The following is a 116,409-nucleotide window of genomic DNA, read 5'->3' on the forward strand; positions in this document are numbered from 1 at the left end:
ATAGAATGAAGATAATATGATTATTAGTCTATACGGTGAACACCACAAAAAAAAAAGTAAAAAAACCAGTAGAGAATTGATGCTTTTCTACTCCTGCTCTCAAAAAGAAGTTGGTGATACCAACCCCAAAATGGTGACAATGGAAAAAGCATCTCATCCCGCAAAAAAAATGGCATCACATGGCCCTAATAGCGCAAAAGCGAAAATTTTACAGCCTTCAAAAGAGGCCAATGAGGAAAGTAAAATCCTGGCAGCTGTAGGGTGCTCCTTCCCTTCTGCGCCTCACTGTGTGCCCATAAAACAAGTCACGGCCACATGTGGGGGGTCTCTGTACTCGGGAGAAATTGTAGAACAAATTGTATGGTGGGTTTTGTATTTTTATCTTTTGGAAATGTGTAAATTTTAGGGCTAAATGAACGTATAACCGGCACAATTTGACTATTCTAAATTTCGCCTCCATTTTCATGTAATTACTATGAAGATCTCAAGGGGTTAACAATCTTCGTAAAAGCTGTTTCTGATAGCTTGAGGGGTGCAGATTTGAAATTGGGTTGATTATATAGGGGGTTTTGATGCTAAATATGTAAATTTTCATTCAAAACTGTATTTATCCCCAAAATAGTCAATTCTGAAAATCCGGAAAAGCGCTATTCGATTTGTAAGCCGCGTGACATCAAAATAAATTATCCAGACATTTCAAAAATGGTGAAAATGTAAAGTAGACAAATGGGAAATGTTATTCAGCAACTTATTTAGGTGGTAAATCGATCTGCCTGAAAACGCAATGATTTCAAATTTCAAAAATGGCAAATTTTTCAGAAAATTCATCATATTTTCTTTTTTTTTATAAATAAACGCAAAACTTATCAGCCAAAATTTACCACTAAAATGAAGTACAACATGTGGGGAAAAAACAATCTCAGAATCGCTTTGATAAGTAACAGAGTTCAAAAGTTATAACCATATAAAGCGACGCATGTCAGAATCCAAAAAATGGGACTGAGCCTTAAGCTGTAAAATGGCTGCGTCCTTAAGGGGTTAAGGGTAAATACATCACTATGTGGTTTAGATTTATAAACTTTATTAAACAGACTGGTATAACATATTGCTTTCACAAACAAATGATAAAGGGTTGAAAATCATCTTCAGGAACAACTGATATAAAACAAACACATATAAATATTTTCTTAGTAAGACGTATAAGATGGGGTTTGCCCTCTCAGATCCCACTCATTTCAGATCCTTTGAGGGGCTTTACTCGCTCCTACCCCAGTCTGCCTGACTGGGCCTTATACAAAACTACACAGGTAAATACTGGGGAGGATTAGCAGCAATGTGATATTATTGTAGAGCACGAAAACAAAGAAAACTTCACGACCCGTAGAGGCCAGTGTTAGCTGGAACCCTTCGTCCTGAGTATCAGAGAGCAGTTTGTTATAGGAGAAGAAGCGCATTGGGGCACATTTACTAAGGGGAGTAACTGCACTGAATGCAGGATTGCCTGTGTATAATGTAGGGTGCGCCAGATTGCTGGCGCCCTTAGTAAATGTTCCCAATCTCACCCCTACACCAGATGTGGTTCTGTTAGTTGCCCACGTGCTATAGGCAGATGACACAGTTCCTGTACACACACTTTAGAAGAGGGATATTTCAGGGGTGAGTACATTTTGACTTTATTACTGTATGTTCTTACCCAATTAAAAAAAAAAAAAAAATCAAGGAAAACTTTCTAAAACTGTTTACTGCTGGTTGTAGAAAGGGGCAGATAACAAAATTGTAGACAATATGTGGGTATGGCTTCTGCTGAAGAGCTCCTTCATCTAAGGCTGGCTGCGCACAAATGTATTCAGCCCATGGAAAAAGACCCATGTGTTGGTCTTAGGCCACGGTCACACGTACGGCTAGGCATCCGTTCATAACGCGACGTTGGTGCACAGGGGGAGGTCCTTGGCCCGAACGCACATGCGTTTCCAGAGAAACGCATGCGATCGGCTTATCAGTCGCGTGCGTTTCCATGGAAACACATGTGCGTTCGGGCCGAGGACCTCCCCCTGTGCGCTAGCAGCGCGTTATGAATGGACGCCTAGCGGTATGCGTGACCGCGGCCTGATTTCACAGACTACACACTTGGCACCAGGCGGGAGTCCTTGCATCTTAAAGCATACAGAAATATGATGCAAGGAACAACAGCGCCAACACCATTATATTTGTTACAGTTCGGCCACCAGACAGTAAATCCTTGCATCATTTCTGTATGATGCATGGGCTCCCATCCTGTGCAGCCAGCACACGAGTCTGTTCCCACATGCTGCACACGTTCATGTGCTCTAATTAACCATTAAAGTGGTTTCCTCCCCCTATACTTCTAATGACCTAGTCACAGGTTAATAATCAATAGACTAATCAATAGATGACAGATGAGGATAAATCACTACTACATTATGGCCTGAGGCTGGCAGGTGCTTGGTGTGGTTGCTGCCCAGCTGTCTGTCAGTACAATTTAGCTTTCACATGAAGAAAGACAGTCAGGGAGGCATATAACATATTGCTCATATTAAATCTTTTTTGGCATTACATCAACTCCAAAAAAAAAGGAATGAAACACATCACGCAAGCTGGTCATGCATGGAAATCTGGGGACCTAGTGCTACCTCACCAGTAAGATATAGATAATAATGTTCCTATGAACTGCAAACGTTTTTTTTTTTTTCATTCATTGATTCCAAAACATTTGAGACTGGAATCTGTAAAAAAAATAAAGTCTTAAAGAGGACCTGTCACCTCTAAAAACTGCACTAGGAGCAGCTAACTAAAGTAAGTGCTACAGCATATGCCGCAGTGTTACATTGCTGGAGGGACCTCCAATAACACTAACAAACACTGCAGTGCTGTACAATTTAAACCGCTGCACCTGCGCTCTCTCTAGTAGTGTAACACTGCGGCATATGCTGTAGCACTAGGAGCTGCTTACTCTAGTGCAGTTTTTAAAGGGGACAGGTCCTCTTTAAAGGGGTTGGCCACTTTACCTGATGTTTTTTGTAATGTGTGTGTAAGTGGGGGGGGGATATTAGGTAATTTACCAACATACATCTATTACAAGTTCTGAACCATTTTATTGATATGTAAAGGGGACGCAGATGGAGGGTCATGTGATCTCTAACAGTCCATGAACAATTTCCCTGCCAGGACCTTAATCTTATATTCACAAACACTATCATAAGCTCATGGCAGGGCAATTGCTCATGACAGATATGATTACATGACTCTGTTGCACAGAATAATAATATGTCTATAATATACCTTTCTTGTAGGTGGGTGCTTGTTGGGGTCTGTACTCGCTGCTTCAATAGGTAATCCCTGGTTTCCTATCCCACTGTGCTCAGTTGTCTGTAATTTTTTTTTTACTTTTCCTTGTGTAATTCATATGTCATATCTGTGCGTGCTATGACATCACTTCCCTTTAGCTGTACTTGACTACTTTTCTGCTAGGTCTGGGCCTTGGCCTGTTATCGGCGAACCAAAAACCAGTTTCCCCCTTCAATCCCTTGAGTGTGGCCCAGTGTCACATAGGAATGAATGGGAAGACTTGCTTTGGGTTCTCGAGTGGATCAGTCAGTTTTCTGATCATGTGATAGCGCCAGGGCCCAGAATAAGCAGTAAAGCTGCTTCATAAAGGGAGATGTCAGGACAGGACATATAAATAACAAATTAGCAGTTTTTTCTTTAATACATTTTTAGGTACTTAAAAATACCCAGATACCAACATAAAACACATAATTACCTAAGAAACCAGACAGACTGCTTGCTGGTGGCGGTGTAGATTCTTCTACTAACATGGAGAAGCTCATTACAGAGCGAGGTGAACAGGAGGTTTAGTTGTATTTATACTTCTATATGTCTCTTAAAGGTTATGTCCATCTGCCCAATCATATTTACATTCCCCAAAGCATCTAAAATAAACGCAATGTTGTCATAGGATGTTGTTACAAGCTCCAATGCACATAATATGTCTCCATGGTAACAGACAGCAACTGAACCCTATGTAGTCAGACCCTTTTATCAGTCCTTTAGAGGTAAATGTAAATAAAATCCTTTTTTTTCCCAGGTTTTTTTTTCTTTTCCATCGCTGTGTCTTACCAGGGGTACTCATTATATAGGAGCTATAGGAACTTTCCAAAGTTGTTTTATATTTTTGATTTTAGAGGCACTGAGGCTATAATAAATGATTGTGAAGGTGGACATAGCGCTTAAGTGTGAGATAATGACTATATATTTATTGCTGTTAATATTTACTAATAAAATACTAATTATTCCAAACTTTAGCTGTCAAAATATTAGGTTCATTCTTTTCATCAAGTGTCCAATTTTTCTTTTTATATTTGGAAAAATATAGAATTACTATACAAGTAGCATGCCCTTTTAGTCAGGACTGAGGAAATCCTCTAAATGGTGTTGGTTATACAGGAAGACTACTCCATACCCCAGTCCAGTCTTCCTATATGACTGTGTGTTGGGAATGCCAATAATTTGCGGATGGAGATGGTAATGTGCATGATGCTGCCCGCTTAGTACAGTATGCTAGACTATAAGGCGCACTGTATTAGATTCAAGCCCTGGGTTACAAAATACCTTATAGCAGAACACTGTGTTGTAAACATATCCTATATACAAGTATTTCGAGGACGTTTCGGGAGATGCTTTCACATTATATGCTGTGAAGGAGAGCCCTGAAATGACCAGAAGGCCCGTTCATCACATAACAGAAGTCCACGCCACGTGGCGCTGTGGTAGATGTTAGAACGTGTAGACGACATTGGTTAGTAAAAAGGTTTAATGCAAATTAGGTTTCATCCATGTTCCGCAATAAACTTTCACAGCGTTTCTTTACATCAAGAATTTTTCCAGTTTCTCTGCATATTCCGCATTTGTCTGAAACTAGAAAATAAGAGAAAAGTAGTTACATGAGTGACACAGAACAAGATCTTCTAGGAATGCTTATGGAAAGTATAGATCACAAATAGGCTTCTATAGAACGGTGACTAGAGGGCTAACCCAAACACTGATGTGGGGTTCCTCCATGCTGTAGCTTCACAGACTGTCACACTGTCTTGTCCTCCCTGATGTAATCTCAACAGCAGAGGAAGTTTCAGCACACAGTGGGAGAAGGAAGGGGGGGTTTTCATGCACAATGTAAACGCTCAGACTCATTAGCATACTTTAAAAAGTTGATTTTAGAAGAGGGGAGGCCATGGATAACACATATGAGAAAGTGTCCCTGGTTTGATGCTTGATTTTAATTTTAGATTTACTTTAAAGGGGTATTCCAGTAACATTGAATAATCCCCTATCCACATCCATAGTACGGCACTGTCCAATGTGCGACAAGCTGCTCGATTCATTTGGGGGTTAGTTACAATGGACCCCTGTTCTCATATCACCTCCATCTCCCTTAAATCTGGTCAGCAAAAGTTATGTGATTCATGGCCACGAGCGTGTGCCACTGACCTTGGTCCTCACATAGGCTCCGGTTCAGGCATGTTCCTTAATCTTATCTTAATCTTTTCTCAACCCACAGTGGTGTTTTGGTTAGCCTTGGAAAGCCCCATTAATTCCCAGTTAGGCTCCATGCACACGTCCACATAAGCAGATATGTGCGGTAAGCCGCAAGGCAGCTGGAGAGAGTGGGGGATGAGCGGTCACCCCTCCTATCTTCATAGGGAATTGAGCAGGAACAGAACCTGCTCTATCATTCGTGGTGCGGCCTCCAGTGCACAATTCGATGTCTGTGGCGGCCTGAAGCTAGCCGTCCTTTTTTATGGAGAACTTATGCCCTCATTTTTGGACATGTGCATGGAGCCTTGCACTGTACATCTGCAGCAATTCCCAGTTCCAGTATGTCCTTGAATCTTCAGAGGTCAGGACAATGCCAGCTGATGATGGCACATGGACAGCATTTGGGTTCCTGAATTAATAATAATGATGATAAAAGTGACTGCACCTTCTGCAGCCCGATGCTGACAGTCATAACATAAACGCATGGTCAGACGCTGCACAGGCTTCAAGGAGACGCCATATCAGTCCGTGTTGTAAGATCACCTTGTGCCGATTCAGGAGAAAAGTAAATTAGAGCAGTGGTATAGGCCAAGCACAACCTTGGGTCCTAAAATACTTCAAATATAGATTTTCTGGGATCCACAAACACATTAATAATGAAAATGTACATGTGCATTTATAGAAGCGGGGAAGGCTATGCTGCAGAAATAAGGCATTGTGTAATGTGAGGCTGCAGCGGACAAACCTAACAGAAAACCAAAAATCCTCACTTACATGGGGGGGGGGGGGGGATTCTCAGTTTCTCGTAAAGATGTTCTCTCACTTTATGATAGAAGCTTCTACAAGTCTGAGAATGAAGGGGTCACAGCATATTGGTGGCTGGGGCTGTGACACCAATGTGACAACCTCTGACCCTAGAGGAAAGATAACTAGGAAAGATTTCCATCATAGGAAGGTATTTTACAATAAGCTGTGAGACTACAGAACACACAAGCATAAGACTTAGTGATGACTGATACATTGTACTAGTGACATTGGGGCCAGGATACCTTTCCAGAAATCTAGAATATTGCAGCTTATGGAAACTAGATTTCTGTAAATGGGATGCAGAATGAGGTATTTAGTGTTACGGGTCAGCCTTTTTTTTTTTGGTCAGAGGGCAGCATTTTCATAGTATTATACAGACAATAATTGGGCAAATAGTTTAGATATAGACCCAGCCCAGACATTATATTATAATACAGACCCCAGCCCAACTTATACAATATCTCATGATACAGATCCCAGACCAGAAATTGGAACACATTTACTTACCCGATCCCCGAGGTGCGTTGTCCGACGAGGATGAATACTACCGCGATTCAACAAGATTGTGAGCCCGATTTCTTGCATGTGTCGCTTCCCCTCTCAGGTCCCGGTGTATGTAAGTGCATGCCTTGCGACACAATTTGAATTTTAAATCCTGCGCTTAGTCCAAATCAGTCAGGTTGTCCGACGGCCAACACCACCCCAACGAAAATGCGGTCCGCGGAACCTTAGTAAATGTGCCCCATTATCTTATAATACACACCCCAGCTCAGAAAGACATTATCGTATGATACACACCCCAGCTCAAACAATATTTTATAATACCCCAGCCCAGACAACTAATAAGACATTTATATATTTGGGAGTTCTCACCTCATCCTAGTTCAGTTCTGTTTTTGTTTAAGATATTCACAAATCATACATCACATGCATATTTCTATTTCCTAATTCCCTAAAGCAACATGAGAGGGTTTCCTGTATTCTGCTCTCACAAAAATGGTCTAAATTTGCACATTTGTCTCCTGCACTACATGTGGATATACCCTTACAGGAGATGTACCATAAAAAGAAAATCAAGCATTACACCAAGGACACTTACTCTTAGATTCAGGCACTGGGACTGTTGTCCATGGCTTCTTTCTAAAATCAACTTTTAAAAATATTCCAATCTGCCAGAAGGCTACTGGGGGTATGAGCAGGACTCCTCTGTGCAGGAGCACATCCCTCCTCCCACTGTGAGAGATTACAGCAAGAAAAGGGATAGGGGTAATGCTCCTGCACAGAGTAACAGCCTGTGAAGCTACAGCACAGAAGGACAGAAGTGTTTGTGCCAGTTTTCTGTATGACTTTGCACTAGAAAGAACGTGCAAGCTGCTCGCACATGTATTTATAAAGTGTCTGCGCCAGTTTTGTGTCGGGGATGCGCTGTGTCTGACAAGACAAAAAAAAAAATGTGTAGCTGAGGGGGCCGTTTAGTTGAAGTCTGCACCACATTTATTAATGACGTGTGCCACAATTCTGTACAAAAAAAAAAATGGTGCACACTTTCAGAGCAGTGCAGGGGGACCAGATTCATGAGGACTGCCTATGGAGTGTGTAAAATGCACCCCTGCACTGCTTAGAAAGTCGGCACTTTTTTGGGGGGGAGGGGGGTACACTTTGTTCATGCTGCAGAATGGTGGAGCACATCAGTAATAAATACTCCTACTAAGCAGTAACACACCCCTTTAGGAGCACATTGGGGGACAGTTACTGTGGCACTTCCGCCAGTTTTTTGGCGCTCTCATTGCATGTTCTTCTTTTTCAACCGATTTATTAGCAGGTGGCACCAAAAGAATTTTTTTTTCCGCTAGCTCCGAAAAGGTGCTTTGGCGGAATAGTTCTTAGCCATTTTTGGCCCCTGTAAACTGGCAGAAAGTAGAACCAAAGAAATTGGGTTTAGCTGGGACACAAAGCCGTGCGATTGCACTCCGCCTACACTAGCGTACCCAAAAGGCGGAGTTTAAAATCAAATTGAGTTCTACTGCAATGGTTATCATAGATTTTGGATTAAAGGGGTATTTCCATCTGGGCATTTACATTTAATTGGATTAATTTGCCATATATAAACATTTCTTCAATTGGATGTTATTAAAAAAAATGTTCCTGTGTGAAGATAATTTCTCATAAATGTAGTGATATGGTAGCTTAGAAACGAAATAGCTTCTTTGGATATGACCCCCTCTACTGGAGTGATTGCACAAAGAAACAAAAAGGTTTTACATATTAAATGTCCTGGAGTTACTGCATGTCCCGCAGCCGTCCTGTGGTAATGAACACTGAATCCAGGAGATCAGGCAGGACTCTATAGCCCAAGTCTGGCCACCGCTACCAAAATGTGAGGTGGTCGTATCCGAGGAAGCCATCTTGTTTCTAAGGGACAACATGGCGACATTTATGAGAAATTATCTTCACACAGGAACATTTTTTTTAATAACATCCAATTGAAGAAATGTTTACATATGGTAAATGAATTTAATTAAATGTCCAGATGGGAAAACCCCTTTAATTGTACGACGGTCTATAACATGTAGATGGGTGTTGGGATGCAGGAGGCAAAACACTCCCCACATCAGAATGTGTCCTGTATCTGTCCTTCTGGCGTCCAATTCCGACTGGCCAACGTGTCGGATGAGGTCAGCCACCGATGCATTGCCACAGTGGCCATTGCTATACTCCAGGGCAGCGCTCAGCTTGTTCTCCGACTGCTGCACACATTAATGGAGCTCAGGACAGATTCTGGTCCCAGGGACAGAAAATGGTCTCTGTGCCAGAAATGTATCTGCACAGATCCACAACATTAAATAAGTATATCCATTTCAAGAGCAAGTCAGTTACCAAGCCAGTGCAGACACCGACATTTTATATAAATGCCCCCCAATTTTTTCGTCTTGCTGGACACAGTGCACCCGCGACACAAATTCGGCGCAGACACTTTATAAATACATGTACAAGCAGTCAGCACGTTCTTTCTAGTGCAAAGTAAAACAGAAAACAAACACTGTAATAAGTGTGGTCCAGTGCTCCTGTTTTGCTGATTTGTGGCGCATGTTCTTCATGAATCTGGCACCCCCTGCACTGCGCCGACAGAGTGCACCTACTTTTTTTTTATGGTGCACCTTTAACATGGGGCATGTGACACAATTCTGTCTGACTTTGCATGATAAATCTGGCGCACGGTCCAGCTGAGCACCGGAACGCCCCCTTATTTATTTTGCATGATGCCTCGTGCAGCTGTGCCACAAAACAGTCGCGTGTGACACTAATGTGGCGCAGACACTTCCTAACTACATGTGCAAGCAGATTACACATAATAGAACGTGCAAAGTCCATCATAAAACTGGCGCACGGCCCGCAATGTTTCCGAATGTCTCCCCATGGTGAAGCCTTGTCCATTGTGAAGCCGCTTTGCCCGGGTCACGTGATGTGATAACTTTATTACCTACATATTCCATACAACTACTTTGTATGAATGTGAGCAGCAGGAGGGGTAGTCGGGACGAGGTAGGAGGAGCATGTGACATACAGGTCATACAAGGGTCTTATAACTGTACATAGACTTATCCAAAGCAGCCAATCACATGTCTGCTCTCATTTTGCGCAGGCGCTGGATAAATGACAGCTGCAATGTGATTGGTTGTTAGGGTTCTAGCGTCCCCCGGTAACTCACTGTAGGTGCGGGAGTGCTCCGGGCAGGGGCCATGCTGCAGAGCGGCGGATCACTAGTCCAGGTAGCCGTCCAGCACGTCCATGTCGCTGCCCGCCTCATACAGCAGCGATGCGGGGTCTGACAACACTCCGAGCTCCGCCAGCGCCTGGTCCATGTCCTCGGGCAGGAAGACGATGCCCACGTTGAGGGCGATGTACTCCATCAGGAAGGCATAGTACAGGATCAGCACATTGACGAAGAACAAGCCCACGTAGAACATATAGGGGAGCTCATGCGGATCCAGCGGTGCGGGGCCCGGGCACTGCCTGCCACTGCAGAGCGACACTCATATACATACACGGGGGCGGGGAGCAGCCTGCCGGGGGCGGGGACTCACACACAAGATAGGTTGTCACTCACACGCGCCACGGTCCAGTGTCATCATCCCTGTGTACATTACTATCAGTGACAAGAAATGATTACTTGTACATACAATGCATCAATTTTATTTTACCTCCTGTATGGTAGCGGTGCTGATGATTTCCCTTCCCTCAAAAACACTTCAGGCCCAGTTCACACCTGCGTTCGGACCTCCGTTACTGAAACAATAATAACGGAACACGGATCTGTTATTATGTCCATGGATTTTACTGGACGTTTTTTAGAAGAGGATTAAATGGACACTAACTAAACCCATTAGCACCTTAATGACTGTGAGGAACTAGAGCGGTGATGGCGAACCTTTTGGAGACAGAGTGCCGGAGCTACAACCAAGACCCACATATATGTCGCAAAGTGCCAACATAACAATTTAAGCAGTAACTTATTGCTTCTTGCTGTAGCACAGGTTTTAATCATACTGGCCTCCTGAATTCACCAATACAATAGAAAGATGATGGAGAAATTTGGATTGTAGCTTCCCTCCAGGGTCCTCTGAAGAGAGAGAATTAGGAGACCCAGAGCAGGAGCTGCAATGACAATCCATCTAGCTGGCAAACTCTGTGCTGGGGTGAAGGCCTGGGTGCCCACAGAAAGGGCTCTGAGTGCCACCTCTGGCACCCGTGCCATAGGTTCTCCACCACTGTACTAGAGGGTTTCAGTGGCCTTAAGAATGTTTGAAAACCAAATTCACATTTCCCAACTTTTGGGCTAGAGAAAGAGGAACAAAAAGCTCCCCCCATTTTTTTTAAACCACACCCATTGTCCCACCCCCAAACACATAATTATAAGTATAATATTGACCTTAATGGCCCCTCATAGTATAATGGCCGAATTCTATCCTATGGACTTATATAATACCTCCTAATGCAACATATAATGGCCCATCTTTAATTTTATCCTCCCTATACATTTGTTCCCGCACTATTATTTATCTCCCCTTGACTTATATATAATACTTTATGTACTCCTACCCCATCCCCTCCTCCTATCCTCTCCTCCTCCCCATCATGGCCCCCTGCCCTCCATTTTGTGCCACCTGTCCTCCATCCTCCCTTGTGGCCTCCTGTCCTCCCACCCCCTCATATTGTGACCTCCAGCCCTCCACCCCCCTCATATTGTGCCCCCTGTCCTCCATCCTCCCTAGTGGCCTCCTGTCCTTCCTCCTCCATCTACCTCATATTGTGGCCTCCCTCCTCCATCCCTTTCATATTGTGGTCTTCTGCCCTCCACCCCCTCATATTGTGGCCTCCTATCCTCAATCCCCCCTCATATTGTGGCCTCCCTCCTCCATACTTCCTTATATTGTGGCCCCTCTCCCCTCCAAATTATTAAACAAACAAAAAAACTTGTTACGTACCTTTCCCTCACTCTCCCGCCGCAGTCCTGCTTCTTCTTCTGATGCCTGCACTCTGAGCTGACTTGGAGAAGGGGGGCACAACCGCCCGAGGTGGGGGGGAATCAGGAGGCAAGACAAACCGGGACATGCAGGGACATTTTCCCAACCACCCGGGATGGAGGCACAGTGAAAAAAAAAAAACGGACAGTCCCCCCCAATCCCTGACGGTTGGGAGCTATGGAAGAGGGCTCAGGGCCCTCCACAAACATACCTAGCCCTCTTCAGCTGTGCCGTCAATGTTCCATCGGCAATGTGTTTTAAAACGCAATGCAATCATAACGTGGGAAGCTTGTGATGATTGCATCTGCATTGCAGAGGAAACGTATGCGATCAGGAACAAGCACCTTGTTTACATGCAAAACACGTGGTGCTAGTTACCGATCATATATGTTTCCTCTCAAGTGCAGATGTGATTGGCACAAGCCCCTTCCTGCTATGATTGCGTTGTGTTTCAAAACACATTGCCCATGGAACATGTGACCGCATGAAACAATGAAATCATTTCCTTATCCCTAGAACTAATGTATGAATAAACCAAAAAAATCATAAACATGTTATTTATTGTCTGATCTTTTAAAATATTAAAACAGTTATTCCCGGCAGTGAACCCCTTAACCGAACATATCAGAATCTCCACTTTCTTGCCATTTCAAAACACAAAAAAATGGAAATTTTTACTTTTTAAACTTAATTAAACCTAGTAGAACTGTATAAATCTGGTATCTCTGTGATTGTACAGACCCAAAGAATAAAGGGGAGGAGTCATTTGGAACGCACAGTGAAATCCTTAAAAACAGAACCCATAAGAAAATGTTTTTTGTTAATTTCACTGCATTTGTAGTTTTTTCCTTGCTTCCCAGTACATAGCATGGAAAAATAAATACTGTCACTACAAAATACTATTTGTTATGCAGAAAACACTTTATCAGTAAAGCTCTCAGCATGATGTATGGTACTTGAGCTCCATCTGTTCTACAAGATGTATAAATGTATCTCCCCAGATAAAAGACTCAACTCATTTTATACCATGGGGCTGCTTGGATTATATGATTGAAAACGTGAAAAGTGAGAGATAAAAACGCCCACTACATAGGCCAGCAGTGACTGCCGAGAGTCATGAAAACTGTACACCATGTATGTGATCACATGAAATCACAACAGCCTCCATGGAGGATGAGGAGGAGTAACAGTCCATGGAGGCTGCTGTGACTTCATGTGGTCAGATACATTCATAGGTTACAGTTTGCTATTATTAAGAGGCTAAAGTACCTGAGATGATGTCACTCTGGTCACATGACATGAACTGTGATCAGTAAGGAGGCATAAGGCTTGGGGAGGTTTAGATGGGAGGGGCTGTCTGAGCAGGACACGCCCCCTCTGATGCCAGGTAATATAAGATAAAAGGTGATTTATGTGGATGTAAGCAAAACAATTTTTAGCTAAAAGAAGGGTGTCAGTTAGTGAATAGAGCTCTAAAGGAACATGTAACTGGCTGTATATGTGCAAATATGGTGACTTTAAGCTACTTATGTCCTTGTTATTTAGAAAAAAAAGAATGCAAAAATTATGCAAATGAGCCTGTGGAGCCATTTGACTCATCTGCATAATTGTAAATGCCTTTTTTGTAAAAAAAAAAAAAAAAAACGGCATAAGAAGCTAAAATAAGAATGGATCTTGCCAGAGGGGCACACACCAGTATGTCAGTGTGCTTGGTTTACAATCCTTCATCCTGGTGGTAGATGTCCTTTAAGGATGGTTTATGCTACAGGGCAATAGTCATTAGGATTGGTGTGGAATAGTGACACAGATCGGTGAGAGGTCTGATTTCGCTTTAGGTAGTGCCCTGTAAAATATTCACTTTACTGGGCTAAGCTGTGGCACCAGGCATCTCCATATTTATGGATGAGCCAACTGTGAAATGTATTGTGAGACCTTTTTCATGGAAGTCACATGCAGTCAAGAAAGTGTTTAATGGGTGTCTAAGAGTGGACATAAGAGGGGTTTGACATTTGAGCCCTGCAGTAATGACTTGTATTGAGCTGGAAGCAGGCAGCTGCATCCAATCTAGAGTGGCCAAGAGCTGCTATTACAGTGTAGCCTCCATTGATTTGAATCAGAGCTGAAATGAAATAGCTCTGTACACTCTGTAGTGGCTTGGTTACACTGCCTGCATCAATGTGGGGCCTAGGCATCACATGTCCATGCCTTAAGGATGGACTATTCATTTTCAGTCTCAGACAACCTCTTTAACTTACTCAATGTCCAAAAAGGCCACCAATTTTGATAAATAATTAAAAAGACTGACTTCAATATAGGTCCAAATTCATCCCTTCTGTGAACCATTATGTGGAGAATCTCTTGTTGTGGTGGCTTTGAGCTGTCAGTGTTGTGCATGGACAGCCATTCATCTATGTAGTTACCATGTAATATTACAGTGATACAATTATTTTTTTTTTATTAAAATTTATTTATTAAAAACCGTTATAAAATTTTTTGAATATTACAAATTATTACACATTCTGACAACATAAAATCACTGGCAACAGTATCGGCAGATAGTGGTAATAATGACAGGACCAAACATGTAAAATCATCCATCGCTCCCCATAGTTCTACACCAAATGGAGAGTGAGGAACGATTTTATCTCCACATTCTTTGCATACAGTGCAATGCTTGTACCAAGTCCATACAAAGACCCTCTGTTACATGGAAAATTCCTAAAATTTGCTACAGACACTAATAGAGTAGCTCTGTGGCTCCACATGGCACAGGGACATCTGTAACAAATTTTTAAAGTGCTCTTTACACTATATATAGCATCCAATTCTGTTTTTTTTTTTTTTGGGAGGGGGTTCAGGGTACAGAGCTTGAGTGCTCGCCCCATCGTCAGTGGTTAGAGACATAGTACATATTGAATGATACACTTGCAGTAGTTTTGGAAGTTATTAGCTGCATCACTGAATTATAGTAGTCCATAATTATGTGCCTAGGGAAATAATGGAGCCACACTGTGACTTTAATGTTCCCATTTAGAGACAAAAGTAAAATTATACCCATCATTATATACTGTATATTAGCACAAAAACAATGTCATGTACCTTGTTAAATGCCTTATTCAAAACAATACAGCAGAAATGCAACACCCATTGACACGTGTATTAAAGGGGTATTCCCATAAAGACAAGATTCTTAAATATACTCAGGATAACAAAATAATATTCTATAACATTCGATAATTTAGTGTATTGACAAAAATAAAGAATTTCACAGATATAATTCCAACCTGTCTCTATCAGTTCGTGAATCTCCTGACTATGGTCAGATTCTTCTCATGAATAGCTTCTGCACACTGCAGTGCTTTCTGCAGACCCTCTTTCATCTCTTATCCGTCTCATCACTCTTTCTATGTGTCAAATACTAGTACAATATTCAGAAGGTAAATAAAAGTATATATAAACCTGTGCCTTGATAATCTAAGCACATTGTCAGCACACTGTATCTCATAGCATTAGAGGGATCATGAAGTGTCTGCTTAGAGAGTCCTCGCTCACACACTGGAATGTTGCACTGACCATCACTGAGTGATAGGAGCTAGAACAGCAATAAAACTGAGTAAAATTGTAAAGTAAGGGCTTAAAAATGTTTGTTCTGTAAACATGACTAGGAGATTAAAATTTTAAAACTTTCTTTCATGGGCAAACCTCTTTATTGGAAAAAGTGACAATGTTTTGCGTTTTCTGTGCAAACCTTTAAATAAATGATGAAATCTTTAAAGGCACATGGGGCACATCTTGGCATAAATTGGGTGCATGGCTCTTACAGTAAAGGGTGTATCGAGACCACTATAGAAAACGCTGGCGTAGTCTCTAAAGGAGTAGATTAAATGTATGTGGAGCCTATGGAACAGGAAGGGCAAGTACAAGAATGCCACACCATTGCTACCCCCATTCACCGGTACGGTGGGGTTCAGCTATTAGACGTTTAGCACTTATTTTGTGCATAGATGAGACGTAAATTTTGGAAGAACACTTTAAAATTATACCCACATTATATGTGGGTACTGCAGTGATGCCCTTCCCCATGTGTCCTTGGAATATCTACCCCATAAACCACCATCATACTTACCACTTACACTATGAAAATATAACTTCACCGCATGGCATCATAGAGATATCACAACATCCAGTGCCTGATTAAGAACACCTGACTTACAGACAACCCCTAGTTACAAACGGACCCCTGGATGTTGGTAATTTACTGTACTTTAGCCCCAGGCTATAAACAGCTGTAACAGTTATCACAGGTGTCTGTAATGAAGCTTTATTGTTAATCCTGGTTCTTATGACAACCCAACATTTTTAAAATCCAATTGTCACAGAGACCAAAAAAAATTCTGCCTGGGGTTACAATTATAAAATATACAGTTCCAACTTACATACAAACTCAACTTAAGAACAAACCTACAGAACCTATCTTGTAAGTAACCCAGGGACTGCCTGTACAGCAGACCAGTATGGAGAATATGCACAATAATAAGCATTATGGGTTACAAGACCATGGATAGTATGGCATTGTATCCCAAATCAATAATGTAATAGATAGAAATGCAGTCACATATCATTCATGTATAGGTAAGCCACAGTCCAGAAATACGAGAACCATTGTTAAGGTTTTTGATTGTCAAATATGTATTACAAGATTCAAGTATAAAAGCAGCAGAAAAAGGGCTAAAAACACAAAATAACATTTACAAATTGTACAATATAGTGCAAATATAAAACAACATATTACAGTGCATAAAACTATCCTCACTCAATCTAGAGCTCGCCATGTGCTGCAAATGTTCCAAAATCATACCTTTAGTCTGTTTGAAATAGACATAAAGTAAAAAGATGAATTTGACTACAGATCACTATATTTACAAGGTATCGGCATAAATCACATGATTTATCAGTATGAACATAAAGTCACTCATGTTGCTCTAGAACTTGTTGCATCATCTGTAAAATGATTACCCCCCTAACGCCGCAGCCCTTTTTCGTTTTTGTGTTTTCATTTTTCATTCCCCACCTTCAAAAATCTGTTACTTTTTTATTTTTCCATGTACAGAGCTGTGTGACGGCTTATTTTCTGTATAACAAATTACACTTCCATGACGTGTACTGGGAAGCGGGAAAAAAATTCCAAATGCAGTGAAATTAGTAAAAAAAACGCATTTGTGCCGTATTCTTGTGGGCTTGGATTTTACGGATTTTACTGTGCACTCAAATTACATGTCTACTTTATTCTTTGGGTCAGTGCGATTACGGGGATACCAAATTTGTATAGGTTTTATAATGTTTTCATACATTTACAAAAATTAAAACCTCCTTTGGATTGTGCCATCTCCTGGCGCTAATAACTTTTTTATACTTTGGTATACGGAGCTGTGGGTGGTGTCGTTTTTTGTGGATTTTGATGACGTTTACAATGTTAAAAAAAAAAAATTTAAATTCAAAAAAGTGCCATTTTCGACTTTGGGCGCGATTTTCCGTTACGGTGTTAAACGCAGTGAAAAACCGTTATCATATTTTGATAGATCAGGCATTTTGGACGCGGCGATGCCTAATGTGTTTATATCAGTTCTAGGGGGGAAATTTGAGTTTTTAGGTTTTCTTATCATATTTTTTAAACTTTTTTTTAATTTTTATTTTTACGATTTTGCAGACTCCCTAGGGTACATTAACCCTAGGTTGTCTGTAAGATCCTATCATATACTGCCATACTACATGGGGATTTTACTCCTCATACATTACAATGTGCTGACATTATAATGCATGGGTTAACCCGAAGTATCCTCAAGTCTTCGTGAGACCCGAGGCTACCATGGCGATGGATAGCCGCTCCCCGATGATGTCACCCCATGCGCCACCATCTTTTTGAAGCTGCCAGCAGCTTTGACGGCGGCGATCAGCAGGAAAACACCCACGATTGGTGCTGGCACCGATCACGGGTGTTACCGATAAGCCTTTGCTGCAATATGCAGCAAAGACTTACCGGCTATGGAGAGGGCTCGGCCCTGTTGGTCACATGTCGGTAAGGGGTTAAGGTTAAATTGTAAAATTGTATAATTTTTTTAACCAATTTTTGGGGATGCAAGGTGGTAAATAAGCATTCATCTTTGCTGAAATATGTGCATATTGGCTGCCTAGTAGTATGGCAGTGGCTTCACATTAACTTTTGATACACAATTTCTCAGTGTGGCCCATAGATTCCCATTCCACGGCTCCAGACTTTTTGTAGAAATCTTCTCAGCTCCTGAGTGATGCAGTAATAGTAGCCAGAGGAGGGGGATGGAACTGCAGCCCTTCTATGTGTGAGATTTTATCTTCTATGAATTGGGCACAACACTACAATATAGTGCAAACAGTTGTCATAGTAATAGTGCAAATAATTGCCTTTTTGTGAATGTTTTTGTGCAATAAAAGTTACTGGGGCACATGTATCATAGTTTTTCGTCTGTCACTTTTTCAGGTTTCCTGAAGTCGGTCTACTTAATCATTGCAATTTATCTTAAGTTTTTTTGTGATACATGTGATGAGTTGCCTGTTTAGTCTCACTTTTGAGACGTGTGACATTTTAGTCCCAAATAGTAGTTTACCAAAAGTAACTTTGGGTCTAGCATTCCTACATTTCCTTCTTTTGTATCCTTGCGCATTCAATAGCAGCAAAAGATCCGTCAGTAGGTTACACATAGAAGGTCATTTGACTGTGCCCTTGTTTTATCTATCAAACATAACATAATTTGTTATTATGGGATGAATGTAAAATATAAACATTGGTAAATTTTTCATTAGTGCAATTCCGAATATTCTGATTATTCATTGTTTTTCTTTGATTCTTGCCTGAAAAATAAACAAAACATTTAGCAATTATTGTACACTGATTGATTGATTGATGCTGCAGATGCCTTAAGAGCAGGCAAGATCAATTAGTTATTGATTTTCATTGACACTTCCTGAACACACGGTTTCCTGGGTGTACAGGAAGTAAGATAGAGTTGTCCATATAACACTCGCCCAAAATCCTGTACATCACTCCCCTTTCACTCGCCTCAGTGAAATAGAGCCCTGTGGGCATGGTCGTCTGCCATTAACTTTCATCAGATATAAGCCTGTGCCGTAACAGGATTATATCAGGTTAGAAGTCAACCCAGGTAGCGTATATATAACCGAGACACGGACGTGGGGATTTGTGGATCGAGATAAAAAACAATGCAGATTTATATATATAATTTCCTTAAAGGAAACCTATCATTTGATTTGATGCATATGGCGGCACGCTGGAGAGGAGGAGGGGTAAACAATGGCGAGCTGTACGTATGGGGAAAGATAGAGCATAGCTGTCTATAGGGAAAGATAAGTTTTCGGCCAAATTTACGTCCCCAAAACTGCTGTATAAATGCAGCCTAAAGTGTAAAGTGGCTCGCACCCCCATGGAGTTAACTACCCTGTCCAGCTTGTATATAGGATAAGGATGAGGGAGGTCAGGGATAGTTATGACACATGTAATGCAGTAATGTACAAAAAAGACATGATATGTGCCCCTTTGCTGTTTTCTATTTTCATACCGGGTATGAAATGTCCTTTCTAGAATTTCCACTATTATGTAAAATATCACCGTTTAACTATAAAATTGATTAATTCTTATACACATAATATTGGAGGGAATTTTTTAGAGGATCAAGGAAGAGAGATGCCCCTATCTTCGGTTTTATAGAACATAGAAATACTGTATACTACTGGTGTCATATTAAAGATAAGAATCGCATCTTTAAAATCACACAGAATTGTAATTCTGTGGGCTACAGAACCAGAGATACAGAAAGTAAAACAAAGGGCAGGAATTAGATTTGTATCTTCAGCTCAAAATTCCAACTATGTATTTATCTTGGTGTATCTCAAAATGCATGGTTCTGGGTACTGTAGAAAAGAAGATAGGGGCACTCAGAACCATTTCTTTGGGCACTCAGACCATCGCTCCAGGACAGAGTTCACCAAATAGGACCAAATCCACCTGCAGTGCCCGGCAACTTAAGAGAGGCTGCTCTCAGTGCTGTTTTAAAGCAAAGCTTCATTGGCTGTTTGGAACTGCGGTAAAAGTGAGAAGGTGATGACAGAACTGCATTATCTTTGGAGGTCATCCTGCTGGACCCACTGTTCTTTCTCTACAGAGAGACTCTGGAGAGAAGCTACAAGAGTTTGCATTTGAGTTCCTTCTTTCAACAGTATTGGTGACCTCAGGGGGTCGAAAGATTTGAAAGATGAGGAAGAACAGGTAGCAATAAGTTACTGCTTGTGTTGTGCTTGTGTTGTAATGTTGTGTTGGCGCTTCAGGTAAATAAGTGGATTTTGGTTGTAGTTTGGGCACTTGGTCTCTAGAAGGATCGCCAACAGTCCCCTAGTAGGACTAGTAGTTTTATGAAGCCTATGTTTAGTTTTAAAGTATTTTTTTTATTAAAGATTTAGCTTTTTGTTTTCCTCACACATTGCTTCTTTTCTTTTATAGAGGGTCATACCGTATATACTCGAGTATAAGCCGACCCGAGTATAAGCCGAGACCCCTAATTTTACAACAGAAAACTGGGAAAACATATTGACTCGAGTATAAGCCGAGGGTGTAGTATACAGCCAGGCAGCCCCCACGTAGCATACAGCCAGCCCCACGTAGCATACAGCCTGCCCCCATGTAGCATACAGCCTGCCCCCATGTAGCATACAGCCTGGCCCCATGTAGCATACAGCCTGGCCCCATGTAGCATACAGCCTGGCCCCATGTAGCATACAGCCTGCCCCCAGTAGTATACAGCCTGCCCCCAGTAGTATACAGCCTGTCCCTAGTAGTATACAGCCTGTCCCCAGTAGTATACAGCCAGCCAGCCCCCACGTAGCATACAGCCAGCCCCCTTGCAGTATACAGCCTGCCCCCATGTAGCATACAGCCTGCCCCCATGTAGCATACAGCCTGGCCCCATGTAGCATACAGCCTGGCCCCATGTAGCATACAGCCTGGCCCCATGTAGCATACAGCCTGGCCCCATGTAGCATACAGCCTGGCCCCAGTAGTATACAGCCTGGCCCCAGTAGTATACAGCCTGTCCCCAGTAGTATACAGCCTGTCCCCAGTAGTATACAGCACTGCCCCCAGTAGTATACAGCCTGTCCTTAGTAGTATACAGCCTGTCCCCAGTAGTATACAGCCTGTCCCCAGTAGTATACAGCCTGTCCCCAGTAGTATACAGCCTGTCTCCAGTAGTATACAGCCTGCCCCCTTGCAGTATACAGCCTGCCCCCTTGCAGTATACAGCCTGCCCCCATCGGTATACAGCACTGCCCCCATTGGTATCCAGCACTGCCCCCATTGGTATCCAGCACTGCCCCCATTGGTATCCAGCACTGCCCCCATTGGTATCCAGCACTGCCCCCATCGGTATACAGCACTGCCCCCATCGGTATACAGCACTGCCCCCATCGGTATACAGCCTGCCCCCGTGTAGCATACAGATAAAAAAATAAACTTAATACTCACCCTCCGGTGTCCCCGATGTTCCTCCTGGCTCCCGGCGGCTTCCGGTCCCCATCGCGGCTCCAGGCGGCTTCTTCACTCTTCTATCTTCTCTGGCCGGGAGATCGCGATGCCCGTCGCACACTGTGGTGCAGCGCATTACAGTGTGCGACGGCCGGCAGATCGCATAGACGCGACTCTGCCGGCTAGAGAAGACAGAAGAGGAGACACGGGGAGCCGCCGGGAGCTGCGACAGGGATCGGGAGCCGCCGGGAGCCGCGACGAACATCGCGGACACCCAAGGGTGAGTATTAATTTTTTTTTTTTTTAGCATTGACTCGTGTATAAGCCGAGACGAGGTTTTTCAGCACATTTTTTGTGCTGAAAAACTCGGCTTATACACGAGTATATACGGTAATAGTTTATTCAAGTTGAATTTTGATGAACTTTAAAAGTTATCCACCTCAAATTAAAAGACATTTAACATCAGTTTTACCATCAGATGGTAGACATGTCCTACAAAAAAGTTCCTGGGAAACAATGTTCCTCAGGGCTTCTTTTATTATAACTCTATATGCCGCAACTGTGGCAATATAGTTATAAAAATTATGCTAATCAGCCAGGGTTGCTCTGACTACGTCACCGGAGCTCCTCAGAGCATCTCGTCTTATAATTTTTTCACTCCCCCGTACCGATACAAGCCTGATCCGGTCCCGCCAGTTATGTAGCCAGAGTTCCAAAGGCTAATTAGCATAATTTTTATAACTCTATATTGCCGCAGTTGCGGCATATAGAGTTATAATAAAGGAATTGCTAAGGAACATACACTCACCGGCCACTTTATTAGGTACACCTGTCCAACTGCTCGTTAACACTTAATTTCTAATCAGCCAATCACATGGCGGCAACTCAGTGCATTTAGGCATGTAGACATGGTCAAGAAAATCTCCTGCAGTTCAAACCAAGCATCAGTATGGGGAAGAAAGGTGATTTGAGTGCCTTTGAACGTGGCATGGTTGTTGGTGCCAGAAGGGCTGGTCTGAGTATTTAGAAACTGCTGATCTACTGGGATTTTCACGCACAACCATCTCTAGGGTTTACAGAGAATGGTCCGAAAAAGAAAAAACATCCAGTGAGCGGAAGTTCTGTGGGCGGAAATGCCTTGTTGATGCCAGAGGTCAGAGGAGAATGGGCAGACTGGTTCGACCTGATAGAAAGGCAACAGTGACACAAATCGCCACCCGTTACAACCAAGGTAGGCAGAAGAGCATCTCTGAACGCACAGTACGTCGAACTTTGAGGCAGATGGGCTACAGCAGCAGAAGACCACACCGGGTGCCACTCCTTTCAGCTAAGAACAGGAAAGTGAGGCTACAATTTGCACAAGCTCATCGAAATTGGACAGTAGAAGATTGGAAAAACGTTGCCTGGTCTGATGAGTCTCGATTTCTGCTGCGACATTCGGATGGTAGGGTCAGAATTTGGCGTCAACAACATGAAAGCATGGATCCATCCTGCCTTGTATCAACGGTTCAGGCTGGTGGTGGTGGTGTCATGGTGTGGGGAATATTTTCTTGGCACTCTTTGGGCCCCTTGGTACCAATTGAGCATCGTTGCAATGCCACAGCCTACCTGAGTATTGTTGCTGACCATGTCCATCCCTTTATGACCACAATGTACCCAACATCTGATGGCTACTTTCAGCAGGATAATGCGCCATGTCATAAAGCTGGAATCATCTCAGACTGGTTTCTTGAACATGACAATGAGGTCACTGTACTCATATGGCCTCCACAGTCACCAGATCTCAATCCAATAGAGCATCTTTGGGATGTGGTGGAACGGGAGATTCGCATCATGGATGTGCACCGACAAATCTGCGGCAACTGTGTGATGCCATCATGTCAATATGGACCAAAATCTCTGAGGAATGCTTCCAGCACCTTGTTGAATCTATGCCACGAAGAATTGAGGCAGTTGTGAAGGCAAAAGGGGGTCCAACCCGTTACTAGCATGGTGTACCTAATAAAGTGGCCGGTGAGTGTAGTTTCTATGGAAATTCTTAGTAGAACACATTTACCATCAGTAAAACTGATGGTAGATGTCCTTTAAGCACAACTGATGGTAAAACGTATGCAATTGTGCGGATTTGAGGATATGAAAAAAAAAAAAAAATTCATGTGATGAATGTGAATGAAACCTGAACAAGAACAGCGTAGACATGAGAGCTAGAGAACAAGCTGTCTGGGAGCATACAAGTGGACTAAGCAGTATGCATGTAAAAAAGCAGGCTGTAAAAGACAAATAGAGCAACAATGCATAAAAACTATAAGATTTCTTTTTAGCTTTTAATATGTGCAAACAATTTCTAAAAATTCATAATGTTACCAGACCAAAAAAATATATACATAAATGTACACTGCCATCTACATGTTCAGAAACTGACCCAAAATTTAAAATGATCCCTTTCATACAAAGGTATTTTCTGACGATTTTTTTGAGGCTGGAAAACCCTCCAAATATGCTAAAACAAATACCTTATCACCCAATGGAGACATAGCTGATTCGTTGATCTTGCTGCAGAAGACGCTGTAGACTGGTATAAGGAATGTTCGTACTATACATCCTACAGAGACACAAAATGATACGTGAGGCTCTGGATGAAGGGTCAGTATTATTACTAATAAGCATTATAGCACGGCTGATCTACTTTATAGCGAGCAGTAGTGGACTCCATACAATTGCAGCCATACCTTCTGCTAGTGAAAACACAAAATCAACCGAACTAGGGGGTTAACATAAAGCTCCTCTGAACACAGAAAATATGTTTACAGAATTTTCATAAAAATAATATTGGCAAAGAGCTAAACTTTATTCTTCTAGCTTCAATCCAATCAATCCTGTTTAAAATATTAAAATCATACCAAGCTCTTTTGCATGCGAGAAATATTGCTTTGCATTCTCAATTTCTAACACTAGATGACGCTATTTCCTTACAGCAAAAACCTTGCACATACCCTAAACTTCTCATTTTCGGACACATCTTAAGACTTGAAGCGAGTTGCTCAGCTCCAGTACATGTGATTCTGTTGAATTCCAAACTTAAGAAAAATAAATATAAAAATTAGTGAATAATAAAATAGCAATTCATTGAATATTAGAGAAAATTTATTTTATTCATATTTGAAAACAAAAAGAATTACCTTACTGAATAAGGCTACAGTATGTTTACATCATGCTTTAAGACAAGTTCAGCCTCCACAAATGGCAGAAGCAGGGTACTCCCTGGCACCACTGTTGACAAATTCTAGGAACAGGGGTCCCAGCAGAAGACCCCTCCTCCCCCCGACACTCACAGCCCCATGACACCCAAATACCCTTGTGAAATGTCACTAGTGTGGATAAATGACAGGTGCTACTGTCCCTATGCACTTACTGTAATGCCTGGAGGGATGTCATATCAGGAAGAATTTTGGCCAATTGTTCTGCTCCTGCATCACAGACATTGTTAGAAAGTAGGCTGCAAATAAGGAGAAAAAATTGGACAATTTGTATTTTTACATAAGTGCTAGTCATGTACTGGATATCATATCATAGTTCTACTTTGCTGCAACATAAAGAATATCAATCGCAGAGGGACCAGCACAATCTACAAATTACATACTTGACTATTCTGATTTTAGTATGTTCAGTGCTACATGTCTCTGTGAAATTGGTCTCGCTCATTAACAATTAGAAAAATTATCTGATTTGAATAAGTCTGACATAAACATTGTATACGGTGGGTAGGGAAAGTATTCAGACCTCTTTAAATGTTTCACTCTTTTTCATTGCAGCCAATGGGCAAGATCAAAAAAGGTTTTTTTGCTCATTAAAAGGGAACCTGTCATCAGCAATAAGCCTAATAAACCACTACCAGTGTATTGTCAAACAGCCTAAAACCTTCTAGTTTTGTTTCTTTCATGGTCTAGGGTGGTGGCATCATCTAGATATCATCTTTGAAGTGAGATGTATATTGGTTGTATAAAATCAAGGAGGAGAGTTTAACACTGAAGTCAAGGTGGGGAGCTGTGAACGCCTCCTCCTCTGTGATTGTCATCATGCACCGTATTTCAGGAGATCTGGTTAGTGAGGTCTCTAGATGCAGGACCATCAATTACAGTGATGGGGGCTTTCTGAGGGAGAGAGAGCTTGACTTCAGTGTTATAATCTCCACCTCCTTTACTTTGTACAACCAGTTTACACCTCACTTCAAAGTTGATTTTCTGCTTGAGACGCCCCACACTGCGTCATGAAAGAAACACGATCTGGAAGGTGTTCAGTTACTTGGCAAAATACTGCTAGTGGTATATTAGGTCAATTGCTGCTGACAGGTTCCATTTAATGTACACTTTCTTGACAGAAATAAAAACATAAATGTAAATGTAGATTTTTGCTTACTTATTATACAAGAAAAACTGAAATATCATATGGTTATAAGTATTTAGATTGTTTAACTCACATGCTGTCCATTTCCCTCTGATCCTCCCTGAGATGGTTCTACTCCTTCATTGGAGTCCAGCTGTGTTTAATTAAACTAATTGGAGGTCATGTCAGAGCAAATCAGAATCATGAGATCTAAGGAACCGCCCAAGGAGCTAAAAGACAGAATTATGGCAAGACACAGACCTGGTGAAGGTTACATTCTGCAGAATTTCTGCAGTACTCAAGGTTTCTTAGGGCACAGTGGCCTCCATAATCCTTAAATGGAAGCCTCTCCTCATTCCAAGACATATAAAAGCCGAATACAATTTTGAAAAAAAAATACTCCCAGACTATTCATAAATAAGATTCTCTGGTGTGGAGAAAACCCGGCGCTTCTCATCACCTGCCAAATACAATCCTAACAGTAACACATGGTGGTGGCAGCATCATGCTATGGGGGTATAGACAGGAAGAGTGGTTGTAATTGAAGGAAAGATGAATGCAGCCAAGTACAGAAATATCCCGGATAAAAACCTCTTCCCAGAGAAAAACCTCAGACTGGGCCGAAGTTTCACCTTCCAACAAGAAATTGGGGCAGATTTACTTACCCGGTCCATTCGCGATCCAGCGGTGCGTTCTCTGCGCTGGATTCGGGTCCGGCCGGGATTTATTAAGGCAGTTCCTCCGCCGTCCACCAGGTGGCATTGTTGCGCTGAAGAGCATCGGAACGCACTGGAATACACCGGGCTCGGGCTGAGTGAAGGTAAGTGCAATTTTCGCGACACATTTTTTTTTTAAATGCGGCGGTTTTTCCGAATCCGTCGGGTTTTCGTTCGGCCACGTCCCCGGATTTCCGTCGCGTGTATGCCAGCGCCGATGCGCCACGATCCGATCGCGTGCGCCAAAATCCCAGGGCAATTCAGGGGAAATCGGCGCAAATCGGAAATATTCGGGTAACACGTCGGGAAAACGCAAATCGCACCCTTAGTAAATGACCCCCATTGACCTTAAGCAAATAGCTAAAATAACACAGCAGAGGTGTCAGAACAACTGTGTGACCATTCCTGACAGGCCCAGCCAGAGCCCTGACCAAAACCTAATTGAGCATCTCTGGAGAGACTTGAAAATGATTTCCACCAATGTTCACCATCCAACCTGAGGGAGCTGGAGAGCATCAGCAAGGAAGAGTCAGAGGATCCCCAAAACCAGGTGTTGAAACTTCCCAAGAAGACTCCTGGCTGTACTAGCTCCAAAGCTGCTGCTACTCACGAATAAGTGAAGGGTCTGAATACTTATGCCCATGTGATATTTCAGTGTTTCTTGTTTAATAAATTAGCAAAGATGGGTTGCAGAGTGTACACTAATGAGCAAAAGAAAAAACTTTTTTGAACTTAACAATTGGCTGCAATGAAACAAAGTGAAAAATTCAATCTTAATTCTTTATGTGCCCTTGGTAATAGATAGCAGCAAAAAACAATATACAGCCTGGCCCTTACAACCACCCCATACCTGATTGTAGGATCCAGCAGGACATGAGGCATAGGCTGTTTTTGTTTCTTCCAATTTAATAATATACCAGGGGTAAACCTGATAACAATTGTGGAGCATCTGATGCCGGTGTCATTTAGATTAAGAAAGCTAAATAAATTGGCAGTTTTCACAGATTTCTGGGTCAGCTCCTCCTGCTCTATATCATAATACCTGCAGATAGGATACTATGAACAATCTGCTCATCTCCTCCTGCTCCATAACATACTGTCTGCAGATAGGACACTATGTACAATCTACTCAGCTCCTCCTGCTCTATAACATGCTGTCTGCAGATAGGAAACTATGTACAATCTTCTCCTACTGCTCTATAATATGCTTAAAGGGCACCTACCACCATGATTCTACCTATAAAGGTAGATCAGGTGGCAAGTGGATGAATGGGACATGAGGATAGCCCTTTTTTGGGCTAATCCTCACGTCCCGGCTATCTTTAAGAAAACTTCAAACAGGGGAAATGTAAATTTTTTTAAGCGGCTATTGGGGCGTGGAGTAGCCGGACACGAGGCTACACGTCGCGGCTACTCCACGCCCCGGTAGCCTCTTTTCTCCGCCTACCATTGCATCTTCGCCGCGCAGAACGCAGGCCTGCGTGTGCGCGGCCACAGCTCCGAGGCCGGAGCTACTGCGCACGCGCAGATGCCGGGTACTGGTACGAAGATGCACGCCGAAGATGCAATGTCCGGCTACTCCACGCCCCAGTAGCCGCTTAAAAAAATTTACATATCCCCCGATTGAAGTTTTCTTAAAGGTAGCCGGGACATGAGGATTAGCCCAAAAAAGGGCTATCCTCACTTCCCATTCATCCTCCTACCACCCGTTCTACCTTTATAGGTAGAATCGTGGTGGTAGGTTCCCTTTAATGTAGCTCACACACCAATCTTCAGGGTAACATGTTCAAGGTAACATTTTAACATTTATGTAATTATTTACCAACAATGTAATAAATAATTATGTTATTTGACAGGTTAATCAGCAGGCAAAGATCCATCATAAACACATAATTTGCTGTTATCAATCAGACGGGGACAGTGATCATCAGTAACATTCGTTATATAACTGGTAGCCAAGGTTTATAACATGAGCACTTACCAGAAATATTATGTATCAGATACTGGCATGTATACAAGTATGATTCTACAGTTTCACAATGAATGATACAGAAAAGACCCTTTATGATGCTTTCCATCCATTCTCTATTTACCTCAATCTCTGTAATGACTTCAAAGATGGAAGAGCAGCGGCTAGTTTCTTTGCACCTGCATCAGTGATATTGTTCTGTGACAAACTGAAGAAACATAGAGACTGTTGGCTTAAGTTCATACACACACAACTCATACAGTGGAACCCATGGGATACATATTTAGCCATGGAGTTTTTAGTCCTATGCAGTCAACGCAGAAGTATAATGCAATTTCCAAATACAAATGTTACTATTGACTTTGCTTCTGACAATTGGGACATTTCACAAATAGGACAAAATATTCTGCCTTCACACCTCAATCCACCAGCTGCAGTTTAAAGGCTGGTAATTTTAAGGCCTTAGGCTATATTCACACTGCTGTTGCCCGCCCGTACCGGGCAATGGCAGTGCACGGGGAGAGGAGGAGGAGGTGAGCGCAGGACATGTCCTATCTTTTTCCGGGGTACGGAGCACGTGTGCTGCACCGTACTGCTCCCGTAGGGCGACATGCGCCCATTGCCATCTGTGGGGGACATATATCGGCCGTATATACGTCCCCCATACGTCAGTGTGAATGTAGCCTTAGACTACATCACATTGTACTTGTGTGGGTGTCAAATGGAGATGGGCAGCCCCACTTGTGTTGATGCTTTGATCAAAAAGTTTTGAACATATTTGCAGAAGCCTTATGACTGTGGGATTATTATCTTTCCAGGGTTTAAGTCACCAAACGGTAGGATCTTTAACCCCTTCGTGACCAAAGGTCATTGGTGCCTGAATGTCCAGGTCAATTTTTGACATCTTTAAAATGACGATATCTTCGGAAAAGCTTTACATATCATAGCAGTTTTTCCTTTGTTTTTTCGTGACATATGAGACTTTAATTTGATAGGATAGTTTTATTAATTACATATTTTTTTCTTTATAAAATTTGCCAATAATTGACTACAAATGTGAACAAATAAGCTTTTTTGTAATTTTTCAGATGAAAGTTTTTCAATAAGTATTAGTTTTTACCTAAATATATTATACATAGGAACAGCATTATTCTATCACACTTTTCCAGGTTCAGCTATAGATGCAGAGGGTGCATGTACTTCTGCAAAGTGAAAGTCTTTCCTGCAGCTTCTTCTACATTCTGCCTTCAGGAGGGTACATATCAAACACCCATATCTCCTGAACCCTTGCACACTTGCTGGTGTCATATTAAACAGGAGGATCTCCCCTTTTATATGATATAATGATTGTGTATGGATGCTTAACAGAGCTTGAGATATACAGAATCAAGTTACAATAGGAAATAGAAAGCTGTAAATAATAACAAAATGTGTGTTATATGACAACAGAATTGGGTTTCTAGGTGCCAGGGTTCAGGAGGTAAAGCCGTTTGAAATTGGTCACTGTAATGACTTTCATAAACGTCTGTATGGCAGTCGTGAAGGAGTTCTGAAAGAGGGGTCCTGTTCTCGCTAAAAAGATGGAATGGCAGGTTAAGCAAACATCATTTGAATATTACATGAGTGCTAGAAATTGCAGAACACTTTTTGCAGAATTGCAGAAAAGATATATCTGACAATCCAATTCTCTGTCTATGAGAGAGCCATAAATATCAGAACACTGGGGCAGATTTACTTACCCGGCCCATTCGCGATCCAGCGGCGAGTTTTCTGAACAGGATTCGGGTCCGGACGGGATTTATGAAGGTAGTTCCTCTGCCGTCCACCAGGCGCTGCTGCGCTGCAAATCATCTCAACGCGCCAGAATACACCGAGCTGGACCAGGTGAAGGTAAGCGCTTCCCAAGCGACACATTTTCGGTTATTAAATGCGCCGGTTTTTCCGAATACGTAGGGTTTTCATTCGGCCACGCCCCCCGATTTCCGTCGCGTGCATGCCAGCGCCGATGTGCCACAATCCGATCGTGTGCGCCAAAATCCCGGGGCAATTCAGGTACAATCGGCGCAAATCGGAAATATTCGGGTAACACGTCGGGAAAACGCGAATCGGGCCCTTAGTAAATGACCCCCACTGTGTTTATCAATTTATGATGCTCCAATTGTACTGGATGGAGCAGGAGTATGAATGCTACTCATGGGACCTCCGTATGCGTGATCATGGGGGCCCCAACAGTACGGGATAACAGTGATGTCTAAGGGTCTACAGGTGATAACAATAAAACATGGTACAACCCCATTAAAGGTAACTTCTGTAAGCAATTAAGACATGACAGTAATCTTTATTCACTGGGACTACTTAAATCAAACTTGTCACCAGGTTCCAATAGCCTCTGCTATGCTGAGGCAAAAAAATGCCTTGACAGTATTTAGAATTATTTCAGTAATTTATAATAGTTTGATTTACATTACTTGGCTCCCTGCCAGTAGCATATGGTGAGTCCAGAGGAAGGGGGAGACTTATCTTCCTCTCCTCCTCACCATCCCCCTCCCCTGCCTGCTCAATGCACATAATAGGAAGTGGGGAAGGTTCAGGGAGCTGGATGAGTTGAAGGAGGAGAGCAGCTGCCCCTCCCATGACTCACCAAAATGCATTTTTAAAATAAGCATGGTATAGAATATTGGAAGCTGTCACCAGCTAAAAATGACATTCCTGGTGACAGGTTCCCTTTAAAAAAACAGAAATTCCTGAAGGTCAGCTGAGTTAATGTTCAGCTTTTTCAATAACACTGTTCCAATGACCAAACTTTCATTACCATAACCTTGTATGAACTTCCAACTGTCACACAATTGGTCAAAACCCCAAATCAAAAGTCCGTCCCTGTAGTTCTTTACGGATCATGTTACTCATTAATGATTTTCTAATACGTACTCCAGTGTTTGAATACATTGCAGCTCTGGAAATTTTTCTGCCAGTTTCTCCACTCCTTTATCACCAATGTGATTCTCAGTCAGGTTGTTCAAACTAGGGAAATTTTGGAGAGAAAAAAAGATTAAATGAACCTGAAAATTCTACTGAATTTTTTTTGTATACCCAAGGTTATGATCAGCCATAGTAAATCAGATCAGGGATCAGAGTCGAGGACGTAGCGGAAGGTCAGGGCAGGCAGCAAAGGACGGAACCGGGGTCTCAACGGGAATTCCCAACACAAGCACAAGGCATAGGCAACAAGCTTCCTTAGAGGCACGAGGCACAAAGATCTGGCAGGGGACAGTACAGATGTGGAATGTGCCAGATATAAGCCTACCATACACATGCCCTTGCATCATTTGTAGGTATACATTTGCCCCTCATACTGACAGTGTTGTGGGTGCAAGAGGAGGACAGCAAGGAGGGTGAAAGTGCTGCACCATAATGATGGATCTGCTTTGTAGACAAATTTTAGAGCTCTCAAGCCAACTCACACAACCTTGGTGTTCTGAATGGAGTTAAAGGACAGACACAATGGAAAGGGCAGGACTCCATCATTATACAGCATCATATAATGAGTCCCTTCTGTGCAAAACTGCAGCACTGCACTGTTATCAAATCATTGATTCATTTACAGTCGTACTTCATTATACAGAGACTACGGAAAGTATTTAGACCCCTTTAAAATTTTCACTCTTTGTTTCCTTGCAGCAATTGGTAAGATAAAAAAGTAATTTTTTTCGCTAATTAATGTACACTCTGCTAGCAAAGCCATGAGGTTTTTTGGGAATGATGCAGCTGGATTTGGGGATCCTCTGTCTCTTCCTTGCAGATCCTCTCCAGTTCCCTCAGGTTGGGTGGTGAACGTTAGGGGAGGCCATTTTGAAGTCTCTCCAGAGATGCTCAATTGGGTTTAGGTCCGGGCTCTGTCTGGACCAGTCAGGAATGGTCACAGAGTTGTTCTGAAGCCTCTGCTTTGTTATTTTAGCTGTGTGTTTAGGGTCATTGTCTTGTTGGAAGGTGAACAAGAGGTTTCACTTGGTCGCATACTTCTATCCTCACCATCAGTCGTACTGTCCCTGCAACTGAAAAACACCCCCCTAGCATGATGCTACTAGCACCATGTGTCACTGTTGATATTGTATTTGGAAGGTGATTTTATCCACACATACCGCTTAGAATTAACACTAAAAAGTTCAATCTTTGTCTTATCAGAACAGAGAATCTTATTTCTCATAGTCTGGGAGTTCTTCATTGTTTTTTTGCAAACTATATTTAGGTTTCATATGTCTTCAAGGAGAGCCTTCCATCGGCACACTTTGCCATAAAGCCCTGACTGGTGTAGGGCTGCACTGATACTTGACGTTGTGAAACTTTCTCCCTACTGCATCACTGTAGCTTAGCCACAATAATCTTGGGGTTCTTCTTTACCTCTCTCACTTAGGCTCTTCTCCCATGATTGCTTACGGTGGCCGGACGGCCAGGTCGAGAAGAGTTGTGGTCATCCCAAACTTCTTCTATTAAGGATTATGGAAACCACTTTGCTCTTATGCAGACATTCTTTTGTAACCTTGGCCAGATCTGTGCCTTGCCACAATTCTCTAAGCTCCTTGGGCAGTTCCTTAGACCTAGTGATTCTCATGTGCTCTAATATGCACTTTGTGCTGTGAGGTCACAGGTGTGTGTCTCCCTAATGAAGTCCAATCAGTTTATTCAAACACAGCTGGACTCAAATAAAGAAGTAGAACCATCTCAAGGAGGATCAGAAAGATATAGACAGCATATCAGTGTCACAGAATAATTAATAAATTAGCAAAATATCTATATTTCAGTTTTTTCCTGCCAAGATGGGATGCAAAGTGTACATTAATGAGCAAAAAAAAGAACTTTTTTGACCTTACCAATTGTCTGCAATGAAAAAAAGATTGAGAAATTTAAAGTGGTCTGAATACTTTTCATAACCACTGTAAATTATATACGGTACACAATTAATATTCTGGCACATTGCACTGCTTACTCTAAGTGTTGAAGTGCAGGTAGTTTTGGAAGGACTTCCACAAGCTTTAAGAAGCCATCTTGTCCATGTCGCTTCCCTAGCCTAAAAGACAAAAGCACATTTACTAAACGTAGATGTACAACATAGGGCAGTGATGGCTAACCTATGGCACTGGTGCCAGAGGTGGCACTCGGAGCCCTTTCTGTGGGCACTCAGGCCATCACCAGAGATGACTCCAGGTATCTTCCTGCAGTCCCAGACAGCCTAGGACAGTGATGGCTAACCTATGGCACTGGTGCCAGAGGTGGCACTCAGAGCCCTTTCTGTGGGCACTCAGGCCATTACCAGAGATGCATTCAGGTATCTTCCAGCAGTCCCAGACAGCCCAGGACTTGCTGTGCACAGAGCTATTTTAAAGTGACAGCTCTACCTGGGACTATTTCTGCTTTATTGGTGTCCTCAGGGTGCCGGTTCAATGAAAGCTGTGACAGAGAAGGGAGTATAAATCACAAATTACATTTCTGTGTTGGCACTTTGCGATAAATAAGCGGGTCTTTGTTGTAGTTTGGGCACTCGGTATCTAAAAGGTTTGCCATCACTGGCCTAGGACTTGCTGCGCACAGAGCTATTTTAAAGTGACAGCTCTACCTGGGACTATTATATGCTTTATTGGTGCCTCAGAGTGCTGGTATCAATGAAAGCTGTGACAGAGAAGGGAGTATAAATCAGAAATTAAATTTTTGTGTTGGCACTTTGCGAAATATAAGTGGGTCTTTGTTGTAGTTTGGGCACTCAGTCTCTAAAAGGTTTGCCATCACTGACATAGGGGATTTGGTCTCCTGCTAAAACCTGGTGGGGAGCTGCGATGCACTGCACCAGCAGTGCACTTCCAAGCCAGATCTGACCTGGCATAGACTTGCATCTTGGCCTACTCCTGAACGGGCGCAGACCCACTCTGCCACCGGCCACATCCCCCTTCACGTCCCTAGTTGTGGAGGTGGCGTAATGGAGGAAATAGGTGCCATTTCTGGCCGTGCGCCACAAATTCCAAGATTTCAGGCTTGCAAGCCATGATAAATAAGGGCAACAGAATTTTAGGTTTATAAAATGTGTGACTCTCTTAGTAAAAACTGCATTTCCAAGGCCAAATAAAATAAGAAGAGGATGAAATGGATTATATACATGTATAGAAAACAACTCAATTTGGGGACAAAAAAACACAAATTAAAAATAGAGAGAGAAAAACTAAAGATAGAGATTTTGGTGACTTACCCAAATGTGAGTCGCTTCAGATTTTTCACAGCAGGAATTTCCTTTATACCAAGTGCTGAATCTGGGGAGCTGAATGGGAAATGAATGCAATATTAAGTATTTCATGATATTATACATATTATGTGTATTATGGTTTCTGTAATAATCACATGATGCAAATATAAACCAAGCTTAGTGTCAGGATTTGAACCGGCGTCCTTCGGCCTTTCTAGTCAGTTGATTTGTATCATCCTGTCAGGAGTGGCCGGGCCCCATTTAAGGCTGGTTTTATCATTCAGTGTTTGTTAGGTATTGTTGTATCTGCAGCTTATCCCTGGCTTTGTTCTGTAGGGACATCTATACTTTCTAGTAGCCTGTTTCTTTGACTTTGGTGAGAGATTCTGTAAAGTTTGTCTCTTTAAACATTTTCCTGCTTCCTTATAAACCATGATACTTAACTTCTTACCTATCAGAAATGTCACCCTGGATATCTACAAGACCTATGAGATCTGTGACATCTTTCTTGGTTTCCACTTTAAAGGGCTCTAATGTGAATTTCTTGACGCATTTCTTCAGTAGTAAATTCTGTCCATCCGCCAGCAACATCTTCCAAAGTTTAACTGTATCACCAAGGGAGGCTCTGTGTATGACAAAACATGACATGCTTGATAAATTTCATTCCACTGTTCTCTAGCTTTCCACAAAGTTACAGTTCATATACAGTGTCCATTTCTGAAGAGTCAGCATTACATACAATACCCTGTCCAGGGCCCAAATTGCTGGCTAGCAGAGGAATATTGTATATATTTACAATATATACAATATTATTGGTTGTCATCTTCAGGTTTGGCAATACAAACAGGAGATGCTGTAAAAAAAATTAGCAACTTATTTTTTTTTGGGGAATGATACAATTACAAAGAGGTTTTTCCAGAATTTAGTATTGATGTGTCATTAAAGGACATCTACCATCAGAAATACTGATGGTAGAATCCTATAATGTACTTACTCATCAAGAGGTTTCCTTTCCTATAAGATTTCTATTCAATCCTGGGGCAGGGCGATTTTCCTAAAAAAAAAGTTTTATAAAATATGCTAATGAGCAGCGCCATTCCGGCTCACGTCACCTGAGCGCCACCATGGCTCTGGGGGCTGATAATATATTCACGTCCCCATTCTTCTTAACACAGCCGGGTCCCGCCTTATCACTCAAGACTGGCAGCAGTATGAAAATCTCATGCATGCGCGCTGATTAGCATGTTTTATAAAAATCTTTTTCAGGGAAATCACCCCGACAAGAGGATTGAATAAAAATGGTATGAGACAGAAGACCTTTTGATGAGTAAGTTCATTATAGGACTCTACCATATTTAATATTTCTGATGGTAGTTGTCCTTTAATAGTTGATCAGTGGGGGGCCTGATGTCAGAGAAAGTCAACTTTATGTCCAGGTGGAACGCTAGAGCCGTAACAGAATTGGCTGTCAATAACAATCTGACTGGTTCTGGTTCTGTGTCGCAGCGTTTACAGGGTGCCAAACTGGTAACACACAGTTATTTTATTCATACATTTTTAAAGGAATTACAAGTTACACATTAAAAAGTGATGGAGCTTTTTATACTAATATTTATTTAAAACAGACATGTCCAGGGAAACATGGCCAGATATCATTCATAGAGAAATCTTTATCTGTTGCTTGTTAAAGTTATAATATAATCACCTAAATAAAAAGTTTTTTTAATAAAACAAAAGATCATTCTATGTGGCTACTTTCCATGTCATGCCATGCCATGCATACCTGTAGGATGTGATGCTCTTTAGAGTCACTAGTTCTTTTAATCCATTTGGATCAATGCCCGTCTTCCTGAGATCCAAGGAAATTTTTGTTTTTGACATTTTCAATATATTCTTTAATACAAACACATCAGGTGGGGTAAGTCGGGTATCAACAAACGAGACTGATCCATTCAGTGTCGCGACTAAACTACGCATGAGGCGTGGATTATTTATTTCATACACACAATGTAAAACTTCGATCAGTTTATGAGGGCAGAGCCCTGAAAGATGCAATGTCTGAAAATACTCTGTCAATTTCTTCTGTTTTTTAACATGCTTGCTGAACTTTGAACTGGGGGTTCCATTATTGTGGTACAGAAGACCAATCAGAAACCTTCGTACCATGTCTGGACAGCTTTCTTGGTTCCGTCTCTTTTTAGAATCAAAAGAAACATATTTGACCAAGTTCCTGTCACTTATGCTGTCAAGTGTAAGAAGAGCTGAAGAAAAGCTCTGTGCTAGTGCATTGCTAGGAGGTATGTGTTCTATAGTATTCCCACTGTCAGTAGGTTGTTTTTGCGTTTGGAATTGTGTCCCACTTTTTTTGTCAGATTCCAAATCAAGACATGACGAGTCAACTGTGCAGTTTTGTACGATTGTCCCTTTACTAAAACAAGTACCTGTAGCCTTCACATTTTTTTGATACAAGTCATAAAAAAAGTCGGCAAAAGACAATGGCAGCTCTTTGCTTCCAGTCTTCAAGGTCTTCTCCGTAAAAAGGCATATCATTTTACACATCAAGGGAATATAACAGTAGCTGAACAAGTACGGGTAACCTTTAATCCATTCTAGTGCATTACTGAAATCTGGCCTTTCCTTAAAATACTCTTTTATGTACCAGTCCACCTGATTAGAAGAAAATCCCATCATCTCAATGATTCTGTCCACTTTTCCCAAGTACTGATTGAGTTTTTCTTTGACTCTCGCAGTTATCAGTAAAGTACATCCACGTAGTAGCTTTTTCTGGAAAAGTCCAGTAAATAAGTCTTTAACTTTATTGGTTTTACTTGGAGATGTAGTAAAGGAACCATGAAGAAGACCTTCTGGGTCCTGAAATTCATCAAAACCATCAAAGATTAGGAGGACCTTCTCTGGGTTTTTTAGAATGTACTGGTAGACATCAATGTTCTTCTCCTGAGCACAAGTAGACAACTTGAAAAGAAAGTCTCTGAAGCTGTACTGCTTACCTACATCCAGATGTCTACACTCAAAATGAAACACAAAGCAGAATTGATCAAACTTCCCCTGTGACCAGTCTTGACAGATCTTCTTGACCTGTACAGTTTTACCCATTCCTGACTGTCCAAGTAGTGCAATAATATTAGTCTCCATTTCTTTTCTGTCTTTGTCCTCAAACAGATTTAGGATTTCAATGGTATGTCTCTCCTTTTCAGCCATGTCATAATTGACTAGTTCCTTCTCAGCTGTTTTGCCAACAGCCTTTCCCGTTTTTACGTTGACCCTACTGTTTACAAGGACAGATTCCATATACAGTAGATCCTGTTCCCATGCTAACATTCCATGGTATAGTGTTCTCTGGGCTTCAATGAACGATTTCAGAAGTTCTAAGGAAAGATAACAACAGCGATGACACATATAGAGTGAAATATTGGTGGTACGTCTAATTTTCTTAGCTAACAGAGGATGACTTTGACATTGGCATGCTGGTAAAGAGGGAAATCATCTCAATAGCATTCACAATCACTACCAAAGAATAATGTAGGGGGCAGATGAATTTAATATCTATTTCTTTTTTCCTGTTGTACAGGTTGGACCTGTGTTTGCTTCAGTTTGTATATACTTTCTGTTTCCATTTCTAGGAAGGATAAACCTATTCATATACATTAATGTCTATGTGGTTAAAGAGCATTAAGGTTTACTATAAAAATACACAACAGACAATGGAAAAACTTTGGGACTTAAAGATACCTGTTGAGGGGGTGCAATACATAGAAGCTGCTTCAGGTGAGCTGGGCAAATCAGCTGCACTTGGTGCAAAAGCACTACAGGAGCCATTCCTATCAGGAGATTCTGGGATGCTTGGATTTGTAGATACAGCATGGGATTCTAAATCACACAAGAGACAACACATCAGCCCACATTTAATAAAGTGTTTGCGCCAGTCTGACTTCGCACTGAAAAGAATGTGTAAACTGCTTGCACATGTATTTATAAAGTGTCTGCGCCTGTGTCCAAAAAGACAGAAAAAATGTGCACCTAAAGGCGAGTCAGAGTTTGCACCACATTTATTACTGACATGCTCCAAAATTCTGCAGCATGAACAAAATGCAACCAAAAAAATGGTGTACACTTCCCAAGCATTGCAGGGCGCCAGATTAATGAAAACCGTGCGCTAGTTTTGATGAATCTGGTGCCCCCTGCGCACTCCACAGGCAAACTGCACATAGTACAGACCAGTACAGTGCACTGGTTTTGATACATGTGTCCAGTTCAGTGCAACATCAACTTTACTATAAGTATTTTGCATTTAAGATGTTAGAACATCCAGAAAGTGTCAGAAAACTGTCCTGTCTAATCTAATCTGTCCACCCTTCTTTCAGATCTTGCCTTGGATATAAAACACTGGCCCACATTTTGAAAAAACAGTGCAGTCTGTACTATGTGCAGTTTGCTGTGGAGTGTGCAGAGGGAATCCGATTCATGATTTGTGGCACGTTATTCATGAATCCGGTGCCCCCTGCACTACTCCGACAGTGTCGGCAACTTTTTGTCGGACTCTGCATGATAAATGTGTCGAGCGGTCTGATTGTGCACCAGAACACCCCTTTCAGTGCAGAAATTTATGTTGCGTAGGGTACAGTGCAGCTGCGACACAAATGTGTTGCGGACACTTTATAAATAAATGTGTAAGCAGTTTGCAGTAAAAAAAATGCAAAGTCAGACAAAAAACTGGTGCAGGAGCTTTCATAAATATAAGCCACTGAATTACAAACATTACAAAAAAATGCTCTCTATGCCATAGTAAAGGTGTACACGCAAGCACAAGCCCTCACCAGGAATGGGAACGGGTGTTGGAGTTGGTAAACAGGACAGGACTGATCCAGGAGCAGGTGCTAGGAAGCAAATCACAGAATGAAGTAATTTAGTGTATGTACAGAATATATAAATGAGTATAATGATGAGCACCTGACAAGTAATGACTTGACTTACTATGACAAACTGTGACAAACACATTTAAGTAGCCTCCAGCCATTGCTGAAGTTACTTTATTTGAATATATCCCCTTAAAATAACAATAACATGTTACACTTAACAGATCATTATTGTAGCTGGTGCCACATAACAGTCAGCTCCTCGGTTATGGATCGGTACATAGATAGAATAAAGGGGCTCCAAAAGCAACAACCCACCAATGACAGCAGGGCCTTTTCTATACCCATTCCTGACACCTCAGACAATTCTGAACCTAATTGTTCACTAACAGTTTCTCTGTAGACCTCCCTAGCCTACAAAGATTCTTGCCCCCAAAAGAAAGTGTTACTGCACCAAGAGGACCAAGCCCCTATTTCCTCTATCTACCTGTATGGTGTAGGTTGTATACAGGGCTATAGGCAATAATCCCAATGTATCATGTGCCAGATTTTGTGATTTATTTATAGGAGCTCATTGGGACAATGATAATCTTACTGTATTAGTAATAGTACACAGCCATTAGTACTATATAGAAACCACAATCAGATACCTCACACAAGTAATATTTATGGGATTTGGGTGATATCCCTCAAAGAATTTAAATTTAACCATTAAAAGTCATATTTAAACAAAATTATTTTTTTTTAGTTTTGTTCTAATTATTATAGTTTACAGATCAATTGTAACCACATATTATTAAAAAAGAATTGAATATGTTGTTCCTTGTATAAATAAAGGATTATGCTACTTCACATCGCTTTTATATGCACTTGTCCTTAAGTCTTCGTCATGGCATTGTGTTAATATTTTACACAAGCTAAGCGGGTACTCCCCCAAGACTAATGAAATCTACCATCAAAATCCATCATGATAAACCATAGACATTACTCATAGATGCAGGCACTGTGACTGTGGTAATCTTCTTATATTTGTTATCCATGGCCTTTGTCCTTCTAAAATAAAGTTTAAAAATTATGCTAGGGAGCCTGAAAGACTTCTGGGGCAATTCCCAGAGCCCCCGCATGCTGCAGATTCACAGGCTTTTAGACTGTCTCCCCCATTCCCTCAGCATTTCCCCCCTCCCTCTGCCTGAGCAGAGGAAGTTTCAGCACACAGCGGGAGGGTAAGATGTGCTCATTGCACACTGTAACAGCCAGTGAATCTTCAGCACTGAGGGGGTTTGGGAAGCATATCTGTAACCTTTCAGATTAATTTGCATAATTTTAAAAGAGTATTTTAGAGGGAAGGAGGCCATGCATAACATATATAAGAAGATTACCACAGTCACAATCAATTTTTGGTCTAGGTCTATTCTCCTGAGTAATAACTGTACCCATGTACAAATCAGGCTTTCTCCTGTCATGTAGGAGGTACTCCGCTCAGGACCATCCACCTGCCAGTAGAGAACTTAATAAGCTTTTTGCATGGTGAAAATTGATAGCTCAGGAACAGAAAACTAAAAACTTCAACTCCACTGGAATCTGTGGACTGGCACAGAGTCAATGATTCAAAGAGTTGGAGTAGGGGAGATGCCAGGCCCATGTTAATCCAATAAGATTATCAGAAATATTGGAGATATTCTATAGGGTGTATACTATATGGGAGGAAACAGAAATAAAAGAAATTACCTGGGCAAAATATTATTTTTATTTGGTAACCGGATACAGGGGATACAGGGACCGCAGGGAAAGGTCCAGGATATCCTGGAGAAGCGTCTCCTGGGAAAAAGAAAGCGGACATGGATTCATCTGAACATAAGGAACAAATGCATGTAAAAGGAGAGTAATACTCACCTGCTCTTACAAGAGATCCTTCCGGTGTAAGGAAGCAGGGGAAAGCTGCAGAGTTCAAAGAATCTGATGCTTCATTTCCAGTGTAGCTTTCATTTAGTGCTTTTGTGCCTGATGAATGAGAAATTAACCAACTTTACAGCAATATATTAGTGAGGATCTATTATACAAAAATGACCATGTAGGATAATGCCTAGATATTAATGTACAGCTCTGCACAGCTTAGGTTCTCTATGGTTACGATTAATGTAAAAGGCACTAACTCTCTGCTGCTATTAAAAGCTCTTCCGATACCTAATATGGTACCTATATACAATTTCCAGGTAAAATGAAAGTTAATCCAACTTCCTAAAGCACTAGGTCCAGAACCTATTTTATCAGAACCCGCCTGGAACAATGATGAAGGAAGGAAAAGATCTTAGTCTCTGCATGCGCCAACAAAAGTAATACATCTTAACATTGGATGATAGAGAAAAATATACAGTATATACTCAAGTATAAGCCGGCCCGAGTATAAGCCAAGACCCCTAATTTTAACACAAAAATGGAAAAACCCATTGACTTGAGTAAAAGCCGAGGGTGGGAAATGCATTGGTCACAGTAGTATATAGCTATCACCTGTAGTATATAGCCAGCAAGCCCCCTGTAGTATATAGCCTTCCAGCCCCCTGTAGTATGTATCCTGCCAGCCCCCTGTAGTAAATAGCCAGCCAGCCCCTGGAGTATATAGGCTACCAGCCCCTGTAGTATATAGGCTGCCAGCTCCTGTAGTATATAGAATGCCAGCTCCTGTAGTATATAGGCTGCCAGCTCCTGTAGTATATAGGCTGCCAGCCTAGACGGACATGGAGCCAATGCTGGAGCACCGCTGTATACAAGAGGACCTGCCGGGGGGATGTCGGAAGGCGAGTCTTTTTTTTCTTGACTCGAGTATAAGCCGAGGTGAGGTTTTTCAGCACATGTCGTTACACAAAGCTCATCCACTCTTGACCTACATCAATTTATAGGCACATCCCACAACTGCATTTTTTATTCCTTTTTCAAAGGGCTTCCTGTACCTGCAAGTGCTATAGACTTTTTTTCATTATTCTGATCAAGACCAAAACTAATCTTTTAGCTGATGACCCAAGAATTCTGTCCAGCTTAAAAGTTACCCTGGTATTTCTCCTTATAGTCACCCAGGAATCACTTGTACCTTTCTTCTTCCTTCTTTGTCTTGGCTTCTGAGAACAAGTGCTTTTTCTTAAAGGACCTGGAATGACAATACATTTTTTTTATCAGTAGAACAGCTTATTGTCCCTGATTCTCAATGACCTTAGGTCAGTGATGGCGAACCTTTTAGAGATCGAGTGCCCAAAATGAGACCCAAAAACCATTAGCATTTCCAAAGTGCCAACACAGCAATTTAGGCAGTAACAAACTTATTGCTACCAGAATTTTGGAGCTCCAATCCGACCCTGTACACACCTTTTCTCTCTTCGGACAGGACCAATCAGCACAGGATGGGTCATTTTAAAATAGCAGGGCAGTACTTGGACTGCCTGAGACTGCAGGAAGATGCCATGTCTGGCAAACTCTGTGCCTGGGCGACAGCCCGTGTGCCCACAGAGATGCCTCCGAGTGCCACCTCTGGCACCAGTGCCATAGGTTCGCCACCACTGCCTTAGGTGAATCAATATGACTGCTGTGATTCCTTAGTACAACCCATAGCAATCAACTGAAATAATCTCACAAAGTAAATGTTTTGCACTGCGGGTGTCTAATAATAGATATATTTTGCATACTTACAATTTTTTCGTGAACGTTTCCTGGCTGGTTCCTCTTCACAATCATCTAGTTCACTAAATCTATCTGCAAGTAAACATCATTTAGACATTGTATTAGCTTTAATGTTTCAATTTCTTATATTATATATTATATATAATTCAGGTAGTGGCTGTAAGGCCTTATGCATACGAACGTATAAAGACGGCTGTAGCATACAGCCCCATTCATTACATTGGGGTAATATGGCCATCCAGTTCCATGGCCGTATTGTGCAGCACAACGTACCGTGAACGAGATGTAAAAAAAAAAAATAAAGCATATCCTAATTTCTCCTGTATTTCTGTACTGTACAGCCCATATAAGTCTATGGGAACGTATAAAATATGTGTTGCATATTGCATATTGCATGTTGTGCACTGTATGCTGCCCTATATACATGTTGTAACCAGTGGGAGGTGCATTCTGTCAGCCAGCCAATAGTCAGTCAGACCACTGTATTTCACATGGATACGGTGCCATATGTGCTCATACGGGTAAAAAACATCCTGTATTTACAGCCAAAATAGTGGTATATATAGAACAGGAAAAAACATACAGTCATGTGCATGAGGCCTAACATGTATACTGTCACCTGTTATTTACAGATGAGAATTGTTTTCATCCCTTCAAGTTTTACTTACTGAGCAGATCATCCATACAGTTTTTTCCATCGCCAATTGTGTAGTTTACCAATTCTTCAATATCTGAAATATCTGAAAAAGAGATCTATGATTTATTTTATGTAACTGGATGTAAGTGTTACATGAGGAAGGACTGGGAAAGATGTGTTTATACATGAGTGCACCTAAATCCTCACGTCCCCAATTTATTTTGTACTTTTTAAACTACATATAGATAATTGCTAGAAATGAAATGGGTTGTTTTGGTGGTTAGCACACAGATTTTTTCCAGGACGCTTCACATAACCGGGACAGTCACAGATGTTTCTGCAACAAACCTGGTGCATGATAGTTCACCCTAACAAAGGCTCGTGGACAACACTTAAGACCCAGCAAAATAAAATACTCCACATATGTCATATTACACAAGATACTATTCATATTTACTAAAAATCTAGAGAAGATAACCAGACACAACTCACCGACTGTTCTCAATGCCTGTACAAAATCATCTGAAAAAGAAAATCTGTATTAGTTTTACCTCCATGTATGTATTCAGGACTGTTAAGTGAATACGGTTTTTTTTCGGAATTCCCTAGATCAGGGGAGGGTATTGAATTTTCCCATGGGGCCACATGAGAAATTGGAGGCTCCACTTTACATACAAAGATAGCAGGGCAGAACTTTTAATAGATATATTAAATTAACTAATGTCCTGCTCCCCACACTAGCCATACACACATTACAAAAAAAAAAAATTTGGTAAACTGGCCAACCCCTTTAACGCTGATGTGAACTTCACCTTTCTTTCCAAGTTAGAGCAAAACTTCTACACAAAAGTTCAAGGGTAACAATTCACAGCTCATTGGATCTAGAACAGATTTTCCGGAACTAATGTTCTTGCTCATGTAGATCCACAAAATAGACGTGTTACTGTATTCTTACCTGTGAATAGGTCTTTGCAGTCTTGAAAATCTAAGTCTATGTCATCTAAATCTAAATAAAAGAGAAGTGAGATTTTTCTGAGATTGTGCAAACCAATCATTAAATCTGTTTTATTGGAGATTAACTCAAATTGTAATTAGGCAGAATATAATGGAGCCCTGATATTCTGAGATAATGTATTATGAGATAATGTATGTCCTTGGACCTTCTCACCATGGTGGCACTATGAATATCGGATGTACATTAAATAAATATCATCATTTCATTATCCACAGTATTGAATATTGAATTATTTCTGTTTATATTTTGCATGTTAAATGCTTATTTAATCCTACAGTACATAATGTATATACTACATAATGTATATACTTGAGTATAAGCCTACCCCAGTATAAGCCGAGGCCCCTAATTTTAACACAAAAACTGGGAAAACATATTCACTCGAGTATAAGCCTAGCACATAGTCCGCCAGCTCATGCCTCCAGGATATAGCCAGAATCACCTTGCCCCTAGAATACAGCCAGTCCTTTTCCCCAGCAAATGTCCAGCAGCCCCTGTCCCCCATTATATAGCCAGAAGCCCCTGACCCCAGTATATAGCCTAAAGCCCTTGCCACATTATATAACCAGCCCATGCCCTCTAGTATATAGCCAGCAGCCCCTGTCCCCCCAGTAAATAGCCAGCAGTACCTGTCCTCCCCTCAGTATATAGCCAGCAGGCTCTGCCCCCACAGTATATAGACAGCAGGCCCTTCCCCCAGTATATAGCCAGCAGCCCCTGTCCCCCCCAGTATATTAACAGCAGCCCCTGCCCCCAGTACATAGCAAGCAGCCCCTGCCCCCGCCAGTATATAGCCAGCAGCCCCTGTCTACCCCAGTATATAGCCAGCAAGCCAATGCCCACAGTATATAGCCTGCATCCCCGGCCTCCCAGTATATATCCTGCAGCCCCTAACCCCCCCAAGGTGTTCTCAGCCTATACGAAAAACTAAATGTGTACTCACCTTCCGACGGCCTCTGGCAGGTCCCCTTCTTTCTAGCGATGCCCCGACTACGGCTCAGTGTCCCCGTGCGGTCGCCGCACGCAGCATGACGTCAGTCTCTCTCTGACATCATAGTGTGTGCCAATCATGAGCTAATGATGTGAGTGGCGGACCGTGCAGGGTCACAGAGCCAAAGCCAGAGCACTAAGGAAAGAAGAGGACCTGCCAGGGGGCGTCGGAAGGTGAGTACACAATTATATCCTATTATAGAGGAGAATCTCCTCCTCTTTATTGTGTTTCACAAAACCGGAGATATCCACTGTTAAAGTAACAGTAAAAACGTGATTTTTAAATAGAGATCTCAATTTCCGACTGTAAATTTAACAGTAAATGAGGATATCTCTGGTTATGTTATACTTAGAAACACGACCATGTTGTTTTATATATATATATTTATAGTATATTTACAGTATATATTTAAACAAGTAAGGGTGACATGAGAGGGGCTCCCTTGGCTACCTGCAGGAATTGTCATTGCCATTTATCTTATTTTGTATCATGGCATTAACTGTAGTAGAGACATCTACAATGTTTTGGGTTATTTTATGCCGCTATAATGCACAGTATTGTGTGCTTTGCAGGAATAGTCAGTGCCATCGATCTGATTATCTTGTATCATACAACATCTACTATGTGTTCTACATAAATAGTTTCCGTATTTTTATGTACTATATGTCTATGCGTCATTATAATTATTTCATTATTTGAGCATTTTGTACTCCTGCTTGGCTCAAATACTTCTCAGAAATGCAATGTGAAATATTATTACTTTATTCTGCATATTGGAACAAGATTAAATATTAATAATGACCTGTATGACTTATGTGTTTTAACATTTCTTTTTTTAACCCCGCACACCCACTTCATTTTACTACAGTTTTTTTAAGCTTTGCACTGAATCAGTTTCCACATAGTAATTCAACTCTGATACAAGGAAGTTGAGCCTGTCAAAATTCCCTCCCTTAAATCAGATCAAGTGTAACCACGATAATCACATGGTAAGTAAACAAGAAGAAGGCTTTGTACAGGTCAAAATATTTCCCAACATTTTTGCCTACAAATAACCAGACAAGCATGTGAATGTCCTAAAATGCTACCTACCTTCTAAATCCACATCCTTTATTGCACAGGATACATCTATATCACTGTGTAATAGCTTCAGAAAGCCCTCTGCAGGGTGCATGGCGGATAAGTCATCGACTGTAACAAATAAAGAAGATAAAATGTATAAATAACACAAAGCTATTTTTATAAAATTTTATATTATTTTATTATAAAACTGTGTATGTTATATGTGATGTGTCTATGGTGTATATATACTGTATGTCTGTATATGATACTGTATGTATGTGTCAGTTGTTCTTAAGTAGGGGACCGCCTGTATATGGTGTATGTTTGAAATGTGATGTGGATGTGCTATATATGGGGGTGTATATGGTACTGTTGCAGGCCCAGCGTGATTACAGCATAGAAGTAGAATCCAAAACTCAACTTTCCTCGTTCCCCCGAAGCGGCACTCCGCACTGAAAGCGACGGCTCTGAAGCCAGTGCACGTAATGATGTCATCAGATCACATGTGCCGCTTTCAAAGCTGGCGCGTAAGGCAGGCACATGCCGGAGAAAGAAGACGGCTGCAGGCGCTGCTCCGGGGAACGAGGAAAGGCAATTTTTTTTCTTTCCCGGGGGAGGGTGGGGGGGCAGTGTGTCGACAGGGGGAAGGGGGGCAGTGTGTCTACAGGGGGAAGGGGGGCAGTGTGGCTACCCTGGGTAGGGGGGCTGTGTGGCTACTGGAGGGCGGCCAACGAAGGGGCCCACTAAGGCAGACGGTGTGTATATACTTTATGTGTAATAATAATAAATATAATATACTGTATACATACTATATGTATGTGTATTTGTAGTGTATATACTTTATGAGCATAAGATGTGTATATACTGTATGTTTGTATAAGATTTGTATATAGTATATATAAGTGTATACATGTATTTCTGAGAGTATAAATGTATTTATGTGTATAAGAGTGTATACGTTTGTGCGTATATAAGTGTATGAATGTTTGTGATTGTGAGCATACAAATATTTATATTTTTAAAGGGAAGGGGGTCCCATTCAGAAGTCTGCTACAGGGCTTAGCCTCTCCTATTTACCCCCTGGTTGTTCCCATTTCTTATAGTTGATGAAAGCTTAGGTTCTACTGAATGACTCCAGGGTATAAACAGGTAAACTTTTGATATTTTCAGCCTTTCCCTGTTCTCACCATGCTGCCCTGTGCATATAAACACAGCTTCCTCTATCGCTACTTTAGCCTGTACTCCTGAAATCTTCCACTGTATCACTTTCTTACTATCAGAGACAGGAAGAGGGGAAGGGGAGGGTACTGGTTGAGTCATAATCTCCTGCTGCAGCTCCTCCTATTCATCAGAGCTCACGCTTGTAAACAGTGAAGCACAAGAGTCTGTCGACAGCACTAAGGTAAATATCAGGAGTGCTGAAAATTTTGTCCTGGGCACCAGAATAGTTTCTGTCCTCTTGAGAAGTACATTGTACTCCTAAAGGTCTAAAGATCTAAAGCTGCTGCAATCAAATATTTTTGTTGCCACGTTTCCCTAAAGAGGTGCCTCTCCTTAGATTAACCCACTTTAATACCCTGTATACATCAATCATATACCCATATGTAATACTAACAACTACAGTCCAAAATAAGAACTTGTACAACTTCATCCTTTTGAGTAAGCAGTGAAGTTGCCTTTTTACCAGATGATGTCTAAAATGCCTTTAAATGCAGCTTGTTTCAATTCTCTTAGCAATACTTACTCTATGGTCAGGTTCCCTCCTATAGTATAGTATCTCCTCCTACTGTAACGGTTGAACATCATAAAGTGTACATAGTTTGGATCACCTTTGGACTATTTCAGAACTTTAGAACGCCAAAACTGCCTGTAATGTTAATGAGGACTTGACAATGATTATCTCTGCAATGTAAATGCATTAAATATAATCATGTCGCCGGCTTTGATGGCAAGCAGTTGAGGGCATACATGTGCTTGTAACGACCATCAGGTTGTGGATGCACCGTGCTTTCCCCTCTTCAGCTCTATACAAAAATCTGGGCTTAGCTGCGGGGCGTCAATTTGTGGGATCGGCTGTTCGGCCGGTAATGCGGCAATACATGAACTCCGGACCCTATGGGAACGTCTGGTCTGCTAAACAACCATAACCCTAATGACAGGTTCCTGCAGCAGTCAAAGTGTTTCCAAAAAGGTTTTTATAATCATTACCTATAATGCTCATTACTTATTTTACCCTAAAATAAAGTTTGTAAAAGTACCCGACACCTTACCAGCACCATCCCCGCGTCATGTGGGCATTTCTGTGCTAAACCAGGTTATGGAGTCACTCAGCAAACTGCCTGGCATCTCGGCTGCCCCATGACTGAAGCAGGGGAGCGGACAGTGTATTATGGGGTTTAATATTTGAAAATGAGTGACATAGCAAGAAGGGAGGGAGAGAAGGAGCTGTGAGAAATGTTTGCTAAATCACTCGATGACTTGGCTGAAGCACAGAGATTCCCACATGAGTTGGGGACGGTTCCAGGTACTTTTTCTAGGATGAAATAAGCTATGGATTTTTGTTATAAAAACACTCTGATGATTGGTTCCCTTTAAAGGACACCTGTCATCAGGTCTGTGTCACTTGTCCTGTCACCTCTACCTGTTGGAGCAGCTCACAAGGATCCCATCACAGCCTTTATCTAGTTATTTCATACATTATTCATTGTAAAATCATCTATTCTTTATCATATAAATGAGGATGGTCACATGGTCAGAGGCAGTGATGTCACCCCTGTTACCCCTCCCCTCTCCTCCCCCTGCTCATGTCTGTGTATAATGTATAGTAAAGTATTGCTGGTATCTGTGCTGTACCTGCTGACATGCTGCATCCTCCTAATATACAGGTGAGAGACACAGACATTAGCTACACATGAATCTGACATGTTCTGCTGTAACATGGCTGCCTGGAGCTGCTGTATCTCTCCTAAACACACACACATACACACATGCACACACAGGCTGCAGGGGGCGCCAGCACCAGGAGGCACATCATTATACAGCCTCACATCATTATACAGGCTGTCAGTCATGCACTGGGGGTGTGGCTGTGCCTCCCACTCATGAATAGAGTGGACAGCTTGAATATGCTAATGCTTCATTGGACATTTCACAGGTCATTTGCATACAGCTTTAGGACCTCATTGCTTAGGTTTACAGGCATGTAGAGGGACAATGAAGGGATAGAGGCAATGCTCTCTAATGGCAGTTCATGAAAATATATTTAGTTTAGGGGGGTTATTTTGCATGACGGGTTCTCTTTAAGACTGTCTTCTGTTCAGACAAGAGAAAAACTGTATCAGAATAAACACCTGAAGTGCACAGACTAAAGGTCAGACAAATATACGTTATGCAAATGTCTCATGCATGTAACATTTCTATTAAAATCTATGGAATCACATGAGAAAGTATCTGCTTTATTCTTCTACTTCCTTTATTTGCAAGAAGAACCTCGTTTAAAGTGAAACCAGCCAACAAAATTAATGTTAAAGGACATCTACCACCAGATTTACTCGTTTCCTTAGGTGTTAACTGGAACGTTTTTTTTCTTCTATTCGGGGACGTCAGTTTCACCGCAAAAAACAAATATACAAAAGTATGCTAATCAGCCGGCTGTCCGCAGCTTGCGAAAGGTTCAAAGGATAGATATTCATGAAGGGGCGTGCATAAATTATTAGCGGGCGGAGCTAGGAGGCGCTCGGCTGACGTAGACTTGAACGCCTCCGCTACATTAGCAAATTTTTATAAAATTCTTTTTGCGGTGAAACGGACATCCCAGAATATAAGAAAAACAGTTCCAGTTAACCCCTAAGGTAACAATGATTAAATTGGTGGTAGATGTCCTTTAAAAAAATCTGTTGAATCTGTTGCATATTGAACAGGTACCCCACTACTGCACATGACACATAGGGGCACATTTACTTACCCGGTCCATCCGTGATCCAGCGGCGCGTTCTCTGCAGTGGATTCGAGTCTTCCGGCGATTCACTAAGGCAGTTCCTCCGACGTCCACCAGGTGTCGCTGCTGCGCTGAAGTCCGCTGAGGTGAAGGTAAGCGAGTGTCCAGTGACACTTTTTTTTTTTAAATGCGGCGGTTTTTTACAAATCCGTTGGGTTTTCGTTCGGCTATGCCCCCGATTTCCGTCGCGTGCATGCTGGCGCTGATGCGCCACAATTTGATCGTGTGCGCCAAAAACCCGGGGCCATTCAGGGAATATCGGCGCAAATCGGAAATATTTGGGTAACACGTCGGGAAAATGACCCCCATAATATTGAAAAATGGTGCATTTTTGTGCAAAACACTGTACCAAAAATTGCACCACTTTTGCTGTTTTTGACACTCTTTGGAGAGTCAGAGATGGCCAGGCCACTGCAACATAAAAACATAAATTGTAATTGATACCATAAAACTGATTTCAGTTATAGTAGAAACCTAAGCCAACTCCTAGACATAATAACAAACTATTTACTTTGATTTTATGGCCAGACCTAACGTACTGTTCTATCCAGCAGCACTTTGTATACAGGTCAATGGTCTACGTAGGCTCTGATGCAGATGGCAATGGGGACCTGCTCACTCCATCCACCACCAATTCCTCAGACTGCACATAATAAGAAAAATAAGAAAAGTACCAGACCATCTATGGATTTATGGACAACTCTTGGTCATAGCCATAGCTATACAATATATATAAATACAACATGGCTGCCGGGAATGTAGTAAGTTGGTTTGGCCACCTGTTATCTACCAGAATAAAAACAGACGTCTGTAAACCGCTGCTGTGCTCCCACGCCACCATACATCTCCAGAGACCATGATATTTTGATATTTCTCAGCTTATGTCATGGTGCGTGAAACCGTTTCCTTTGTAAAGGAAGTAGCTTCAGCTTCTGTACCTATAAATGTTTATGGCGCATGTTTTATAGTATTCTGCCTACGTTACATGATTGTATTCTGTTCAATAAATGTTTTAGACTAAGACATTAGAGCCTAAATGAAAAAAGGACTACAGGCAGTCACCAGGTTCCGAACAAGATAGGTTCTGTAGGTTTGTTCTTAAGTTGAATTTGTATGTAAGTCATAACTGTATATTTTATAACTGTAACATGAGCCAAAATGTTTTTGGTCTCTGTGACAATTGAATTTTAAAACTTTTAGGGTTTTCATAAAAACCAGGATTTACAATAAATCTTAATTGCAGACACCTTGATGACTCTTACAGCTGATCTTTATAGCCTATGGATTAAGTACAGTAAGTTACCAACATCCACAGGGCTGTTTGTACCTATGGATCGCTTGTAAGTTGGGTGTTCTTAAGCAGGGGACTGCCTGTATAACGTTGCAGACACCAATAGAAATGCAAGGATCTGATGTGTTTTTAATCCAAAATTTAAGAGTGGGAAAATATGGGGTGGGACATTTTTTAATGTTTTGACAAGAGGTTTTATATTTTATTTATTATATAAACACACAATTTTTATTAAGCTCATGCATCCCTTTTTTCAGCACACATAACTATGCTGGGAAAGGTGGATTGGGCTTCAGAATCATGCAAAGGAGTCATGAACAGGAAATAGGGCAGTGGTGGGGAACCTATGGCACGGGTGCCAGAGGAGGCACTTAGAGCCATTTGTGTGGACACTCACCCCAGGACAGAGTTCACCAAATATGACCAAATATTCCTGCAGTCCCAGGCAACTTAAGTGACACTTCATTGACTGCGGGAAAAGTGAGAAGGTGTTGACAGAACTGCATTATTTTGAAGCTCATCCTGCTGGACCCTCCATTCTTTCTGTACAGAGAGACCCTGGAGAGAAGCTACAACGAGAGATTGAATTTTCCCTCCTTCTTTCAAATGTATTGGTGGCCTCAGGCAGCCAATACGACAGAAAGATGTGGAAGAACAAGCAGCAGTAATTTACTGCTTAAAATGCCATGTTGGCACTCCACGGTAAATAAGTGGATTTTGGTTGTATTTTGGGCTCTCCCTCTCCAAAAGGTTCGCCATAACTGAAATAGGGTCTAAATAGTAATGGCTTGGACTATAGAACTTGGCCCAGTTTGTTTAGTGGTAAATCCAGTTTATTCCATGCAGTGGCCACAACAACAGATTAGTAGGGGTACTGGGTATCAGGTTCCACCAAGCTAATGAACATGGCTTCTCTTGAGGATACAACATCAATATTTTGTCTGGGCAACCTCCAAAACCATCAAATAAAAAAAGCACACAGTAAGCCATCAACAAAGCTACCAAGGACTCTGCTAATTATTACAATAAAGTATTAGCATTCTTCACTCTTTACTTTCAGTAAAAATCAGCAGCACCTTTCAATAAGGATGTCACATCCAGGTCACTGTAAAAACCCTGCAAGCTACCAGTCCCAAAGAAAGAGGCATTTAGTGAAGTCGAAAATGCATAATGTGCGCCATCTCATTCATATCCTGCGCAAAATATCCCCACAAAGGAGAATTGCTTTGGACAATGGACATTCCACTACTCACACTTTATGTCCCAAGCCGTGTAAAAATCATGTGTGAATTACAGCAGCAAATTTCTGGTACACTTTACAGTAAGTATTTTGGACTACAGACAGCCCCAATGCTTCCGGTAGAACTGGCCTAAATCCAATCATGGTGGCAGGTCAAAAAGGTTGTCAGATGTCTGGGTCTTTTGTCTAGCTCCAATATTTTTATGTCAGCTGTTTATCATGCAGGAACTGTTGGAACAACCGGATACAATGGGACATTATCATTTATTTTACACAAACTTTTTCTAAAAGGTCTTATGGTATTGGCAGATTCATTCTGCAAATATAGAGGAAGAAGTCTTCAAAGACAGCGGAGGGAATTCATCATTGTAGCGTAGGGTACGCCAGAGCAGAGTGAGGCATGGCTCATCTTTCACTGTGTTGATAAATCTGGAGCAGTGTTAGATTGGCGCAGGAGTTGATCTCGTTTTGTGCTCCAAAATGTGGTGCACCATCATAAATATTTTTGGCACACAGGGTTTTACAGATAGACCATGTCCTTTGTTAGAGACCCTTTAGTGCTTAGTGCTAATTGGGAAAGTATAAAAAAACTAAAAGCCTTTCAGGCATTTTAGAAATTATCGTAGTTGTTTTTTTTACATCAATGGAACCAGAATTCTGTTGCAAATGGATAAATAAGCCCCAGACACAACACTGGAAGACGGGAGCGATGTGGGAGAAACAGGGAGTGTGTCATCCAATTAGACCGAAGTTGGGAACTTTGAATAAGACATGCCACCTGTGATTGGTGGGGAATAGGGGGGGACTGTCATCCCATTGGACACACTGCTTGCCTGGAGTTTTGAACAGCAGCAGTGCCTATTATTAAAGATTAGGCTGAATGGATTTAAGGATTATGGGGCACATTTCTCAGCACTTAGATCTGGCAGGGGCACCCTCATACCTGGCATAAAATTGCCCCCCGTTCAGGTGCAGGCTATAGGCATTATGCAGGTGCGGGGCAGAAACACCCACTCCACCACTAACCGTGGTCCACACCACACCCCTATACATCTATATGGAGTGGATGTGACGTATTTGGGGAAATAAGCGCAATTTCAGGCCGTGCACAAGGAACTGAGCCTATTTCAGAGCATGTACATCCTGATAAATGTGGCCCTATGTGTATTAAATAATAGAAATTTTATTTTTCTTGTTGAATTGCCCTCCAACCACACTTGTAAGAGCGTTGTAATTGTAGGAGTACTGCATGCGGTGTGCAGAGGATGTAGTAGTGCACGCAATTTGAGAACTTGTTACTAAAACTATAAACCTTCTAAAATTCGTAAAAAATAAGCGTAAAAAATTATGAAAATAAAAAGAAGTTTTCTACAAAAAAATATTTGTGGTATGACTTTTTGTCTGTAAAATGGAACATTTGAAAGTTAGAAAATTGAAATTTTTTTTCACATTTTTCCTAAAATGTTGAATTTTTCCCCCAAAAAAACAGACCAATCAGCAAAATTATACTACTAATATATACAACAATGTGTCACAAGAAAACAATCTCAAAACCACTTAGATAAGGGACAAAATCAGATTTGGATTGTAAATTCTAAAAAATTATAAGGGATGGTACTTGGTTTTATATTTGGCTTCAAAAAAGGCATTTTTAGCTTTGCTCCCCCTCCCCTCTCCATAGTGAAACACGTTGGCTGGTGGTAAGAACACTCAATCTTTACCCGGTGCATGGTGCGTGTGGTCATAGGCGTCTATAGGGATGTACAGAAGGCCACAAATTTGCTGCTAGATATAAGCCCCCCCAACGCCTGTGTGACCTGTACTCTTACCCAAAAGTTCACAGATCACACCTGCGCATAAGACAAGATGCATCTGTAGGTTACTCCTTATTCCTAAAGTCAGGCCATTTCCGAGAAATCAGATAGCTGCATCCATGACATTGGAAACTCCCCAAACTATTCCTTGGGTACGTGCCCAGAATGAGCTCCTTGTACAATACAACATGCGGGCACTGAGTTTCACTTTCACTTCGAAAAAAAAGCTGCAACAGAGCCAAAAAAAAGGTTTGTCACCCGCAAAAAAACTTTGTCGTTAAGCCCCCCCCCCATCATCATACAGAAGCTTATAATAAACTATTAAATACATTTACCCTATGCACAAGACACTGGATATATATATATATATATATATACCGTATATGCCGGCGTATAAGACGACTGGGCGTATAAGACGACCCCCAACTTCTGCCCTAAAAATATAGAATTTGGTATATACTCACTGTATAAGACTACCCCTCTCCCAAATGAAAAAAAGTCTACTTAAAACTTTGCAAAACAAACAAGAGAGCAAGTGCCTGGTGATCATAACTGTAAGCTGCGATATTAATAAAGATCCGACATGCTTCTGTAAGTGCCGCCTGTGACCCCCAGCTCTGTGACGCTGACCGCTGTGACAGGGCGGCTGCATTAGCATACAGCGCGCCGCCCCGTCAGCGCGTACTAAGCCTCTTCTAATGACTGCGAGAAGCGGCTCTCTGCGCGCTGACGGGGAAAAAAAACACCTCACACAGTGCGGCCCCCGTATATCCGGCGTATAAGACGACCCCCCACTGTAGCCATTATTTTAAGGGGTTAAAAAGTAGTCTTATATGCCAGTATATACAGTATATAATATATACTCCTAATCTTAGAGGTCTGACCACTGCAACCCCCCCCCCCCCCCCCCCGGGCACAAGAATGGGGGTCATTTGTTTGTACAAAAGAAAATACACAAGTAAAGGGGGTAGATCCATAAAGATGAACTTATATGGGACCCCTGCCTTGTGATCGAGGGGGGTTCCTCGCTGATTAGCAAGTAATCCCCAATCCGCAGAATACTTTTATATGGATTTTGATATAAAACTCAAATGTCTATCCGTATCTGAACACGACTGATGTTCTAGTCCCATAGTCTCCCACCTCCATTGCACTGCGATCCAAAATATATCTACAAATATACATAATATTACAATTGTATATAAAAAGTGAAACTCCTGCAGGATCCTAAAGCTTTCCTATCAGGGTGACACCTCATAGACCTATACACCTGGGTGACAGGTGGGCAAGTCCTGAAAAGTTCTATAAAGTTGCAGAAGGCAGTCATCTCCTGGCAGTGGTGGTACATACATGGCACATACATGGCACATGCCAACACAGGACTGTATGCCACATACGTGTAAATTCTGCACAATGTGGCCATAAAAATCTTATGTTACATGAAGTGCAGGCAGCTCTGGCACATCCAGGGGCACCTGGCTGCATGGCATGGGATGTGTGCGGTGTGGCCCGGGCAGGGGACTTACCCTCCATGCTGCGCTGTGCGGTACCGGAGCTCTGGCAGCTCCTCAGCACCACAACTCCGTCTATAGCAGCTGCGAGGCAGGGACCGGCGCTCTGCGCATGCGCGGCTCTGCAGGCGGCGGGACCTGTACCCTGATGCTTGTGAGACTTCTGCTGATAGGGAGCTGTTCATACTGTACGGTACCGCAGTCTACAGCCTCCGAGCTGCTTATCATATGTTACTCATATGTAACGTCATATTATTGTCTCCACATGGCAAGACCTCAAATATCAGCTGCTCCTGATAAATCCCTGCTGTACACATATTCCGTCCAAGTTTTACGACAGAGGGAAGAAGGATAGCGACACCTTTATGCCCTCATTTTTGTAGCCCGGACAAACCTCCCAACTTTTCCTCTGCTCCCGGGCTTATTGTGCCCCATCCTGTGCTCCCCCTTTTATTGTGCCCCATCCTCTGCTCCCCTCTTAGTGTGCCCCATCCTATGCTCCCCCTCTTATTGTGCCCCATCCTATGCTCCCCCTCTTATTGTGCCCCATCCTGTGCTCCCCCTCTTATTTAGCCCCATCCTGTGCTCCCCCTCTTATTGTGCCCCATCCTCTGCTCCCCTCTTATTGTGCCCCATCCTATGCTCCCCTCTTATTGAGCCCCATCCTATGCTCCCCCTCTTATTGTGCCCCATCCTCTGCTCCCCTCTTATTGTGCCCCATCCTATGCTCCCCCTCTTATTGTGCCCCATCCTCTGTTCCCCCTCTTATTGTGCCCCCATCCTATGCTCCCCTATTATTGTGCCCCATCCTCTGCTTCCCCTCTTATTGTGCCCCATCCTCTGTTCCCCCTCTTATTGTGCCCCCATCCTATGCGCCCCCTGTTATTCTGCCCCGAACCTTTGTTTCCCCTCTTATAGTGCCTCCAACTTCTGTTCCCCCTCTTATTGTGCCTCCATCCTATGCTCCCCGCGTATTGTGTCCCTATCCTCTGCTCCCCCTCTTATTGTGCCCCCATCCTATACTCCCCCTCTTATTGTGCCCCATCCTATGCTTCCCCTCTTATTGTGCCCCCATCCTATACCCCCCTCTTATTGTGCCCCATCCTCTGCTTCCCCTCTTATTGTGCCCCATCCTATGCTTTCCCCGCTTATTGTGCCCCTATCCTCTGCTCCTCCACTTATTGTGCCCCCATCCTCTGCTCCCCCTGCTTATTGTGCCCCCATCCTCTGCTCCCCCGCTTATTGTGCCCCCATCCTCTGCTCCCTCACTTATTGTGCCCCCATCCTCTGCTCCCTCGCTTATTGTGCCCCCATCCTCTGCTCACCCTCTTATTTTGCCCCTTCATCTGCACCCCTTCTTATTGTGCCCTATTGCTTTGTTCTGCCTCTTAATGTGCGCCGTCCTCTGCCCCTCCTTATTGTGCCCTATCCTCTGCTCCCCTTCTTATTGTGCCTCCATCCTCTGCTCCCCCTCTTATTGTGCCACCACCCACTGCTCCCCACTTATTGTGCCCCCATCCTCTGCTCCCTGTTTATTGCTCCCCCATCCACTGCTCCCCCTCTTACTGTGCCCCCATCCTCTGTTCCTCCACTTATTGTGCATTTGCGGGGTGTTTATGTGTACATGGTGTTTGCGTTTTCATTGCATTTGTGTTTACATTCACAAGGCATTTACATTGTGTGTGTGTTTACACAGCATTTGTGTATCCATTTAATTTGCATTCCGTTGTTATCACATTTGGTAACATTGCATTTTTGTAAACAATATGTAAACAAAATGTGAACTGAATATTAGAAGAATGTTAACACCATACACAACATCAAGATGAGCATAGAGAGAGTTCATACACTTGATGCCACTGATTGGACAGTATGAGAGAAGATTAGCATAACACATGCCTTTAGCTTCAGCCCCAGCTTCTCCTCTTTAACAGAACACATATTACAATGGTCAGATACCGGGACTGATATCCCCACAACCATAGGGACTAGAAAGAAAATTCAAAGTACTACTGAATCTGTAGCAACCCCTACACAATGGTGTGATAATATCCACATTTGTGACAGGGTGAAAGCTTATCTGATGTATTTTATGGAAATAGAATGTAACTTCAGCTTTATTTAGAGATCCCTAAACAGCTTCCACAACTGTTGGCAGGGTGACAACTTGATTCATGTACCACAAACCAGTACTGTTTATCAACTTTACAGCTTTCCACATTGTCAGATATCTTACAAATATGTGACCCAAAAGCACTAACCTCTTTTTTACTGTTCTATGCTATAACTCATATTGTGTATTTTTCCTTGAATTGATCTTTAACTAATTATTTCCTTTTTTAGTATCTGGTGACCCGTAGGAAATAAGAGGGATCCTTGCTCCTTTCGGGTTTTGGAAAAGTTGGACATCAAATAGTTATATGCGGCATACAAAGAAAATTTGTATAAGATGCCACTTTATTAAAATAAAAAATAAAAAAATAAAAATATATATATATATATACATGCCGGCATGCATAACACGAGAAGGTGAGCAGATTACTTCTAAACACGGTGATATCCATAATTCACATACATTATTGCACCAGGAAGCGCTTTCCCATTTTTTCTGTCTCTATTAGAACTATTTCCTTTTTTATATGGTGCTAAAATTTAGGTTAATTTAGTTACAGCTGTAGAACACAAGATAAAAGAGACCCTGTCAGGTCAATAACACACTCTAGCTGCACATACTAAAGGAAATATCTCCCTAGCCCTCCCCCAGTTATACCATGTGTATCATGTAATATTTCGATCGACGGACCAATTTTCCGACAGTCTGGCATATTCATAAGGGGGTGGTCTGGGAGGACGTGACTGTAACATCAAGCCTGGCAGTCACCGCTGGCATATGGTGTGGGGTTTGAGGTCCGTGAGAGAAGCTGAAAACAGGGGAGCGACTTGGACTGTCCTGTCATGAATAAGCCGGACCTCCGGAAGCTAGGTCCGTCAATCGGACCTTTACGTACAGGGTTTCATAGCTTTTCAGTAAGTTTTGATAAAGCTAGAAATTTAACAGTGCTTTATAATAATAATATAATTCTTTATTTATATAGCGCACACAGATTATGCAGCGTTGCACAAAGCAGGTCAAATTGGTCCCTGTCCCCATGGGGCTCACAATCTAAACAACCTAACAGTATGTTTTGTAGTGTGGGAGGAAACCGGAGGACCCAGAGGAAACCGACCCAAACACAGAGAGAACATACAAACTCTTTGCAGATGCAACTGGGGGAGGGCTAGGGAGCTGCAGTTAGAGAGTTTTATTGACCTGAAAAGTTCTCTTTAAATACCCCCCCCCCCCCCAAATCACCTTTTGGAGCTTTATAGTAAAAATTAGGAGTTTTACAAAAAGTCTTTATGTCACCCAGGTTATGATTAAATGTTGATTTATAACTTATTCATATCACCAGAAAAAAATGGACTGACACTGTCCCTTTAAATGCACATACAATACAGGGCAGGACATTCAATAAAGCAGGACCCAGCCTCCAGGGGTGCACAGACTCGAAAGACTCCAAAGTAATTTCACAAAAGGATGCAAGAGTGCGACACTCACCACTTTGATATATGTTTAATTCAGGTCTCTAAAGAAGGATTCTCTGCACAGAGAGTATTACTTATTCATCTCATTACGGCTATATTCTCACCTTGTTTTTAGCCCTCCGATATAGCATAAGCACTGAATACTGGAGGAGTGAACATTGGCAGCGGCTAGTGATTGGCTGCTGCCGATGTTCAGTATCCCCCAGTGATATAATAAGAATTAATAATAATTCTTTATTAATATAGTGCACACAGATTACACAGTGCTACACAGAACTTGCCAAATCAGTCCCTGTTCCCAATGGGGCTCACAATCTAATCAACGTACCGGAATGTTTGGGGGTGTGGGAGGAAACCGGAAGACCCGGAGAAAACGCAAACACAGAGAAAACATACTGACATCTCTGTGGGGCTTCAGTGAGCGTACACTCAGCAGAGACTGGTGGAAGGATGCAATATTTATAGTATAAAAAGTCATTATATTTAAAATACATTAAGAATTTTTAAAAATTATTTTATATATATGTTGCCTTTTCTTTAGCCTTTAAATACAGTGGGGCAGATTTACTTACCCGGTCCTGTCGCTATCCAGCGGCGCATTCTCTGTCGAGGATTCGTGTCTTCCGGCGATTCACTAAGGTAGTGCGCCTGATGTCAAACAGGTGTCGCTGCTGCGCTGAAGTCCGTTGGAGTTCACTGGAGTTCATCATCCGTTGCTGGGTGTAGGTAAACGTGTGTCGACACATTTTTAAAAAAAAAAATACGGCGTTTTTTCCGAATCCGTCGGGTTTTCCGATGGCCGCGCCCCCTATTTCCGTCGCGTGCCACAATCCGATCGCGAGCGTCAAAAAAACGGGGCAATTTGGCGCAAAACAGTAGTTTTCGGGAAACGCGACGTCAAGTAGCGACTTGGGCCCTTAGTAAATGACCCCCAGTAACTTGAAAGTCTCCTAATATTTCTTTCTGACTTTCATGGATATTTTGTAATATCATGACTTTCCTTTACAATGTGGGTGATTGCATTTTCTTTTTGATGTTTTCCTCTCCTGCTTTTCGCAACTGACAGCGATCTTACTGTCTCAGTACAGCCTAAGGCCTGTCAATGAGGCCAACCAAGAAAGTCAGAAAGAGGATTGAAAGTGAGTTCTGGTAAATGCTGGATTTTGCCAGTTCTGTCCGATTTTTGTTATTATCATATATAACTGTAATGTTATATGGATCAAAAATGTTTGACTGGTTCTGAAACCCAAGAGCAGTGAGTCCTTCCTCATCATCAATCATCCTGATTGGGCTTGATGTTTGTTTTGCCGGAATTCTTGTGATGCATCATCCCATCATGTAGGGCAAGTTATGACTTTGTTAGAGTTCCAAGTAAAAAGTGGTAGCCACTAGTGGATTATAATATAGGCGGTTTGGGCATTAGTCTACTAGGAGGCCCATGGCTACCCATACCACCCACCAAATTCTATACTCCAAAGGACCTTCACCAATGAAATCCTTCCACATCTGTTCATGCTCTCAATAAGCATGTACACAAAAGCCATTTCAGGACCTTTGAAGGGTTCTGAAACCACAGACTGAAACCGCAGACTCATCCTCCATTCCCTAAGCAGCTTGATTCTAGTGCCATATGTAGGAAGTGAATTCCAGACTTGTAGTGACTATTATATTCATACAGCCAAGGGCCCATGGCACTCTTAATCCGACCCTGGTGACAGCATGTTTAGATATTAAGATGGAAACAGCCATATGTGTGTGAGAAATAGTTCCAGTGGCCAGGGTGGGGAGCTCCCTCCAACAAGGAAGAGACATCATTGAGGTGAAGATGGACAGACTCAATGGAATGCCAAAAAGAGGGTATAATGCTTTTCAGTGGGAAATAGGGGCAGAGGGATCCTGAGGCCATGGCTTGTATTGTCCGAGTTTCAGACAGCAGGAGAGGAGGGAGTGTCCAAGAAGAGAAGAAAGCTGCGGCATTGTAAAAGTTACAAGCTGTATTATGTATCATTCAGACGCCCGTCTATATACATCCCCATAGACGACAATGGCAGCACGGCGGTCGTGGCACCGATCCGCATCATACACGGTGGTATGCCGGCCCGGTGGGCATAATGAAGGTACCCAAAATAATAGTAACATGTAGTGGTAAATATGCAAATATGTTTTCCAGGGTAGAAAAATTTTTTTGCTACCTTGAAAGGCAACCCCCTTATCACCAAGCATAACTTACAAAAAGCCAAACCAGTATCTCTATTCCAGAAGGAACAGATTCCCAACTCTAAACAACTTTGTTTCGACCTGATTGGGTTTCTAGTACAGCATAGGGCCCGTGAGCCCTCTCCATGCACCGGGACCCGGGAAGGGGTTAAGGGGGCTGCCTTTCAAGGTAGCAATAAGAGGCATTATTTTCCTTTTCCCACCCTGGGAAACATATTTGCATATTTCCCAGGATCCCCTAGTGGAGAATAAATGGCTATAATTCTCCACAAGGCGGCTTTAGTTGGCAAACTCTCCATAAGGAGAACTTTTACTTCCCGAGTAAAGTGTAGTGAGCATCCATCTACCTATCTGCTACAGTCCCTCGATGTGCCCCACTGACCCTACTCCAATATAGTCTTCTTAAAGACGTTTGGTGGCACTTCACATGAAGAAAACTATAAGTCTAATACTTTTTTTTACATGAGAGGGTTTTGATCATTTCACTATATAACAAATGTGCCCTTGCTCTCTGGACTGTTGTAGATATGGTTGACCAAAGATAACCTGTTTTTAAAGGCCATTTTGATTTTTGGATATTCTCAACGTGACCCCTTATATATAACTATGCGATGCATTCCACTAGTAATTGCAGCCTTTCACAAGTTTTTTGAGCTTTTGCTACATTGTATAAACCGAATATCATTAAACACTTGGAGTCCATAACTGAATTCAAGCTGAGGTAATGATAGACACATCTTTATACTGTCTTGTCAAGGTAAAAATATTCCACTTTGCTTTTATCACAATGATTTTAGCAAGTATATGGCAACTTAAAGATATCTGAACAAATCCCCATTATAAGGAATTAGGAAGGATGTGTATTAGGGTCATTAGAAAAGATGAGGAAGATGAGATCTAATTCAGATCTTACAAAATCTGTCTGTGTACTGTAAATACAACAATAAAAATGTCATCTGTAACTGGTCTTATATGTCAAACATAACTTTAGTGGAAACATAACTTTAGTGGAAACACTTAGTAAACACAATAGTAAAAATCACTTTTGTGCATGAGTTATATGTTACTGATTTTCAGTAAATTTCTGGAGTGAAAAAAAATTATTTGTAGACTTACAGATTGTTGGATCTTTCTGTTCTTCACACGTAGTTGGAAAGAGCATTTGGTAACTCTCAGGATTTTCAAGTAAGGATAAGGTTATTTTCCGACAGAGGTCCTCAGTGTTACTCTCCCTAAGCAAGCTGTGATAGTATTCCAGGGACATCAATCCCATATCCACCAGAGACTGAAGATAATATCTTAAATCTGAAGATGATGAGTTCAAAACCATGTTCTCTATAAATGGCAGAATCTCTTTAAATGAATCCATGTCTGCAAATACCAGATAAAACATGTAACTAGACTAAGAAAGTGCCTCATATAAAAAGATGACAGAACCACATAAACATTTTTGCAGATATTTTGTTTCCTCATTTTGTGCAACCAACCAATGGATATCTAACCTGCTGCTAAGGAACTACTTTGTTCCCAATTTACTTTACACAACATCTGTAACAAAAAAAAGAAACAAAACAAATTATTTTCAAGTGAAAACATAATCCCTTTTAGGCCACTTTTACATGGAAGTATTCTGTTTGGTATCAAGTAGATTTAAAAATGAAAATCAAGATCCTAAACACAGAAAAGAAACTTTTACGTTCTTGCTTTTACAATACATTTCTCTTGACTCTGTTTTGGCAAAATATTGCCCAGAATATTTTTTGTGTGAAACTGGTCCAATGATTGATTAAAACATTTTTTTTCACCTCTTTAACCAACTTTTTATAGTATTTTTAGGCCTTAATCAGAAATGGATCCTGAATAGAGATGAGCGAGCACTAAAATGCTCGGGTACTCGTTATTCGAGACGAACTTTTCCCGATGCTCGAGTGCTCGTCTCGAATAACGAGCCGCATTGAAGTCAATGGGAGACTCGAGCATTTTTCAAGGGGACCAAGGCTCTGCACAGGGAAGCTTGGCCAAACACCTGGGAACCTCAGAAAAGGATGGAAACACCACGGAAATGGACAGGAAACAGCAGGGGCAGCATGCATGGATGCCTCTGAGGCTGCTTAATCGCACCATTATGCCAAAATTATGGGCAACAGCATGGCCATGACAGAGTGACAGAATGAAGCTAGATAGCATCTAAAACATCCAATAATTGACCCTGACACTATAGGGGACGGCATGCAGAGGCAGCGGCAGCAGCGGCAGGCTAGAGAGTGGCATGGCGACATACCCTAAATGGACTCAGGCTTCAAACCAATGGGTGGCAGAGAGGAACCAAAGGAGGTGAGCAAGAAGCGCTCAAATAATATCGGTACATGATAAAAGTTTGCCAGTATATTTTGTGGATTACACAGCAGGGTGGCGACAAAGTTAACATGGAAGCCATGAAAACAACCCAAAATTCTGCCTGACACAGCTCGTTTGATAAGGGGACCATGTATGGAGGCAGTGAACTAGTAGTAGATTAAAGGTGCTGCAGTTAAAACTATGTTAGTTGGATCTTGGCATGGAGCTGGCGCTCCGCTGCCAGGCGAGCTTTCGCCAATCCAAGCCCCTGTCTCTAGGCTACTCCCCAAACAGCACTTCTAAGAACCTTTTGTATAAGATCAAGTGTAGTAGCGTTCTTATAAGTTTAGGATATGGCGGGTGAGGGGAATGTAAACAGAAGCGCAAGAAGCGCTGAAATAATATTGGTAAATGATAAAAGTTTGCCAGTATATTTTGTGGATAACACAGCAGGGTGGCGACAAAGTTAACAAGTTTGTTGTGGAAGCCATGAAAACAACCCAAAATTCTGCCTGACACAGCTCGTTTGATAAGGGGACCATGTATGGAGGCAGTGAACTAGTAGTAGATTAAAGGTGCTGCAGTTAAAACTATGTTAGTTGGATCTTGGCATGGAGCTGGCGCTCCGCTGCCAGGCGAGCTTTCGCCAATCCAAGCCCGTGTCTCTAGGCTACTCCCCAAACAGCACTTCTAAGAACCTTTTGTATAAGATCAAGTGTAGTAGCGTTCTTATAAGTTTAGGATATGGCGGGTGAGGGGAATGTAAACAGAAGCGCAAGAAGCGCTGAAATAATATTGGTAAATGATAAAAGTTTGCCAGTATATTTTGTGGATAACACAGCTGGGTGGCGACAAAGTTAACAACTTTGATGTGGAATCCATGAAAACAACCCAAATTTCTGCCTGACACACCTCGTTTGATAAAGGGACGATGTATGGAGGCAGCTATATGGACGACTTTTGGAGGTAGCAATGGAGACAACGTGTGGAGGCTGCTATGGAGACAATTTAATTTGGATAGTGCCTGTATGTGGCAGTCCAAAAAAGTTTTCAAACCAGAGGAGCAGGTAGGTGGCCCTCCAGAAAAATGGAATAGATTGAGTGCCTGTATGTGGCAGTCCCAAAAAGTTTTCAAACCAGAGGAGCAGGTAGGTGGCCCTCCAGAAAAATGGAATAGATTGAGTGCCTGTATGTGGCAGTCCAAAAAAGTTTTCAAACCAGAGGAGCAGGTAGGTGGCCCTCCAGAAAAATGGAATAGATTGAGTGCCTGTATGTGGCAGTCCAAAAAAGTTTTCAAACCAGAGGAGCAGGTAGGTGGCCCTCCAGAAAAATGGAATAGATTGAGTGCCTGTATGTGGCAGTCCAAAAAAGTTTTCAAACCAGAGGAGCAGGTAGGTGGCCCTCCAGAAAAATGGAATAGATTGAGTGCCTGTATGTGGCAGTCCAAAAAAGTTTTCAAACCAGAGGAGCAGGTAGGTGGCCCTCCAGAAAAATTGAATAGATTGAGTGCCTGTATGTGGCACTCCCAAAAATTGTTTAAAACAGAGGACCGGATCGGTGGCCCTCCAGAAAAATTAAATGCATAAAGTACTATAGCTAGAGCCAGTGGGCCCTGTCAAAAAATAGCCAGTTTCCTCTGCTTTACTGTACAAAGAGGAGGAGAAGGAGGAAAATGAGGAGGAGGAGGAGTGGATAAATTATTCAGGTTGAGCTTCCTTCACCTGGTGGAGATTGGAAATTATGAGAAATCCAGGCTTTATTCATCTTAATAAGCGTCAGCCTATCAGCGCTGTCAGTCGACAGGCGTGTACGCTTATCGGTGATGATGCCACCAGCTGCACTGAAAACCCGCTCGGACAAGACGCTAGCGGCAGGGCAGGCAAGAACCTCCAAGGCGTACAGCGCCAGTTCGTGCCACATGTCCAGCTTTGAAACCCAGTAGTTGTAGGGAGCTGTGTGATCATTTAGGACGATGGTATGGTCAGCTACGCACTCCCTCACCATCTTTCTGTAAAGATCAGCCCTACTCTGCCGAGACTGGGGACAGGTGACAGTGTCTTGCTGGGGTGACATAAAGCTGGCAAAAGCCTTGTAAAGCGTACCCTTGCCAGTGCTGGACAAGCTGGCTGCTCGCCTACTCTCCCTCGCTACTTGTCCCGCAGAACTACGCACTCTGCCGCTAGCGCTGTCAGAAGGGAAATACTGTTTCAGCTTGTGCACCAGGGCCTGCTGGTATTCATGCATTCTCACACTCCTTTCCTCTCCAGGGATGAGAGTGGAAAGATTTTGCTTGTACCGTGGGTCCAGGAGAGTGAACACCCAGTAATCGGTGCTGGAATAAATTCTTTGAACGCGAGGGTCACTGGATAGGCAGCCTAGCATGAAATCTGCCATATGCGCCAGAGTACCAACGCGTAAGAATTCACTCCCCTCACTGGCCTGACTGTCCATTTCCTCCTCCTCCAACTCCTCCAACTCCTCTTCTTCTGCCCATACACGCTGAACAGTGAAGGACTCAACAATGGTCCCCTCTTGTGTCTCGCCAACATTCTCCTCCTCTTCCTCCTCATCCTCCTCCACCTCCTCCGATATGCGCTGAGAAACAGACCTAAGGGTGCTTTGGCTATCAACAAGGGAATCTTCTTCCCCCGTCTCTTGTGACGAGCGCAAAGCTTCCGACTTCATGCTGATCAGAGATTTTTTCAACAGGCCAAGCAGTGGGATGGTGAGGCTGATGATGGCGGCATCGCCACTGACCATCTGTGTTGACTCCTCAAAGTTACTCAGCACCTGACAGATATCAGACATCCACGTCCACTCCTCATTGTAGACTTGAGGAAGCTGACTGACCTGACTACCAGTTCTGGTGGAAGTTGACATCTGGCAGTCTACAATCGCTCTGCGCTGCTGGTAAACTCTGGATAACATGGTCAGTGTTGAATTCCACCTCGTGGGCACGTCGCACAACAGTCGGTGAGCGGGCAGTTGGAGGCGGCGCTGCGCTGCCCTGAGAGTGGCAGCATCTGTGCTGGACTTCCTGAAATGTGCACAGATGCGGCGCACCTTCGTGAGCAAATCAGACAGATTGGGGTATGTCTTGAGGAAACGCTGAACTATCAGATTTAACACATGGGCCAGGCATGGCCCATGTGTCAGTCTGCCGAGTTGCAGAGCCGCCACCAGGTTACGGCCGTTGTCACACACAACCATGCCTGGCTTCAGGTTCAGCGGTGCCAGCCACAGATCAGTCTGTGCCGTGATGCCCTGTAATAGTTCTTGAGCGGTGTGCCTTTTATCGCCTAGGCTCAGCAGTTTGAGCACCGCCTGCTGTCGCTTAGCGACGGCACTGCTGCTGTGCCTAGAGCTACCGACTGATGGCGCCATGCCCACGGATGGTAGTTCGGAGGAGGAGGTGGAGGAGGGGTGGGAGGAGGAGGAGGCATAGTAGGCCTGAAACACCTGGACGGAGGTAGGCCCCGCAATCCTTGGCGTCGGCAGTATATGACCAGCCGCAGGGTCAGACTCGGTCCCAGCCTCCACCAAGTTAACCCAATGTGCCGTCAGCGATATATAGTGGCTCTGCCCGGCAGCACTCGTCCACGTGTCCGTGGTCAGGTGGACCTTGTCAGAAACGGCGTTGGTCAGGGCACGGATGATGTTGTCTGACACGTGCTGGTGCAGGGCTGGGACGGCACATCGGGAAAAGTAGTGGCGGCTGGGGACCGAATACCGAGGGGCGGCCGCCGCCATGAGGTTGCGAAAGGCCTCGGTCTCTACTAGCCTATAGGGCAGCATCTCCAGGCTGAGCAATGTGGAGATGTGGACATTAAGGGCGTGCGGGTGGGTTGCACTATATTTGCGTTTCCGCTCCAGCGTCTGGGGTATGGAGAGCTGAACGCTGGTGGATGCTGTGGAGGATCGTGGAGGCGACGATGGGGTTTTTGTGGCAGGGTCCTGGGCAGGGGGCTGACTATCAGCTGACACAGGGGAAGGAGCAGTGGTGTGCACGGCCGGAGGTGAACGGGCTTGTTGCCACTGAGTGGGGTGTTTAGCATTCATATGCCTGCGCATACTGGTGGTAGTTAAGCTATTAGTGGTGGAACCCCTGCTGATCCTGGTTTGGCAAATGTTGCACACCACAGTCCGTCGGTCATCTGGTGTTTCCTTAAAGAACCTCCAGACTTCTGAAAATCTAGCCCTCGCCGCAGGAGCCCTCGCCACGGGAGCTTCACTAGTTGACACATTTGGCGCTGATGCACCAGGTCTGGCCCTGCCTCTCCTACTGGCCCCACCACTGCCTCTTCCAACCTGTTCTGGTCGAGGACTCTCCTCCGTCTCAGAAGCACTGTGTTCACCCGGCCTCTCAACCCAGCTTGGGTCTGTCACCTCATCATCCTCCGATCCCTCAGTCTGCTCCCCCCTCGGACTTCCTGCCCTGACAACAACTTCCCCACTGTCTGACAACCGTGTCTCCTCATCGTCGGACACCTCTTTACACACTTCTTCCACTACGTCAAGAAGGTCATCATCACCCACAGACTGCGACTGGTGGAAAACCTGGGCATCGGAAAATTGCTCAGCAGCAACCGGACAAGTGGTTTGTGACTGTGGGGAGGGTCCAGAAAACAGTTCCTCAGAGTATGCCGGTTCAAATGCCAAATTTTCCTGGGAGGGGGCAGACTGGGGGGGAGGAGGCTGAGGTGCAGGAGCTGGAGGAGTGCCGATTTCGGTGACATGGGTGGACTGCGTGGAAGACTGACTGGTGGACAAATTGCTCGAAGCATTGTCGGCAATCCACGACATCACCTGTTCGCACTGTTCTGGCCTCAACAGTGCTCTACCACGAGTCCCAGTAACTTCAGACATGAACCTAGGGAGTGTAGCTCTGCGGCGTTCCCCTGCTCCCTCATCAGCAGGTGGTGTCTCACCCCGCCCAGGACCACGGCCTCTGATTCCTTCAGTAGTTGGACGCCCACGTCCCCGCCCTCGTCCTCTACCCCTAGCCCTCGGGTTAAACATTTTGAAAATGAAAGTTATAACTTTAATTTTTTTTTTACTTTTTTTTGTGTTTTTTTGTGTTTTTTTGTTTTTTTTTGTGTTTTTTAGTTTTTAAAACCAAACAATGCTATCCTATTGCTATGGCTATTTTCTAGCCAAGTATGAAAGCACACTGCTATGCCAGATGAGATGACGCTGAGTTATTAAAAAAATAAACGTAAAATAAAAAAGGAAATGGCAGACTGTGCCTAATTGAAATCCAACCCCTAATAAATTTTCCCACTTCGGTCTTTGCGATGGATATGTGCGTCACTAAGCGCAAAACACAGCGGTCGCAAGTCTCACTACAAATTGCTCACAATTTGCTAGTAGATGCACTGCAGCAAGGACAGCCACCAGCAGATCAACCAGAAATCAAATATATATAACGCTACTGTAGGCGTAAGTAAGCCGTTTGGATTCTCCTATGGCTATTTTCTAGCCAAGTATGAAAGCACACTGCTATGCCAGATGAGATGACGCTGAGTTATTAAAAAAATAAACGTAAAATAAAAAAGGAAATGGCAGACTGTGCCTAATTGAAATCCAACCCCTAATAAATTTTCCCACTTCGGTCTTTGCGATGGATATGTGCGTCACTAAGCGCAAAACACAGCGGTCGCAAGTCTCACTATAAATTGCTCACAATTTGCTAGTAGATGCACTGCAGCAAGGACAGCCACCAGCAGATCAACCAGAAGTCAAATATATATAACGCTACTGTAGGCGTAAGTAAGCCGTTTGGATTCTCCTATGGCTATTTTCTAGCCAAGTATGAAAGCACACTGATGAGATGACGCTGAGTTATGAAAAAATAAACGTAAAATAAAAAGAAACTGCCAGACTGTGCCTAATTGAAATCCAACCCCTAATAAATTTTCCCACTTCGGTCTTTGCGATGGATATGTGCGTCACTAAGCGCAAAACACAGCGGTCGCAAGTCTCACTACAAATTGCTCACAATTTGCTAGTAGATGCACTGCAGCAAGGACAGCCACCAGCAGATCAACCAGAAATCAATTATATATAACGCTATTGTAGGCGTAAGTAAGCCGTTTGGATTCTCCTATGGCTATTTTCTAGCCAAGTATGAAAGCACACTGCTATGCCAGATGAGATGACGCTGAGTTATGAAAAAATAAACGTAAAATAAAAAGTAAATGGCAGACTGCGCCTAATTGAAATCAAACCCCTAATAAATTTTCCCACTTTGGTGTTTGAGGTGGATATGTGTGTCACTAAGAGCTAAACACAACGGTAGCAAGTCCCCCTGCAAATTCCCCACAATATGGTACTAGCTGCACTACTAGTGCCAGCAAGCCCAGCCACAAGCAAACAAAAAAGAAAAAGTATAACGTTATTGTAGCCCTAAGAAGGGCTGTTGGGTTCTTGTTGAATCACTCCTGCCTAACACTATTCTAATAGAACACCCTAACGCTTTCCCTGACCAGCAGCAGCTCTCTCCCTAGCGGCATCCAGACACAGAATGATCCGAGCAGCGCGGGCAGCGGCTAGTCTATCCCAGGGTCACCTGATCTGGCCAGCCAACCACTGCTATCAACGTGTAAGGGTACCACGTCATGCTGGGTGGAGTGCAGAGTCTCCTGGCTTGTGATTGGCTCTGTTTCTGGCCGCCAAAAAGCAAAACGGCGGGAGCTGCCATTTTCTCGAGCGGGCGAAGTATTCGTCCGAGCAACGAGCAGTTTCGAGTACGCTAATGCTCGAACGAGCATCAAGCTCGGACGAGTATGTTCGCTCATCTCTAATCCTGAACACAGAAGATGTACAAAACTTTCCATTTTACTTTTTTTCTAAAGGTTCCACTCTGCTCTTCATCAATTTTTTTTTTTACAGAAACCTAATAGAACCTGTATGAATTTTGTATCCCTGTGATTGTACCAACTCAAAAAATAAAGGGGAGTTGTCATTTGGACTGCACAATGAAAGCTGTAAAAACAGATCCCACAAGAAAACTCAGTAAACGTGTTTTTTTTTTGTCAATTTAAAATTTTGACAGTGCACGGAATATTACGTTGAGCCACTAAAAAGTACAATTTGTCCCGCAGATACCAAGCCCACATTCATTTATGTTAATGGAAAAATAAAAAATGTATAGCTCTTGGAATGAGGGGTGTATAAAACAGAAACCCCTCCCCCTCATGAATATGCCCGACCACTTACAGCGGCAGTGTCTGCTAGTGTTATCGGAGGGTTCCAATAACGCTAGCAGTGTAACACTGCTACATCTGTTGTAGCACTAGGATCTGCTTACTTTAGTAAGTAGCTCCTAGTGCCTTTTATATGTGTGACAGGTCCTATTTAAGTATAGGATCAGATCATCCGCATATAAACATATTTAATCCTGTACTCCACCACAGCTTCTTCCGTGTATGCTGTTCTTTTCTAATTATTATGTCCATGGGTTCAATATATATAGCATAGAGCAGTGATGGTGAACCTTTTAGAGACCAAGTGCCCAAACTACATCTAAGACCCACTAATTTATCTCAAAGTGCCAACACAGAAATGTAATTAGCGACTTATACTCTCTGCTCTGTCACAGCTATCATTCATATCAGCCCCCTGAAGACACCAATAAAGCAGAAAATAGAAGAAATTTGGATGATCATTGTAGCTTCCCTCCAGGGTCCCCTAAACAAGAAGAATTGTCAGGGCCAGAGCAGGAGCTACAATGATAATCCAGATCTGTCCACACCTTCCCACTCCTCCAGTAGTCCCAGGTAGCACTGTCACTTTAATATAGTTCTGTGCACAGCAAGTCCTGGGCTGTCTGGGACTTCAGGAAGATACCTGGAGTCATCTCTGGTTATGGCCTGAGTGCCCACAGAGAGGGCTCTGAGTGCCACCTCTGGCACCAGTGCCATAGGTTCGCCACCACTGGCATAGAGTAAAGGAGATAAGGGACACCCCTGGCCTACCTGGTTAATGTGAACTGATCCGACTGATTTCCGTTACCCACTACCCTTACCGGTGAAGCCCCATACAAACACTGAATTCAACTTATCGGAACAAAGCCAAAATGTTCCAAAGTTTTCCATATGAAACTCCACTCTATTTCTGAATAAAGCCTGTGGATACAATCATATGCTTTCCGACTTGCTATGAATCTGTTCTGGTTTCTATGAATAATGGTAGTTATTACCTTTTGAAGCCTATTTGGTAATAATTTGGCCACAATTTTTATATCCTTGTTCAAAAGTGATATAGGTCTATAGGACCCACTATCTATCATATCCTTTTGGTTGTTTTGTATTTAAAATGATATTGGCTGCAGATGTTGAGTCAGAAATCCTTCCTTCCCTTTACTGGGGACTCCTTTCATTTCTCCAGCAGCAAGGGTAGCAGTATATTTAAAAAAGAACGCATATCTGTCATTGTTTATTTTTTTAATGAAAAGTTTCTGCATTCATTGTGGAACCTAAATAACATAAGAAAAAATTCTCATGACATTTAATAAAATCTTCTGTTTCATAAAAAAAATATCTCATTTTGGGCATTGTTTTTCCTTTAAGTTTTTTTGGTCATAAGGGATAAATACTATTATAGTTTTTTAGAGTTTTGGTACAAGTACAGACAGTCCCCGGGTTACATACAACATAGGGGCCATATGTTTGTTCTTAAGTTGAATTTGTATCTACGTCGAAACTGTATATTTTATCATTGTAGATCCAGACAAAAAAAAAATTTGCCCCAGTGACAATCGGAGTTTCAAAAATTTTTTCTGTAATAGGACCAAGGATTATCAATTTACCTTCATTACAGACACCTTACAGCTGGTCATTGCAGTCTGGGACTATAGTAACATCCAGAGAGCTTCACCAGAGGTCACAGTGGGCAGAGGGGTCCGTCTTTAACTAGGGGTCGTCTGTAAGTCGGGTGTCCTTAAGTAGGGGACTGCCTGTATAGAAATATGTGTGATTATCCCTTTTCTTATATTTTTTTGTTATGTGTTTTTTCTAGACCTTTTTTTACATAAACTTTACAGTTTTTTTTTTAAGTTTTTTATTACTTTGCCCCATAAGGGGCACTGACAGGAGATGACTTTATTTCTTTTATAATGCACTGCCCTACCTATGTAGGGCAGTGCATTATCCTGTTCGTTATAGACAGGATTTCTATTAGGCCCACCTTAGGCTTGGGTTAATAGAAAGCTACAACAGGCAGCCCAGGAGGTCCCTCAGAGGACCGCCAGGCTGCCGGTGATCTCAGCAGGACCCCGTAATATCTGCTGAAGGTTGCCAATGGGTGGCTGAAGAAGCTCATTGTCAGGGTCAGTGGATGTGGACCCTCTCAACCACCCGAGCGATAACGTAAGCCAACAGCTGGGAGCAAAGCGGGTTTGACTTGCTGCGGCGGGATACCACCAGTTGCTCCACAGATGCAACTTTGCCTGCGGTGGTGGCCAAGGCGAAGTACAGAATCGGCAGGCAGGATCAGCGACGATGTCAGGCAGAAGGTCAGGACAGGTGGCACAGGATCAGAGTCGGGGATGAAGCTGAAGGTCAAGACAGGCGGCAGGGAACCGATGTCAAGAAGGTCGGAAGCAGAGGTCACAACAGATAATACTCAGGAATCACAAAATAGCAAGCTTTCTCTAGGGCTGTGAAGCACAAAGATCCGGCAGGGGTCACAGGAAGAGGCTGTCTCAGATCAGGCAGGCGGCACTAATTAGCAGCAATTAGAGGCACCCTGGCCCTTTAAATCTCACAGAACCTCAAAGACGTTGGTGGAGAAGGAGGAGGTACATGCCGAGAGAAGTGATTCAGGATGACAGTCTTTAAAAGAGAGACAAGGAAGGAGTTCGGGATGCGCATGGTGGGAGGAAGACGAAGCTTATGGGCCATGGGGTTAATGCGCTTCAGCACCTCAAATGGACTCAGGAAACGAGGACCAAGTATCAGCTGAAGGTATCTGGAGAGAGGGAGAGGTGGTGTGGATATCATCCAAACACAATAAAGAAGGGAGCGGCACTGGCAGATTCAGAGTCCAGAGACTTAAAGGAGAATTCCGCCCAAGGTAGCAGGGGGCGGACCAGTCACCCTGTCGAAGCGGAGACAAAGTGCCGTTGATAGCAGCCCAGGGTTTGGTTGAATCTCTCCACCTGCCTATTTGTCTGTGGATGATAGGCAGGGGAGAAGTCCAGCGTAACTTGCACAAGGAACGCCAGAACTATGATCGGTTACTAATACCGGAGTGTTGGCCATGAAAACTCCTTTTAGCAATTCAGCTTCAGAGCATATTAAATGTTTAAAAATGTTGAAAAACTCATATTGTATGTGATCAGATGAAAGTTCTTTCTCCTCTACTTACTTAACTCTGTAAATATACCAAGGTGTGGGTGTTATAAACCTAATAAGGCCATTTACCATATTCCTCCCCAAACACACTCCAAATATTTCCAGCTTTTACAAAAAGACAACTATGGAAAGTTTTAGTGCTAAGTAAGCTACAAACCATATTGGACACTATTGCAGCAATTTAACTTATAGTCGAGCCATAATTATGTGAAATGTTGGTATATAGTAAAAGAGTAACATTGAGATTGAGCAGGAAAAGAAAATTGTCACTATGAAGTGTGTATGGAGGCCCTACAAAGCCTCTCCAAGGGAAGGTCTTCTCCAGCCTGTGCTATGCTTCTGATAAATATCTATAATGTCGATCTATAATACAGAGCAAAAGTTATTGTTGTTACTTCTTTTAAGGTGGAACATGTTGTCAAGAATTGTTAAAGCAAAGGAAGTCCTTATCCCTGTCTATGTCTCTCATGGTAACTCATGTGGCTTCATTGTGGTCAGGGAGTAGGTGCTTAGACTAGTAATGGGCCTGATGAAACAAACACGCCTGATGTACTGGCAAAACCGGTTACCAAGACTGTATGTAATAGCAAGATCATTACCAGTTGTAATAGTGACATTTTTATTTCAAGGGGATTTTTGTAGGTGTGTACTGTATGCAAAATAACTTTGTACGGGAATAAGAAAGTACCAAACACCCTCTTTAAATATATTGGGACGTAATTAAAAAAATAACTCTTGTATATGGCAGGTCTTTAGGTCACACCTCATATATTCTATTATAGGGTTTTGGTGACCAGAGTAAAAATTACATAATAAAGTACATTATTTAAATCAACATGCCAGAGTCATCATGTAACAATTACCTGTCTGGTGATAGGTCCCCTTTAACATAAAAAAGACTTGGTTTAAAAAATAGGTAATTTTCTAGTAAAACATTCCCTTTGGGCCACATTCAGACGGCCGTGTGCTAGAACAGGCTCCCATTACAGTCATGTGAATAATTTCTTAAAATTACTGCGGTTTAATTCCTTTGTGCGACTCGTGTTCAGGCGATATGGTATGTTCTAGAAACTCTTAACGGACAAGGAAAAGAAGTCTAAGTGTGGTTTTCCAAATGCTGAATCAAGGTACTGTGGAAATGTTCTGCTATTACAGGTTTTTGGAATGTGATCCAAAAAATGTGATCTACACATTTTTGGATATGTTAATTGAATTCCCTTTTAGAAAAGACCCATGGAATTTTATTTTTCTGTGAATGTCAAAAATATCCTACTTATACTTAAAGCAACCTACCAGGTACTTTAGTAATCTTTTGTGCCTCTGTCTGAGTTGTCTCTGTCTCTGCTGCAGGGAAGGCCATTTGGAAATCATGCTTGTCAATATATTTCCTAAAATATTGAAATTATTAAGGTCTTTTTCTACATTGGAATAAATGGGCTTTGACAAAAAAAAATTTAATCATACCCCTTTCCCTAGAATTGACATAAATATACACTCACCGGCCACTTTATTAGGTACACCATGCTAGTAACGGGTTGGACCCCCTTTTGCCTTCAGAACTGCCTCAATTCTTCGTAGCATAGATTCAACAAGGTGCTCGAAGCATTCCTCAGCGATTTTGGTCCATATTGACATGATGGCATCACACAGTTGCCGCAGATTTGTCGGCTGCACATCCATGATGCGAATCTCCTGTTCCACCACATCCCAAAGATGCTCTATTAGATTGAGATCTGGTGACTGTGGAGGCCATTTGTGTCCAATGACCTCATTGTCATGTTCAAGAAACCAGTCTGAGATGATTCCAGCTTTATGACATGGCCCATTATCCTGCTGAAAGTAGCCATCAGATGTTGGGTACACTGTGGTCATAAAGGCATGGACATGGTCAGCAACAATACTCAGGTAGGCTGTGGCGTTGCAACAATGCTCAATTGGTACCAAGGGGCCCAAAGAGTGCCAAGAAAATATTCCCCACACCATGACACCACCACCACCAGCCTGAACCGTTGATACAAGGCAGGATGGATCCATGCATTCATGTTGTTGACGCCAAATTCTGACCCTACCATCCGAATGTCGCAGCAGAAATCGAGACTCATCAGACCAGGCAACGTTTTTCCAATCTTCTACTGTCCAATTTCGATGAGCTTGTGCTTGTGCAAATTGTGCAAATTGTAGCCTCAGTTTCCTGTTCTTAGCTGAAAGGAGTGGTCTTCTGCTGCTGTAGCCCATCTGCCTCAAAGTTCGACATACTGTGCGTTCAGAGATGCTGCCTACCTTGGTTGTAACGGGTGGCAATTTGAGTCACTGTTGCCTTTCTATCAGCTCGAACCAGTTTGCCCATTCTCCTCTGACCTCTGGCATCAACAAGGCATTTCTGCCCACAGAACTGCCGCTCACTGGATGTTTTTTCTTTTTCGGACCATTCTCTGTAAACCCTAGAGATGGTTGTGCGTGAAAATCCCAGTAGATCAGCAGTTTCTGAAATACTCAGACCAGCCCTTCTGGCACCAACAACCATGCCACGTTCAAAGGCACTCAAATCACCTTTCTTCCCCATACTGATGCTCGGTTTGAACTGCAGGAGATTGTCTTGACCATGTCTACATGCCTAAATGCACTGAGTTGCCGCCATGTGATTGGCTGATTAGAAATTAAGTGTTAACGAGCAGTTGGACAGGTGTACCTAATAAAGTGGCCGGTGAGTGTAAATAAACAGTAAAAATGTTAAAAAACGCGGTGTCCCAAAATGTCCGCTCTATCCAAATATAATAACGGTTATTCCAGGCGTTCAACCCCGGAACGGAAAATAGCTCCCAAAGTTGAAAATGCCACACTTTTTGCCATTTTGCTAAATATTACAAATGCTATAAAAAGTGATCATAAGGCAGAACAGTCCACAATATGGTAGCATTGAAAACGTCAAAGGTCACAGTGAATATTTCCCTATCCGGCATAACCCACAGCCCCCAGAGATGTTCAGATTAGAGGAGTTCTCACCGTAGGGGGGTTAAGGAATATGGTTCCTTCATCAACTGTTGGATGGAAATGTTTTTAACCCCTTTCCATTTTCCCCCTACACTGCATGGAATAATAAATAATGAAATAAAAATTTGTTACGCAGTAAATAAGCCCTCACACAGCTCTGCACACAAAAAAATTAAAAAGTTATAAACTTTTGAAGGTGGCGAGTGAAAAATGAGCAAAAAGGTCCTTAAAGGGGTTTTCTCATGAAGAAAAGTTAGGCTCTATCCCCGGGCTAGGGCCTGACTTGCTGACCAGTGGGGGTCTCAGTGCTGAGACCCCCGCAGATCGCGAGAACGAGGGGTCCGTCGGGTCCGTGCATGACCGCTCTGCTCAATTAATTTCTATAGAGCTGAAGGAGATTGCCGGGTGACAGGTCCTCTTTATGGGGTTAATCAAGTAATTGACTTTGTCGCTGTGAGACAAAGGAAACAAAATGGCCACTGATCACATATCCAGATCACATGTCCTGGGCAGGTCATGTGATCATCACTATGTTTTGCTGTAGTCAGTTGGTTGCGGTGTATCCAGTATGGCATTGATGGCTGTCAAATACATCATTACTTCGGTAACAGAGCAGGACAGTATATTACATGGTCACTGAGAGAAGAGCCTAAGAGGAAGAAGCTGTTACTGAGAGATGAGGCATCATGGGAGCTGTAGTTGTAGACGGCAGCCATCTTGGAGATTATTCCATCTACTTTAGAAAGGCTATACAATTTTCTGAATCATAAAAGCAAACTATTTAAGCTCAATTTTGTTATAAATGACAGGATATATAACACCACTAAGTGTATGTAATTTCTATGTAATGTAAAATGTGTAATAAAAAGTTATTTTAATAAAAAAGATAATACACAGAGAGAAGAACGCGAGAAATAGAAATACCTATTTAACTTACAGGACTTGGTAGGATGTTCAAGTGAATAAATATACATGTGTCTAAGGTGTGTGTGTTGGGGGTGGGGCGGGGGCAAAACTATGGATATGGACATTTTCCTTTTTCTTTTTATTCTGGATATGTTCCTATTTTATATATAATGTACTAATGGAACTTTTTTTTTGTTTAAAAAATGATCAGACCCAGTTAACATTGCACCACCGAATATTAAAAGGCAAATGACGCTGATGTACCAAAATGGGTTTCTGAGTTATAGAGAAAGGGGAAATACTTTTAATAGAAAAGGAATCGCTTCTCTTTTTGTATTGATCCAGGCCTGTGAATGAATAAATACTGATACATTCACACAAACCTATGGAGAATGTATGTATGGCCGTAAGCTTGTGGCCGTACATATGTCCCCCATAGATGGCAATGGCGCATGTGCGGCACCATACTGCTCCGTACACAGGAAAAAGATAGGACATGTCCTATCTTTCCGCTTGTTACGGCCTGTATGCCGTGCATCTCAATGGCGAGAGGAGGGGTCACTCCTTCTCCTCTCCATCGCAGCGGCCGTAGCCGTGTGGGCATACGTTCATCTGAATGCAGGGTATGATGAGAAATTGGAGTTAGATTGGTAGCAAAAAGTGCTGTGCTACCTCTAATGTGATCGCTAATGCACCTTTGTCCTCTTATATCAGTCTTTACCGTACCATTTTGTTTTCTGTACCGTACCATTTTCATATGGGTTGCATACGACCACATTCATTTTGATGGGCAATATGTGGGGCCCCCTGCAGCTCTGGGCCCCCGGCACTTGCCCAGGTATACCCAGTTCTGCCACCAGCCCTGTCAAGAGGCTCTAGTCTCTTGATATACTCGGCATATGGCCATATGTATGGACAATTCAGGGGGTGGCATAGGCCATATACAATAGACACCTGCAGTTTAATGCTGAGGCTCAGGAGTTGCCATTTCTGGCATCCATCATTACAGCCTGCCTGAGGCAGTATATTGTATGAATGTTCAGACAACTTAGTTTTAATTCTGTTTTTAAATATTAAAAAAAAAAACTAAACTTTCCCCCTTTCATTAGAATGAATATATAAATAATCAAAGAAAATCATAAACATGATAGGTATCCCTGCATTTTTAGGAAATAAATATCTCATATTCTGTATAGTAACTGTAAAAAACATCAAACTCGACAATGTTTCACCATATTGCAACCCATAAAAATTTGAATAAAATGGTTTTACAGTTCTCAAAAGAGCATCAATTAAATTAAAAAATTACACCATCCACAGCTCTGTACACCGAAGTATAAAAAAGTTACAAGTGTCCGATTTTAGCAATGCAAAGACATTGATGGTGTTAAAAAATAAAAAAAAAACTATAGACTTATATAAGTTTACCCATCTAAAGAAAAAGTAGGAACTATCATTTGGGCCACAACAAAGCCTGCTAGAAAATGGTGCACTAAGAAGTAGAATTCGTCCTTCAAGCAAAAAAAATATGTTGCTATATAAATGCTATTAGTCCTAGCAAGGACTGCCACTAGGAAGTTCAGGGGCCCCCACAGGATGATCATCCACTACTGTGTACACGGTGATTTCCCTGCACCTGGAAAGGGAGAATTGTTTTTGGAGGGGCCACTTCTTTCCCTGGAACCCCCTGAACACAGTCACACTAAACCCCCCTGATGGCTGCCCTGGTCCTAGCAACCAAATGTTTTACATTGCAACACTCATATTGTAGGTCTGTAGTTTGAACCCTGGAAGCCACAATCATACCACAGATAGACTGGTATAAAGTCTACCCATTCTTCACCATTTAACCTCACTCGAAAGCATTTAATCTTTTGATCTGGTTACTCATTTACAGTACAACACAAGTCATCAATTGGAGTTAGGGGTGTTACAGTGACACAAAGCCAGAAACAAAGCTGGAGAAAAGATAGAACCAAAATATCACCACCATGCAAGGTACAGAGGCCATAATACTTCTCTAGCAAGAAAGTGGAAGAACACGGTGGGTTTTTGGCGCAGCTGCCCCGGCTTTCATGCTACAGAAATAAGGGGGGGGGGGGTTGCCGTAGGATTCAAATTGTGTGGCAAGACAATGCACTTATATACACCAGGAAGAAGAAGGTGAACTCCGGCGGACCTGAGCGACACATGCAGGATAATCGGGCGCACAATCTTAGTGAATCGCGGCAGAGTGCATGATTGTCAGACAATGCACTCTGTGAACTCAGTGGGACTTTTTTCCTTCTTTTTACACAAGAAATGCCTGGAGGGGTTTATCCTAGACATTTGTAAAATCGAAATAGAAGAGTGATAAAGAATGGAAAAAAGCACTCACAGGGTGTAACAGTGGTCACCGAATCTGGTTGTGATCTTCTTAAGCACAACTCTAGAAAAAGCAAGCTCTTAAACCCATGCGGGTGCTGTCTTACAGATGTCCTCAAGCCCAGATTGCCAAAACTTGTAGGGATAGCAAGAAGTGGGGTAGGAAACACGCCAAGTATGGATAGTCATGTAGTAGACATAGGTTCCATTTTTATTCTTATTCAAATTATACCACAATGCATTGGTATAAAATGGGTCTAAAATGGCCTTTCTCTCAAGTGGAAATTGACCACCTCCTCACAAGCTATATGTGTACCATGTTTGTTTATACAAATTTACAGCTGATTTTTTATGTGTCTTAACAAAAACATACATTTTTCATGTAATCCGGTCACACTGTTGTTGTTCACAATAGGTGATTTTAGGTGGAAGACAAATATAAGTCTTGTGATGTTTCGGTCAAAACCTGACCGTCATCAAATGCTGCTGCAGAATAAAGATAAATATTATACAAATATAATATAATAAATACATTTGTATAACAAAAAAAATCATATACGGATCAAACATGAATGGTGCAGAGAGCTTACTGCCCATATCGGCAATACAAGGCTCATCGCGCAACCCTTGTGGGTTATGCCAACATCATTAGGGGGTGGGTCAGGACAAGGAGGATGTGGGAGGGGGTTTGATTGCATCATGTAGGGCAGGGCGCCGAGTCCATCTATTATGCAAATGAGTAGGCAGACATTAGAATGTGAAATGTGCGGCTCTCGGGTCTTCACAGCTGGTGGTGGCAGGGAGCAGGTAAAGTTGGATAATGCATATTTCACTAACAAAGTAAGCCACACATTTCATAAAAACACCATTGCTATCTACTGTATAGTGTCTGTAGGAACCTGTCACCAGTGAAAAATACCCCTCTGGTGACAGGTTCCCTTTAATGTAGTAATCTATGCATGACACTTCTCATTTATCCCTTTGTATGTGTCTTTCATTTCCCCTCACTTATTTCCCCCTTTTCCTTGTCTAGCTTATTTCACAACCTCCTAGCTTATCCTATTACGTTCAATTAGTATCCCCTCCTTATGTACCCGCCATTACCAATAGGGCATGGCAGCATTTCTCTGTTCCTCCTACATATCTGCCAAAATGGTAAGCTGACATTCACCTTTATTCGCTTCACATTTATAGCTAATTCAAGGATCTAATTAATGGAAGTGTCAAAAAGATAGGTAAGGAATGTTCTAATCATAGAAAAAGCCTGGGCTTAACAACGGGCTCATTCACACGGCCAGTGCACATCAGACCGAGCACAGGGCTGGGAAGAAAAGAAGGCTGAGTGCTCTTCATCTCTCTTGATAGGCAGACATGCGGCCGCATTGCAAATATTCCTAAGTATAGGACAAGTCCTATATATTGCGGCCTGGCTGCCCAACTCGGTCCCGGTGCAGGGGTAGAAACCATAGAAATCCCAGTGGCCGTGTGAATGTATCCTAAGCTAAAGCTTCATCATTCTAAAGAGTAAGGCTATGACAGCTTGCAATCGCCACTAGGGAGAGCAAAATACATGTAACTAGAATACAGTGCATGGAACTCAATAGGAACTGAACAAAATATTCTGTAGGGGGACAAAAATGTATTACTGCACCACCTCATAAATACAGATTAGGACACAAACATGAAATTAAAGCAGCTAAATAAGTACATACACATTGTACCCTTAGGAGTATCAGGAAGGGTGAAGTTATTCACACATTTCCCTTGCCCGCATTGATTTGCTTCACATTCCCACTTGGTATTACTAGATGCTCTTATTGTTTGGACCTTGCTATTTGTTTGAGATTGGTTTTTAATTTTGTATTTCTTGTGTCTCGATTGTATTTTAATTCCTTGATTTATTGACCTGAGCTCTCCTGTTGGTCTGTTACAATATCATGGGCCACATTTATCACTTTTGTGCGCCTAAGTGTAGTAGTTGCGCCTAAATTCTGACGCACTGTTTTGCCAGAATTATCACAAGCTACAACCATCTGTGATAAGTTAATTTCACGCCTCTTATTAATCACTTTACTTTAAAACAGTTTAGGCGCAATTTTGGCGCAGTTTAGACGCAATGTTAGATTCAGGCACTTACATGTGATCCTGCTACAAGCTCCTCTCTGCTTCTCCCACAGACCAGAATGAAGAAAACACTCACAGCAGCACCCAGGTGTGTGACACCAAGCACCCAGTGACCTCCTCAGCAGGGGCTTCTCCTGGAGGGGATCCCCCAGTGCTGATCTCCTGCTGCACCCCTGTAATTCTGCACAGTATCCCCCTCAGATACTGTGCAGAATTACATGGGGGACACTTGTCTGTAGAATCTGCAACACTCTGCAAACTTCTGCAAAGTTCTTTTGCTCTTGCTCTGAGCTCAGGGTTTTGCAGAATGTTTTGTAAATAGAAGGTGATGAACTGTAAATAGAGTCTGCAGCTCCTGTCTGCAGTGTATCTAATGTCTGTATTATATGTTCTAGTGTCTGGCTGAGCTCTGCTGCTAGAAATGAGCTGTTCTGCAAAGGGGCTCAGTGCTTTCTTCTCAGTTAACGCCACCTTTGGGCTGGAGTGTTTTTGCGTCCATTTTTGCGCCTAAATGAAAACGTTGCAAGTGATGAATATCATTAGGCACAGCAAAACATCTGGATTGGTAAGATAGATGAGGGAAAGCTGGTTATTTTAGCTGCGAGGCTAATTTGACGTTTAATCGCAAAAATGGTGCAAAAACGGTGCGCCTGAATGAAAAGGCGCAAAAACAACAGAAAAAACGAGTGATACATGTGGCCCCATATTAGTTCTATATTGGGTCAGGGGTTGATTGTCATACAGGTCTTACTACACCCTTCCTGATATTCTTAAGTGTATGTGTATTTTCTGTATTTGATCCATTAGCCCTGAAGACTTATGGATCGCGAAGGCTGCTCTAACCTCTACTCCAATACGCTAATTATAGCTTGAATGGTTTTCTCATTCCTTTCCATATCTGAGGCTATCCCTTCCCCTATTAGCTCTCCTACCTACCCCTCAAGACCTAAAAGCGTTCTTACTTCTTACCTAGTAAAGCTGCCTGTCTATTTGGCAGCATACCATAATTAATGTTAACCTTAGTGTCACATATATTTTATCCCATTTGCAGTTGTCTTAATAAGACTGTGAGATGAAGACTCATTTCTGCAATTTTGGGCTGGAAAAAAACGGGGATCTTCTCTTCAGCATTGCAAAACTAACCACAGTTATTATTGAAATAAACTCAGCCAACCCTTTAAAACATTTCCATTACAACCAACACATAATTTTTTTAATTTAACCTGCAATTAAATAACATAAATTAAGTACACTATTTAAAAAGACACATATGATTACCAAAATCTTATATATAAAGATGAGTGTATCTATGTGTGTTTGTCCATTAAAGGAATCTGCACCGTCACATTTACAATCACCAAATTTTGCACAGCTTCTCCATGTGGCTCATAAAACATCAAAGACTAGATTTACTCTTATCAACCACCATATTCAAGAGCCATGATCTGCTGCTGCTGTAGCAGTTTGAAGCTGAGCCGTGATTGGTTGCTATTTTGCCACAGGTCATTAATGCGTGAGCTCTGAGCTTTGATTGATTACTGTAGGCAATGAGGCAGCTTATGTGTGAGAGAAAGACAGACAGATAGATAGAAAGACAGAGACAGAGAGAATAGGAGAGAGACAAAGAGACACAAAGAAGACAGAAACAGACAGACACAGTCAGAGAGAGACAGTCAAAGAGAGACAGTCAGAGAGGGGCAGAGGGAGACAGTCAGAGAAAGACAGATACATAGAGAGATATATTTTTTATTTTATATATATATATATAATATGAAAAATATTATAGAGAGAGACTTATAGATATATAGAGAGATAGATCAATATAGAGAGAGATACATAGAAACATAAAATATAGATTTAGAGCATTTTTATTATTTTCTGCAAATTCAAAAGTTTGTATACAATAAAAATACTATGACATACTATGACAATTTTGGACAGCCCATATGATGATGTCATGTGTTTGTAAGCTTATGTTTTGTTGGCAACATCTGAGTTAATTAGAGACACACTTCTTCTTTGTGTAACATCATGGGAAAGTCTTAGTCAAGGAAATACCCTTGATATATAGATCAGGAATACCCTTGATATAAGATATCAGGAAGAGAATTGTGGCCTTGCACAAGTCTATTTCATCCTTAGGTGCAATTCTCAGAAACATGAAGGTCTCTTGTTTGTCTTTACAAACAATAACATGCAAATACAAAACAATATTGTAATGTCAAGCTCCATACCACTTAGGAAGGAGACAGGTTCTGTGCCCCACTGATGAACATGCTTTGTTCCGAAATGTGCGTTACAACCCAATGACAAAAGCAAATGTCCCTGTGAAAATGCTGGCTGAAGATGATAAGAGTGTGTAATTTTCCATAGTAAAACAAGTACTGTACTATCGCCATGGGCTGAAAGGCTACTCTGTCAGGAAGAAACCATTACTCCAAAAGAAGCATAACATGTCAGATTAAGGTTTGTAAATCTACACAGCAACAAAGACCTTAATTTTTGGAGAAACTCAAATGGAAATGTTTGGCCATAATGACCATTGTTACGTATGGAGGAAAAAGGGAGAATCTTCGAAGTGGCCATCACAAAGCTCTGATCTGAATCCTATTTGTGAGAAGCTGGTGGAAGGAGATCCAAAATGTTTGACTAAAGTTTTACATTTTAAGGGTAATGGTATCAAGTACTAATGAAATGTATGTAAACTTTTGATTTTGCAGAAAGTAGTAAAAATGCCTTAAAAATCTCTCACCATATTCTGGCATTTGGCAAATATAAATAACTTTGGTAATCCTAATTGACCTAAAACTGCAAAAGTTATTCTGATTTCATGTCAGATAGTGAGAAAAAAAACAGAATCTTTTTATATAGTGTATGTAAACCTCTGGATGCAGCTGTAGCTTGAACGCCAGACGAAGACGAAGAATTTTATCTTAAGATAATGAAAGAGGTTTTTTTGGAGTGAACTAACCCCTCCATTTTTCAAATTACACAACTTCCTGCAAAACCAGATTTTGTATATAGATTTATTTAGTGTGACTTTTTCAAGTTGAAAAAGTCTGGCGAAAAAATGCACTCCAGTCCCTTGGGACTGTTGTTGAGACCACTCTACCAAATCTGACCTACAAAATGCACTAAAACAGCTCCCAATCCAGTAAAAAATGAAATAATTGTCCTATTTATTTTGACTATAACAGAATAGTGTATTGTGATAATACACTACATTTTTTTATTGCCTTATCATAGAGATACTATGAACTTTTATCTTCAAACAAATGCAAATTAGCTTGGTTGTCGCAGATTATGAGGCAAAGTCTGTCATTATATGTAAGCTGCAAATTATATCTTAATGTCAATTTTAATATTGATTAAATATCGCCAAAATCTAAACTTTCAATTTGTTTTCAATTAAAGTAAATCACAATGTTTCCCATAAAAGTGGGAGATTTGTGTAAGGTCAAAGGGATTTTGAATAAGGACTATCACTACATTTTGCAATGCCATGCCATACCCTATGGACAGCGCATGATTGCAGCCAATTTCATCCTACAACAGTACAATGGCCCAAAGCCACTTCCAAATTATGCATGAACTATTCAGGGAAGAAGAGGGCAGCTGCTTTTCTATCTGTAATGGAGTGGCCCAGTCACCAGATCTCAACCCCATTGAGCTGTTTTGGGAGCAGCTTGATCATATGGTACGCAAAAAGTGCCCATCAAGCCAATCCAACTTGTGGGAGGGGCTAATGGAAGCATGGGGTGAAAATACTCCAGATTATCTCAGCAAATTACCAGCTAGAGGCCAAAGGTCTGCAATGCTGTGATTGCAGCAAAGGGATAACTCTTTGATGAATGCAAAGGTTGAAGGAGAAAATTATTGTTTGAAATGAAAAAAAAAATGTCAAACCTTGTCAATGTCTGGACTATATTTTCTTTGCATTTTGCAACTGACCCCAAACTTTTGAGCGATAGTGTATGTGCAAACAGTAATGAAGAACCATACATACATTTCTTTTCACTGCCAGACTGGAAAGTATTACCGAAAAAAACAAAACAAAATAAAAAGCTTTATTTTGTCAATAGTTAAAATATAACAACAGTATTTAAAAAAATTGAGAAAAAATTTGACAGCGATAGGGTAATACCACAAGTGCAATAAATATATAAAGGGGATTTATGGGTTTGTTGTGCTTGTTTTACCACCCATAAATTCGCATGTCCGTACTTGCACAATTTTCTGTCACGGGTGCTCCTACGACCCATGTCTTGGCTTGCAGACACACCCTCACCGTGACCCAGCAACCCAGCCACATCGACAATCACTTCTCCTCACTGCAGCGGCAGCTCTATGAAATTTAAAGAAGTCAGCCCACCACTTATTGGTGCTGCTGGCCGCCTGCCCTCATAAATAGACTGCCTTTTCCTTTGCCCCCAGCCGAATCTTTGCGCCTAGAGCCCTAGAGAAAGCTTGTTCCCTTATGATACCCTGTGTATTTGTTGTGACTCCCCGTTGTGACCCCGGTTACATTCCTGACTTCACTGCTCTGCTGCCAGCCCTGACCTTCTGCCTTGTACCTCAATCCAATCCTGTGCTACCTGTCCTAACCTCTTTGGCCACCACCGCAGGCAAAGTCACGTGGAACGACCTGGTGGTATCCCGTCGCTGCAAGTCCAACCTGCTTTGTGGCGGGCTCTGGTGAACCAGGTGTCGGCTTACATCATCGTCCGCGGTGGTTCAGTGAGTCCACTACCCCTGGTGCTTGACATTTTCTATGTCAAAATGGTGCGTGTAATTGTGCCATATTTGGCCCACTTATGGACATGCAACATTTTACATGCAAATAAGCACAACAAACCCCTAAGAGTTGTGATAGATTCTCCCATAGTGTCCACATTATTTGATTATAAATAATACAGCTATTAGATAATAAACATATATGTAGCAAGAACACAAAAGACTCCTAAATCTTTCTACTAAAGACATCAACCGTCGTGAGAAAAGTAATATAGAAAGTGCTAATCAGAAAATATAGAACATGCTTAATACATTACAAGGAGCCAACCTCAACACATTCAGCATTCTGTGCGTTGGGTACAACAATGGTGCATTATAATAAAGATGGTTTGGGCAGTCTTCCCCACTATTGACAGGTTCCTGCTACCAATAAAAGAATCAAATGTATCTGCATCTTTTAGACGCAAATTCAATTGATTGGGAGTTTGACACAGCAGAGATACTTACCTCCACGCACTTCCATCTGCTGGAGTCTAGGGAGATAGTAAATAAGTGAATTTGGAGGAAGCAGTATATAAACAATACATATGAAGAAATTAGGGTCACTGTACATTCATTAAATAGGGGAATTACAAATGGGTGTGGTTGCCATTTTTGTGCTTACATTGCTTGCAAAAGCGATTGTGAAGCTGTAAACCTAAATGTGCTGCTGTGGGTGCTTTGTTATCTGTTTTTGGTAGTTAATTTGGCCTGGGATCAAGGACGTGGGGAGGAAATCCCCGGTGCCCAAGAGAAAACAGAAGGGAAGAAAGGCGCAACAATCGTGTGATACAGTTGGACTTAATGGTAGGAGTAAAAGGAACAACTCTCACCTTGGTTCAGATGATATAGGCAAATAGAAGAACAAAGCTGCCGACCTCGAATTTCCACGTTCACTGATGGACCAGGATCCAGGAACGGTGAATGAATATCCTTTGTTGCCCGAGAGCGAGGTTGTGGTGGCGCTACGTATAGATTCCACGCGGGGGTCCAAATTTTTTGAAAGGATACCGCTTTAATGATACAACTTAAGATGCGACGCGTTTCAGCCCTGGACTAGGGCTTTCATCAGGCATAAAACATAGTGAACACTGAACTCATTATATCTAATCCTTTGACCGGGAACCCGGAAGTACGTATGCAAGATCACGTGAATTACCGGGGGTCAAAGTTCGAGTGTATTCCCCGTTTTTCAACGGGCTAATAAAACAATAAATTACATGGACCGTAACAGATGGAAAATCACTAAAATATCACACATCAATGGATTAATTAAAATATATGCTACTAATGTAAATAATGACAATAATAAAATAAATAAATAGTATATGAAAATACATAAAAACAAGGAGAAGCGAATATAAATATGAGGAGTCCTACTTATACACATATAATAGGAATTGCTGAAACTTTTTGTGAAACGTTTAGTGTCTCCGGTGTATTCGGATAAAGTTGGGAACCGGGAATTAACTTAGCTTGTATCCTACCTGACCGCTACGATGAGTGCGGAGGGTCAAAAAGGTGGAAGCGCGAGACCAAATGGACAGGACGGGACCGCTGGATAGCAGACCGCTACAGCGCGAGACCAAATGAACAGGACGGGACCACTGGATAGCAGACCGCTACAGGGGAAGAAGGGAGCGTCAATCCGAGGCACACTGGGATACCATTGGGGTAAGTGATACACCGTATTTTGGTTAATTGTTTTGAGTGGTGTAATTACGATCTCTAGTGAGAATGAACAGACAGGAACGCTATTAGGAGAACCGGGGAGGACCTAAATTGATTCGATGACTTCATTTAGTCCCTGTGGATATAACGTATTGAGCTTATATATCCAGTAGGACTCCCTTCGATTGAGGGTTTTCACACGATCAGGAGCATTTTCTGGAATTTGCTCAATCGGGGTGATTTTTATACACGAGAAGTCACCTCCGTGTGACAAAGTGATATGTTTAGAGAGGCTTTGCTTCAAAAAACCAATTTTGGTTTTGTGCCTATGCCCGTTTGTTCTCATTCTTAGTGATTGGATTGTGCGACCAACGTATTGTTGGCCGCACGAACAGTCAACCAGGTATATCACAAAACTGGATGAACAGGAAAGAGCATTTTTGATTTTAAATGTCTCACCGGTGTTTTTGGAGGTGAATGTTTTTGCTCCGCTGTTAATGGTGTCACAGCACAGACAAAGTTTGTGTCTGCACTTCGTGACACCAGAAGTGTCAGGTCTATGAGTGTATGTTTCCTTTTTATTAATTTTTACTCTGCTAGGTGCAATCAGATTTCTAATTGTTGTGGCTTTCCTGAATGTAATCCGTGGTTGTTTTGGGAGAATGTTCTGAAGGATCGGGTCCTTCATTAAAATACCCCAGTGTTTAGATAGACTCGTTCTTATTCTTCCATTCCCCCTATCTAAACACTGGGGTATTTTAATGAAGGACCCGATCCTTCAGAACATTCTCCCAAAACAACCACGGATTACATTCAGGAAAGCCACAACAATTAGAAATCTGATTGCACCTAGCAGATTAAAAATTAATAAAAAGGAAACATACACTCATAGACCTGACACTCCTGGTGTCACGAAGTGCAGACACAAACTTTGTCTGTGCTGTGACACCATTAACAGCGGAGCAAAAACATTCACCTCCAAAAACACCGGTGAGACATTTAAAATCAAAAATGCTCTTTCCTGTTCATCCAGTTTTGTGATATACCTGGTTGACTGTTCGTGCGGCCAACAATACGTTGGTCGCACAATCCAATCACTAAGAATGAGAACAAACGGGCAAAGGCACAAAACCAAAATTGGTTTTTTGAAGCAAAGCCTCTCTAAACATATCACTTTGTCACACGGATGCGACTTCTCGTGTATAAAAATCACCCCGATTGAGCAAATTCCAGAAAATGCTCCTGATCGTGTGAAAACCCTCAATCGAAGGGAGTCCTACTGGATATATAAGCTCAATACGTTATATCCACAGGGACTAAATGAAGTCATCGAATCAATTTAGGTCCTCCCCGGTTCTCCTAATAGCGTTCCTGTCTGTTCATTCTCACTAGAGATCGTAATTACACCACTCAAAACAATTAACCAAAATACGGTGTATCACTTACCCCAATGGTATCCCAGTGTGCCTCGGATTGACGCTCCCTTCTTCCCCTGTAGCGGTCTGCTATCCAGTGGTCCCGTCCTGTTCATTTGGTCTCGCGCTGTAGCGGTCTGCTATCCAGCGGTCCCGTCCTGTCCATTTGGTCTCGCGCTTCCACCTTTTTGACCCTCCGCACTCATAGTAGCGGTCAGGTAGGATACAAGCTAAGTTAATTCCCGGTTCCCAACTTTATCCGAATACACCGGAGACACTAAACGTTTCACAAAAAGTTTCAGCAATTCCTATTATATGTGTATAAGTAGGACTCCTCATATTTATATTCGCTTCTCCTTGTTTTTATGTATTTTCATATACTATTTATTTATTTTATTATTGTCATTATTTACATTAGTAGCATATATTTTAATTAATCCATTGATGTGTGATATTTTAGTGATTTTCCATCTGTTACGGTCCATGTAATTTATTGTTTTATTAGCCCGTTGAAAAACGGGGAATACACTCGAACTTTGACCCCCGGTAATTCACGTGATCTTGCATACGTACTTCCGGGTTCCCGGTCAAAGGATTAGATATGAGTTCAGTGTTCACTATGTTTTATGCCTGATGAAAGCCCTAGTCCAGGGCTGAAACGCGTCGCATCTTAAGTTGTATCATTAAAGCGGTATCCTTTCAAAAAATTTGGACCCCCGCGTGGAATCTATACGTAGCGCCACCACAACCTCGCTCTCGGGCAACAAAGGATGTTTTTGGTAGTTGACTTCCTTGTTAAACAATGTTGATGAATTCAACATGAATTTTTCCTCTGGTAGTGAGTTTCGTATTCACACTAGTGTTAAAGGAAACCTACCATTTGGAATGGCAGGGGTAAGCTGTAAGTACCGAGCACCAGCTCAGGGTGAGCTGGTGCCGGTACTTACTTTCGTTAGTGTTATAAACCGCGGTATCGCGGTTTTAACACTTTTTAAACTCTAGACCAGAACAGGCTTCGGCGCTGCGTGCCTACATAGGAAATAGCGGAGATGTTGCGCGCGCACGGTCGTGCGCAGCGCCGAAGCCTCTCCTGCTCTAAAGTTTAAAAAGTGTTAAAACCGCGAAACCGCGGTTTATAACACTAACAAAAGTAAGTACCGGCACAAGCTCACCCTGAGCTGGTGCTCGGTACTTACAGCTTACCCCTGCCATTCTAAATGGTAGGTTTCCTTTAAAGTTAAACCCTACCTCACCTTTCAATAGCAGTAGTCCATGTGTATGTACATGAGGAGTAATACTGTTTTCTGCATTATGGGACTTGCAATGTTCAGATCAGAAATTGTAATAATTGACACCTATAGTTTTCTAACATTGCAGTCAAGAACCTATCCAGTGCTGGGTAAGTGGAAGTCAACTAACCCTGCAATGTCCCTGCAGGTTACGGCCCTGCCTACAGTAGATAAAACCACCCTGATCAGGAACCTGCTCATTGACCCCAAGAGACCCTGCAAGGTGAGAAAGGAACTTACTTTGTCTGGCAGCTGCTGAATGGTAATAATAAGATGGTTATAATAAGAAGTCAGACAGGCCAGTTTTCAAGCATCGAAAGACAAAATACTGAAAAAAAAACTACAGATAAAAGACAGACATGCAACGTCAGACAGAACTTGGTCAAATCCAAGATGGTAGTGAGGCACAGAATCATATAGCAAGAGAATGGTCAAATCAACGTAGCAGAATAGAAAGCTATAGCATTAGATACAGAAAAAAGAATCACTGCAATAATTTGGAACTGGGCAGAATATAAATAGCCTAAAAAGGCAGCATTCAATCAAAGGCAGCCCTGGGTGTCGTTTTCACGCACAGAAGCCTGAAACCTGATCCCATTCAGAGCAATTCAGTGAGTTCTGTCATTTGCATATTATCATGTATATACTGAATTCCTATTATATCTATAATGTGTACAATAGAAGCCTTATATGCAAAATACGTGGACAATATACATAAAAATAGACAAAGAAGTTACACAGACTCATCTCATTGTGCAATGCTTGTTGTGTGGTTGTCAAACCAGTTCTGACTTACCAACATTATAAAAGTGTTATGTAACTCAATACAAAACCGCCAACTTCTTTCAGAACCTGATGAGTAGTTTTAATTTTTCATTCAAGTTTATTAAATGGTCCCCTTTGTCAACATTTTCCCTAAAACAGGAACACACACCGATTGGAGTACTGAAAAAGTACAAAAACTATTGGATCAACCAAGCATGAGGCCTTATATGTATAACTACCTCTATGGTGCAGAGCTGTTTGCAGTATACACCGTTTTATTTGGGCATGCCTGATCTAAACATAATTTAAAAAAACACATTGGCTCTTTGTCTTCTAAGTTGCAGTTGTCTAACTTGTTATTTTTTCTGTTTATGAAGGTACTGTATAATGTCACATAATCTGATACTGTGTAAGTAGAAGCCCCGTGGGACTATAGTACCGTACCGAGGGATGTTGTAAAGTTTTTATTTTTTTTTGTTTTTGGGGGGGTATTTCAGTATTTTGTGAGAAGTAAAGGTCACATCAAATACCTGTATCTAAACCATTGTCCTATCTGAATGAATTATGGCAAAAGAAGTTAAATTGGATAGGTGCCACTCCTAAATGAAGTCTATGGCAGAGGCAGATGTCACCATTGAAGCTTCAGTTTCAAGCATCTGTTGATGGGACTGTTCTACAAAAATATATAGTATAAGGCACTTACAGCATATGCTCTGGCTATTAAAGGTTATTATAGTGTCACGGGTGCTCCTGCAACCCTCCTCTCAGTGTTTTCCCAGTGTTTCCCTGTGTCCCCTCAGCGTGGCGGCAGGCGCTCTCACCTGTTCACATTCCGGCTCGTGCGTCCCTTCCTCCTAGGGTACATGAGCACCGGCTTCTCGAGATTTAAAGGGCCACCGCTACTTGGCGCTGGCCATCTGGCAATCTAATGAATAGCAAGCCTCTTCCCTCATGCCCTGCCGGATCTTTGTGCCTCCATGCCATTGAGAAAGCTGTGTTCCATGCCCTGTGCGTTTTGACTGATTTCCCGTTGTGACCTCGATTCCGTTCCAGACTTCACTCCTGTGCTGCCTGTTCTGACCTTCCGCTATGTCCCCGACTTTGATCCTGTGCTGCCTGTTCTGACCTTCCGCTACGTCCCAGACTCTGATCCTGTGCTGCCTATCCTGACCTCCTGCCTGTCACAGACTCTGCCTCGCAATTCTGTACCACGCCTTGGCCACCACCACAGACAAAGTCATGCCAGGAACGACCTGGTGGTACCATGCCACAGCAAGTCCAACCTGCTTTCCGGGGGGCTCTGGTGAATACCGGGTACCACTTCGACTCCAGGTGTTGGCTTACGTCATCATACGCGGTGGTTCAGTGGGTCCACTACCGCTGAATCTTGACATAAAGATTTAGATTCAGAGTGACAAGCAAGTATCACAGGGGCCATTAGGATTGCTGAAGGGACACACTATTTTATTTCCTAATGTTACTTCTTGTTGCTGTTGTCCTAATGCTTCTAGATTTTGTACATTGTAGCCCTCTAAGTTTTGTCCCAATTTGTACTGACTTCCCTTTTGTGCAGTTTGTATTTCTTCTACTTGTCTTTATCTCTTTGCTGTGCACATCTCAGTTTAGGGACTGCCGCCCAGTTGTTTCTTGCGGCTTAGGCTGGCATAGAAGTTGTGGGCATGTTGTAGCGGTTCTTTAAAAATGTTGCTATTTCTGGTGAAATCGGTAATCATCTCCAACTTATAGAAATATGATCTATGGAATGTTGTCAGTATTCTCCACTTACAAGTTGCTAATAAAATGGTATACAACAGACAGGAGGAAGAAGTCATAAATTAACACAGAATCTGATTTATTTTGATGCTTTCGTCTTCACTGGCAGGAGAAAGTTATTACACAATACGACTTCCACAGTGGAGGCTTTTAGTGAAGAAGAAATATCTATTTGTGGACAACTGTGTATTGCCCCTAAAGCCCCTAGAAGAGTGTAGTCTGCAATGAGTGGGGGGTAATTAGTCACTGCAGCATTGCGGCTGGCAGACTGTATTTGCTAGCACAGAGGAAGCCTTGCTGCTGGCATAGTCCTTGGCAGGGGGGTGCATTGGGGCTGGCATTTATCCTTTTGGATAGTCTTTAACTTTCTTACAGTAATGATAATGCCACAACTAGTTATTAAAGATAAGGCACAGAGGATACATTTTAAAATACTTTATTATGCAGCAAGACATACATAAAATTTGGTGCAATAAGAACATAAAAAAGACAAATCATGTGAACTCTTTTTGAGGAAGTTTACTTCCACTTTCAGAATTAGTATTTTGTTGTTTTTGAGGTTATTAACCCTCTCAGACAGTTTTCACCTTCAGGACAGATTTTTTTTCTTAATTTTTTACTATATTGGGGCTTATTTACTAAGGGTCGTGGGTTGGACTTACCGTTTTCGGGATTTGTACGGCTTTGGACTTGTGTTTAATGGGTGTATGCACTGGGATTGTGCCGCACGCGATCGGTTTTTGGCGCAGCTGCACTTGCTTCCATGCATCACAAATTGGGGGGAGGGCGTGCTGTCGGACGATCCGACTGATTCGGACTGAGCGCGGGATTTAACTTTCAAATTGTGACGCAAGACAACGCACTTACATGCACCAGGAAGAAGAAGGTCAACACATGCAGGATAACGGTCACACGATCTTAGTGAATAGCGGCACAGTGTATTATCGTCAGACAATGCACTTTCGGTGAATGCCATGGACCACGTTAGTAAATGTGCCCCATTGTGTTATCACAGCGATATTGTTTTTATTTTGTAGCTGTGACGAGTTGTATTTTTAAATGGTCTTCATTTAGACGATTAAGATAAATGGATTTTTTATTGCTAACATTTTAGGGTACTTTTGATAACTTTTTATAGTAATTTGGGTAGTCATGCTGGTAAAAAAAAGATCTGTATGCTTGACTATGACATTGGGGGCTTGCAGCAATCTGGAGACAACCAGCGAAGCACATGGGCACTCGCAGGGTGTGCCAGATTAAAGAGGACTGTGCAGTGGTCTTTATTATTTCGGTGCACTCACACTACGCACACTGCACTCTACACACTACGCACTCTGCACACTACGCACTCTGCACACTACGCACTCTGCACACTACACAATACACACACTGCACAATACACACACTGCACACTACGCACTCTGCACACTACGCACTCTGCACACTACGCACTCTACACACTACGCACTCTACACAATAGGCACGCTGCACAATATGCACGCTGCACACTACACACAGTGCACACTACACACTACGCACACTGAACAATATGCACACTGAACAATACACACACTGCACACTACGCACACACTATGCACACTGCACACTACACGCTGCACACTACACGCTACACACTACACGCTGCACACTACACACTACACACACTACACACTGCACAATACTTGCAGTTTGCCTCACTTTTAATAAATATGGGCCAATGCCTCATATGTAATTTCTTTGTAATTGAAGATTAACACAGAAACTTTGTAAACATGACTCATACTTCCAAATGTTTCACAGGTCACTGCTATAATGCTGACATGACTGAAGGTGTAGGAGCGGAGAATTGAGTCTGGTTATTATTTAATAACGGCCAATCTCATTATTCAGTGTAATTTACATGGGGACTTCCAAACTGTTCTACTCAGATTTGCAACACTGCCAACACTTGTGCAATAAATTGTTCCAGGCCATTAGGAATTTCCCTTTTAGTCTTACAAAAGATTCTACATACAGACATTCAGTACACATGTTATAAAATAAACAGCAATCACTAAACAGAGTATAACGCTTTGTACAGTATATTAGTTCCAGTTATGGGTTGTAAACATCTGTAATCCCTTTACTTTAGTAGAGTTGAAATCCTGAATCTTTTTAACCACCTCGGAACCAACTATAGACAAAATATGCGAGGGCCGGTCTAACCAGCACCCATTAGTGAGTGCCATCTGTTGGGCTCAGTCCATCTCACCCAAAGTCCAATGGGGGTTGAGGATAGTCCACAGTAACATCTTTCAACATGAGGAAATACTTTGCGTCTACCTGACTTTGCTGTAAGCCGTCACCAAACATGGTGAATTGTTGTGGTGATGGTGTTTACCTAATATAACCTTACTGTTACTGGCGCGACGTTGCGGCATAAAGAAACAATAGCAATAGGATTCCACTCCTAACATTATAATTACAAGCAGAGAATGCAGCCAAGACACTATGGATATACATACAGCTTCCAACTGGCCACATGAAGACATTGGGGCACATTTATTTACCCGGTCCAGTCGCGATCCAGCGGCGCGTTCTCCGACGAGGATTCGGGTCTGCCGGGATTCACTAAGGAGTTCATCTTCTTTGTCCCGGGGCATGTAAGTGCTGATCTTGCAACACAAATTCTTTTTTAAATTCCGTGTTTTTTTCCGAATCCGTCGGCTTGTCCGATGGCCACGCTCCCCCATTTCTGTCGCGTGAAAGCCGCCGCCGATGCGCCAAAATCCGATCATGTGCGCCAAAATCCAGGGGCTATTCGGCGCAAATTGGAAATCGTCGGGAAACCCGACAAAAGTGCGCGATTCAGACCCTTAGTAAATGAGCCCCATTCTTTTAATAAAGTGTGTTGGCCCAAAATGTATTCTTGTAATTGTATGAAATTCTTTATTTATTTTGTTACACCATGCATTTTAGGATACAATTCAGTTCCTTTATATCTGTCACTATATAATTTACTAATAAATAAAAAAAATATAAATAAATTAGCATCAAACACTTTTTATCCCAGATATCCTGCAGCAAATTTCTGTAGTAGAAAATACTGTAATAGATAAAATCTGTGTGTGTGGCTGTGCTCTAGTCTGGTTTTGGCTCCTTTATAAATTTGGATAATACAGTATTAAGAACTGATGAGTTTTATTATAACCAATGCTTAACTGAAATAAGCTGAAATTAAAATTTTACATGTTTTAAGTTTATTTCTGTTAATTTCTTTTATTCTTTTTTCCATTTGTTAACATTTTTTTTTAACCAGCTCCTTACTGCTGTATGCCTGGTACAGCAGCTTGGGCAGTATGGTGCAGGCTCATGGGCTGAGCTCTCTCCATACACGGCAGGTCTTAGCAGTATTATGCTCTAAACGGGAGATAAACAGCATGATGTTTAAACTGTGCACCCCAGAGTACAATGGAGCAATATGCATATGTATCTGTGAATACCCAAAAATTCAGACTGGGGTATGCTAATATGTAAATTATATAGGACAAAAGCGTACACACACACACTCACAAAATAAATAAACAATTAAAAAAGGAGAAAACAAAACATTGGCATGTTCTTCCATTGTACTCTGGTGTGCACAATTTAACCCTTTAAGGACTCATTTTGGCCTGAAGGCCCCATTTTTCAAGTCTATAAGTGGTTATAGCTTTGGAGTACTGTAACATATCCAGGGGATTTTGAGAATGTTTTCTCATGACAAATTGTACTTCAAATTAGTATAAAAATTTGGATGAAATCTTTTGTGTTTGAAAGCTGTTAGGCCCCCATAGCTGCTATTAGTTATCTATATTAGAGTTTGCATGAGGCAGACTGTAATATAAAAGCAGTATATGAACAGTATACTGCAATACAGTTGTTTTGCGTTATTGCATGAGTGATGAGATTCCCTTGGATACTAGTTAATAGTAGTATAAAATGAAAATATACAAAAAATATTAAATCACTCCCCCTTTTCCTAGAACACATATAAAATAAACAAGTAAAATAATAAACATGTTAGGTATTGCTGTGTCCAAAAGTGTCTAATCTATGAAAATATAAAAACTATCATTCCCAGTGATGAAGCCCTGTAAAGCAGAAAATACTGCCCAAATGTCTGAATTGCCAACACATAAAAATTTCAATAAAAATTATTCATAAGGTAGCACAGTGCCTACCTTTCTTGCAAAAAATTTACACTTTACATAGCTCCGTACACTGAAGTATGAAAAATACTTGTGTCAGAATATGGCATAACTATGAATTTTTACAAAAGATATAAATTTTTTTATTATTAAAAAATAATAAAATCTATATAAATTTGGTATCTCCGTGATTGTAGTGACCCATTGAATAAAGAGGAGGTCTTATTTGGACCGCACAAGAAAAGAGGTAAAAACAGTAAATATGTAAGAATATTGCGCAACTGTTTGTTTTTTCACAATTCTACCATCTTTTACATTTTTTTCCAGCTTCCCTATACATTGAAAAAAAACATAAAATGGACCCAGTAGAAACTACAATTTGTTCGACAGGTAACAAGTCATAATATGTCCCTATAAACAATATGGGCTGTGGAAACAGAGGGGTAAAATACGCAAAAATGGAAAAGGGCCCAGGAAGGAAATGGTTAAAAAAACCTGAAGCCATAACTAACATGAGTGACGGATATATAAAATAAGTTAAGTAATCATTAACATCCATCTATCCATTATACCTAGAATTTCATGGAAAAAATTCTGTAACCTACCGTTACATATTATAGAAATAATATGCCACCTGTCAAAATAGCAGAAGTACACTCACCGGCCACTTTATTAGGTACACCTGTCCAACTGCTCGTTAACACTTAATTTCTAATCAGCCAATCACATGGCGGCAACTCAGTGCATTTAGGCATGTAGACATGGTCAAGACAATCTCCTGCAGTTCAAACCGAGCATCAGTATGGGGAAGAAAGGTGATTTGAGTGCCTTTGAACGTGGCATGGTTGTTGGTGCCAGAAGGGCTGGTCTGAGTATTTCAGAAACTGCTGATCTACTGGGATTTTCACGCACAACCATCTCTAGGGTTTACAGAGAAAAAGAAAAAACATCCAGTGAGCGGCAGTTCTGTGGGCGGAAATGCCTTGTTGATGCCAGAGGTCAGAGGAGAATGGGCAGACTGGTTCGAGCTGATAGAAAGGCAACAGTGACTCAAATCGCCACCCGTTACAACCAAGGTAGGCAGAAGAGCATCTCTGAACGCACAGTACGTCGGACTTTGAGGCAGATGGGCTACAGCAGCAGAAGACCACACCGGGTGCCACTCTTTTCAGCTAAGAACAGGAAACTGAGGCTACAATTTGCACAAGCTCATCGAAATTGGACAGTAGAAGATTGGAAAAACGTTGCCTGTTCTGATGAGTCTCGATTTCTGCTGCGACATTCGGATGGTAGGGTCAGAATTTGGCGTCAACAACATGAAAGCATGGATCCATCCTGCCTTGTATCAACGGTTCAGGCTGGTGGTGGTGGTGTCATTGTGTGGGGAATATTTTCTTGGCACTCTTTGGGCCCCTTGGTACCAATTGAGCATCGTTGCAACGCCACAGCCTACCTGAGTATTGTTGCTGACCATGTCCATCCCTTTATGACCACAATGTACCCAACATCTGATGGCTACTTTCAGCAGGATAATGCGCCATGTCATAAAGCTGGAGTCATCTCAGACTGGTTTCTTGAACATGACAATGAGGTCACTGTACTCAAATGGCCTCCACAGTCACCAGATCTCAATCCAATAGAGCATCTTTGGGATGTGGTGGAACGGGAGATTCGCATCATGGATGTGCAGCCGACAAATCTGCGGCAACTGTGTGATGCCATCATGTCAATATGGACCAAAATCTCTGAGGAATGCTTCCAGCACCTTGTTGAATCTATGCCACGAAGAATTGAGGCAGTTGTGAAGGCAAAAGGGGGTCCAACCCGTTACTAGCATGGTGTACCTAATAAAGTGGCCGGTGAGTGTATATCTGAAAGATGAGCAGCAAATATTTAAAAAATTCAAGAGCAATTTGAAGGGATTAATTATACTTCTGTTATTCTCTTTTATGATGGATAAACATAACAGAAATAAAGACGTGAGATGGACTGGCCCTTCGCTGTGTGCTCTGATGTGAGAAGAATTTACTGGGTTCAGTGTCAGGCTTGCGGGTTGTGGATCCACTGGACCACTGCAGACGATGACTCAAGCCACTACCTGGGACCGGAGTCTAAGTGGTACCCGGTTTTCACCAGAGCCCGCCGCAAAGCAGGTTAGACAAGCTGCGGCGTGGTACCACCAGGTCTTTCCTCAGACGTGACTTGTCTGCAGTGGCGGCCAAGGTTGAGGTACAAGAACGGCAATAAATCTCGTGGTCAAAGTCCAGGCACAGGGTCAGGGCAGGCGGCGGAGATGTAATGTCATAGTCCGATCCGGGGTCAGCAACAAGAGGTCCAAGCAGATGGGTAAGGGAGCATAGCACACAAGACAGCAGCACGGAGGAACACTGGTACACAGGATGGGAACACGGAGGAGCTCAGGTAACACAGGAATGCAGGATACACAGGAATCTGCTAATCGCAGTAAAGCTTTCTCTCAGGCTGTTAGCCACAAAGATCCGGCAGGGCTTGCAGGAAGAGGCAGGCTTATATAGATTTGGGCAATATGGCCAGCGCCAATCAATGGCGCGCTGGCCCTTTAAATCTTGAGGGGAGGGGGCGAGCCGGGCCAGGTGAGACACGCTGCCGGCACGCTGGCGGGGGCTGGGCAGCACGGGTGAGCCCGCGACCCGCGATATGGGTCGCGGGACCACCCGTGACATTCAGCTACAGCTTTTTTCCTGCATGTTATGAACCTATGCTAAAAATGTGCAGGGTACACATTCAATGAGCCACCATTATTTACTCTGTTAATTAGTTATTACTATGTTTATTAAAAGAAAAACATAAAGCTGATGTAAAGTGAATTTAGAGTATACTAGAGATTAACTGACCCATATTTAAAATCCATGTCCGAGGTTTGGGTGCGTCCCGTGCAACCCGGATATATTGTTGGATTAGCGGCCAACCAAGCAAATTGATGCCCCCACCTACTAGTAATGGCTGTGATTGGCTTGGGGTGACACCCATGACTAATCACAGCCACGGCTAGTAGGTATTGGCATCAATTTGCCGGATTTGATGCACAGCCGCCAGTATATCTGGGTCATGTGGGACGCACCCAAACCCCAGACTTTAACTTAAAAAAGAATCTCGCTCATCTCTAGTAACAGGATATGAGATTGTTAAACAGTTTAATATGGATTTTACACAATCCTAATTTGTAGGGGAAATGTTGTTATTATATGTACATAATCTTATAACATTCTAACTAATTGTAAATCGTACCATCACCACTAGGAAATAATTGGTAACATGTTACCACAGGTGTGAAAACTCCTTTATACAACATCCAAATTTCAGAGACGTAAATGGACCCAGAACCGATGGATCTCAATATTCTGTATGAATATATATGATATTCTAAATTTTTACAACACATTTAATGGGAAGTTCTCTTCATTAGCTAAACACAGGTTATTTGAGTGATCATTTCACATACATTAGGCCGGAATCTGTCACTGCAGCCAGTCCCTGGGTTACGTACAAGATGGCTTCTATAGGTTTGTCCTTAAGTCAAATATGTATATTTTATAATTGCAGGTGCAGAAAAAAAAATTTCCCCAGTGACAATTGGAGCTACTTATTTTTTTGCCTCTAGAGAGCTTCACCAGAGAACACAATGGACAGAGAGGTCCATCTTTAACTAGGGGTCGTCTGTAAGTCAGGTGTCCATAAGTAGGGGACCCCTGTATATTTTTTCCTCAACTGGACTGAAATTAGACAACAATAATACTTCTAATAATAAAATATATAAGTAATAATATAATTGTTACTAATAATAATAATAAAAATGTATACCAAATCTTTTTAGAGAGTTAAAGACACAAAGTAACAGATATTCTAGGAATTCTTACAAAAAATAATTTTCCAACCTTAGAGACCTGAAACCTAGTATAATATGTCCAAATACAATCCCTGATTTACAGCTATCCAGGTGTCTGGATAAAACAAGGTGGTAGATAATAATGTAGTACAATATATTTGATTATTTAATGTCATTCGTACCTTTTTGTAGAGAGGACATCTAGGTGTTGCTCCTATGGCATATGATGTGCTGGAGGAATGATATGAGCTCCCGGTGACGGGCGTGACTACCTTCATTACAATGGAAGCATTTGATTTAAAAAATCCCCAGATGGATTTATATCCGACAGAATGGATATAACCTGAAAATGAAAGTAATACAGGGCATGAGGAGCTCCCAACAATTTACAACATTTCAAGAGACTGGAAGTACCTGGAAGGTCCAGCCCATGGCTACAGGGGTAATAAAGCTCTAGTTTTATTAACACTTTCATTTTGTCGAATTCAAAAGGCCAGAACTCTACAGAACTGTTGGTGGTAAGCCGTTACCATACAAGACCATCCTGGTCACCCCCATGAAAGTCACAACTGTCCATATTCCCTAAAGCCTGGAAGTTTCCAGACAGTCTTTGTTCTTGAAGGGGTTGTCCCCTTTCAGCCAATACAGGCAGTCCCCGGGTTACGTACAAGATAGCTTCTGTAGGTTTGCTCTTAAGTAGAATTTGTATGGAAGTCAGAACTGTATATTTTATAATGGTAGCTCCAGACAAAATGTTTTTGGATTTAAAAATTGTTGGATTATCATAAGAACCAGGATTAACAATAAAGTTTAATTACAGACACCTTTGATAACTGCTACAGCTGTTTATTGTAGCCTAGGGCTAAAGTACAGTAAATCACCAACATCCAGAGGTCCGTTTGTAACTAGGGGTCGTCTGTAAGTCAGGTGTTCTTAAGTAGGGGACCGCCTGTAATTGGTATTATTTGTGTAATTAATAATTATACAATTTTCCAATATACTTTCTGTAGCAATTTGTCAAGTTTTGTTTTTGTTCACACAACCTCAGATTCTCTAATACTGATAACAGTCACAGTTGAGCTCAGGAGAAGAAATCAGACCAAACAACGTATGGTATAATATCTCACCTTTTGTGAAACTGCTAGGCAGATGTGATACTTTATTCACGTCACAAAGGATTTTACAGAAACCTTCAGTGGGCTGGATTTGGGCTCAGCTAGTTAACGATAAGAAGTACAGGCGGTCCCCTACTTAAGAACACTCGACTTACATACGACCCCTAGTTACAAACGAACCTCTGGATATTGGTAATTTATTGTACTTTAGTCCTAGGCTACAATAAACAACTGTAATAGTTATTAAATGTATCTGTAATGAAGCTTTAGTGTTAATCCTGGTTCTTCTTACAACCCAACATTTTTAAAATCCAATTGTCACAGAGACCAAAAAAGTTCTGTCTGGGATTACAATGATAAAATATACAGTTCCGACTTGCATACAAACTCAACTTAAGAACAAACCTACAGACCCTATCTTGTATGTAACCCGGGGACTGCCTGTAATGTCCGAAGTTTATTGGTTAGTAAATTATAATATGATAATCGCAGAAACTAAGGCTGTTTCTTCTTGCAGTGGGCAGTATCGTTATTCAGCCAAGGTCACATTCTTTCACTGCACAGGGCTCTGTTATCAACCTTCATCCATAGTCTGGCCTCATCTTAGTTTTCAGCATTTAGCAAGTATATGAAAAATAAAAACATTTTCATTAAACATATAACAGTACTTCACAAATTCCTAACAGTTTTCTGGATCTGTTCTTACTGTCATTCAACAGGAAGATTCATTGTTTATTTCCTGTGGATAAAAAAAAACGGTCCATGGTCATGTGATGTCACACAGGTGCACAGCACGTTATATCATACAGTTTTGATTAGTGTAACAAGCAGTGCACCTGTGTGACATCACATGACCACGGACTGGTTTTCCATTAAAAATCCATGGTGTGAATACAAAGAAATTTTCATCTTTAGTTGTATGCAAAGAACATTTTGATGCATTATGGGGGTGGTCACGAGGCCATGTGCACCCACCTTTGCCAGAAGATTCACCACATTTTTAGTGTTTTACCTGATGCTGTTGGCCAACACACTTTTTTTTTCCCTGGCATATAAGGCTAATTAACAATTGACTTTTGTTACATGAATTTGTATCATCATTTTTCAAATTTTCTTTTAATTATCAAATGAATAGAAAAATCATTCCTTAGGGACATTTTCCCCCCATAGCTCTGCCCTAATCCTACGACATCCAACAATCAAATACCAGTGAAGAGGCATTGGCGCTGCCACTACTCACTACATAGCGCTCATGCGGCATAATAAACTGCTTCTTTCAGTAACTTCAGTAAAATGGAAAGCCATTGCTGCAGCATTAGGACACGCACCACCCATCATTATCATGTTACACTAGTAATGAAGGCTCACTCTATTTTAGTAAAGTAGAAGCTTATGTATCACATTGGGGCACATTTACTAAGGTCCCGCAGCTGCATTTCCGTCAGGTATCCCAACGTTTTCAGGGATCGCGCCGGGGATTGCGTAGCACGCGATCGGATTGTGTCGCAATCACGCAGGCTTTCACGCTACACAAATCAAGGGGCAGGCCGACGGACGATCCGGCAGATTCAGACAACGCACGGGATTTAAAATTTAAAATTGTGTCGCAAGCCAAACACTTACATGCACTGGGAAGAAGAAGGTGAACTCCGGCGGATCTTATCGGGGAAGTGACAGCTGCAGGATATCGGGCGCACGCTGCTAGTGAATCCCGGCAGACTTCATCGGGGATCGCACAGGGACCAGGTAAGTAAATGTGCCCCAACACAGTAATTCTCAGGAAATACCGAATTGATAGTATCAGGCAAAACCGTTTTTCATAATCAGATAAACCTAATGTTCCAGCAAATGTTTGGGCCAAAAAATAATTCTGTAGATTTCAGAATGTAAGTTGTTGTGCCAAATTAAACACAGAAGGGGAAACTGGCACGTGCAGATAATGAGCGCTAAAATCCCCGGCATGTTATGTTTGCTGCATCTAACAATTATGTTTGCCAACTTTATTATACCTAATCCATTGGAGTCATAAAACATAATGGTTATGAGAAGGAAGCTGCTTACTATAAGCTTCTGTGGTCGCTGGTCACCATTTTTTATACTGATATAGAACGAGTGCCTTTTTTAATCTGGATTATCTGCATTCCCGGAGAAACTAGAAGGAGTCTTCACCGTATGTAATGTGGTTGTGTAATGTTGGAGACATGGAGGAATACACTATACTCTAGCAAGACATTTTTTTTGCAGCAACAAAATACTTTTCTGCTAGAAATTTGAAGCAGAAAAAACACTCCAAATAGTGCAATTAAGGCTTTCTGCAGGTTTACATAAACATTTGTAAGGATAGAATCATGTGATTCATATATGGAAACAATACACTTATAATTGCCCAATGGAAATCTTCTAAATAACCCTTATAACTACATGTCATGTCAAATTCCGAAATAACTACCATTTTAAATCCACATATGTGTAGCCAGCGGGGGCATCTAGCAGTGGGACTCTGGCCCCTTTTACTTCCTTTATCAGCTTTGTGTCCTCATGACCCAGACAGAGTTAAATGCAGGGTTACTAGTGCAGTCCTATACACCTTATACCTCATGGCATACATTAACACAAGAGAGCTCCCAGATCCTTTCACAGTCCTGTCATCAGAAAGGTAATTTTTACATGACAGGTCCCAATCACCTTTGGCAGGTGGATTTTAAAAATGCCCATGTCTTGGCATCCAGAACAGATGGGCTTTATTCCTGGCAGATGCACGTCTGATAATAAGTGACTGGCCCAGGTTATTTCCCAGGTGGGGTGGTAGGAACAACAGGATTGGGCCTTGGCCTCGCTGGACATGGCCAAGACATTTGATTCAGTAGACTGGCCTTACCTGTTAGCAGTCTTGGAAAGATTTGGATTCGGGCCTAAGTTCCTCAAGTAGGTGTCTAAAACACAGGCAGGGGCAGCTCTGTCGGACCCTTTCCCGTATCACCTGGCAGGTCAGCTTTGATATCTCAGTAGTTGGGTGTCACCTGGACAGATGCCTGATGATGAATGCTACCTTTCCCGGTTCCAGCGGCTACCATCCATATGGCCGTATTGGAGCCTGTTAATTATAAGCCTAACCACCTTCTCCTTCTGTATAGGCTGACCACAAAGGTCTGGTCTCATGCTACGAGACTGTCGGCTGCACTGGGAACTCTTATCCAGGTCCCCTTCTGGTCCTCTACCATACAAGAATATAGTTTACAAATATCGTGGTTGCCTGGTTAAGTTCCGGAGAGTGTGGGGCCCCTGGTGCTCATCCTCAAATACCATATTTAATGTCCATAGTCTCAGAGAGTCTCTCACCCCTTTTCAATGAGTTTACTTTGATTCTTACAACTTGAAACAAAATTAATGGTAACTGAGTAACAGACACCCTTCCTGTTCCCCACTGCACATTGCTAACAGGAGGGATTTCTCAATTTACAAGGGAAAGACGGCTCAGTACTGTGTTGCCTAACTCTAGTTGCCACTTTTACTTTAATTCTATCACTCGCCTATCACCACTTGACCAGGATGGTTATTGTTATAGGCATAAGTTGGGAAGGGATCTAAGGCATCTAAATAATTCAATAACATTAACTGGCGACCCTGCCAGCAGTATGTGGTGAGTCCCAGGAAGGTAGGGGGGTTCAGTTTAAAAATCACGCATGACTGTTCTGCTCTATACATCTCAATGGAGCTAATGGAAATTGCCAAAGAGTTAAAGTGGACATTTTTTTGTATATATGACCCTATCTCTATACTTCAGATACACTGCTCACTAAAGGAGAAAGAAGGAGCATAGAAAAGCATAGAGAAGCTGCTCTACTTAATTAAGTATATTCCAAAGTTTACTATTATCATTGCTGCTCTATTAATTTCTGCAATGCAAAATGTGTAATATGTTCGATTACATTTTACATTTCTGTCATCACAAAATTATATGACAGTGACCATATAAAAACCGCAACTGCCAGATGTAGGCATAAAGGGAACACTCACAATCTGTGTAATCCTCACATTATATCCCTTTATATTCTATTTTATATGCTGGTACTTTTCTAATATTTTAGCTTTTAAAATCTGGTGAATTTATGAATAAAAATACGTGTAGACATAGAACTCAGGGATATGTATATCGTATTTTATTTTTTTATGTATTGTTTATGAAAGATTAGACTTTTAAGGGAACCTGTCACCAGGGAGTTCATTTTCACTAAAGACAGGTTGCAGAAGCCCATTACACCTGCAGTGCAAATCTGCCTTTCTGCCTTTTCTAAGCATTTGCATTACAATATAATTGTGTGTTATAACTCACTGACAAAATCCTGGGGCAGTCACAGGGGTTGGACTTTGGTTTGGATGCATTTCAAAAAACAACATGTGACTTGTCTGTGTTACTCGCTCCTCAGAGCTTGGCCCCCACCTTTGTGATCCTGTATAGCTCCACCTCCTGAGCCTTCTCAGAGGTCACAGCCTGGTCAGCCTGACATTAGTGGGGGAGGGACATGCTTTACAGGAGCACAAAGAAGGAGGCTGCCTGAAGCTCATACAAGTCACATGTCGTTTTTTGAAATGCATCCAAACCAAAGCCCAGCCCCTGGGACTACCCCAGGATTTTGTCAGGATGCAAGAGTGAGTTATAACGCACAATTATATTGTAATGCAAATGCTTAGAAAAGGCAGAAAGGCAGATGTGCACTGCAGGTGTCATGGGCTTTTACAATCTGTCTTTAGTGAAAATGAGGTCCCTGGTGATAGGTTCCCTTTAATGTATGAAGGTGCCCTTCTTTATTTGTTGCACTGCAATCTGTGCCAAAAGTTTTACATTTGTCTTGGCTTCCAGAGGTGAGAAATGTGAAAAACTTCTTGGCTGTAAATAGGCTAAAGAGATCGGTGCAGCTTCTTGTCTGCCGGGCTCCTGTACAGTTGCACATACGTCTACCATGTGATGTTGACCAGGAAACATTTCTATGTATGAATGTTTCTGTGTACATTTGCAGAGAAATATGTCTCCTGCCATGCATTTCTGCATTTTATAAATAAGCTTGGGATAATATTTAAAAAATTGTACATGCGGGTGACGTGTCCTTTTTTGTGTCTTGTTTTGTTTTCAGCTTTAGCCACTACAGAATTATTCATTATTTGGTTAGAAAATGAAACATTAACACAATATAACCGCACATGCACCCACACCATACAGAGCCACGTATTACTTCCTTTTAGGAAAAAAATAGTGCCCTTATAACAGGACAAATCACAGCACGCCATTCTGCACAGATATACACAGTATATAGCACCAGAGTCCTTGCTTAATTTGTATAAAATACTGTCTAAGGCCTCATGCACACAATGTTTCATACAGGGAGAAGCGGTGAGCCCTCCTTACCCCTGCCCTCTCCTTTGAAAACTGAGCATCCGCACCATAAAATAACGTTAAATATAGGAAATGTCCCATATTTCGTGGTGCAGCCGCCTCACTTGGTCACATTGCGGTGAGACACCACTGTACTTTAACTGGGTGCCATGGAAATCTATGGGGACCATGCTGTGGCCACAAATTGTGCGCCCCATATCACTGACCACCATACTTTCATCTGAATGAGGCCTCACATGTCTTATGAAGTGTCTTGGACACTTGTGACTTCAGAAAGTGGTGCAGTTTTGCAGGAAAGAAGTCACCATGCAAGTGATTACAGACTGATCCCAGAGCCGGATTATCATTGGAGCTGTTAGAGCTCCAGGCCAGGCCCCCCCCCTCAAAACAAATCTGGAGCCCCACGCTGATGCTCCGAGAGCTCCAATGATCCATCATAATCAATGATAAATCATCATTCAATAGTTTTAGCAGCTCTTTTTATTTCCCGGTTTCTTTATATGTGTACTGATACATTGCACCAGGAGAACAGAAGTTCTGCTGCTGAGGTGTTTGGCTTTCTCTAGACTGGATACAATAGCAACAAACTGTCAGCTGTGAGCAAGTTTTCAGATGGTGCAAGGTAACAAGACAGGGCATTGTACTATGTTGGTGCAGAACCCCTCTACTGATGGCATACCTCTCTGGTGACGCTGAATACATTTATTTTCCCATTGCCCTGCCTTTTATCCCGCCCTTTACACCTCCCTTAGGCTACATTCACACGATGTACTCCGGTACGGCGAGCATACATCGGCGCTGCGGAGAGGAGCAGGGGATGACCGCAGCTCACCCCGCCCCTCTCCATAGGCATATACAGGGCATGGTGCCTTTTCAAGTAGAAAGATAGGTCATGTCCTATCTTTCTACCAGCCACAGAGCGGTACGGTGCCGCAATGTGCAGCACCGTAATGCTCCTGTACAGGGTCGTGAGCACATAGAAGTGTATGGGGGACATATATGGGCCGTATATACGTCCCCCATACATGTGTATGAATATAGCCTTACACAGTATAATTAACCCCCTCATATTGAAGTCGGAGGAGGGATGATATCATGTCATTGCACCCGCCGCCTCCTCTGCGCACAGCAGCAGTAGAGCCTCAGTGATGATCCATGGAGCTGACGGCTCTGGCACTGATGAAAACTGAAAGACCGTTCTGTCTTCTGTGGCTTGGGCAGTCGGTTGTGTGGAATCCATTGAAATAAATTGAAATGTGATATGTGTGAAAACTACTGAAAAACTGTCTAGTACATGTCCCCATCTCATGGCCGTGTGCATGAGCCCTAAGATCACATAGAATTGTCTACAATGGTGGTGGTTATCCCAGCAATTCCTGAAACACAGAAAGACTCACACCCATTTGCCCTAAAAAATTTTTAATTATTAAAAGTCAAATATATAAAATTGAAAGAGCTGTGAGGCCATCACTAATAAATATGTATATATAAGAGCATTTCATGCAGTCACTACAAGTACAAGACACAAGGACACTTTAATTCCCCCTGTAGTCAGACATATTGTCAGCCATTTAGGACTTAATCCTTCAGAATGCTGATGTCATAGACTCGCTGATGTTGTAATTCCCACTTATGACACATAGACCCCTGAAACTGACCAATCAGAAGCATGAACACAGCACCTACCCATCTATCTGGCCAATCAGGAGGCAAAACATCATGATGCCCGCCCACCTCAGGTATAAATACCGGTGCCAGCAGGCAGTGGATGGTGAGACGTCGAGGCGTGAAGAATCGTGGATTTATGGAGCCCTGAACCGACGGATCCCTGGACCTCAGGACAAGTGGACAGCTGGACGTATGGACCACCGGATCCCTGTACCTCCGGCTACCTGGGTGACAGATATGTATTGGCAGTGACCCTCTAAGCCCAGAGGAAGGGCGATCCTTCAGCCATGGTTTCCCTAGAGGTTTCCTCCACAGGGGGTTTTTCCTCTCCTGAGTGCTGAAGGGTGACTCTTCGTGAGTCGGGGGTCTGCCATGGGATGGGATTATAAATAAATATTTGGTTATTAAGTTCCAAATTATTAGTATTTTGTCTATTTATTGGGGATTCTTTGGTTTAATTCATTTTTCTTGGGGGTGTCTTGGGCAAGCCAATATAGGGGTTCTACACATCACGTCTCACATGTTCATAAAGGAAAATAGTCCAGTAACTGCCCCTATGCATCTGCCCCAGTGGTTGCCGCGTAGGTACTGTATGGTTATCACGTGTACACACATCCCCAGGGTAATTAGGCCTATCACATGCCATAAATTTCTTGGTTACCCATAGCAGCCAATCACTGCACAGCTTTCATTCCTCAATGTTCTCTCTTAAAATGAAAGCTGCTCTGTGATTGGTTGCCAATTGATTATAAAGTTAAAGGAATTTCCACAACAAGCAAAGAATAGGAAAACAAAACACTTAATTAACCTACTGATGCTCAGTGAACAAAATATTCGTCGCCAGAGCTGAGCCGGCGTCAGGAAGCCGGGGGGTCAGCTGTTAGTTGTAACATCCACGGTCAGAATAAGCTTTGAACATAGGTGATTAACCTGTTAAATGCCACAGTCATTGCAACTGCAGTATTCAAATGCCTCCTGCGGGATTGTCCCCCACAATCAGCCCCACTCTCTGGGGTGCTGGTCGTTGCTATGATAATCCTGAGGTCCGATCAGGACCCCAGGGCTGTCCATAGTCAGAACCTGTGAGCTCCTGTCACACAGAAAACATCTTATAGTCTCTGTTTTAGCCTTTGCATCTGCATAGAGTGACAGTAATAATAACCTGCAATACATCAGTGGTGAGGGGTATTTTAATGAACAAGCAATCAGATGATTGCTTGTTCATGTCCCATCTGATAAAAAAGTGTACTGATATGTGGGTGCACAGTACCCTGTATGGCCCCTCTTAATGATATGTGGTTGCACAGGATCCTGTATGGCCCCCCTTTACTGATATGTGGGTGCAGAGGACCCTCCAGCCTCCCCTATACACACCTGAGCTGTCTGAGCCTTCAACCATACAGTAAATCCATTCAGGCTTTTTACAATTGCCATGACAACTGACCCACTTCCTTACACATATAACTGACTCATGCTCTACACACCTACCAACTTTTGGACTAGAGAAAAAGGGACAGAAAGCCGCTACCCATTTTCCCTAAACCACACTCAATGTCCAGCTCATTGCCTCACATTGTATAATATTGATGCTTGTTGCCCCTATCCTCCATCCCCTTAAATTGTGGCCTCCTGTCTTCTTCATATTGTAACCCCTGTCCTCCATCCTCCTTCCTATTGTAGCCTCCTGTCCTCCATCCCACCCCATATTGTGGCCACCTAGAATGTGAGCCTGGTGCACGTGTTCCAACAGCCTCAATGATAATCCATCCCTGGTTCATTTGACCCTGTGTTTTGGAAAGGGCAGAGTTGCCAGTCACCCACACAAACAGCCATTCTGCCATGGTTCAGGTCCCTGGGTGGTTGCCCACTTTGCCCAGCCCTGTCACTGACCTCGGTAATATATGAGTACTAAAGTAAAGGCAAGTGTTCATCACATCCTAGAGCAGTGATGGTGAACCTTTTGGAGAAAGAGTGCCCACTGTACAACCAAAAGCCACCTATATATTGCAAAGTGCCAACATGACAATGTAAGCAGTAACTTACTGATCCCTGCTGTATCACAGGTTTCAATCGTATTAGTGTCTGGAGTTCGCCAGTACAATAGAAAGATGATGGAGAACTTGGATTCAGGGTCCCCTGAAGAGGAACAATCAGGTTTCCAAGAGCAGGAACTCCAACAATAATCTCTGTACACACTTTCTTGCTCCTCCTGTAGTCCTGGCAGCCAAGGATGTTGCTTTAAAATGGCGCAGAGCGTGGCGCGTCCTGGACTGTATTGGACCGCAGGAGGAAGCCCTGAGTCCTGTATGGAAAACTCTGTGCTGGGATGATGGCCTGGGTGCCCACAGAAAGGGCTCCGAGTGCCACCTCTGGCACCGGTGCCATAGGTTCGCCACCACAGTCCTAGAGTGTAACTGCATACACTGACATCTAGTGGATATTTGTTGAAGTTCTTGTTTTAAATTTTGGATTAATTAATTAATAAACTATTGGCAAACCACTCTATATTTCATAAAGCAAAGCGTTTAGAGCTAAACACATCTGCATCCGAGAGTTACTCCTCCCTGGTGCACTTTAAGTTTTGCAGTTCTGCCTACTTCTTTTCTCACTATATAGAACGGAATGAGCGTTATGTAGAGAACAGAGTAGTATAGACCATTGCAGCTCTCAGGACCACAAACTTGGTCCTGAGGTTGTTGCTATTTTACTCTGGTAAAAGTAGGTGACAAGTTCCCTTGAAATACACAAGGAATGGACATTAGGCCAGTGGAAATCTGTTCTTTGGACCAGTGGAGATTTGAGATAATTGGTTCCTATCACTGTGTCTTTGTGCGACGCAGAAAAGGTGAACAAATGGACTCTACATGCCTGGCTCCCACCGTGAACCATGGAGGAGGAGGTGTAATGGTGTGGGGGGGGGGGGGGCTTTGCTGGTGACATTGTTGGGGATTTATTCAAAATTGAAGGTATACTGAACCAGCATGGTTACCACAGAATTTGGAAGCGGCATGATCATCCAGTTTGCGTTTAGTTGGACCATCATTTATTTTTCAACAGGACAATGACCTCAAGCACTCTTCCAGGCTGTGTAAGGGCTATTTGATCGAGAAGGAGAGTGATCGGATGCTGCTCCAGATGACCTGGCCTCCACAGTCACCAGACCTGAACACAATCAAAATGGTTTGGGTTGAGCTGGACCACAGAGTGAAGGCAAAAGGGCCAACAAGTGCTAAGCTTCTCTGGGAACTCCTCTAAGGCCTCTTGCACACTAGCGTTGCGTTTCACGTCAGGGTGCAATGCGTGAAAAACTGACGTTTTGGCTGCGTTTTTGTTCCATTTTTCCTTGGAGTAATTTGCGTTTTTGCGTTTTTCACGCGCGTGTTGTTAGCGTTGTTTTTGCGTTTTCGGCGCATTTTTGACGCGCGTTTCAATGGGAGACTCAAGCAGTTTTCAAAGGGACCATGGTTTGGGATTAAAATGTGTTATTTAATTGAAAAATAATGTCTTCTGATAATTTGCAAACATCTGCGATCTATTCTTCACTGTTCCGCGCGTATATTATCTCCCGACAATTTAGCAGATGTGAAGAACAGTGAAGAATAGAATAAAATCATTGTACACAGTGAACACAGTGACCACAGGATCATTTAAGATAAAAACACAGTGCAGAACACAGTGCAGAATAGATTACAGATGTTCTGCACATCTGCTTACTTGTCGGGAGATACGCGCGGAACGGCGCGAACAAAATAGCATGTGAAGAACAATATATATGTGTGTGAAAAACACATTGCAGATGTTTAAATACATCTGCAATGTGTTTTTCACACATATATATTGTTCTTCACATGCTATTTTGTTCGCACCGCTCCGCGCGTATCTCCCGACAAGTAAGCAGATGTGCCGAACATCTGTAATCTATTCTGCACTGTGTTCTGCACTGTGTTTTTATCTTAAATGATCCTGTGGTCACTGTGTTCACTGTGTACAATGATTTTATTCTATTCTTCACTGTTCTTCACTGTGTTTTATTAATTAAATGATCGTTCGCGAGCAGGGGAAATAATGTTATTCTGGTCACCTAGCAACCCTTACGTTTAAAACGCATTGCACTCGCATTGCACTTGCAATAATTGCGAGTGCAATGCGTTTTTGATACGTCCCCATAGACTTGAATGGTGCGTGAAAAACGCGCGTGAAACGCAAAAATAGAGCATGCTGCGATTTTGACGCGCGTGCAAACGAACGCAAGCACGCGCGTTGAAAACCACGCAAATGGAGAAAGACCCATTGAATACAATGGGACAGAGTGCAATGCGAGTTCTGCGCGTCAAATGCACGCGCAGAACTCGCGCGTGAAAAACGCCAGTGTAGAAGGGGCCTAAGACTGCTAGAAGACCAGTTCAGGTGACTAAGTCTTGAAGCTCATCAAGAGAATGCCAGGAGTGTGCAAAGCAATAATCAAAGCAAAAGGTGGCTACTTTGAAGAACCTAGAATATAAGACATATTTTCAGTTGTTTCACACTTTTTAAGTATATAATTCCACATGTGTTAATTAATAGTTTTTGATGCTTTCAGTGTGAATCTAAATTTTTTTTATAGTCATGAAAATACAGAAAACTCTTTGAATGAGAAGCTACAGCTGTAGGACATGCAGTAAATCCCGGACATTTCATATGCAGAAGCTATTTGTTTCATTGTGCAATCGCTCTAGCAGCAGTGGTCACATCCAAGGACACAGTGGCGTAACTTGAAGCTGATGGGCCCCAGTGCAAAGTCTGTG

General features: G+C 42.2%; 2 protein-coding genes across 8 annotated transcripts; both read right to left on the reverse strand.

Annotated features, from left to right (window-relative positions):
* Positions 1-2,543: 2,543 nt before the first annotated feature.
* DEXI (Dexi homolog) lies at positions 2,544-10,394 on the reverse strand. Its single transcript, XM_072120719.1, has 2 exons — positions 10,070-10,394; positions 2,544-4,935 (listed from the first exon to the last, which is right to left on the reverse strand). Exon 1 carries the CDS (start codon positions 10,326-10,328, stop codon positions 10,122-10,124), a length of 207 nt encoding a protein of 68 aa, XP_071976820.1. The 5' UTR covers positions 10,329-10,394; the 3' UTR covers positions 2,544-4,935; positions 10,070-10,121.
* Positions 10,395-14,661: 4,267 nt separating this feature from the next.
* On the reverse strand, positions 14,662-103,723 carry CIITA (class II major histocompatibility complex transactivator). Of its 7 annotated transcripts, XM_072120721.1 has the most exons (22): positions 103,633-103,723; positions 63,770-64,024; positions 47,029-47,127; positions 44,886-44,936; positions 44,423-44,452; positions 43,962-44,033; positions 43,303-43,365; positions 42,710-42,766; positions 41,518-41,625; positions 41,353-41,442; positions 39,586-39,645; positions 38,501-38,638; positions 36,534-38,136; positions 35,202-35,375; positions 34,757-34,825; positions 33,506-33,586; positions 31,450-31,542; positions 28,646-28,729; positions 24,866-24,949; positions 24,447-24,530; positions 23,967-24,055; positions 14,662-18,770 (listed from the first exon to the last, which is right to left on the reverse strand). In XM_072120721.1, the coding sequence occupies exons 1-21, from the start codon at positions 103,649-103,651 to the stop codon at positions 23,971-23,973; spliced, it is 3,399 nt and encodes a 1,132-aa protein (XP_071976822.1). In that variant the 5' UTR covers positions 103,652-103,723; the 3' UTR covers positions 14,662-18,770; positions 23,967-23,970. The 7 variants fall into 7 exon arrangements, with proteins under 7 accessions (XP_071976822.1, XP_071976826.1, XP_071976821.1 ...); XM_072120725.1 differs by lacking the exon at positions 63,770-64,024 and having other exon boundaries at positions 103,633-103,720; XM_072120720.1 differs by lacking the exon at positions 103,633-103,723 and having other exon boundaries at positions 63,770-64,078.
* Positions 103,724-116,409: the final 12,686 nt, after the last annotated feature.

Source organism: Engystomops pustulosus, chromosome 8, assembly GCF_040894005.1.
Source record: "Engystomops pustulosus chromosome 8, aEngPut4.maternal, whole genome shotgun sequence".
Lineage (NCBI taxonomy): Eukaryota > Metazoa > Chordata > Amphibia > Anura > Leptodactylidae > Engystomops > Engystomops pustulosus.

Bases quoted from the DNA above. Each gene is read 5' to 3' on its own strand.
- DEXI (XM_072120719.1), bottom strand. From the start codon at position 10,328: ATGTTCTACGTGGGCTTGTTCTTCGTCAATGTGCTGATCCTGTACTAT.
- CIITA (XM_072120720.1), bottom strand. From the start codon at position 64,046: ATGTTTTATCTGGTATTTGCAGACATGGATTCATTTAAAGAGATTCTG. The intron at 42,767-43,302 runs GTAAGTATGCAA...TTGTCATTCCAG, and splicing joins GAAACGTTCACGAAAAAATT to GTCCTTTAAGAAAAAGCACT. The intron at 24,950-28,645 runs GTAAATAGAGAA...CCTTATTTGCAG, and splicing joins AAGTCATTACAGAGATTGAG to CCTACTTTCTAACAATGTCT.